Source organism: Eretmochelys imbricata, chromosome 8, assembly GCF_965152235.1.
Source record: "Eretmochelys imbricata isolate rEreImb1 chromosome 8, rEreImb1.hap1, whole genome shotgun sequence".
Lineage (NCBI taxonomy): Eukaryota > Metazoa > Chordata > Testudines > Cheloniidae > Eretmochelys > Eretmochelys imbricata.
Genome location: NC_135579.1, coordinates 88273366 through 88417544, shown reverse-complemented (window position 1 = coordinate 88417544; position 144179 = coordinate 88273366). Strand labels below are relative to the sequence as shown.

Genomic DNA, 144179 nt, shown 5'->3' with positions numbered 1-144179 from the left:
AGAAATACCTCTGTAAGTGTTAGAAGGTTGTAACAGGGCAGGCAGGTTCAGTGACACCCTTGAGATTAAGGAGGGTTATGAGCCATGGGCTACTGAGGTGTAGAGGACCCAGCAGTATCATTCCAGGTCAGGACACTCACTTTTTGGGGAGGGAGGCTTTTATGTAGCAGAAGAATAAAGAGCTTGTATTGAAGACTAAATGGAGTTAGGTGTGGCTAACTGTTGTGTCCCCCACAGACCTGCCAGCCTATGGGTACCATCCATAGCAGCATAAAGCCCCAGTTCTAGGGAGGCGGGATTCCCCCAATGCAAGACCTGCTAATGATAAGTGTAAGGCTATTCTCTGAGGACTACCTTTCAAGCTCTGACATGAGAGGTGCTGTAATAATTGGGCCTATAAATTTACCCTAATTGTGAGCTCCATTATGAAAAGCAAGTGAAGTTCATAAAATGCCAAAATACCCTAAAAAGATATCTTCTGGTGGGAAAAATTGCAAAAAGAAAACAAAAAGGTAGGTTTGTGCAAACAAAAAGACTATCGATCTAATGGCCAGTTCACCTTGAGTGGTCCCTTGAAATATGTCAGGGGTGGCCAACCTGAGCCTGAGAAGGAGCCAGAATTTACCAATGTACGTTGCCAAAGAGCCACAGTAAGACATCAGCAGCCCCTCATCAGCTCCACCCCTCCGCTCCCAGCGCCTCCTACCAGCTGGCAGCCCTGCCAATCGGCGCCTCCCCCTCCCTCCCACACAGCTGTTTCGTGGCATGCAGGAGGCTCTGTGTGGGGAGGGGGAGGAGTGCGGACATGGCAGGCTCAGAGGAGGGGGTGAAGTGGGGGCAGGGCCTGTGGCAGAGCCAGGGTTTGAGCAGTGAGCACCTCCTGGCACATTGGAAAGTTGGCCCCTGTAGCTCCAGCCCAAAGTCTGTACCTATGCCTTCTACATGCATTTGGAGAATAAAGCCTTAAATATTGCATTTCACAAAATGTTAAATGAAAAATTAATTCACCTTGGCTTTGATCGGAACAAGGGCATAGATCCGTAGATTTTAAGGCCAAAAGGGACCATTAGATCATCCAGTCTGACCTCCTATGCATCACAGGCCATAGAATTACATCCACTTACACCAGTATTGGGCTTGACTGAAGTATATCTTCTAGGAAGGATCCAGTCTTGATCTGATGACTTCAGGAGATGGAGAATCTACCATTTCATTTCCCTTGACTGGAAGTGGATTGGAAACTATATTCTGGACCTCCAAAAAGCATAATGGAAAATGACAAAGTGTCAATGTGGCAAGAGGCGTCTGGCGGAGCCTTACCAGGATCAATTTTAGGTGTAGGTTAAAAATTTTCTAAAGTGCCTCAGGAACTTATGCACCTAAGGGTATATCGACACTACAAATGCTACAGCTGTAGCATAGACACTTGTTATTGTGTCGAAAGAGGTTTTTCAGTCCTATAGTAAATCCGTCCCCTCGAGAGGCTGTAGCGAGGTTGACAGAAAAATTCTTTTGTCGAGCTAGCAATGTCTACACTGGGGCATAAGTTGGTTTACCTACATCTCTCAGGGTGTGAATTTTTACACCCCAGAGCAACGTAGCTAGGCCAACCTACGTGTTAGGTTTAGACCAACCTAAGTCTCATTCTCAGAAGTGACATCGACACTGGCAGGTACTGGCCAGTGATGCCAACACATTTAAAAGTGCTTGATGTTTCCTCAAGGCAACCCCTCCTCTAACGTACAGAGATGCAATTGTTACCAGCACTCACATCAGCCCACCGCAGAATTAGTGCACATTAAGAAACAGTTTTATTGTGTGCTCCCCTTCAGTAAAAAAGTTGATTCTCCCCCCCTACCCCCGCCGCACAGTTCTGCATGGATCTGTTCCAGCTGCTTGATAGTTTGTCTACCAGTGAACTTGACTAAAAATGTGAGTGTTTCAAAACTCATTAGAGGATTTAGCCATGCAGCTCCCATTCATTCAAGGGATGGTGTATGGCTAAATTCCCTCAGCAGCTTTGGAACATCTCACCCTGAAGTCTTCCTTTATCCCATGTCACAGGCTTTTGGAGGCTGCATTTCTATTCAGGCTCAGTAAATAAAATGGCTAGAATATTTATTACAACAGTGCCTGGGGGCGAATGCAGAATGGCCGTTGTGTTAGATGCTGTACAACCACAGAGTAAGATGTGGTTTCCTGCCCCAGGAGCTTACAATCTAACCAGATATTGGCTAAAGGCTAGGATTATAACAGTGGGATGGTCTGCAAGTGATATGTTAGTGCCACAACTTTGGTTGTTCCTGTCATTTTAGACATTTAAATCTTTCAGGGGAGCTTTGTTAGGAGGGGATTAGCTAATTGGAAAGACAAAAGGAGGGAGAAGTTTGGAGCCAACAGCACAGGGGAGAGAATATTCAGAGTGAAAGCTGCAGAAAAGCTGGGTGACCAGATGTCCCATTTTTAAAGGGACAGTCCAGTTTTTTGGGACTTTTTCTTATATAGGTGCCTATTACCTACCCCCCGCCCCCGGGTCCCATTTTTTCACAGTTGCTATCTGGTAACCCTACAGAAGAGGGTCTGACAACACCACTAGTGTCCATCAGTCTCTGCTTAAACTGCTTCTACAGCTGCTCTGTTAGCTTTAGTCTCTGGCTGGTTCCACCCTGCAGATTCTTTCCCATAGGTCACACGGCTGGAGGGAGAGAGGTAGGTGCCACACTAGTGGCCCCAGATATTGTAAATAGGTTTCATTTTGGTACAAAGTCACACCCACTGACTCTCACTGATTTAAATGAGAGCAGAATAGGACACATATTTATGCTTTCCACCCCAGGGTTCCTTGATGGGCCCAGCATGGTTGCCTATTACACAGAGACTCCCAAACAGCACCTGTTCCCATTTTGTCTAGGAGCTCTTGAAAAAGAGTTCATTTCTAGCCACTGTGGAGGAGGAGGAGGTTTTGCCACCAGCTGTGCCTGACTAATTCAAACAAAAACCAATCCTCTTTGCAGTTGTGGCAAACAGAGCTGACTCAGCCAATGACTCAGAGATGGGAGGAGTGGATACAGCAGACTGCTAGCAGATGTGCCTCAGGTCTCATTATCTGAGCTAGTTATGTAGGAGGAGGGTTGTTATTAGTGCTACAGAACCTCTCATTCCTTCCTGCAGCTACTGTTGGGGTTCCCCTCACCATGCAGGTGCTGTTGACTAACTAGCATAACCCTTCTGCCAGGTGGGGTAGGCAGAAAAACAGGACTGGCTCAAACCCTCACAAGTAACTGGGGAAACCTGAACCCTCCGGCATCTTTAAGAGGGACTGCTTCACCACTCACAGGAAGAGTCTGTGTCTAACAAATACACTTCTATTAAAAGAAGAAAACAGCGTTAATTTGGGGAAACACTGTAACAAGGACTTGAAAGTACACAACCTATCAGTAAAATACCTGCACCATAGTATCTTGGGTATTGCAAAGAAGGGTTCCACTTAAGACAGGGAGAGTTCCATGAAGCTGTATCTTGTGGAAGCAACAATGGAGTGCATTGCTGTTGAGGTGCGTGGGCCTTTGCCTAAGACAAAGGTTGCCAATCAATATTGGCTAATAGCTAGGGACTAAATTACAAAATGGCTGAGGCTTACTCAGTAAGGAACTAAGAGGCCATGGCAGCAGTTCTTCACTAGATTTGGGGGAGGTGAGTTACACACAGCTCAGATGAGAAACCTTGAATTCAAAGTGTTTCAGCAGGTTTGTGAGATTCTAGGGATCCACACCACCCTACACACCCACAGTCTGATGTGGTGATGGAAAGATTTAATCAGACTCCAGGGATTCAGCCGGCTACCTTTTTAGAACAGCACCAAAGGGAATGGGACTGACATATCCCAGTCCTTTTGATGATTTATAGAACATTAGTCAGAGTACAAAGTGTACTCCAGCAGTCCTCTGGTTTGGACATCAGTTTTGTGTGGGATGGGTTGTTTATGGTGTCACCATTTTAGGCTCCAGAAAGGTCATGAGTGAAGCTGAGATGGTAGGGAAGGGGGGTTATGAATTGGCCTAAATGTCATTGAAACTGGGGGGTGTAACCACCTCCCTTCATTTAAAATAGTTGTAAGAAACAGTTAAGCTCCTTTATCTAACCAGGTAGTTAAAACAATAGCAGCCTCCACCCCGAAGATGGGCACATGTAAATCACCCAAAACAAAGGCATGTGCCAGGCAGAGGGGCTTCACTAGCTCTTGTGAAGGTGTGTCAGTGAGAGAGAGGCAGAAAAACCAGAGAAGCAGCAGAAAACCAAGAACCCAGTCAGCACAAGTGCTGGGAATGTGGCCCTGAAAATGCCTGGAGAGTGAGCTTCTGGGCAAAGTAGTGGCTGGAAAGGATCTTAGAACTATGACCAACAAAACGGTCTTCTTGTTTGATGCCTGCTGCGTTCAGAGTAACAGGCCTTTACATATATTTGTTGTAATAAACAGGATAGCATCAAAGAAATACCTGACTCAGTCACCAATATCTCCACAAGACCCTACATTTTTGGCTAACCACTTGGGTCAAAAGGGCAACATTTTAGGGCCACATCACCACAGCCATGGTAGGTAGGTGATTAGTCAAACAGCTGGTAGCACAGCCGTCTTGTCCCATCAGACAATTGTGACAGAATTAGCTTCAGCACTTGTATCATCAGGACAGGTTCTGGGCTTTTTGAATGATCAAAATTCTGTAGTTAGCCTTCCACAGGAGTGGCAGCACCCACCAGAAACAGATGTTTCGCTTCATAGCCAAGTTTTCATTTTATTGTATCAGATAATACTGTATGTACAGGTGTCGATTTATGACTCTTCTACAGATGTGTGATTCATGGTGCACAATGATTTCCTATAAACAGAGTACCAACACTGACAATAGGGGCCCAATTGTGCCTTACTTATATCAGGAACTGCATCTAACACAGAAGTTAGCCATAGAAGGTTGTTTATCTAAACAGAGATCAGCAGCTGATTTCCACCTGAGACAGTATGTCAAGATGTAATATAAGAGTAGCTCTGAGGATTGAAAGCAGTTATTTAGGGTCATACAAGGGTATATAATTAGGAGAAATGGGATGATACTAAGCATGGAACACTCTGCTCTGCATCCAGCATGAATTAGATGACCTAATGAGTCTTTTCTAAAACTGAGTGAAAAATGAGATTTCTATCCCTTGGGAAATTCCAACATTTCAGTATTTATTTTCACCCCAAATTGGGATAGAAAGTTGAAATTTTGAATTATATGGAAATTCTGAAAAAAAGAATAGATTCAGAAATTTGTTTAGAAATTTTCAATTGAAACTGAACATTTTGATATTCCCAACATCAAAATGTTTAGTTCTGGTTTATTAACATGACTTGAAATGCTTTGTTTTGAGACAGTTCAACACTAATCTGCATTCCACATAGTGTGCATTGCCTTGTGGGAGTTGTAGCTTGGGAGCCTGATGCCCCCATTACTCACAATAGGCCAGATTATTTGGCTAGTCTACAATGTAATGCACCCTGAGTCATGTAACTCCCATGATGCACTATTCATTTTAGCCTGAGAAAAATCTACAGTGCATTAGGGGAGATGTAGTGCTCCAGGGAATCCAGTCCATAGGAGAGAATGGGGGCCCAAATTACAGCTCTCTTAAGGCAATGCGTTGATAGTGGAATACAGTTTGACGTTTTGTTGAACTGATTAAAAATAAAATCTTTTGGCTAGTTCAAAAAAATTCCAATTTGGGTTGAACAGACCTGAAATTAAATATTTTCTGACAATTTTCGAGACAGAAAAATAGAAAAACATCAGCAAAAAAGTCAAAAATTTCCTGTGCAAAACTTTGATGTTGTGGAATATGTTGTGCATTTACATTTGGAACACATTCATATGGAAAATTCCCAACTGGCTCTCATCGTTTCTGCTCTAATTTCTAAAATTCCAGGGCAGGAAATTTAAAATGAGCATATGGAGGGAACAGATTTAGGAGGAATGCTCTGCCTCACAGGAGAAAGCCAGCCAAGAGAGAGCAGACCAAGCTGTGACCAAGCAGTATCAGGGGGCAGTTAGCAAAAGATATCGGGTTTATGGAAGTTGGGCTTGCAGATCAAAAGTTATATATCTAGCACTTAAACGAGGCAAAATGGCCTACAGGTGGTGCATAAGAAAAGGTTACTGAAGAGGGGAATTATTTACCGATAACCAGGTGAAAGCCTCCTTTTCCCACCCACATTCCTCAGAGATTACGGGCAACCCAGCAGTGGGCTGGCTTTCCTGTCAGATGAAAAAAAGTGTAATTTACAGCTGAGACAGGCCTGGCACTTGTGTACCTGGAGTGGGGGTGCTGCTGCCCAGAGGCAGGGTGCTGGCACAATTTATATAGTGCGGGGGCTGATGAGGGAAATCACATATTTGGTGTCTGTTATAACTACTTCAAGATGGGGGGGTGCAGCAGCACCCCAGGAACCCCTAGTTCCAGCCCCACTTCCCAGAGGCACAAGGGGCCTGGCTGGAGTCTGGGCTGCAGGACCCACCCACTAGGAGCCTGACCACCAGAGAAGAGGACGGGGTGCGGGAACAATGTGTATAGTAGGGGTGCTGAGAGCCACTGAACAAACTGTACCCCCTATATATGATGGAAACCACTTCAAGCCACGGGGTGCGGCAGGCCCCCCAGCCCTGCTAGTTCGAGCACCTATGGAACACCTGGCAACCCCTTTACAGCTGGTTTGGGCAAGGGTTAAGCATGCAGCACAGAACTGGAAAAGAGACTTGTGCAGGAAAGAGGGAGGAACCAGGGTGTTCCAGAACTTGGATAATGGTCGCTGCCTGTCTCTGAGGGGGAAAATAACCTGTTGGGGGAAGGGCTCCTCCTCTTAGAAACAGCCAAAGGAGGTAAAATATTGCTATAGCCACCAACTCAGTTCCTGTAAAAATATACACAAATAGAAGGCATTCATGCTGAACATCAAACTTCTAGAGGGATTTGGCCAGGGTCGGCTCTTACTCCAAACAGCCAGGGGTCACTACTGCTGGAAAATATAAACCAAGGCTCTCCCTTTTTGCACTGGGTTGATGGGTGAAATTTGGCAGCCGTCTTGTACATAGCCTTTTCCTACAGGTACCTCGGCATTTCCAGCTAAGCTCCCTCTGTTCCTTGTAATGTCTTCTCCAATACTTTACCCATGCAAGCTTCAATGGCCCCCTCCCACCCCAAACCCACTTCCTAGTTTCTCCAGCAATGACCTACAACCTCATCAAATCTACGTTAATACAAATAAAAGCAAGCCCAAGATCAAAGGGAATCAAGAGGATGCTTAAGGGGTAACCTTCTTTTGTCCTGTGTCTAGCAGTGTCATGGCTAACCTAAGTTGTAAGCTCCCTTAGGGGAGACCTGATTCTGTGCTCTCACCAGGGGAGAATTTGAGCAACTCCATTAAGGGCAATGGGAACTGCATATTTCTGAAATACTAGCCTCTTACATAGACTGGGGGTGGGGGGGGGAGGCTGTCATGTGCAGTGCCTGTGCTAGAGGAATCCTTCCCCAGCTTGAACCAGAGCTTTTGTGGCCCCTTTATGCAGCTCTGGCCCTCTTCTCCAGCATAAAAAGGCCAGACCAGGGGTGAGAATCTTACCTATGTGTGGAGAACAAGAGAGCTGTGGAGTATTTTTTTTTAAAAAATAAATAGCATATGCCCCTCAGGTTACCTGTGCGATATTTTCTGCTGGCTGAACAGCTAGAGTTAAATCAAAGGTTTCAGAGTAGCAGCTATGTTAGTCTGTATTCGCAAAAAGAAAAGGAGTACTTGTGGCATCTTAGAGACAAATAAATTTATTAGAGCATAAGCTTTCGTGAGCTACAGCTCACTTCATCGATGAAGCGAGCTATAGCTCACGAAAGCTTATGCTCTAATAAATTTGTTAGTTTCTAAGATGCCACAAGTACTCTTTTTCTTTTTAGTTAAATCAAAGGGGCTGTTAAAGGAACCAAGCAGGAAAGGCAAAACAATGATGCAGATAAGAGTCCTTAAGGAAACAATAGGGAAGCGGTTTATTGGGGAATACCCCCTACCTGACTCTATCCAGGTTGAGAACAGTTTACTCTTCCCAAGGCTAATCCTACTGCCAAAGGGAATCTGAAACCGTGGAGATGCTGGCCCCAGGAATGAGCAGGGACAGCCTGGGAGTGTCCGTTTCAGGCAGTGCAAGGTGACACAGAGACAGAGGTATGCTGAGAGCATGCTAGCCTGCGAGAGATGAAATGTACCAAAGCGTGACTAAGTAGAAAAATATGTATATAGATTGCTCTTGTTTTTACCCTTGGTTGGCTATGCTATGTACCTGGGGGTGAAAGAATGTTTGTTTTTAAGACACTTTGTTTTGTTGCAAACTTATGGTCACAGGCTCCTGAAGGGAACCCCTTAGGGTTGCCAAACCCAGTTGGGCCTCTCAGGTTGCCACAATTTTTTTTAAAGGGGGGCCTATGGGCCAGAGATTGAGACTTAGAGTTTCTGAACCTTGTAGCCCCACCCAGAGTAAGGTGCTAGCAGCCAGGCCTGTAACCTGAGGGATGCACTCAAGAGGGACAAACGGGGGCTTGGGGGGTTGTCTAGGGCGCAGCTTGTGTGGTAACCATGGCACAATGGATTTCCAGTCCTAACTTTAGGCTCCTACTTAGTAAACTCCTGGTCTCTGTTAAGCACATAGACACCCACTACATTATTTATGCTGCTGCTAATAAAAGGGTACTAAAACTTTAAAGCCAGCTCTGTCACATTCTGGAAGCAGAAGTACTGTAATATGGTACAGTCTCAGACACTGATAAAGACTAGGGCTGATTCTGAGTTCAGCTGTGCAGCTTGTCCCCAGTCCACCTGATTAGATCCTTGGCAACACGCACAGGTGGGACTAAGATCAGAATCTAGCCAAAAGTCTGAGGAACCACAACAGGAATTTTCAGAGGGGCCTTAGATAGTTAGATGCCTAATTCCCTTGGGCTACCTTGAAAATCCCAGCCCCCCAACATAATTAATAAATAAAAATCAGAGAGGAAAAGAGTATGTTATATCAAGTCAACAATCAATAATAAAACCCAGGTTATTGTTCTGTGTGGAAAAAAAAGGACAGGAATTAGTTCTGGCAAACTGTACCTCTTTTACAATAGCAAAACTTACATACTACAATCATGCTGAATGAATCACAGCTATCTGGAGATTGTGTATTGTTCAGGACATTTTCCTCCTGTTATTAGTCATCTCTCAAAAAGAAATTGTTCTCAGCTCACTGGGAGTTAACGTGACAGTATTACACGCAGCATAACCACACAATCCGTAGGAGGATTAGACTGTGAACAAATAAAATACCTCACGCATTGGAAATGTCAGGGGTGGGGGCACTGCTTTTGTAACAAGGTTCCCTGCAGAGTTGCACAATGAAATGTAAGTGGAGTTAATAGCATTAGAGAGAGGCTGACTCCCTATTTATTCCATTCAGATCTGTGCTGGAACATCAGCTGAGATCCTTTTTCGTTTCCCAGGGTGCAGCTCACAGCATTAACAAAGGTGTATTTCAAACTAGAAGCTCATTGAGGCTGGGATAGTCTGGTGCTTTAGTCAAACACAAGTTACTGGGATCAATACAGGGGTGACTGGATGAAATTCTATGGCTTGGGTTAGGCAGGAGGTCAGACAAGATGGGAAATAGGAAATCCATCCCCAATTCAGTTCCAGCCCATAGTTCAGAGTGACTGGAAGCAGTAACCATCTCTATTGGCTATTCAGTATCCTAAGTGAAGGGAGCTAGTTGCCTCAGCAAATCTCATTATGACTATCACTAACTAGCACTTTGGCTAGCATCTGCACAGAGAAACCAAGGATTAAGTAGAGCTGGAGAATGAACTCTCCTCTCATCCTGCCAGAAGATCCTTTCAGCTCAGGGGGAGAGAGGCATGCTGGCAGGAGAGAGTAGGGAAGCTTGCGTGGATACTGCACACACAATAATTATTCTGCAAATAAACAGCATCTTTCACTATGGAAAAGTGGAAGGGAATGAGCATGTCATTTCATGGTAGTGATTAATTGTTTCTTCCCCATGCTCAGACCCTGTGTTAACTCACATTAAGCAGCAGCAATTTTCCCTTCTAGTTAAGAGAAAACAAATTGCCAGCCTGACCTTGTTCACATACAAAAGATGAGTCTGTATGGAGTAGACTGCATGTCAACTTGTACACCATGCTTGGGGCTCTATGGGAGGTTCAGCAGGCATATTTGCATCCAACCACGGAAAAGAGCACTTTGTTCTCTCATAGGAGCTATGCATTCACATACATCCAATGAAGTGGGTTTTAGCCCACAAAAGCTTATGCCCAAATAAATGTGTTAGTCTCTAAGGTTCCACAAGGACTCCTAGTTTTTTATACATTCACCTGACATTCGTTCTGTGGGAGTAGACATTACCTCTCATTCCAGGAAGCTTAGAAACCAAACCACCAAATAGCTAGTAGTGTGTGATCTTAGAGCCTGAAGAGGAGGGGAAATCTGGCTAGAGTGCCCAAGTTCAGACTGGTTTCAGAGTAGCAGCCGTGTTATAAAATTTGTTAGTCTCTAAGGTGCCACAAATACTCCTTTACTTTTTGCAAGTTCAGAAATAAGGCACAATTTTATTTATTTATTTATTTATTTTTAAAACAGTGATAGTAATTAACCACTGAAACAACTTACCAAGAGTCCAGTGGATTCTCCTTCCCTAGCGATTTTTAAATAAAGAAAGATTGGATTTTTTAAAAAAAATGCACGGTCTAATTCAAACAGGAATTCAGGGAAGTCTTATGACCTGCATTATATAAAGAGAGGAGACTAGATGATCACAGTAGTCCCTTTTAGCCTTATAATCTATACTCCACAAGGCCTACTGGCCATATTGACATCATGAGGAACAGGCAGGGAAAGGCCCTAGCTCTATTCTTGATCTGAACACTAAAAGGGAAGAGACGCGCTCTCTCTCTCACACACACACAGTTACAAAATAAACTGATCTGCACATGGATCTCCAGACATTTGTAAATTATAGAGGTAAACAAAGATTTATGGGAGAAACTTACCTCCATATTCCAGCAGATGGCAGCAAATAACTGCCACAAATTGGTGAATCACTCAAGCTACAGTTGGGAGGGTGGGCAGGGGGGAGAGGGAGGGAGAGAGATGTGTGCAACTAGCTCCAGGCTGTGAATTTTAAGAACCCAATGTTTTTGAAGTATAAACACCCCTGGAAGCTCGGCTTTAGGGAACACAGTCCATGTTAAAGGGGGACCCGTACCTCAAATCAAGTTGGAAGCTAACAAACCCAATCCTACAAACACTTTCACATGCACAGAGGCCTACAGACGTCAATGGAGCTACTCACATACCTAAAGTTAAGCAGGTGCATAAGTGTTTGCAAGATCAAGGCCGACAATACAAATTACCAAAGGCATGATGGTCCCTTTGGTTCCCTGTCTAGCCTACTGTAGCCCGGCAGTGTATCTCTGAGGCAGACTCACACAGGCACAGTGTCCTGGACACTTTACTGACATAAGCAAGACTTATTTTTTCTAGGTGGATTATAGTATGAATATATTCTAAACAAAAAAGGATAAAAACTTTCACAACACCCAAAAGACTATTGTTGATTCTGTAATTCTTACTTAGTTTGACACAAAAGTTATGCTTTAAAATGGCAATATGTAATAAAGGTGTAGATTATTTTTTTAAAAAATCAGAGAAGCATTTATATTCTGACGTACCTAAATATAGAATAAGCTATTTGTAATGTAAACCAAAAAACAGAAATGGTCCTGAACTAGGCATTAGGACTAAGGAATCAATCTGAATTTTGGATTTAATGCCAAGAACACCTACAGCAGAGGAAAAAGAGTTCTAGGCTCACAGTTCATTTAATAAGATTTTCATATGGTTAAGATATTTGCAAATCTATAGATTCCTAAACATGTGGGGTTCACTAGCTGAGCAAATTCCTGACAGTCATAATGAGATTTGCTGAGGCAACTAGCTCCCTTCACTTAGGATACTGAATAGCAAATAGAGATTATATTATAGAATATTCGACACCTATCCCAGAAAATAAGTAGTAAAAAAGGATCCACGTACCTAACACTCCTGCTCTGCCCACCCACAAAAAAATAAAGCTACCACATTAAAGAAAGTTAACAAAATGTTAGCCAACTTGTCTTCTCCTGCAATAAAACCAGCAGGAAGAGGCTTTGGGCTGGAAATCTCTGCAGAAGTCCCCTCCGAGATCCTTCCATGGTTAGGGGTTTGTCCACCATCATGGAAAAATCTGCAGGGCCCCCACCCCGAAAGCTGGCTGTTTCCACCCAGTATCTCGAGGCACCAACAGCTGATGTCCAAATCCCTGAGTATGTGGGGGGACCCTAAGATGTAGTATCTTTGGCAGGTGTTTCTATGGGCCGAGGGGTGGAATAATGGACAAGGGACTATCCAATGCCCCTGCTCAGAGAAGACCAATTATAAACACTGATCATTTATAAAGTGAGCTGTTTAAGATGTAGCTCCTCATGGAAATTGTTGAGGAGCCCTGTATCTTGTATTTCAGTTCAGGTTTGTCTTAAAGATGATGGCATAGCAGTTACTCCTAGGCCTCCTTGCAAGCAGGTTACAAACTTCTGTTGGCCGGCCAGCCTAGTGGTTTGAGCTGAACTGAAGTTTCTCCCCACTTCTCATCCTAAATCACGCACACACACACAAAAAAAAAGTTTGGAGACTTTTACTTTGATTTAGAAAGGAAAGAGGAAGACTTGGTGATTGATGAGACACTACCAGGTCAAATTTGGCTCAAAATTTTAAAAGTGGTGTAAAGATCTTTTTTCAAACCCCAAAACCAATCTGAAGGTCACATTTTCTTTACAATGGATGCTTTAAAAAAATAATAATAATCATAATTCCCCATTAATGTTGTAAACCTGAGCACTGTTACGCTAGTGTGGAAGAGACATGGGTCTAGTGCAGTAGTTTTCAACCTGTGGTCCGCTGACCCCTGGGGATCCGCAGACTGTGTCTAAGATCTCCAGTGGGGTCCACACTTCCATTAGGAATTTTTTAGAGGTCTGCAAATGAACAAAAGGTCGAAAACCATTGGTCTAGTGCATGAAAAACTGAAAGTGAAACTGACTACATAAAAAAATGGGTAATAAAACTTTGCCATACCATAGTTGTTGTTTTTCTGCTGACCATTTCAAAGCAATCCACAAAGCTGGGTAAATTTACTTCCCTGTGCCTCAATTTCTAACCCAATAAAACAGAGCTAAGTGACATGTCCAGGGTCACAGAACAAGTCAGTAGTACAGTCAGGAAAAAAAACCCAGGCTTCTTAGTTGTTCTGTCCATTAGAGACCTTGCTTTCCCAGTTAATGAATCCAACTAGTTTATTTTCATTGTCCATGCTGGGAGAAATGCAGAAACTAAACAAACAGAATTAGATTTTTAAAGGCCTTCCCATTTTAATAATCCAAAGTGTTATTTGTAATGTAGGTTGGGACATTTACTTTAAAAAAAAATAAAAAGAGTAACTTTACAGTGTTCCTTTAAAAGAAAAATATCTTTATATAGAATCAGAGAAGTTCGAGAAGTAAAATACCTATTGGATGATCCAGTCAGTCATTCCCTAAAGCACATTTTTTAGTGGTTTATTACCCGTGTCTAAAAATGTCAGTAGCACCTAAATCCCATCGAAAGCCAAGGGGCATTTGCAATTTTTACTTTTCAGATCTGTTTTTTCATTTGCTGCCGTGTGCTGAGAGCTCTAAATCCAGCCAATAACAATACGAATTTCCCTTAGAGAAACAGATGGTCGCTAGACATTTCACCAGCTCTAGGATTCTCTCAAAGGGCCCGCTACTGGTACAGTTCTGCTGGATATGCAAAAGGCAGTAACCACCACTTTACTTCAATATGCAACAGATTAAGAACAGCTCCACAGCCCAGTTTATTGTTCGTTGCTGATCTTTGCCAAATTTCTCATGTGAAGGCGCATACAGGAACAGAAGAGCGAAGACATAACGGTTCCACATCCCATAGATGCCTGTGAAGAAGGCACCATTCATGTACCCTGTGAAGTCCCCCCATTTCCAGTGCCCTTCAGCCACCTGTCAGTGAGAAAGCAGAGATTCAATAGGCCAGGAAGAGTCTCAAATATGTTGAATGAGCACCTAGATATAATCAAAGTATCTCAATGGGAGTGTGTGCGCGTGCGTCTGTCTGTCTGAAATGAAAAGCCCACAAGTTGCTCTGTGGATGGATAATGGACCGAATGTTTGGCTTACCAGCCAGAACCGAACACACACACACACACACAGAATGAGGTGGTAATAAAATACAGGACAATGGACAGAGCAGGTGGCGGAATTGCTCAAGTAAATTCCTGTAAAATCTATTAGGTAAACAGAAACCCACTGTCACATTTTTAGAATTAAAATATAACCAGGCAGCTCACACTGGTGCATTGTTTTCTTTAAACATTTCAAAGGGCTCTATATTAAGACATCACATATCTCTACATCAACACTGCAGCCCATGAGAAGGCACTTCTACACACAAAACCAGAACATAGGGCTTATAGTTAACCAAGAATCGTAACCATTTCTTCCGGAAGGTGTGTCCCCTTTTCTACTCACTGACCCAATGTGCTGCCTTATAATTTCTAGGGCAGAAATCCCTCCAACACTGGAAGATTTAGTTTTTCAAGGGCATTGTTCAGCAGAGAAAAGGGGATTAGTCCCAGAGGAAGAATCTGGGATAAGCCTCAAGAAGCTGTGTAGTGTTTGAGACACTGATGAAAATCCATGGCACTGAATGGCCTTTCTGACTATGGCCCTTCTCACTCCAGACTGAGCTTGGATGAACTTGAGATGTCACAACACAACGCAGGAATGCTTTCATGCAAGAATACCTTTCAGCACACTCACCTGCCGGACAATGAAGAAGATGATAGTCATGGCAGCACAGATCAAGGTGATGACCATCAAGTACTTGAACCTGATATTCAACTCCTGGGTACACAGGCAGCATTAACACACACACACACACACACACAAATAAGACTTGTACACGTCCTCCAGGAGTGACAGCCAATGTTCTTCATTCCCTTACACATCTGAATTCCGCCCAGATGCATGGAGAAGGGGTTTCAGTGTTTGTGACTGTTACTGCTTTCCGTTACATTCCTTTTGTGAAATGGTACGGGATAGAGTGAGGCTGATTTACTAAGTGAACGTGCAGGAGGCAGCACTACAACTTAAATCAAAAGGTTTCGTTAAAACGGCAGCAAATTTGACAGCCCCAAGCTTCCATGCTCAGCGGGTTACACTCTCACCATGCTTACAGTGTGAGACTGGACAAAATTTTGACTTACATAGTCAGGGACAAAGGAGGCACTTTAGGAATAAGAGTGAAATTTTCAAGTGTGCCTAAGTGACTTAGGAACCAGACTTAAGACACCTAAATCACTGAGTTGCTTTTGAAAATTGTAGCTCAAATTATGATGTATTTCTAAATGGGGAATTAGACTTACCCAACATTTGCCCCCTTTTTTAATAAAGACTTTCCACCCATATCTTCCTATAACCAAAGAATGGCAAGATGCAGAATCCTCTATGACATCCACTATGGACCTTGCTATAGTCATTGACTTTCCCTGCACAGCACTGAGATACCTCAGAGAGGGGCAACAGAGAAAACCTGGCACTAGATTACAATTGGACAGAAGGTAGTATTTGGCTCGTTGTCCATACACTGTACCCTGGCTCCGTTAATTCTTCCTCTTTAGTTAACAAAGAGCTTGGTCAGACCTTCTGTACCTGTGCTAGGCATGCTCTTAACACAATCTTTCAGTTAAATCAGTAGGCCTTTTCGTTTGGACTAATTCAGATTTTTTGGCTCACTTTTGCATCAACATTTGTTGTTATAGGTTATTGTGACATTTTATAAACTTTCATTCAGTTGAGCTCCCAATCCGGGTAAATTTGGAGCCCAATTACCACATGTGCTGCATATGATTTTTATTGACGTAAATATTCCAGGTGAGAGAATCACCTAAGATCAAGATTCTACCTGTGATAATATCTACTAGGAAATGTTCAATAAGGGCTTAAATATTTTTGGAAAATAATCCATCATTAATAATACCACAATGGACATTTTGAGCATGTTCAGAAATCTAGAGGGGAGATTCCTTTTCCCCCCTGCAGCAGGAACCAATTGGGAGCAGACCTGCAATCAAGTCAGTGGAGCTATATTGATGTATACCAGCTTAGGATCTGGTCCAGACTTCAGTCTCCCTAGTAAAAGTTATTATCAGAACCGAACCCAACCACGCACCCACCCACCATCTACAGGTAGTTGACAGTATCGATTTGACAAGGGTTTTCCAACCTGATACTGAATCCTGCAAGTCATCTTCATGGGTGGGAGACTTAATTGCTTTCCATGGAAGTTCTGAAACACTTTAAACACCAGGAAGCACAGAAACAAGAAGTAGAGGCAGAGACAGATGCCTGCTACTGCAATGAATGCCATTAGCTGAGCATACCAGTTAAAGGAAATGACTACTTGACAGAGTGGTATTTACAGAAACAATCATCCAGGTAATTAGTCTGCTTTCAGCTATCCTAATTCAGGCTTCTAGTGCGTATTCAATGGAAGCTTCAGACTGCAGCTTCCGTCTGAGTGAGGGTGTACGCTTCACGGTTCCTTCCCCAGATCAGTCCCAGAGCTGATGCTTTGTTGTTCCCCCTAAGCACTTGACATGGTGTTAACGAGGGATAAAATATTAAAACTTCTGCAGGCTAAAAAGGCTAAGCTGGAATTGTCACTTCTGCTTCACTGGCATGAAAAGACAGGGCTTAGCTGAGAAGTAATCACCAACCAATCTTAGGCAACTCGTGCAAGAGGACTGGGATGCTGGAGAAGTGGAACTAATCATGTTACCTTATCTCAGACTGGAATAAAAATTAAGGCAGCTGAAAGAACTTCCAGCGTGACCAGGCAACTTTAAACAGAAAAATCATATAAATGCTATAGGATCATGCTCCGGATCAGCAATGAAATGAACTGCCCTGGAGGAAAAAACAAAACAAACAAACAAAAAAACTTACAGTCAGATCAGGAGAGGGAACAGCATAACCGGTGCAATTTAGACAGGATTTGCTCTAGAATCACTGTAATACCCAAACCCTAATTCCAGATGTGCCATTTTCCAGACTTCCTACAGCTTGAAGCAGGTGCTAATTTTTCAAGTTACTTCCCTTATATTACATCAGTCTCAGAATTCATCCTTACAGCAAAATCTACATGCTGCACTAATATTTGACAGAGTGTCACCCTACAGAACCATAACACTGTTCACTCAGGAGGACACTCTAGGTCATCCACAATATTAAAATAATTAGAAACCAACTATCGGTCCCATTTTATCCAAGATAGGATGCTTTTCACCAGTTAAATAAGAACTTGGAGAAAAATAAATTGTTACTTAAATATTTCTAGTTTCTGCCACAAGAAACACTTGGTACTAATAGATGGAAGGATACAGCCAGCTTCATGCCAACATCTGTAGTCCAGATACCGTAGAATGGATTTTTCAGTTGTACCCCTCGGAAAACAGGAGAGAATCCGCGATAGTCATAGATCACATCAGTATAAAGTTGAAAATAGAGCAAGATGCAAGTTCTTAAGCATTATTCTTTGCAGCGTGGAAAAACCTGAGTAATGTTATTTTCAACTAAGTGGGGAGAGGGATAGAAAGTGGGAAGGAGGGACATACTTGTCCATGTTTCCAAATATTATCCATTTTCGGAAGAGCAGAGTATTTTAAATCAGAGCATGATCACGTTAGCACTACAGAGGTCAGTTGGAAGATAATGTCTCATTTACCTCTTATAAATGACAAAGATGAAGAGGCAGAAGGAGCCAACAGCTATTGGCCCAACCCACTTCCAGTACCCAGAGAGCCACGTTTGGTCATTTTGATCCTAAGCAGACAAGGATGGGGAAAAAATAATCAAAGGTATTCTTTCCATGCCAGGTAGAGCCAAGAAGCAAAGTTAGAGGCATAAACTTCATTACAAAAACATGGAGAAATTGCACAGGGCAGACTATTCTGGGGTTTTTTTATTATTATTATTTGAAACAAACAGAATAATGACTCTGAAATGACATGTAGCACAATGGCAGGTTCTAGGATACTGCACAACATGCAGGAACAGGCCTGGTTAAACTCACTCTGCTGTGCGTTGCTGTGTTTGGATCCAAGTGCTGGATCCGATCCCACATGCTTCTAAACCCATTGAGACTGAGCAGTGACCACATGCTGTCTCTAACCTCTCAGGTCAATCAAATCAGAAGATTCGGATTCCCTGACAGGTGCCCCTTCTTGGAAGCGGGACCCTCAGTCCAGCTGCCATAGGCCCCAGAGGTCCACCCTCATGGGTACTCTGATTTAGTTAAACCCTTCAGGAAAATGTGAGTGTTACAGCAAGGAACGGAGGCTTTGCACAGTAACTCCTTCACACACACACACACACACACGCACACACACACACACACACACACACTCCTACCTTACTCACAGAGAAAGCATAAGAGATTTACAGATCCATGAAAAAATAATAAGCCTTTGCAAAAATCCCTCTCTTCAGTACCGTCACCAGACAGAGGCCTTTGGGTTTTGGCCAGTCCTTTCTAGGGATCCCTTTTGCTGCTTAGTCTTCAGGTTCTGGTCTCTCCCCTCCATTGAAAATGCCAGTCCAAGAGCCACTCTTTTAGAAGTTGCAGACCCCTTTGTCAGGTGACCACCACCTTTCACTTCAAGTCCTTTGTTTGGTGATCCTTTTCTTGGCTCCTAGCTCTCATGGAAGGATGGGGTTGTCTGGGCAGTATGCAACTCATCATCCAAGGGTGCTTGTGTTCGAGTAGGAGACCCTCCAGGTTAATGACCCTTGGACAATTGGTATTGTTTGCCCTCTGTCAACACCTCTTGGAATGTCAGTCCAAAATGGAGGCAAAAAGACCTCAGGGAAGGCACAGTACAGTCTTACAACCAAAATGGGGCTCCCAAAACAAAATGGAGTTTGTAGTTTGATATAGATACATACAGGCATAAACTGAGTTGTCACATAGGGCTCTTCTGTTGCATTTTCCTTCCATTTCCTCTATATATTTGTTGTCCCTTTGTAAAATAGTCTCTTACCATGTATTTATAGAGTGCCTAGCACCATGGAGCCACAATCCCAACTGGGGCTCCTGAACACCAGTGTAATACAATAAACAATAATCATCACTCAACATCTAGGTGGTCCTTTATATTGCCAAAAGTGAGCCTTTACCAGGCACCAAATTGCAACTTAATCCAAATGGCTGGGGGGGAAAAGACCCAGCATCACTATATTTAAAAAGATACTTTTTTACAAAATGGGAAATAATAAAAAAAGGCAAGCCTTTAGATTTTCCAGATCTGTTGTACACATTGGCATCTCCATCTCTTTCTTTATTAACCCTGTCCAAGTATGGCTAGTTACCAGATTGTGCTGGAACCACCTTCATGTACTTCTATATGTATCAGCTTCAAATCCTGCCCAAATGGAAGGCAAGTTTTGGAATAATTTCACCCTTGATGTTGCAAGAAGCACATGTGCATGAATTTGACTGACAGCAAAGCTGGTTTTAGTGCAAGTCTTCACAATTTATCTATATAAAAGACTCATTACTCTATAGTCACACCTACCTTCACACACTCTCCACAAAAGATTATCCAAAATGACAGAAACATGGCATAGAAGATTCCTTGTCGAATATCTTCAAAGAGCAACATCCAAGTCCAGTCAAATCTAATGGAAAACCACTCGACTGGGATGTTTATGAATGTCATGGAGATTCCAAGAGCAAAGATGACTTTGGAGAAGCAGAAACAGAGTTAACAGAATCCTTTTGGATTTCAAAGAAAAAAATCCCAGCTACGCTTGAGGAGGCAGGTGTGCTACATACAGTAGCATATCTGAGCAGCATCTTCACATTTCTGCATGAGTCACAAACTCCATTGTCACCCAATTCTTAGATTTTTTTGTTAAGAAGTCACTTGTCTCCATAGTTTTTCTATCATAAACCAGGCTTTCCAAATCAAGTCTTAAGCTATTTTTAATATAACCTCATATATGTGTAGATCCTTTTACTAAAGCTCACCGCCAGATCTGTATCAAGTGAGATGAATCAACTGGTTACCAAGAGGCTTGTCAACAAGGCCAATTAGTAGTGACTATGAAACAGGGCTAGGAGTAAGTTAGGTCTGAAGGCCAACAGAGTTCGAAAGAGTCATGAAAAGGTAGAGTCTGGAATTTTGGGAGAAGGGAAGATATTTGCACTTTGCTGCCAAAGCCTATCCTTGTTAACACTTCCCCCCGCCTTCATGGCGGCACTGGTATCTGTTTTCTTGTCTTCTGACAAATACCACAACTAAAGGCTCACATGGTGACTGGCAAGTAAGGCATCGCTATTAAAAATATCTGTGCCTAGGAGTAAGGGTCTAAACGAAAATAAAATGCTACTTTATGCAGAGGACTGAGAGGTAGTCAAATCCCAATGGGGTAAATCTCGCTTCCCCTCTAGTTATACAGGCTTTGACTGGGGAGCAGTGTTTAGACTGAAGTCCATTGTGTTCATCAGAGAGAATTACTCTGCTACTCACTTTTCAAGCAGGACAGGAGCACGCGTCAGCATTGTGATCCGTCTCCAATACCAAAACGGGATGATGAAGATGATGGGTGTGAAGAAGGTTTTCATTGCAATCCACATCTTGGTAAAATATTTATTCTGATGGATACCCTGAGGGAAGACAAGTTTAAGTGTGGAAACTGTACAATATCTCACACTTTTCCCTACCTGCAGTCTATATAGCAGACTGTCTCTGTGCAGTTTCCTTTGCAGGCCCTGGGAAAGAGCTATTTATATTTATATGTTTTAAAGCAAACAGTGCTTGTAAAATACCCTATTTAATACCCCCAGCTACAAGCCAGGGAGTAGCAGAGCAAACTTCACCACACAGCCCTGGCAGTGAGCCTCAGCTCTAATCTTGAGGAAAGCTTTTAATTCCTGCCCTCTCTATCTTTTTCTTTTGTATGGCTTGGCTAGGTAGCATCAACTACAAATTTATATCTAAGTTTGATAGCCAGAACATTGCCACAGCAGTGAGCTGGTGAATGTCCGTCAGGCCCCCGGCAAAAGAACGAAGGCGACACTCACATGTGATGTGCTCCATCGTTTGTGCCTGGTGACCACAGACACATACAGGTGTTTGCCTCATTTTTCATTTAAAGAGGGTTTGTCCACATCTCCCAGGAGATATCCTGATGCGATTCAATCTGCACCAGTCTTTCCGACAAATCAAAACCTGATAGTTTCTCAGCAGGATCAGTGATGAGCGGTTTGTTTTGAGCGGTCGAAATACTCCATGTTATTCTCCATTGAGCCTCAGCATCGAAGTTTGGCTGTAAGGGTCTTGATACTGTTCCATAGAGGGTTGCAGGATTTTAATCTCATCTTTGGGAGTTCTGCAGGTCATCATGTAGCAGGATCCCCGCAGTTGCATTGACATGGTTAAAAAAGTGAGATGTCTGAGTAGCTCTTCTAATCTGTGAAGGCTGGATGTGTGATAGGGCTGGGAGCCAGTCAACTGGAGTCATTTGAGCATCCATGACACTATGCGTATAGCATTATTAAGTTGAGCGTCAAGGAGTTTAGTGTGACTGCTAGGGGACCACACTGGCACACAATGTTCAGCTTCAGAATATACCAAGGCAATTGTTGCAGTTTGTAAGCTCTGACTGGAGCCCTGTGATGTTCCAGCCAGTTTTCTGAGACGCGCGACATGAGACCTGACCTTATTCGAGGTGTTGCTGAAAGGTCAAAACTCCAGTCCAGTGTAATGCCAAGACACTTTGGATTAGCCTCATGGCTGATGCTTTCACCTCAGAATGGCACAACAAGTTGGTATTTGCCATTTCATTGTTCAGACGGAAAGCAGTCATCTGGGGGGCGGGGGTGGAGGGTTTAGGCCTAAGTTTCCAGCATTGGAAATAACCAGCCATTGATCTCAGGTTAGGGTGCAGCTGATGGTATGGAGGCTTGTATGCTGAACAGCTAGGGCAATATCATCTACATGAACTTCCTTGACTCCGTCACTGGTATATCTGCGGCGTATAGATTAAACAGTATCCAGGTCAGAACAGTTAACAGTTCTTGGTCTACAGATCTAGCCATTAAGGTGTACCTTAAAGTGGTTGTCCCCCGTCATTGCTGCCAAGAGGTGGATCATTTGCCGCCAGTTGAATGACGTGAGAGATCTTGAGGAGGAGGCCCTGTCTCCAGACAGTGTCGTATGCCAAGGATAGATCAACAAGGGCGATCCCTGTCTTCAACTTAAATTGGAATACTTCCTCAACGTGGCCAGTAAGTGAAGCTATGTGGTCACAGCAGTTCCTCTTCAGGCCAAATCCTGCCTGCTCTGCTGGGAGGATGTCTTCGATAATGTCAGACAGATGGTGAAGCAGCACCTGTTCCATGAGCTTGCTGACGGCTGAGAAGAGAGAAATGGGGTGGTAGCTGGCTGCCTCCTCTGGGGTTTCCCAGGCTTCAGTAGGGCAGCCACAATTGCTAGCTTGTTGGCTCTTCTCCAGTTCTATATACAGCAGTAAAAAGCACTGCCAGTCATTCCCGTCCCCATCTCCCCAGATTCTTGAGAAACTCTGGAGGAATGCCATCAACCCCTGCAGCTTTCTGGAGTTCAGAGTGAACTCTAACATGTTTTAAACAAAAACTCTTCTGGTTCTGTGTGCCACAAAGGTGGTGGCTAAACAGCTCAATGAATTAGGAATATGAACTAGGGTATTTTATTCCTATATCATCAATTTCATTTTGTGCAGATTGGCGATGACTAGAAGTTGTCCTGTGAGGCACAGATGAAATAAAATGGATTGTCCCAGTCCACTTGTGGTAGCGGTTAAGATATTTGATGTCATTTACTGAAGGCAGGCAATAAAAATATCAACCACATTTACCATCAGGCAAACATCCTTTATTTCTCCAATGCCCACATTAATTCCCTGACTTTCGTTTACAGAGAGTCGAATGCTGATGAGGTAGAATAAGTGAGCCACAGTTCCAATTTCCATGAAAGACGGCATATCACAGTCAGAGTTGGCCTTCATGTGCTCTAGTCTGGTGGAACGGCATAAAGAGGGAAAATACAAGAGTCAGCATTGTTCACACTTAATTGGACCTTACCATGGTTTCGTTCTGTTCACCAAAACAATCAGTTACTGCTTTAAAATGTGGAGATGCACAGTACAAAGTCCTTATCATATCCTGAGTATTCCTTTTCAGGGAAAACAGGACTGTGGAATAAAACAGGCAATTACATTACCATATTGCCTTTCACTTGTGAGGTGGGACAGTTGGTTAAGCAGATACCTGTAGCTGAAACATATTATTGAGTTATTTATTTTTAAAAATGACTATAGTAGTTACTGTAAATGGCACTGTTGCAAAAAACAAAACAGGAATAATTAAGACAAATGAACTTTCTTTAGTCTCACCTCGTTTGTGCTCCAATCACATCAGAATATTTTGCATAATGCATAGACCTTGCACAGCTATAATATCTCCAAAGGATCTCCAAGCATATTACAAACATTAGTGGATTAACTCTCCCAACTCCACAGGGATGACAGGCATTATTTCCTTTTCCCGCCCTGCTCCTTTTAACAAAAACAGGAGAAACTGAGCTACAAGTGGTTTGCCCAAGATCATGCCGAGAGCATGTTAGAGTGGGGACAGAACCTAGATCTCCTGACTCACTGTCTTACTCACAAGACAATCTTTCTGTTCCAAAGTTGCACTCACTACTAGGTCTAGTCTGCTTTCCTCTAGTTAATGCTTTGATCACAGGGCAATGTCCAGATAGGGCAATCAAACACTCATTCAGGACACATGGATGCAGCAGCTAAATCCTGTGAAGCATGAGAACACTGAAGTAGTAGTGGGCCCCTGACTAAATTTTGTCCCATAACCTACTTTTGAAGATACAAAGGAGCATTTTAGCTTTCGTGTCTGTACTGCATGTACCATTTCTGTCCATTCAGCGACTATGTCATCACGATAAGCCAATGACACGTCAAATGTAATCTCTGCATTGTCTTCTGCAAGGGTAACCAACCAAAATAATTATAACGCAAACTGTAGGCAATGTCGGCTCAGGGAAGGAGGATAGACAGACATCCTTGAATTCTCTCAGGTGGTGATTTAGGGAGGGATTTTCAAAGGCACTCAGCAGTGGTCTAATTCTGCCCCACTGAAGTCAAGGGGAATAAAGATCGGCCAACACGGATTGCTTTTAAAATCCACCCTTAGCCCATCCTGGATATTTATGGCCTTACTTGAGAACAGGTCAAAGAGCCCGCTGCTCAATCATTATGGTACCCTTCTCTAGACATAATAGAGCTCACTTGTAGCATTACATCGAATTCTGTTCTCCAAAGCTGAGATTTTTCAAAGGGCCCCTTGTGCAATCCACTTTGAGTTGGTTTATGCCCCTATAATGAAAGGAGGGGTGCTCTGTAACAATTATTGATCTGTTTCCAAAATGTGATTTATGTGCTGTGTGAGTTGAAGAGAAGGCAACAGACAGTTTCTGCACCCTCACCCACAGATAGACACAGTCATGAGACCAGCGATTGCAAGCCTCTGGGACTGAATGAGTTTAACTACCCAAACAATGGAGCAGCCATCATGGGAACACTGTGGCTGGACCCTAGATGGACTGGCTGGACAACTGGGCAGAAGAAAGACTTAATTATCTTCGCCCTATAACGAAGGCCTGGTCTTCATGGGGGAAACTGCCTGGCAGACATATAGCAGTATAATTATATCACTATAGCTGTGCCCGTATAGCTTCCAACATGGACACTATTATAGAATAAAAATAACTTTATTCCAGTGTAATTTCCACACTTACGCAAGTCCAAAGACACCATTGACCAATATGGTCATTGAGCCGATACACACACAGGGATGGTGGGGGCTTTCAGAAAACCCAGTTTTCCCTGGGACTGGTGAGAGAGACTCGGAGAGAATGGGACAAGGCTGTGTCTCAGGAGCTTGTTGGCTTTCTCAAAGCATGTGCGTTGGTTCATGACTTATCCTCAGTGGGTGAGGTTGTGTGTCTCAACCAAGGAGGTCAGACCAGATGGTCATGGTCCCTTGTGGCCTGAAAATCTATGCAAAGCAAGTCCTGTGGGAAATCTGTTGACCAGCTCCAAGCTGCACAGAAGAGCTGCAGTGACAGCTTGAAGCTGGTCAGAGAAGTGAGGTGAGTTACCCGTAGTCAAACAGGAGGTCTGTAGCAAAGCCAGGAATTGAACTCGCTCACCCTAAGTCCTAGTGCAGGACCTTAATCATAAGCCCAACCTTCCTCTATTAATAAAGGCCATTCACACTAGAATTAGAGTCATTATTTCCATCTCTGCAGAACCAAACTGTACACTACATGCTGCTTGCCTCTGAACAAGAGCGCTTCACGCTCAGAGAGCTCTTCAGATGAAAAGTGCAAGTCATATTAGCAGCACAGATTCATGTTGTCTCAGTCTCCCGGTGAGCTGGATATTACATTCATTTTACCAATGTATCCATTTGTACCCATTTTTAGAGATTAGAATAATCGCTTAGACGAGATCATCCCTTTTTGGTCCCTGACATGTAAAATGGAAGAGCAGTAGCTGCCACACGGACTGTGCAATTTTGAGGCTAATTGTCTGGAGCTGCCCCTTGCTAGCATGGCACGATGGAGAAAAGAAGGCATGTCAGTGTTACCCTGATCACCCAGCTTTGAACAATCCCACTTTCTGATATACTTGCACTAGAGGCTAAGATGTCCATTGTAACGTTTTATATGCGTACAACACCGTCAGCCTGAAGGAACCCAAAACACGACATAGAGCATCCCTGAACCAATGCTACTGATGGAGGGGAGAGCGTGGGACAGCTGAGCTGACACACACAACACTACAGAACACAGAGGAGTTTAGACTGTAAACTCCTCAGGGCAGAGACCGTTTCATGCCATATGTTTGTATAGGGACTAGCAAAATGAGGCTTCTAGGTGCTACTGTAATGCAATTAATACTAACCAAGCACATCAAGCAGTAATAGCTCTCCCAGGCTGCCTACTTTTCTCCTCTACAATCATTCTGAAATTCTGAACTGTGCCAGGAGCGCTTCTGTTCAGGACTGTTCAAGCTTTATTGTCACTTGAAGCAGGAAAAAATAATTGCTTAAAATATTTCTAAAATCCATTTTAAAATGCTAAGCCTGCCACAGGTAGATATTTTGATCAAGCAGCATGGGGACAGTTAGTAAATGATTTACTGATGGCATTATCCATCTCGAACATGATGTCCAGCTGCATGGTGACAATCATGAACTGGAGCCAGGGGTTCATCTCCCTGTTGGGGAGGGGAAAGCGAAAGGCAAACACAATATCACCAATATCTATTGGTCTGCTCATTTCCTCATCAAGATCTCAGATCTTCTCACTCTGGCTGGGTCCCCAGGGCATTAGCCATTTGGTTTGGTGTTGGGGTTTTTGTACATCTATGCATTTTATTGACACATAAGGCACAAGTGTAGAGGCACTCAGAGCTGAAAATGTAACACAAACCACATTCATCAAATTTGCAAATCCATGGCACAATGACTAACTGCTTTTTGGGCACATATTCACCACCGACCCCTCCTCAGGTGTGCACGTGGGACCAGCTCTGTGCCAGTGAATCTCTTCCAGCAGGTCTTTAAAAAGAGGATGTTCCCTAGTAACCCTTCTGCTTATGCAGGAGCAAGTATAAGTGAAAAGCAACATCTTCTTGTGCCAGAGGGACACTCTCTCTAAGCTCCCCTCTGAAGATATTGCTCCAGGCATGAGGTCCTCAGCTGGGATCCTGGCTGCAGTAACCTGTAGAACAAGCCTGTTCACCCTCTGGATGGAGACTCTGATGACTGGACAGAGGTGTTCCAGTCATCATATAATTACACATACTGGTATTACCAGTGGCACCCAGTTCTACATCCTTCTGTTTCTTGCTCTGGTAAAGAGGCCTCGTGTACACTCGAGTTCTTTGCCAAAAGTTTCCCACCATTGCTACCACTGGTTCAGCTTTGGCAATGGAAGATAGCAACTATGGGAGCAAAAGTGTAGACAGGACTCCGCGTGGCTACATCTTCCTGTTTGTCTAGAGTTGCTTGGCGCAGGGCTAGACAACTTGGGAGAGCCTGGTCTGCATGAACACTCCCATCCCATCTACCATTCATGTTCACAAGAGCGGAAATTCTTGGCAAAAATTCTAAGATGAAAAAGGCCTTATTGGGCCTGATTTTGACCTCACATTGGTGTAGATCAGGAGCCACTCCCATGAAGTCAAGGAAATTAAAACAGGTATAAACTAGATCAGAATCCGGTCCAGGTACATTTATGATGAGACATCTAGAATATGCATTCTTTGTGGCTCCCAGACACCAAGAGCAATAGACAAGGCTCACTCTAGAAGACACGACAGGCAGAGGCAGCACTATGCCTCTGGGGGTCCTTCACAGGAACATCTCCCCCCCCACAATAAACAAACAAAAAGCAAATAGGGGGCCCACTTTGAGCTGCTCAGGGCCCTAAGCAAATTGCTTAGTCTGCTTATGCCTAACGCCAGCTCTGATTACAAGGTCCCCATTCAGCAAGGTAGTTAGGCACATGGGTAATTCCACGGACATTGTGGTATCAGGGCCCAACCCCTCCTTTTCATTAAGGATAATGCAGCAGTAATGAAGCCAGAGTAGAAATGATTTTACACGTCTTGGTTTTACACTTACCACAAGCTGTTTTGACAGGGTTTAGCTGGCTAGTAAGACCTGGCCAAGCTGTGCTAAAACCACCAGTCTAGTTCAGATTGCTGCTTTAATAAATAGGTTTAACACTGAGTCCATCCCCACTAGTAGTTAAACCAGGATGAAAACAGGGTTTAGCTGCTTCAGGCAATATGGTTTTACTAGCTGGAAGGCCATCACCAGGACTCTGCACGAGTAGGAGGGGAAGTGGGGTCACCCTTTGTGACAGCTATGAGCTACTGACAGATTAAAGCCAGAGTAGAAATACTGGCCAGAATAAATGATAAAACTTTAAATCCTGCCTCGTAAAATCAGCGAAGCATGAGCTGGTTTCAAACTTTCTTGCCAGAGGATTGGCAAGGTTCCTCATCAACAGAACCTGCCATTGATCAACTTAGTCCTCCAGTTACCAGTGGAGATCATGGATTTGTTGTTGCTTTGGTCCTCTAAGCATCCACCCATGCAGCGATTCCCCTCCCCTGCCTCCAAAAATACTATATATAAGGGCATCAGCAACCTGCAATTGGCAGGCTAGATAGGAGTGAGGGCTGAATGTATAATGTCCATGTCACTTCAGCTAGATCCTCTCCTTTTATACCATTACCTCTCCTTTCTTAGAGCTAAAAAGGGACTACTGCATTCCTAGCACCATATTGTTCCCAAAAAAGGAGGTTGCACAAGCCGCACGTAATGAACATGAAACTAAGGAAGCTCTGAAATCCTGTTGAGCAACATTCTAGTTGCAAAACTTTCCAGTAACTGTTGCAAACCTGGCATGGAGTAAAAAGATTTCGCCTCAAATCCATCATCTGTGGAAACCAAACATCACACTGCTATTCTCCGCCTTGCCCCCGGTTCCTTATAAAGGCCTGAGACAGAATATTGGTGTCTGCTGTATTTAATATTAATGGCTACCTCAAGAGGCATTAACTCAATATTCTGGAAACCTTTATTAGGGCAGAGAGAGGGACAAAGTGTTGTGCAGGGGGTCAGACTAGATGATCATAATGGTCCCTTCTGACCTAAATATCTATGAATCTATGAAAGCCAACAGAATAACTTGCAACATCCAACTGGTCTCGTGCTCTGAGCTGGGGTGCTCATTGCAGTGAGGGAGGGAGGGGAATACCAGATTGGGGGCTCTTATTAGGAAGGAAGTTATTTTTTTTAAAGGGACATATGACCTGATTCACCATGGTCTCACCCCAAGCTCTGAGCATGCAAATACTCCATGCCATGAAGCAATGACACGAGCCATAGAGCCCCACAACAGCATTTCCCCCTGCTGCCAGTGAAGCAGCTCAGCTAGGACCAGGCTCTGTGTTTGGCCGCATTCTATCAACTGGCCCAGCATGGAGCTGACACGTTCTGTTTTGTAAACACTCACTGCTCAATAGCTTGTTCGGGTTTTCATCACTCAACAAGCAGTTTATGAATCAAAAATCAAATGTCCCCATTTTTATGATCATCTATGAAGACACAACAAATGGCAGTCATTTAAAGGACTACACAGTAAGTGGACAGTGCCATAAGTAAATGATGTTACCTCCACTCTTTGACAGTACACTGTCAGCCCCTCCAATGCAATTAAAGTCTGCCCAGCTGTCAGTCACTGCCACTCCCTGCAGTAGATATGATGGGGCCAATTTACCAGGTCATTAAAATAATGCAGGGTGACACCACTTACTACATGTGTTCCCCTTCAATGCCAAATAGCACATCTGGCCAGGAAGGATGATCATGTGGTGAAAGAATGGGACTAGGAGAGCCAGGTGCCATTATCTCCTTTGCAACAGAATCCCTGTGTGATCTTGGGCAAGTCAATGAGATTGGTTAAGGAAGCAATTTTTCTCTGCTGCTGTGAGAATCTGCTTAGCAGCTTCCCTGACCTGGGAGAGGAGCTCTTCAAAAAGCCCAGAGGGGAAAAACATAGTCACAAAACACAGAGAACCCCAAGTGTCACTCTACCAAAATGCCTCCTCAATCTCTTCCGTTCTCCTCTCACACTGTCAAGAGCCCACCTCAGGAAGCAGACTTCCTTTTACTGTAACTTGTACTGAGCTTCCTCTTGGCGGAGTTCCTGAAATGAAATCTGAGAGAGGCTTCAAAGAGAAAAAAACCCACCATCACAGCACAATTACAGATAAAAACAAGATTCTTCTGCTGGAGCAGTTCCCAGAAGTTTTTGTTATTATTATTTGTTTAACTGAAGATTAGGTTACTTCCTGCAACTGCTCAGAGAGAAGTTAAATATTTTAGTTCCAGAGTTTTTATTCAGTTTTCCCTTCCTCTCCAAGCAGATACTGAAACTAGGCAGTACCATCTTTTTCCCCTCTGACCTTTCTTTCCTGGTAGCCACTAGAATCCACAAAAAGGTCTGGGGAAGATGCATGTTCATGGAAGCAATTCAGCAACACATAACTGAACAGGACAGAGGGACGGAGAAAGTTTACACCTTTAACACTTATCCATCAGACCTCCCACTAGAAAAGCGATGACTTGGGAAATCAGCAAGATCTCTCCAACAATGCACAGCTGTGTAGTGTTCATGTTTTCAATAACTGCCCCAGCCATACTTGACCCCCTTCGCCAGCAAAACTGAAGGCTTGAAAAGTGCTGTGGGGATGGGAAGGAGACAGGCTCAGCATTGGCTGCTGAGGCAAAACTGAATCTGCCTCCCCTCTTCTGAGAGCTGTGATTTAGATTGGTGCTTGGCTGCTTTGAAAGGAGCAGGAACGCAAAAGTAAATCACATGACCCTATCTTCCCCCTCCTTGCCTTTCAATTCATGCAGCAGCTATTTATGGCAGTCTCATAGAGCCTCTTCAGCTGTGGGGAGAGCCAGAACTGCCCATTCAGCAGGTGCTTCTTTTAGTTCTTGAGTCCCAGAACCATAGGCTAGCTCTACACTACAAACTCTTGCTGGCACTGAGGTTGGTCAGGGGTATGATGCGGTATGATCCCCGGCCAACGTCGCTGTGCGGGCAAAAGCCCCAGTGTAGATGCAGTTGGGCTGGTAAACACTATATCCACACTAGGAGTGCTTTGCAAGCTCAGCATACTGGGATAGCTGTACAGGCAATGTGCTCTTAGTGCATATCTGGCGATAGAAGTTGGAGATGGAAGGGCTATCAGATCCACGGGCTGGGGCTAGTGTAGGATTGTCCCCTACAATATATACTTCAGGCAATTTTAAAGTGACATTGAATCTGGAAGAACATGCAAGCAAACCTACAGGCAACTGTAAGAACACAAGGCCAGGGGACCCATAGGGGGCATTTAGATTTCTGTATTTAGCCTATCAAGGCTCCCATCTGTTATAGGAGTACTCTGTATGCATATTAGAGCTAGGAGATTTCAGAAACATGGCCTGTTTCATACTGGAAGAATCCTTGAGCTTTCCAAAGGTTTTGTGAAAATTATGAGAGCACGAGCCAGGGCCCAGAGTAGCCTGGTGGTCAGGACACTCTCCTGGGATGGTGGAAATCCAGGCTCAGATCCCTGCTCTTCCTAATTCAGAGCAGGGACTTGAACTTGGTTCTCCCATATCCCAAATGGGATACAGAGTCCGTCTCTCTCAGTGAATGCTTACGTTATTTATACCAAGTGGAACAGCTCCAGCAGGAAAGGCAGAGAGACCCAGCCCAGAACGGCAGCAGCCTGGGGAGCAGGGCATTCACCTTCACTGTGGGAGAATGGCAGAGTAGGGACACACATTTGACTCTCCCATGTCAGAGGTGAATGCTCTCACCCCCAGGTTACTGGCCATTCTGGGGGTCTCACTCTCTGGTTTTGACCAGAAATTTCTGGGCCTGAGAAACCTTCCTGATGACCTTTTAATCCAAACGGATACGCTCCCACCAAAAGTGTTTGTTTTGACAAAACATTTCCAACAAAACCCTTTTATTGAAAAGTTCCTGAATACATATGGTACCAGTAGATGCACTCAAGAATATGCTGAATAGTTTCTGGGTTTTGTAGGCCCGATAAAACTTCTTGTGCACTGCAAATAGCTTCCTCTAGATTTTAAACTGATGTAAAATGCAGTCAGTTTCATGCCCCATACCTATCCTCTACCAATTTTTGTGGTTTTACAGTCACCTTTTCCTACTCAAAAAAGGGTTTCTCTGTCCTGCTGCTGTGTGTAAGAACCACACAAACAACAGGGGAAATAGACTATATGGGGGGGTGGAGGGTGGAAATAAACAAGCTGAAACAAACAAAAAAAACCACACACAGTATTCTTAGATGTTCCATATCAGACTAAGTAAAACAATTGTCCAGACATGACTGTAATTAAATTGATACTCTCTCTTTAACCATCCCTACTTTTCTGGACCACCTCTGCAGTGTCAATAACCTGTCTGAATGTGCGTGCCCTAATCTTCAGAGAAGGGAAGCAAATGCAAACTGCAACAGTTTCTATCTAATGCAACCTAGCCAGCAGTTCAAATCAGCTTCACAAACAGCCATAAGAGACTTTTTAGTTGGTCTTTGTTTTTAAATGTTAATTGCAAACATCTGTTAGATAAATGACATGGCCTGTAATAAGCCAAGTGTCTAAAACTTTGTTCTACAGTTAGCACGGTCTCCCATTAAGCCACTCATTGTCATGCAACATGCTCTCCGCAGTCTTTTTAGCTGGATAAATGGATATTCTCAGCTCTTTTCGCATCTGTCGCTCTTGTTAAATATATGCTCCCAGTTTATTTTTCATAATCAAATAGTCTTTATTTTTAATGGTTTGATGCCTTGTTTCGGTATTCTACCTAATCCATTATCCCAGTTTTCCATTTAATCCTAATGCATAAAGTCATGCGGCCCCTTTTATTGCACTATAAATACAACAGAAACATTTTCTCGTCAAGAAAGCGTTCCCCACTGTTGGCAGTGGATAGAGTGAAGAGTGATTGTTAAGAGTGTTATTTTATGGGCACTAGCTTAATACTGTTTCATCAACAAAGTGCAGAAGTTACAAAGGAGGTTTGATTAAAGGTTGACAAAAAGCATCACTGTAATTTCACATTCTATCACAGGCAGGGGTGCAGAGGGGGAGCTGGGCGTCACCCTGCCTTTTTTGAGCACCCAGGATTCCCACTGAAGACAAGGGAAGTCTGGGTGCATCAGAAATGCAGGGTTGGGTTCCTGTAATGAATGTGGGCCAGATGTAGGGTACCCCAGATGCCTGCAACTCATTGTAGTGGTGCATTAGTGTACAGCTAGTTTTGTAAATTAAGTCCCACTACGAATGTGGTGAACTGCACCTAGAATTGTGACAAAACTCAAGGTCTGTGGGATCAAGACAGATAAGTAAAATGTACAAAGCCTGCTTGGAAGCATAATGGCTACTGCTCATGGCGTAAGTGCAAACAAGACTCCCCCCCCTCCTTTCCAGGTGCTTCCAGAAGCTCAAGTCCCACGGCACAGTTCATGCCTCCTGCTGTCTTGCCGGTATTGAAGAAACTATGGCCTCACGTCTGAAGCTACGTTAACATTTAAAATGCTACAGTGGCACAACTGCAGAGCCACCGCTGAACTGCTCCAGCGCTACAGGGTAGCCCCTCACTACACCGACAGGAAGGGTTCTCCAGTTGCTGCAGTTAATCCACATCCCCGAGTGGTGGTAGCAAGATTGACAGAAGACAACTTCCAGCTGCACTGGGGGTTAGGTTGACTTAACTACATCTCAGAGGTGTGGATTTTTTCACACCCTTGAGAGATGTAGCTATGCCGATGGACGTTTCCAGCATAAACCCGTCCTAGCTGACACTATGCCATGAAGTGCCCTAAGAAACTTCAGTACAGAAGTTTGTACCCTGGTGCTAGTCATTCCTATATAGCCTGTTAATTAGGATAGTGTTAAAACTACTTTACCTTCGTCTGTTGAATAAAGGTGGCAGCATGTACTTAGAAAGCTCTGCAGATTTGCTTGCTTTTTTAAAGTGATCATAGAGCAGCACTCTTGCTCGTGCTCTGTGCTGTTTGATGGCATAGGAAGGGTTCAGAACAGCGAATGTGAGACTGAAATCATGTAACATGAGCATGGTGCCTCTCTGTTTAGAAATGCTCTCCCTGCGGCACAATCACTGTAACAGCCAAGTACCTCCTGCAAGTAAAACTGCCAAGGGCACCTCATGCTTCATTTCCTGCTGGCAAGGAGCAGGCTTGGGAGTGTTTGGGGACACTAGTATGAAAGGGAGGGTACTATTGCAAGAAAGCCTAATCAGGGAGGTAGGTTTTGGTTTTAGCTCTGAACACTTTCCGACCAAGGGAACTCACTCTTTCTGACAGTTTCCCATAAGTTCAACAGTCCGTTCAAATTGTTTCACTGAATACATTAGCTTTCCCTTCACAGAACACCCCTTGGCAGATGTACATGCCAAACTAGTTAGGAAAGTCGGTTTGAAGTACAAGGAAACAGAAGGGGGATTCCAGTTAGCTGTAGGGTCCAATGCCAAATACCTGTGATATTGAGACCAGCCCCACTTCAGTTCCCATTGACTTCAAAAAGCACTGGATCTGGCCTGGTGTAAGTAAGATCTAAGTTACTTTGATAACGTAACTGCTTCTAAAGTGAGGGATTAAAGAGAGAAGGAGCTCAGCTACTGAAGTACTGCTTTTCAGCATCTCATCACATTTGAAGTGACAAGTTGCTTATGTTAGCCATCTTGCCGCATAACGAGTTATGAAAAAGAATTCCAGCTTCCAAAAAATCAGTTTTGCATTTTCATAAGAAATACAATGATTAGAAAGCCAAAAAGATATCACCAAGAACTAAGTGGCTAGGTGGGAAATTCAGGTCTCCAGTAAAGCACAGTTCTGCCCCACTGGTCTATCCACTGTAGTTCAGCAGACAAACCATAAAAAGGCTACAATTTCTTCTCACTCAATGAACCAACAACAAACCCACAATATTGTATATTTTATTTAAATTAACAAAACTACATTTTTTCCAGGTTGCTTAAAGCATTTTGCAAAAAGGGAACATACAACGAACAATTTACTAAGACCCAGGGGCTATTTCTGGTGTGCAAGTGGCAGTTAGTAGTTTAGCAAATATAAAGAGATATCTACACCATAGCAAACTTGTTAGTGTTGGACACACGAGATTTGGTTTTGAAGCTGCAATGAGTCTTTTGTAAATCAATCTTTACAACATGCAATGTTACACTATACTATAAAAGAAATCAAGATGAATTTATTCTAGGTACATAGATATTAGATAAAAAACTAAAGTTAAAGTAGGTTAAGGTTGCAGAGTCAAGCTCTCAAAAGTTGTGAAATGCCAGAATTGAGAATGGAAGTGCTCTGCCCCCTTGGGAATATGTGTGTTATGTTACAGTCTTTAATTATATGCTTATCTATATTTTCTCCAGAGGACCCCTGTCTCATTATGTGAGCATATATTTATTTAATATCTTCTTTTATTCTCCTCAGTGTGGGTCCAGGCTCTATTTGACAAAACCCATCCAAACTCTGCACTGGATACAAAATTAATAATTTCCTCCTAGGGCTCTCAGAGTGCTTCAAACATTAATACATTCACACACACACACCCCTCTCACAGAGGTGGCATTTACCCATTTACGGATGGGGAACTGAGGCACAGAATTTATGGAGAAAATTGTCAAAGTTCCATTAATTTTTGGTACCGAATTTGAGAAGCCCAGAGCCTTGTTTTTAGGAGATTTAGCATTTCATAGCACTTTACAATCTATGCTCAAAGCAGAGCACCACTCGATTTCAGTTGGAGCACTTAGCACTTCTGAAAATTCAGTCCTAGGTATCTCAAGGTGAGCAGCCAGAAACTGAAACACACACATTTAGTGATGGGGATGCTACAGACAGCAGTGTCCTTCACTACACATCTCTGACTTATCCCCACAGCAGGTCCATCGTCTGCACTGGATAAGGCAGAGGGGGCCTATGGGGAGCAGGAAATAGTGCGAGATCATTAATTAAAAAATACATCATAATGTATATGTCCAAGAGAGTCATATTAAGGTTACACAGGCAAGCTTAATACTGACATTTCCTAACTGAGTGCTTGACTTTGCAACCTTAGCAATACTGTAGTTTGTGTGTGATTTACCAGGCTTTTTAAAAAAAAAAAAAAGCCAACTGAAAATGATTGTGCCCTCCTCTGTCCATGGCAACTGGGAGCTGCAGGGTGACCATATTTCCCAAAGAGAAAATGGGACACCCCAGCCATTTGTCCGAAGTGACCCCCGTCTCCCCATGCAAGGCTGTCACTTGTCACTGGAACCCTGCCAGGGCCCCACTGCCTGTCAGCTCCAGAGTCCTGCAGCCCCTTGGGCTGAAGCAGAGAATGTCTCAGAGGTCTCTGGAAGTCACGGATTCTGTGACTTCCATGACCTCAGTGACAAACAGACTTATTATGCATGAGTCATCAGCAGATTTGGAACCTTTAGATTCACAGCACAAACCTCTATTACTTGAGCAATGGATAGCAGTCGACTGTCATCCTCTGCATGGACCAAGCTCTACAGAGGGATGAGACACAAACTTTGCCAGGAGTTTCAAAAGATATTTGCGGACAGCAGAAATAAGAGACTCAGGAATCCATCTTAAGCTCTGGAATAGCATGCACTCGAGTGGGCACAGACCCTTCTGCCCATCTCTCTCAGCCTCTCCCCTTCTGCCCCAGTCCCCTCCAACCCATGCCTGTCTTAGTTTTCCTCTCTTGCTCACCACAGCTCTAGCTCTTCCTCCTACTCTCCCACACACCCCCAATCCACATGTATCCTAGTCCACTCCCTCTCCCTCCAGGTCTGGATCATCCCCTCTGCATTTGAAATCAGGCTGTTTCCTCCTCCACACTGCCTGGGCATTAGCAGGGAGAACACAGGACTTAATACCGTATGCAGCACTACAGCATCCTGCAGCAGCCAAGAGCAGCAATTGCAGGGAAAGTCCTGCTCAACTGTGCAGTCTTCTGCAGGACATTGCCAGAGCTAAACTCCCCAGAGAGTCTAAGAACTGGTTAGGAAGTTTGGCCAAGTTACTAGACATTGAAAAACACTGGTTCTCACATGTTCAGTGCCGATTTGGCAGCTAAGTTCTCCAGACATTCCATCTCTGCTGAGTATGTTCCATGCTAGTGCTGCAGGCATCGAGTAGGAGTTGCCCTGCAACTGCTCCTCCCAGCTGCTGCAGGATCCTGTGCCCAGTGCCACAGCAACAGAGGAGGGAGACAGTCTCTCCTGTGTCCTCAGTGCTCCCTCTCCTGACACCCAGGCATCATGGATGAGAAAGAGCCATCACTGGAATGCAGAGGAATGAGAAATGGAGGAAGGAGGGGTGGGGAGAGAAGGGGGTTCAGGAGCCCAATGGGTGTGGGGCAGATAGGAGGATACAAAAAGGTTGCGGGACACAAGGGCAGAAAGGTCTATAACCACTGGAGTATACTCCCCTCCAGGACTTGGAAAAGAATCCAGGAGTCCAGAGTTTCTACATTTCTCTGTCAGCAAATAGCTGTGAAACCTACTAGTAAAGTGTGCATCTCTCCCGTCTTTAGTGCCTAGTTCACACATCAGGTAACAGCCTACTACTGCTACCAGTCACTGTTAGCTTAAGTGGCAGAGGTCTGTACTACAGATCTAAAGGTTTGAACCCTGCTAGTGACCCAACTGGGGGGAAGGGGGAGAGGGTGTCAATATGGTTAGATACAGAATATAATTTTGTGTTTTCTGTGTGTTTATGAGGAAATTGCACACCAAAGAAAACAAAATACTAAATACCTCCTCTTAAGTGAGCACTGTCCATTTTGTGCATTAATGAGGCAGGAGTCCTGTGTAAAAACCCCAGTAATTAAAGACTATCATCCTGCATACACACAAGTATTCAAATTAAGGTTCCGCAGGCAACATTAATCCTGGCTTTTAACTCTTGAAGGTTTCACTTTGCACCCTTAGTGTTCATTTAGCGTGTCTACGTAAAATATAGACTACATATCCTGCCCTCCCCCAGAGATAATATACCATATTAAAGAGAGTTTACAGAGGTTCTATTTTAGTGCCACTGCTCAGTGAACACACTATAAATACTGGGCTTTTGTAGAGTTACTTCTGATGTGTCCTCAAGGAGGCTGTTGTCTCAATCTGTGTATTGTACTTCATTGTGTTTGTCCCAAGTGAGGTGTTCCAGGAGTTACTCCTGAGCCTCCTTGCGAGCCAGCTTATAAATCTCGGTTGGCCCGTCCACATGGGTGATGGTGGTGGTGAGCTGAAGCTCCTCCCCACTACTTACTCCCAGGTCACCTGAAATACAAAGCTACATTTCAGCTTGATGCACAAAGAAGGACCTGGGAACTAGAGAGTGACTGCCAGGTTAAATTTCCCTAGAGTTTGGGTTTTGGAAAGAATAAGCTTTTCTAAAACTGAGGACTACGAAGGGTTTCCATGTAGTCAGATTCATTTGAAGAGAAGAATGTTCCCTTGCAGTGGTTTCAGTCCAAAACAAACAAACACTGTTACATGAGCTAATGATGAAGAGCCACTGTGTTACTGAAAGATATTCCAAGGAAACCAACTGTAAACTCAGTAAACAAACTATTTAGTTCCATTCCTCAGTCTTGTCTTTCACTTCCTCCACCACAGCTACACAATGCTGTCCCCAGGCTATTTCAAGTTAGTATTCATATGCAATTAAGAGCCACACCAAAGCCCAGTTTACCATTTGATTGATCTTCACCATAATTCTTGTGTGATGGAGCATATAGGAACATAAGAGCAAAGACGTAAAGGTTCCACATCCCGTAGATGCCAGTGAAGAAGGCACTGTTCACTTGTATTGTGAAGTCCCCCCATTTCCAATGGCCTTCAGTCACCTGTCCACGAGAAAGCAGAGATTCAATAGGGACAGATAGGTAAAGAGAATTCTCCTATAATGAGCAAGCACCTACAAAGCAAATATGTTTCTAAGAGCAGCTACATAGAAATCTGAAATTAAGACAGAATGAAGTACATGGACAATTCATGTCCAGACAAACACATCAAAGTAAAGCCTATACTAAAAAGTCTCTTCCCCTGTCACCAGTCTATAAAGAATGGCACATGCAACAACATTCATATTAGAAACTTTATTCATCTTTGTTTTTTTAAAAACTAACAAAATTTAATCTCAGAACATTCAAGTTAGATCATTCCAGTCATTCAAGACGTTAGTGAGAGGATAATCATATTCAGGCAGTACCTGGGAGACTAGCTATGTCTGAAAACTTTAGAGGGTCTATAAATAAACCTTTTATAGAAGAAAACAGCATGAATAATGCAAAGATCTAATGGCATCCAACATGTCTCACTGCTTCTGTCTTACAGCAGAGACCTATGCCTGATAGCACTAGTTCCAGATATAAAGAGAAAGACAGGAGACTCTATGGAGAGTTAAGAAAACAGTAATTTAATATTAATCTTTTGAAAACAATGAAATGCATGAGCTGTGCACCTTAAGACTGCCTTCCATTTTAAAGCCAAATGAACAAGCCATTTGGGGCCATACCCTACCATTGACTTTAAAGCAGAATTCCCCATAGAAAACAAGGGTGCTCTGCTTTAAAGAAAGAAAGACAGTGGCAGAACAGAGTCTTTAAACAAACAAAAATACCAAACTTGATGCAAGTAACCAGACAAAATGATTTGCCAGATTTGAGGTAGACCTTCAAGCCAACTGCTTCAATTGAACAGATTTTTAGATCAGAGTTATCTTACCATGCCAATCAAACTACGGCATTGTTTTCATATGCAAAGGGAGCACAGAGACTAGATTCTCTAACATAGTATGTCTGAGGGTACTTCTGTGCATGACTCAACAGTAGCAGTAAAACTGGCAAGAAAATAAAATCCCTTTGTGTGAAAAATTTCACCTTTTTGAAAAAGTTTTCATCACAAGCAGAGATGAAACATCCAAAATTTTTTTCACAGGAAAGGACTTCAAGAAAAACTCCATTTTGCTTCTCCCAAAACCGAATCTTTCAGCTGCCCATCATCAGTTTTGCTTTCTGCCTGCAGTGAAGCTGACCCGCTCCTCCCAATTCCTGCAGCCAAAGAACTGGGGCTCTCAGTCCCCCCCCGCACCCCAGTGCCTAGCTGGGGAGATGTCTTTTCAATTTCACCTACAGAAAAGAAGCCCCCCCCAAGCAAAACTGAAATTGTCCTACAACTGACATTTTCCTTGGGAAAAGAGCATTACTCTTTAGAAAATTCAGACGAAAAAGTTTCAGAACAGCTCTACTTTCAAAGTAGAAAGGAGTTTGACTATTTTATAACTTGTAAGGGTGTATCCATTGTATTTCTTCAACTAAAGCCTGCATGTTTATGCGACTGCTGCCTTACACCTGAGGCCAATAAAACATCTTAACAATGGAAAGTCATCTTGGGAGGCTGTAGTCCTGGGAACTGGTCAGGAGAGTGAAGGGGTTTATTCTCAGAAGAATATTGTGGGGTAGACCTTCAAGAGGGTGCATGGTGTTTTACCTGTGCAACTTAAAACATAGCCGAATACCCTATAGTTTTATTATACTTATATATCTAGATCTATAGGCTAAATCCACGTTCAGAGGGAAGAGAGCACACTCTCGCTTTCTCTCCTCTCCTCCCCCTCCCCAAAAAAACAAACAGTTAGAGCATTTAAGACTACAAAATCAAGCACTCAAAAGTTAAACACCAGAATTAAAAAAAATCACAGACACACACACCCCAGACAAGTTCATGGAGGACAGGTCCATCAACGGCTATTAGACAGGATGGGCAGAGATGGTGTTCCTAGACTGTTGGCTAGAAGCTAGGAATGGGCAACATGGGGGTGGATCACTTGATTACCTGTTCTGTTCATTCCCTCTGGGGCATCTGGCATTGGCCACTGTCAGAAGACAGGGTACTGGACCAGATGGACCACTGGTCTGACCCAGTACGGCTGTTCTTCCAATTAAGGTTTCCTATGCAACCTCAATTCGGCCCCCTTGTGAACATGTATTATGACACAGTCTATAATTGCATCCTCACATATTAGAGAGATTTTCAAAGAAAAAGGTCACCAGAATTTTTTTTTTTTTTAAACGTGGAAACCCGGCCCCACCACACCACCACTACCTTCATATTGCAAATGGTTAAACTATTTTGCCTCAAATCTGGGGGCGGGGGGGAAGCTGTCCTGAGGCAGGTGTCAGAGTAGCAGCCGTGTTAGTCTGTATCTGCAAAAAGAAAAGGAGTACTTGTGGCACCTTAGAGACTAACACATTTATTTGAGCATAAACTTTCGTGAGCTACAGGTCACTTCATCGGATGCATTCAGTGGAAAATACAGTGGGAAGATTTATATACACAGAACATGAAACAATGGGTGTTACCATACACACTGTAACAAGAGCGATCAGGTAAGGTGAGCTATTACCAGCAGGAGAGCGGGGGTGGGGGTGGAACTTTTGTAGTGATAATCAAGGTGGGCCATTTCCAGCAGTTGACAACAACGTCTGAGGAACAGTGGGGGCGGGGCAGCGGGCACAAAGTGGGGGAATAAATATGGGGAAATAGTTTTACTTTGTGTAATGACCCATCCACTCCCACTCTTTATTCAAGAGTTAATTGTATCCAGTTTGCAAATTAATTTCAATTCAGCAGTCTCTCGTTGGAGTCTGTTTTTGAAGTTTTTTTGTTGAAGAATTGCCACTTTTAGGTCTGTAATCGAGTGACCAGAGAGATTGAAGTGTTCTCCAACTGGTTTTTGAATGTTATAATTCTTTGTTGCAAGAATAGGTTCCTGGGTTAGTGGTTCTGTTGTGTGGTGTGTGGCTGCTGGTGAGTATTTGCTTCAGGTTGGGGGGCTGTCTGTAAGCAAGGACTGGCCTGTCTCCCAAGATCTGTGAGAGTGATGGGTCGTCCTTCAGGATAGGTTGTAGATCCTTGATGATGCGTTGGAGAGGTTTTAGTTGGGGGCTGAAGGTGAAAGCTAGTGGTGTTCTGTTATTTTCTTTGTTGGGCCTGTCCTGTAGTAGGTAACTTCTGGGTACTCTTCTGGCTCTGTTCCTCAGACATTCTTGTCAACTGCTGGAAATGGCCCACCTTGATTATCACTACAAAAGGTTCCCCCCCGCCCTGCTCTCCTGTTGGTAATAGCTCACCTTACCTGATCACTCTCGTTACAGTGTGTGTGGTAACACCCATTGTTTCATGTTCTCTGTGTATATAAATCTCCCCACTGTATTTTCCACTGAATGCATCCGATGAAGTGAGCTGTAGCTCACGAAAGGTGATGCTCAAATAAATGTGTTAGTCTCTAAGGTGCCACAAGTACTCCTTTTCTTTTTGTCCTGAGGCAGACACTCAGTATGAAAAATTTCAACCCAAACAGTTAACTTTTTGGCAAACTTAAACAACTGACAACAGGGTCTTATAATGGGAAAGATCAGGCAGCCTTAATAATAAGCAGACGCTACCAGCCCAGCTTACAATCTATGCATTCCTGTGTCCTCTGTACTAGGATATAACCAATATGTTGGCTACTTAGGAATTTGGATACTGCACTCTGTCATACCCAGTTTGGTTTCAGCACACTCACCTGACTGACAATGAAGAAGATGATAGTCATTGCTGCACAGGCCAGAGTGATGAGCATCAAGAACTTGAACCTAAAAATCAGCCCCTATTTAGAGAGAGGACACTGGTCATCGTAACGGAACAGACAATCCCATTTCAATTTTTGGCTTCTACAAGATGGAAGTTGGAAAAAAGATTAGTCCAAAACCACAAAACCCACAACCACCCACTCGCTCCTTTGTCCTACACTGGTGACAGCCGGTATTCTCTGTTCCCCACACGTCTGCATTCCTGCCAGTTACATTGTGTGGGGTGTAGAGGTCTTGACTGCTACTGCTTTCCATTACATTTGCTCCTGTGAAATTAAACGGATTTACTTAGAGCTAATGTGAAGGAAACACTTGAGTTTAAGCAACAAGGTTTCATTAAATTAACAGCACGTTTGATAGTCTGTGGCTTCCTTGATAAATCAGATATGCTTTCTTTCTAGAACATATATCTGTGATGAGGGTTTGTTAGGTTATATCAGGAGTGATCTACTTTACAAATGTTTTCTGTTTCTGTAAGTGTAACGAGTTCATGTGAGGAGAGTGCAAACTTTCCTTATCTAATTTTCTTTGGCCGAGAATTTAAGGCGACTAAATGAATGTTGGATTGTAGATTAAAGACATCAAACAAATGACATAAATTTACATGGTTTGGGGGGGCTTATCACAGACTTTGTTTGCTTTTTTAAATCTGTTTTGAATTTAACAAAGACAGATTTTAGTTATGTTAGTTTTGAATCACACTGACTCGGGCACCTTGGGGGAGTGAGGACATTTTACAAGTTAGTTTGTGCACAGCTGCTATTGTGCAGCAGGTGGGCTGAGGTGGCAAGACTGAAGGCCTCAGGGCAAGGACTGTCTTTTTGTTAAGCGTTTGCACAGTGTTTAGAGCAGTGGAGCCCTAAGCTCTATTGCAACACAAATTCATAATACCGGTGCCATGCTTTTAACTCAAGGAAAAAGATGAAAGAAGAGCTAAGACTTCGGGGAAATGTCTGCAAAAATCCAGATTTTCTTATTGGAACAAGTAATGTATCTTTTAATGAGTCACAAACAACCTGATTAGACACAGAATTTGACTCATCGGACCATTGTCTACCCAAGTTTTATGGACACAAAACTTTATCACCAAGACAACAACAGGCATTCTTGGCTTGACTGCAACTCTATCTTGGCTCCTTCTTCTGCTCCGCAACAGCAATTAAAGAGGAATGAGTACAGCTCTGACCAGAGGCCAGCATGGCCTAAGGAGAGGATGGCAAACCAGGAACTCTGGATTTTTAATCCTGTTCCGATGCAGACTCTCTTGAGTGGTTTGGGCAAGTCACATGAGCACCCTGCATCATTTTCCTCATCTGTAATAATAGTGCTTTACATCAGTAGATCTCAAAAGGTTTTACCACCTGGCCACACCACTCTGAAGAGAAACACAGAGTGGATTGGGAGTAAATGCCTACGAGTACATTGGGCAGATTAGTGTTTGTCAAGTACTTTGAAGACTGAAAGCATTAGGTGGGGGCTAAACATCAGAACGAAGAAAAGTTGACTGCCTTTTTGTGAACTGACATTAGGATGGTTTTGGCAGCATGAGAAAGCTGGTAAAATACGAAGTTTTCTAAATGATGGAAAAAAAGCTAATGAGGGTGGATACAGTTTTTCTGGTAGATTATCAGTAGCCTTTTTGGAATACTAAAGCAATGAGCACATGAACATGCACACCTTTAATCCAACAAGGGTTTTCTAACCTCATAATGAAGCCTGCGAGCCTTGCTCATTGCTGGGAGGCTGGATTGTTTCCCACTAATGTTTCTGAACACTTGAAACACCATGAAACACAAAAACAGGAAGTAGAGGCAAAGGCAGATTCCTGCAACTATAATAAATGCCATCTGAGCAGTAAAGTTAAAGGAAACAGCTACTTGACAAAGCAGGAGACTGAAGAAAATATTATCCAGGTAATTAGAACTTTACAAAAGTAAACTAATTATTGCAATAATCCTAATTCAGGCTTCTAGTATGTATTAAATAGAAGCTTCTGTCTGAGTGCTTCACGGTCCCTTCCCCAGCTCAGTCCCAGAGCCAACGCTCCGGTTGTTCCCCAAGCATTTAACATGGTGTTAACGAGGGATAAAATATTAAAACTCCTGCAGGCTAAAAAGGCTAAGCTGGAACTGTCACTTCTGCTCCGCTGGTATAAAGAGACGAGGCTTAGCAGAGAAGACGAGAAGTAATAACCAACCAACATGCGATCTAGGAGACTCCTGTAAGAGGACTGGGATGCTGAGGAAGTGAAACTAATCACATTACCTTATCTTAGCCTGGTAATAAAAATTAAATGCAGCTAAAAGCACTTCCAGCCTGACCAGGCAAATTTAAAAAGCAATTTGTATAAATGCTGTAGGACCACGCTTCCAAGTGTCAGCAATTAAATGAACTGCCCCAGAGAAAAACAGCTCTAGTTCAGACCAGGAGAAGAAACAGCACGAAGGGTGCAGTTTAGACAGGGTTCAGAGAGAACAGGATTTTTTCTAGAATCACTAACTCAAGATGTGCCATTTCCTAGACTTTCTGCAATTTGAGGCAGATGCTAATTTTTCTAATCATTTCCATTATCTCAATACTAATTTCAGAATTCATTCTTGCAGCAAAATCTACAGGCTGCACTAGTATTTTATAGCAGTGTCCCCCTATAGAGCCATAAAGTTGTTCATTCAAAGGCAACTCTGGATCTTCTACTATATTCGAGTCAGAAACCAATTTCCTAGTTCCATCTTACCAAAGTGAACAGGCTTTTCATCAGGTTCCATAAGTACTTTGAGAAAGTGAAATTTTTAGTTACTAAAATGTATTTCTCACTCCAAAAACCTAACACAAAATAAATGCTACTGCATAAAAACAGATAGAAGGATACAGCCAGCTCCGTGCCAACATCTGTGGTCCAGATACTGTAGAATGGATTTTTCAGTTGTACCCCTCTAAAAATAGGAGAGAATTCAGGGCAATCAGAATTCACATGCAAAGAGTCAAAGATACAGTAAAATACACATTTCTATACAGCTAACTTAACAGTTTGGAAAAATGAGTAATGTTATTTTGCAGTTTGGGAGTGTGTATGGAGGTGGGTGGGAAAACTTCAGTTTACATTCCAGTGGATGCATAATCTTACAAAAACTGTTCCAACACAACTTCACGGTACTATAAAAGCGAAAGGAAAAGCTTTCTTGTCTCTTTGCAAGAAAAATGGTGAAGCAAATGGTTGGACAGTTGCGGTCAGCATGGGGGGGGGGTCGGGGTGTGTGTCCAAAAGTGACTTGTATCAGCTATGCAAGTCATAGCATTTTTAAAATATGCATTGTTTATGGTGTCAAGCACACTGGCTGAGAAGGAATTCTTGTCACTTGCACAGTATTAAACCTCCTTTTCAATTATGCAGAATTATAACGATTCCACATTGCTTCAAAAAAGCGTTCGTTGGAAATGGATAGGGTACAGCTAATAAAAATCTTCCCCATGTAAGTGTTAAGACAGGAAAAAGGGATGAAACTTTCATATACAACAATATAAGAGACTGGGCTAACTTTTATGTCTTGATGACATGTACCAATGAAGCGATACTGTAAGGAATTGTATTTTAGCCCACAATGGGTACAGAGCTGGATAAGAGCCTCATTTAAAAAAAAAAAAAGACAGGACTAGGTCTATTGCATTTTCATCCGGAAGCTCACTCACTGTTCCAATGCAGCTTTCTGAGATTACTCAATATACCCTTTGACCTACAAGTCAAAAAAAATTTTTTTTGTCCTGTGACAGGTAATATTTCCATGCTTTGTGAATTTATGTGTAGGCAGGCAAAGAGCTATCTTTTATCTCTTTCTCTCACTTTCAGTCATTTTCCAGTAAGAAGTCTACTTTTAAGTAATGCAATCTAATGTGGAAGGGAAAACTTAAATTAGGGAAATTGCTACTGGGATGTCTAAGAAATTGAACTCTGGGCCTGGAGGAAATTGAGTTATAAGAGGGCTAATGACTTGAATACCTAGTCTGAGGAAAAGGGACTTGCCATTCCTTTCCCCAAGGAGCACAGAAAGGTGGCTGGTGAATACCAGTGTTGGCATGAGGAGACCCAAATGGCCTGAAGAGTGCGAAGCCTTTGTACCAACTTTTCAATCCTTGTCTCAATAAAGCTATTAGAAAAAGGCAAACCAACATGGACTCAGTGTAAAGATGAATTGTATCCCCCTGTAAAATTGTATGCCCCTGTAAAAAGAGGGCAGCACCTGAGATCAGAGCACAATTGTATTATCACTACAGAGTGTTAGAGAAAAAAAAGTCTCCCTTACCTCTCGCACATGTCAAAGATGAAAAGGCAGAAGGCACCAACAGCTATGGGCCCAACCTGTTTCCAGTACCCAGAAAAACGATTTCGTTCATTTTGATCCTAATGAATCAAGCCATGATAAAAATAAGTTAATTTATGGAAGGGGGGAAAAAAAGTGACTGAATTATGCACGCACAGTGAGGCTGATAGCAAAGGACATTCCTAAGTCAAGAAAGAGGTTACTTACTAGGTGCTGTTTTGTGTCAGCTCTGTGCATATCCATGGTGGGATATGGCATCCCAGATTTCGAGCTGCATAACTTCACGGGGAAGCCATGTTCATTGGAGGATACATGAAAGAGCTTGTGAGAGCGAGACATCATTGCCCTATCCCAGAGGTGGGCAAACAATGGCCCAGGGGCCGGATCCAGCCCATCAGGGCTTTGGATCCAGCCCGCAAGATTATCACCCCCATGGTGCCGTGGTCCCCACGTCCCTGCTGGAAGCTGCCGGCACCACGTCCCTGAGGCCCCTTGGGAGGTGGGGTAGAGGGCTCTGTGCACTGCCCTCACCTCCAGGCACCGTCCCCCACAGCTCCCATTGGTTGGGAACAGGAAACTGTAGCCATTGGGATTTTCGGGGGAGGTATCCACAGGGGAGGGCAGTGCGCGGAGCCCTCTGCCCCCCACCCCCACCACAGCAGCCGCAGGGATGTGGTGCCAGCCGCTTCTGGGAGTGGCACGGGGCCTGGGCAGGCATGGAGACTGTCTTAGCCCTGCTGCGTGCCACTGCCACCCCAGAATCATTCCAAGTAAGCGGCACCCCGCAGCCCAACCCCCTGCCCTGAGCCCCCTTGTACACCCCAACCCCTGCCCTGAGCCCCCTTGTACACCCCAACCCCTGCCGCACCCCTCCTGCATCCCTGCCCTAAGCCCCCTGCCCCAAGCCCCTTCCTGCACACCGTACCCCACCCCCCTGCCCTATATTCATGGCCCTGCATGCAATTTCCCCACCCCGATGGGGCCCTCGGGCCAAAACCTTTGCCCACCCCTGCCCTGCCCTACCCTAATATGGGAATGCAGTCCCGCCCCCCAAACAACTGCCTCTGTTCCTTCTACCAAACCACACAGTCCTGATGTCATACAGACTTCTGAGTAGAGGGGAAGGTGGGCAAGTAGTGAGAATGCACAGAGGTGACTCCCAAAGAAGAATTACTGATAAGTAACCTCTCAGCTTTGAGGGCATCTGTACATTTCTATTTGTGGGAAATTAACAAGCAGCATGTCCATCTGGAGGAAAGCAGGTGAGGAGTTCTGCTTAAACTTAGGACTTGTCTATGTGGTACATTAACAGGCAGTAGGGATCTTTAAGTGCCCATTAGAAGCGTCCACATGGGCCAGTTAGTGTGTGACATGCTGGTGTGATTTAGAATTTACACCCTAAAGCACCATGTAGCCAAGCCCATAGACTAACACTGTTCTGCCAGTCTGGGCACTGGAGCACTATGCGGTTTCCAAGGAAGAGATCTGATGAAAAATGTGCACAACACTCCAAATTGTTGCTTTGCAAACATTTAGTTTCCACCGGGGAGCTTGTCTAAAGCAACCACTGATGCTGCATTTGCTCTTGGGGAGAGGGTTTTTAAAGCAGGAGATGCTCGTTTCCTAGCTAAGATGTATACATCTAAACCTGCGTGAAAGTCTGGTTGGTAACAGTTTCTCCCTAGCATTTATTCACATATGCTACAAACAACTTATCGGATTTCTAAAGGGAACAAGATACTCTTTACTCTATAGTCACACCCACCATCATATGCTCTCCACAAAAGATTATCCAAAATGACAGAAGCATGGCATAGAAGATTCCTTGTCGAATATCTCCAAAGAGCAACATCCAAGTCCAGTCAAATCCAATGGAAAACCACTCTACTGGGATGTTTATGAACGTCATGGAAATCCCAAGAGCAAAGATTACCCTGGAGAAGCAGACAGAACAGAATCCCTTTCTATTTCAAAGAAAGGACCAGGAGGACTAGGCCAAAGGAGCTCAAACTTCATGAAGAAGTAGAGGTTTCCTCCTTTTTGCCACGATACTTTCCTGTTGGCCCACCCACATAGCAGTATTGTTATCCTGTCTCCACAGAGACACCCTTAATGAAGGGTGACTCAGTAACTGGCAAGAAATGTATCTATTTCAAACAAAGCTCATGCTTAGGAGTTAAAATGGAAAACCAGTTGCTGTTTTCAAAGGACTGGTTGGGCAGTCAAATTCTTATGGTGCTAATCCTACACATGCACCCACAGGCAGAGGGGACCCTGATGCAGCAGCCTAGGGCATTTCTGCCACATTAGGAGATCAGAATTTGGGGAGCTGACGCAGAGGGTACAGACACTGTCTGCTACACAGCCCTGCAGGGACTTCCCGTGCATCACCAAAAAGTTTTGGGAGGCAAATTCTGTGGCTCCATGATTGCTGTGAGAGAATGGCAAAAGGGTCTAGTCACTCACACACAGGAGGAATGTATCAGCTATACAGACTATTGCAGAACAAAGACTGCAACAGAGGTTGAAGAGCAGCTCTGCTGCCACATTGGCTTGGCAAAGAGTGGGGAAGGAAGGAAATTGGATCCACAGGGATTGCAATCTAGCACCTGGCCAGTTTACCCAGGCTTTGCATGAGGCATACATTTTGGCCTAAATCTTATGTGTTGTCTGGATCACAGTGAGTTACTTGTCTACTCACTTTTCCAGCAGGACAGGAGCGCGTGTCATCATCGTGATCCGTCTCCAATACCAAACCATGATGATGAAGATGCTGGGCGTGAGGAAGGTTTTCATTGCAAACCATACCTTTGTAAAACCTCCATTTTGATGGATACCCTGAGGATACAAGTTTAACCGTGGGAGCTGTACAATATTTCACTTTCCTTATTTACAGACAAGATCAGATTTGCATTATCCTGTTATAGTCACAGGGCCTGACAGAAATTCCAATAGTCTGAACTTCAGCCACTTAACATTAAAGAGTATTGCTTGTGAAATGCACAGCTGAAGTGTTTGACAAAATGGAAAGAGCTGTACACCGCTGTTTAATGTGTCCTGACCATTCAGTCCAAGTAGAATTTTTAGGACTCCTGATAACTAATGCAAATATTGCACCACTTCTGTTTTTATCAATTTCTGGTTATTTGGAAATCTACTATTTTAGTACTGGTGTTTAATAGGTATATTTTTTTCATACTATTTAATCAATAAAAGTTGCCATGCATTTAAACAAAATTAATTTATTCAAACATGAAAATTAGTCAACTTAATATTAAATGAGGAATGGGGAGGGATGAGGACATACATGATGGTAACCCCAATAAATACTGGGAGCTAATAGGCAAATTGATCATTGTTCCAGAAATAGTTCCGATCAACAGCCAAAACAGTGAGAGCAGAGAGACCAGCTCTACTGCATTAAATGGTGGTAAACAGGAGAACCATTTTTAGGCTCTCGGCACCTTGATGGACAAAATTATCCAAGACTGAAATGGGGGATAGACAAAGACACTTGACACATTTGTTGAAATCAAAGGTGACAGGATTAAAAGAGTTTCCTCTTCAAGTGCTATTATTCTAGGTCTCCTATTTCCTCTCATCCCTTATTTCAAGTTCTATGCCTAGAGTGGCCATGTAATAGGAGGCATATTTTTCCAGTTTAATTAAACTCTGATCCAAAGCCAGACTGTATGCAATAGAGAAATGTTAGTCGGGCATAGTAAAACTGCAGGCTTCTGGAGTCAATCAAGAAAGAGATTAGAATAGCAGTGAATTATCCTACAAGCGAAGTCAGCATGGTGGGAAAGGGGAGGGATAATAGCTAGAAGAGAATAGTCAAAGAAGAGATCCATTGGGAAAAGGGGCTGCACTGACAGTGGGAGTTATACAAGTTGACTGACCTTAGAAAATACGTCACTATACTCTTACTAGGGAATAGAGCAATTGTGGTTTTGTACAGAACAGAGAAATGGGAAGAAGTTTTGCCATCAGTCATGGGTTACTTTACCACAGTAAAATCATAAGCCCAATAAAGGTTGGATTCTACAGGTATCCTCCCACCTTTGACACAGCAGTGAGTCTACATTAAACACCTACTCTAGAGGAGACGGGAGCCCAGAGCAAAGATAGAAATGAAACATGCACACTTACCACCAGGCGAACATCCTTTATTTCCCCAATTCCCACATTAATTAGTTTCCTTTCATTCACAGGGAGTCGAATGTTGAGGAGGTAGAATTTGTGAGCCACAGTTCCAATTTCCATGAAAGGGAGCACATCACAGTCATAGTATCGGCCTTCATGCTCTATGGTCTAGTGGAATAGCAGAGAGAGGGAAAATGCAAAGGGGTCAGCTTTGTTCACTTTTATTTGGACTTCTAAGATGATAAATCGATAGTTTTAAAGCAGTAACTAGTCCTTCCAGGGGCTCTAATTTGGAGATGTACAGCATAGACTTCTTGTTTCATCACATCCCAACCTTTCCCCTTTTAGGGAACTGGGAAGTAAGTACTAATAAATATAAAAAGAAAGCAAATCCACATGGAGAAGCAGTTCATTATGTATCAACCAGTTTTCTCTGAAAATATAAATTGATGAACATATTTTAGCCCTTTTCTTCCTGAACAGTAACAATTTGCTTCAATGCTATAACTATTGCCCGTTTTAACCCGTGGCCAAAAAGAAGTTCATAGGTGTCACTATGCTATATGCTATGGTTACTCAGAACTTCCTGTGGTAGCAAGGGTAGGTTACAAGTCCTCTTGGTCTGGCTTTTCTTAACAGAGTTAAAGGAGACTCTCTGTTAGCAGAACAGGGCTTGATACATGGTTGAACAGTTCCAATTCCATCCAGTAGAGCCTATAGGTGCACATTCAACTAGCCAGTTAATTGCAGCATTAGTCAGTAATATTGGTACTGTTAAATTATTCCGCTTGTTTCACAGCGCAGATCACTACAATCCAATCAAGTGTACTTAGGCATGTTCATTTTAAAAGTTATTTTATTGTGTAGAAGTTTTAGAATGTAAGTCATGCATTTTTAATGTTCAATTTTCATACAGAAAGTCTTACAAATAAATACAGGTAGTGAATATAATAAGTAATAGAAATTGTATTTAGACCCCTAGACCTAAAGTCTGTAATTGATATTGATTGTATTAAGCATTTAGACAAAAAATGTAAGCAGGAAGTAGTTATGCAGCATCTAATATTCAAATATCAGATGCTAAGAAGGGATAAGAGGTCTGTAATCAATTAACCAGCATGGTTTGTCAAACTGCCAGCAAAACCCTATTAATAGATCCATTGTTGCTTAATATTTATCAGGGTAGATTGATTTAAAAAAAACAAAACCAAAAAAAACCTATGCTTTCCACTTGGTCACTTAAATCATGCTTAAAATAATTGATTTTCATTAACCTCTCCATTTGTACTTCAGTTAATTTTCTAAAGAAAGGTACATTTTCATTGGTTGATAACCATTAAAATGTGTTTATTTACAATTAGATAGAGCCTTTACATTAGACTGGTACTTTTTTGCTACCTAGGAGGATACATTATAACTATATGTATTTGTTTAAACAATTATATAGGTTGATATTTTCAGATTTTTAGTATGTTAGAAAATGATGAATGATATATTCCTTATTTACTGGCCGATTAAAGTTTTACTCAATGTACTTTTAATAAAACAACCTTAAAGTTTCGGATACATAATCTCTTATAAGATGTTTCACATTTTCAACTAAATGATTTATTAAAGGAACAGAGGGATTAACTGCAGCAAATTAATTAAAACTTTCAGGTGAGCCTGGAAAAATTTCAAATATGCTTAAGTGAAAGTGACTTGAGCTTAATTTCCTACTCACCTGAGGGCTGCTCTATACTAGAAAGTTAGGCCAACCTAGATACATTGTTTATGGGTGTGTAAAAGTCACACCTGAGACAGACATAGTTAAGATGACCTAAGCCACACAGTGTAGACAGCGCTAGATGGAAGAATTCTTCAGACGACCTAGCTACTACCTCTCAGAGAGGTGGATTTACTTTAGCAACAGAACCCTCCCTTCTGTCACTGTAGTGTTTCCACTGCCACAGTACAGTGTTTCTAGCATAGACATACCTACCCTTGGTCTCATTTTCAAGAGACTGTTTCCAAAGTTTTTCCAACTTAAACTAGGAGATCTGATCCCCTTCCTTCTTATTCACAGCCTGGAAGAAAGAGAGACAAGTTTTCCTATTTTAACTCCCACTTGATTTTTCAACCTTGCATGAATTAGTTCAAATGAAGAAAATACTCCGTGCCTGCAGAAGAGGCTATTGCTGTCAAAAGCTGGTTTAGAACTTCAACAAACTATGGTTCCAAGTGCTTGGCTAGTGATTTAAATCAATTAAGTGGTGTGACTTTCTTTTAAAAGATCAGCTGCAAACATTCACTGCTCGAATGGTTCATCTCCAGCCCTTCAATTTATTATGGTTGGCATGATTGATGGGTGAATATTTAGATATCTAGGTCATAGTAATCTGATCTTCAGCAGTTAGGCATCTACCCTGGTTGAGAATATTGGCAGGAAAATTAGGTGGAGTAAGTCCTTGATCCATCCGCTTCTTTACTGCCTGCACTCTCTTTTTTCAATGTCTAAGTACTTTCCAAATTTCAACAGCATCAGCAATACAGCAGCACTCTTTCTTCAGTTTGCCCAAGGCTATGGAAATAAATGGAATATACTGAATTCTACCACTTACATTTTCCCTTAAGTTTGATGTTGCCTACTTTGGCTGTGATAGTTCCATCTATTTTGTCATGCTTTTCTTCACAAATTGTCATCAGAATGGGCCAGTTCTTAACAAACAGCTTCAGACAGTCAACCAAGGAATTCCATCATGCATCTTGGGGAAGAACAAGTTTGGATCCTCCTGCTCTCTTCAGTGAAGCTGAGGCAAAGTGGTTGTTATGGAAGTATCTTGTAATTTCAACATGATTTTCCTTTATTCCTAGATTTGTACTTTGCTAAAAGATGCCTTAAATGAGCATTGCACCCATATGTCAAGTTTCAGGTTCCCTTCATTATCTTCTAGAATGCTTATCTTTTCTATGTTTGCAGCATTGACTGTGACAAAGCTACACACTTGAACTTTTGTTCAGTTTGTTACAACTTAATGAGAAACTAGATGGGCTTATTGAATGGTCCTGATGAAATGATGGTGTCTCCTGGAATCAGAGGCCCGGTCCCAATGCCTGTGATGACTTTGCCTTGCACCCAGTAACGCAGCCCGAGTCCACCACAGGATCATGTCCTTATTACAGTACATGACCTATTTGTGCCACATTTGTAAAAAACTACCTCAAAAGTTGAACTGGAGAAAAGATCCTTCTTCATATAGAAAAGCAGACTTTAACTCAGAGTTTTAGATAGAGGCTCCATCAGGGATTCAGCATATTTATTATTTAAATGTTTTAAGAGCTTATCATAGTTTAGCCTTAAAACATATTTTGTATTAAAGTCACATTTCATTTTAAAACAGATTTAAAAAAAATTAGCAAAACAAGATCAGTTTGATTTTGAAATAAATAAATAAATAGATAAATAAATAAATAAGACCCTGATATTTAATCGCTTTTACTTAAATACAGTTATTTTATGCATTATTCCAGCTTGTATATGGAAGATGGCCATTAAATATAAACTCAGTACAATCCCTCAACAACCTCATAATCTCTGCCCTGCAGTCATTCTTTACCCTTCTCCTTAACCTCTCGCTCTCCTCTGGCTCTTTCCTCTCAATACAAGCATACTTTAGGCTCTCCCATCCTCAAAAGATATCCTTGACCCCTCTTGCCTCTCCAGCTACTGCCTCATCCACCCCCTTCATCCGCAAGCTCATCGATCAGATGTGCTGTCTACAAGCCCTGCTGGGAGTCTCTTCCAATTCCATTCTAGACCCTCTCCAATACAGCTTCCACCACTTGCACTCCACTGAAACAGTTCTCATTTCTCTAATGATCTCTTCCTACCCGAATTAGGATGGATTCTGTATCCTCAGTCTCCTTGACCCGTTGGCCACTTTCAAGAGGAGGAGCATGGTTGACTATGCTGAAGTTCTTGTCCTGGCTTTTGTGACTCTGTCCTTCCCAGGTTCTCCCTCCCTCTGATCAGCCTTCCGCATGTCATTTGAAAGATCCTTTTCCAACTTCAGGAGGAAGTAGGACAGGTCCCACAAGGCTTTGTCCAGGTCTTCTCCCTCTACACCTTGCCTCTTGGCAATCTCACTCATTCACAAATACAAGTTCCACCATCATTTCCCTGCTGATGCTCTCTCTATTTTAGAGAGTAAAATCTTAGCCGGTCTTTCAGACATTTCCTCATGGACTTCCAGCTGTCAGCTTAAGCTCAACATGACCAACACAGAGGTAAGCACTCTAGATAGACACAGATCCTCACATCCAGGCTAAGTTTGATCAGTTCTTCCTGCATAATATCTTGAAGATACAGTCTCTCCATCTGCACATCTAAGATTCTTGGCCAGATCTTCAACACCCTCTTCCCTACATTTGTCAAGGCCAATCTTGCCCCACTTATATCCATTCAAAACATTGCTGCAAAGGTCATTTTCCTGACCCCTTATTTTGTCCAAATCACCCAGTATTTGTATCCCTCACTGGCTCCTCCTCTTCCATGCATCAAACGCAAGAGTACTTGTCTTCACTTTCAAAGCCTACCCCCACATTCACTTCATGCTGAGATATTGACTTCCCTAGTCAATTCTGCCAATGGCCAGCTTTTGATACCCATGTGTTCAGTTTTCAAATGAGCACCTTCATGATTCCTCCCCACACTGCTTCTTACTTCCGGAAATAGTTCCCTGCAAACACCTACAAAGCTACCTCATTGATCTCTTTCAAATACTTAGTTAACGCTCTCCTTTGCCATCAAACCTACTCATACCCAAAACCCCCAGCACCACCACCCAACTTGCAATAGACAGTCAGCTGGTACACTGACACCACTGCTCATTATGCTAATACTATCATTATTTCCTGGAGCTCCCCCATTCATCTGTTATATCTACCAATTGTTTCTTGTCTTACATGGCTGCGAACTCTGAGGCAGGGATTATCTTTTTGCTCTGTATCTGTACAGCAGCCAGCACAGCGGGCCCCTGGTCCCTAACAGGACTCTCATGCACGAATATAACCACCACCAGGGATGTGATTTGCTACAGGAAATGCCATTTCCGACTCCTCACCAGGAGCACAAAGAACTGGAATCACAGTTATCTTCCCCCAAATACTAGAATTACAAAAAGGAGAGTTACCTTTCCTTCTTCTTCCCACCTCCCCCATTACTCAACCTCAGGTACCCACTCAAGCAACCCACCAAGTCACAATTGTTAGCCCAGTGTTCACAACTCCTTAACACCTTATTGTAGTAGGGATTCCCCCCCCCCGAAAATTTTCCTTCCAGAACATGCAGTGATTAAAAAAAAAAAAAAAAAATTTTTCTTAAAGTAAACCTATAATGCTTTTAAAAAAAAAATCAATTTAGACCCCAGGATTAATGACTACTTGGGATCCCAGTTTCATTCCTTAGAGAGAACACACACAGTGTCACTCTTGCCTTGGAGTCTTTGAAGTCAGTTTTATGGGCAGCATTTCCCTCTGCAACTCACATCCACTTACTGTACACCCAACAGAAACCTGGTAATGCTGAAAGCTGCAACTAAACACAATTCTAACAAAGAGCTCATAGAAACTAGCAATACCTACTTTTGGAGAGGCAAAAGAACATTTTAGCTTTCGGGTCTCTATCGCATGTGCCATTTCTTTCCATTCACTGAACATGTCATCACGATAGGCCAAGGACACATCAAGTGTAACTTCTGCATTGTCTTCTGCAAGAGTAACAACCAAGCTTATTATGAAAGGAACAGTATGTAACAAAAAAAGGTGCGAGAATAAATATTTTAGAACATAAGGATAAACTGATTTACATATGGTGATGGAAATCCCCCCATTCAACTCATATGGATATTTACCCTCTATAGCGGGGTCTCAAACACACATGCGGCCCGCGGAGTTATTTCCTGCGGCCCGCCATAGGTGCAGACTCCACCGGCAGCCAAGCTCCCCTCACCCCCTGCCCCCACCCCGAGCGTGCTGCATCCCCGCTCCTCTGCCTACCTCTCCGCACTTCCTGCCGCCAAACAGCTGTTTGGCAGCGCTTAGGACTTTCCAGGAGTGGGGGGTGGGGGGAAGGAGCAGGAATGTGGCATGCTCGGGGGAGAAGGCGGAGAAGAGGCGGGGCCAGGGTGGGGATTTGGGGGAGGGGTGAAGTGGGGGTGGGGCAGCTTTAACCAAAGTAAATCTAAAAGTAAATGCGTGTTTTGTCATTTGAGTGAGGTGCATTACTGAGTGTTTATATTTTATTAAAATCCCCTCTTTGCATTAGTTTTAAAAAAGTTAATACATTGACTTTTAATAGCATACTATACTCCTCTTCATTTTTTACCATACTTTTGTATCGTTGTATGAAAAGGTTTCAGTGATGCGGCCCTCGGACCAACATACTAGTCCTCATGTGGCCCTTGTGGTGATTTGAGTTGGAGATCCCTGCTCTGTAGGATGTTTATCTATTCTCCAGTAAGAATCCTAGAAGTCCAGGGTGACCGATCTTTATTGGTCATGAGTGTTGGGTATTCTTTTCTATGCTTGCTAACTTGTAGTGTTATGTAACCCGGCTCCTAGGGCACATGCACATGATCTGGCATCCTATGTCAAGGCTCTGCTGCCTCATGACTCACTTCACCATGGCTGCAATTGAATTTATATTATAGCTACCAATGAAAGCAGAACTCTCACTCAGTAACGGGCCCTACCCCACTTCACGTACTTATATTAAGTATAGTAAGATAGAACATGTTAAAAAACCTTAATGGACATTCTCTTCTGCTTTTCTCCCACTCATTCTTTTCCTGTCCATTTTCACCATTTCTAATGTCTTTCTCAGAAGAGTGTCTTTCTTCACCTCACACTTTGAAGCAGATGCAGAAAATGGTGGACAGGCCTGGAGCAGTAGTTGTTCAAAGTACAGGTTGCCACAAACAGCATCTGCTTTGAAATTCCCTAAAAGTGGAAGGTTGCATGGTTGCGAACGGACCAGAATCTCACCATGTGATAAGTCGCCACATACATTCCATCTAGTCTATTCAACTGAAGAGGTTTAGAAAGGCCATTTATATACAAACTATGAACAGATATGTTTTACAAAAGGGATCTTGAAACAAAATCCACCTAATCCCACCGTACTTATACAGTTCACATGGGTGCAGATTGACAAGGAACTCTGTACCCAACATATTCTTTTGAATCTCTGGCCCAAACCATGCATGCTGTGCTCTTTTGAGCAACTGGCCTTTACAGTTTACAAGGGATGATATTTCAAATCTACAATAGAATAAGAACAGATTCTTGAAGCTCTGCTTGGCCTACGCATGTGTCATCGTTTTCAGAGTTATGTTTTTGTTGGGATTATGTAATGGTACACTCATACAGAATGCTGGGAAGGGGTGTGGATGGGTTTGTGGTTTAGACTTGCTATTTATAGTGTGTTTGGAGGTGGCTCTCTCAAACTTTAATGTGGACGCCAACATGGTTTTTCTGAGCTGTTTTTGTCGCATGTGTGATCTGTGTCTTCCAAATCGATCATGAGTTCTGATATCCCAGAACTATCTTTGCAATAGTTACTTAGGCTTCCTTGAAATATGAATACATGAGCTCAGGTCCACTGTTTTAGTATTTCAGCAAATAATGGCTAAATAGTCCAGTCAAACTTGGTCCCAAAAGCCCACCCACACACCCCAATTTTACAAACCATAAAATGGGAATATTCAGGACTTCAATTCCAGTGGGAACAGTTTTTAAAAACCACTTCATTTTTGCAAACTAAAACACTGCTGCATTATCACCGGTCATGAAAACCAGAAAGCAAAAAATTAAACTAGTATATTTTTGTACAAGTCAAGAGAAATGCAAAGAAGAAATATATTTGATTTTTCAAATGTTCAGAGTTTTATTAAGCAGTAGTATGGGATTATTCCACCCATCAGAGATGCAACCTGACTGAAGTGTCCCTTCAAATTGACAAGAACAGAAAGGTTCTTACGTACCAATACAGTATAAAGAGACTTGGATTCCCCACCTGGGTGCATGGGGGAGGTGGGGGTCAAAAATTATTTGATATATATACACACACAATTTCTGCTAAATACTTTAAACCATGGAAGGTTTGTAACTCCTACTTGTATTGGCTATACTAAACCCCTTAGACAGTTAACTGTTCTTTCATACTTTTTGTTCAGCTGGGTAACATTGCTGATGTTGCAGATTTAAAAAAAAAAAAAAAAAACAACAGGGACCATGTATATAGTTAACATACTATAGTAAGGTGTGGAAATTGGAGCAAAAAGCAGACACCCCACTATGTTTGGCCGCAAGACAAGGGAGTGGTTTTAAAACTGGATGTCAGACACAGATCATCGGAGGAACGAACAAAGAGACTCCCCATCAACATATTACTCGCTTCTTGTAATGCCCAATACACAGTATGTGCCTTCTTTACAGAAGTAAGGCACAACATTTGTCCTGAGGAGCTTATACTTTAAGTTAAATTAGAGAGGTGAACTGAGAATGGGGCATGGGAAAAGGGTACAACATACAAATAAAGTAGTCAAAATTGTGCTTCTTGAGCTAGTTGGTATAAATTGGCTGCCTATGAGGAATTTAGCATGGCAAAAAATTGGGTCTTCAAGGAGGGATTTAAATATAGAGGGTAGGGACCTTGCAGATGAAGTCACAAGAAATATTAAGACCTCTAAACAAAAGTCTCAGCCAAATGGCCCCCTCATATTCCATTAAGGGCTCATCTTCCAGTGGTCTTTTATCTTCTCTACTCCTGGCTTTTGGGTGCCTCCACTTCAGATCATATGGAGTGCTCTTTGAGCTCAGACAGCTGCAGGATGGGAACAGAGCCCATTCAAGATAGCGCCAGGTACTTTTGGGGATGAGAGTAAGGATTCCATCCCCCAAAACATAATCAGAACCAGGATAACAGGCAACACCTTCAAGGCTTTGGAAAGGAAGCCACACATCCTTCCTATAAAGGGAATTAAAGAGTCATGTATGGGCAGGGAAAAGTAGAGAGGAGTGTGAAGAGGGGGTAGTATCTTCTCCATACTTAAGGTATAGAGAAAGCAGGAGAGATTTCCGATTCAGGGAGAAAGAGAGAGTAGATGAGGAAGAGCAGCACCTCGCCTGTCTCTGAGTGCCCATAAATATATTTAGCTTGTCAAAATATCAATGTTCAGGGAATTAGTTACTTAGTTCCTCCATGTTGCATAGAATTCTCCAGTTTTCAGAACCATGTACGGCTGCAAAAACACTGCGGTGGATGGGGTTACACACAAACATGGTATCCACCACCTCCTTTGGTGTCAAAACATGAGACTGGCCAGGCACCTATAACAGGCTACCGTATATAGTTAAGATTCAGATTAAGCATGTGTAGTTGTGAGGGTTTCCCTTCCACTTCCCCCCACTGCATGCTCAGACTAGATGAACCTTCCATAGATGCACAGGACACTTGTGCACAGAAAAGGTGGTTATGCAATTCCATTGTAAATGTAACAAGATGCTGCATGGATAACAGAGCCATGGCTGGAGAAAATTCCAGATTTCACATCCTCATAGCACCTCAGTTGTCAATACCAAGATGTGGTGAATAATAATCTGACCTGCCCCACTGGATTATTTTGAAACTCTCTAAATGAGAAAATAAACTTGTTTATACAGTAGGCAGTGTGCCAAGGATGACTGTCTCCTGGTACCCACGTTCTCCTAAGGCTTCCAGCCAGTCACAGACTTCTCCATGACAGTTTCATGGACATCCATAAGATAACTGAGGTCACAATTACAAGAGCCCTAAAGAAAGACGATTTAGCTCTCTTTGCATTCCCCACGTCACATCTCAATGTGTCTGGATTTTGAGGCTAGAGATTCAACTGCTAGGAGCTTTCACCCGACTCCCTTTAAACTGTTATTAGTTGTGTGTGTGTGTGTGTGTGTGTGTGTGGTGTGTGTGTGTGTGTGTGTGTGTGTGTGTGTGTGTGTGAGAGAGAGAGAGAGAGAGAGAGAGTCTAAAAATAGGGAAGTCACTTCACAGAATGACAGGTCTGTGCCAGCCGCATACTAATACAGCAATCTGGAAAGACACTTGCAACTAGAAAAAATTGTCAGTTTTGGCATTAGCAGACGGCTAGCAAAGGATAGAAGTACAAGCCAGCCAGCCTACGAAGAGCAACGGGCCAGCTCACACAAATCTCAGTAGGAGCATGCAGGGCTAGACGAACTATGGTGTGATTACCATCACCACTTTTTTTTCCTGAAGGAGATTTTTTTCCTTCATGCTGACAGTACTGGAAACTTAAGTTATTCACATCTATTAGGATTTTTTAAGATTCACTTAAAATGTGTCTCCCCACCTTCACTTTTTTATATTTATTTGGCTGAAAGTGTTTTACGTCCTTCACAAAACAGTTAGGGAATGTTGTAGGTAAAGTCACGCCATTGATTTACTACGTAATAAAATGCTGCCAGCACCTCCTGCTTATAAAGCACATTTCGTATAATCGATTTCAAGTGTTTTCCTCATTTTATACATGTTGAAACTGAGGCAGATATGTCAAGTGACTTGGCCAAGTTTGTAGCAAGAGTCGGGAATAAAACCAAGTCCAAGTTCACTAACTGTGAATAAAAGTAAATCCGTTCTCTGCATAAGAGGTTAAATATAACGTAGTCTGAGGAGGAGTGCTAATGTTCATTATTACTGATCTGGAAGACTGGACCATTGTGCACTGATGATGTACAACAGGCGAAGCTTGATGAACAAGGAAGTCCTACATCCAAGAAGGTACAGCAGACAAATACTGTGTCCAGTGATACAGCACATTATCTCTCTTCCACTAAGCATTCAGCTATAACCAATGTGGTGATGGCGGCAAGATGTTCAGACAGTTATTTCTATTACTTAAGACTAGAGAGGACTGAGGATTGGAAATTTAAGTTGAAGGACTTAAGTTATGAGAACAACAACTGATAGAATCTAATGCAAACCTATTAAGCAAGTGAAAGAGGATTTAAGCTGTTGTTGGATGTGTACCCAAATTGGAATATTACCTCCTGAATGCAAAGTTACTGCCGAAGGATCAAAGGCCAGAATGCATGAAAGTTTGGACGAGCATAAGTGCAGGCAATGGCCTGCTAGATGCTGGGCTAAGTTGAGGCATGTGTACTGTAGGTCAGTCAAGAAATAGTTGGTTTGAAACCAGGTGCTTTATGGTGGAATGAGCACTGATGAGCTGAGTGGCATTTTACCCAGTCCCAAAAAGTTTCCAGTGTTCTCTAACTCAATGACAGGAATAAGATCTAATTGCACAGTAATAGAGTAACACTTCAGGTTTCAAAAGAAGCCTTTTGTGCCGACTCTAAACAAGCGATTTCTTGTGGTCAGAAACCAGATCACCACAATGCTCCCCCCCCAGTTCTACTTCACTTTCAAGGTTGCTGCCAGCCAGCTAAATGTCAGATTACTGCATACAAACATTCCCTCAGCGAGTGCCATCCATCGTCCTGGTAACTAAGCTCTTTCAACAGCTGTGTTATTGATGGAGACTGGCCAATGTTATCCACACAGAGCATTTGTTTCATACAGTTTATGTGAATGAAACTTACTGCACTGAGATAAGACTGGAATTCTATTTGCAGTCATTACCTGCTTGACCAATTAAATGAAATATGCATGGCACATTTCAATAGCCAAATACAGACCATTTTAACCACTTCAGCAGTTCAGACTTCTTTGGCAGATTTCTCCATGCTCCCCATCTTTTGCAGAACAGTCAAACTGACCAAGAGGATTTGTTGTTTTCAATACTTGAGTAAACATTGCATTAAATAGGAATAGCCTGTTTAGATCCAGAAATTAGCCATTTTTAGAGAAAAGCCAAACTCAGGCAGCTTTCAATGTGAGTTGAAAGACATAGAAAAAGGCAGTTTGCTCTTAAGTATCTGGATCCTTATCAAAGACCTAATCACATTCTAAAGATGTGCATGAAGGTGGTCTTCCTTTCTTCTGAAGGGCGTAATACCATTCAGCATTCCTGAAGGTATATTTTAGGGCTACCCAATTTGTGTTGCTTTGAGAAAAAACATCCTACAGAGTCCACTTGGGGCCACAGTGCCATGACTATCATTTCATTCTACCAAAGGAAAGCCCCTGTTTAGTCAATGACCAAGTTCTAAAGTTATTAGACTGACATACATCCCCAACTTGTGGCATTCTAAACAGTCAGTGATGCATAATAAGCAAGCAGAGTAATACTAATTAAACTGTGGTAGAACTATGACAGTCTCCCATTATCCTTGCCCTATGGCTCAAATGGCAAAATTTAGAACTCTAACTGGTCAGAGGAAAAACCTACATCAAAAATAACATGAGTCACTGCAACCTTGTCACTGGAGCCCCGCTCCCCCTCTCCCCCAGGCAAATATTGTATACATACTCCCTCCCAGAATCCTAATATCAGATTCCTCAAAATAATCCAACTCAGCTAGAAAATTCGAGTACAGAGTAGTATTGCAAATACACTTTTGTTCAGCTCAAACAGCTTGCAGACCCTAATGAACAGAGGTCCTGGCTTTTGCAGTGAAAAGTGAAAACCAGTTCAAGCAAACATCAGAAAGTTACAGGGTCGCTGTTGAGTACAGATGAACATCCCTCTTATCCTTTCTCTGGTTTTCTGACTGTGCCTATGCAGATTTCAGTAGCCTTGAAAAGCTAATTTATAAATGCAAGAGATATGTGCTCACTAGAAGAAAAAAAAAGTGTAGATTTAATATGGTTGATTTTAGCTTTGTTAGGAGTACTACTGATTAATTTGTAACAACACTACATAATAATTTGGGACATGGATCTTAGGGGACTGACTTCCAAACAGTAGCATAATGGAGATCAACCATGCATTTTACCATTGCAAAGTCTTTCAGAATGAGCTCTTGAAGGCGGGGCCAGCGCATGTTCTCATCCAAAAACGTAAGGCTACTACACCCAGTAACAGCAAGGAGAGGACAGATTCATGTTCACTCAACAAGAGCAAGACTAAAACAGGAATGATCTCAAGGTAATGTTCGAACATATGAAAGAGTCCACTCCATATTTGTGCTCTCAAACTGAGGGAGTAAAGAAAAAGGCCATTTCTGATGGCAGATCAGATCAGAATTATGCTTCAGCATTTTTTGTTGGGAGGGAGAGGAAGAAGGAGGAGGAGGAGGAGAGTTCCTTATGCTAACTTTCCTTCCTTTATGGAGCTGTCCCCTCCCCACAATTTCTTTTTCAATGAGAAGGAGCCTCCCTAGCTCACACAAAATTTTAACAACTGACTGTTCTTTCCACCGGCCATTCCAGCATTAGCACGCTGCTTTATAGCCCATCCAGTAAAATGCTGCACGTCAGATTAAAATAGCACTATCTGGTTAGCATCACTAACCTAGCATAGTTTCTGGAACTTTTTTAATTTTCTCCCATGCAGAGGGAGATCATGGATCCCAGCTAGTGACCTTTGTTTTATGGTTCAAGTCCTAGTTCCACTAAGTCAGTGGATTGTTGCCATTGGACTTCAGTGGGAGCGGTATTAAAGCACAAAATGGTTTGTTACATAGTAGCATCTGACAAAGGGGGATTTGGAGAAGACACTGCTCTTACCATGGTCACTCCCTTTTGTACGGTTGGGGGATATTTTGATTTTTCCATGATATTATACACAGTAAATAATCCATAAATTGACAGAGCCTCGGGACGTTAAAATTCTCCTTAAGATGATGGTTTGAAAAGGGAACAGCATTTATATGTTCTCAGTTCGTACGTACCCCATGTAGCTCAACTTTGTCTACATAGACAATTAAAATACATTTTAAGAGAAATTAAAAACAAAAAACCCCCACACACTATGGTCAAAGTTTTCTTGTACTGATCAAACATTTGGGGGGATACGGTGAGTGACATACTTATCTCATTGTTTTTCTTGAACGCAATGTCCAGCTGCAGGATAACAAGTATGAACTGGAACCAGGGACTCATCTCCTTGGTGGGGAGGGGGATGTGAACAGCAAACACAATGTCATTGGCTTCTATTTGTCTGCTCATTGCCTCGTCAAGATCTCGGATCCTCTCACACTGGTTGGGTCCCCAGGGCATTAGCCATTTGGTTTTGTGGTGGTTTTTCCGGACATCTACACATTTTATTGACAGGTAGGGCACAGCCGAAGTGGGACTTGGAGCTGAAATTGAAACAAGCCACATTTTTAGAATCTTTAACATGTTACATGACTAACAGTTTATAAAACCAGATTATCCCCTCAACCCCACAGAAAAGTACAGGAGACCAGTTACAAGAGAGCAGTCATTGCTATTAGCCTTTTAAAAATACTTTAGGAATCCTTTCAACATATGCAAGAAGCAACACAGTAGTTAAGTAAAGAAGTTTCTAGGTGAGAAAGTTTTAGCCTTGTTCCACTGACTAGGCATGCCAGTGGCATTTTGCATCACATGATGGAGTAGCCACTGTGACCATGAGGGCCACTTTTAAAGGAGGCCAACCGGAAGTGAGGTGCAGAATGTAGTACGTCTATCCACTGGATCAGGCAGTGTTGTCCAACTTATGGCCCTTCTGAGTGACTAAAGAAAATGTGGTCTGAAAAGACATTTCTATAAACTGTGCGCTGTGATTTTACTAGATCAGTTGCTACATGGCATAGTGGAAGAACATACAGATGTGAATGTGCCACCTATGCATTTCAACTTCTTTAAGAGAAAGAGGCAATTACAGATTTTCAAAACTTAGCCTCTTTTCTTGTGCTTGTAATTATTTATTTGAGAGATAAAAAAACTAGCCGGAGGGTCATATTAGACATTAGACAACAATATATCTAATTTGTGGGTTCAGTCATGTTACGTCACTTGCACATCTAGATACTTGTCCAAGGAAATTTCTAACGTAAGAAGGGAGGCCAGGATGAGGCATTATAATAAACAAAAAGCCACATGCATCTCAGCTTACTTTATCTAGCTAGAAAACATATCGCTCCTAGTTCTTAAATACAAAGCCCTTCCTTGCCTTTAGCCTTATTTCTGCAGAGAGAAATTTGAATGCAAGTTGTTTTTAAATTGCATCAGCATGATTTAGCCAGCTGAATGCATAGAGATTGAGACGAGACACCATTTGGCTCCATCCACCCCAGTTGGTCAAGCCATGTTAACACATTTTAAACTGAATTAGTTTCAAAACAGCGCTCATGGTAACATTACTACCTCTGGATTAACTAATGACTTCCATTCATGGCAACAGGTCTCTAGGAGACACCATCACTCACAGGAAATTTTGATAGATAGGCTTTACAAACCAGGAGTAAGAGGCTTTATTGCGCTTTTTGTAGCTTGCTAAAAATGTCACCTTAAAAATCTCTGGGCTGTGAGGCTCCCAGTCTTTGCAGTCACTAATTCAAGTTTCTGCAGTTGTGCCATACTTGCATCCTGTGCAGCTGGGGCCAGAGATATCACTGTGGCCCCTGAACAAGATTTCACAATGCCTTTTCAGAAGAGTTAGCAACTCGGATGCCTTTTCAGTGGGTGCTACAGAGTTGTAGCAACAACAGATGAGGCTTCCCCTCAACTTTGACTCTGCCCATCAAGTGAAACCTTGGGGAACAGCAGCAAAGTGGTAGAGGAAAGAGTCTGCAGGACTGCCAAGGTTGACACATTGGGTTCAGATAAACGCATGACCTCATGCTCATGATGTGCATTTAGGGGGGGGAGAATGCTCTTCCCAGAGAGTTACCAGAGTAAGTGGCCTGTGCATTAGAGTTCTGCAAAATGTGGAGGTAGAGCTGGCATGAATGCTCTCAGTCTGCAGAGCTACACTATACCATTATGCAACCTTCAGACTGTAGTAGCCACCCATCAACCTCTATCTGCTGGATATTCTCCTATATGCTGCGGGATGAGGTGGGCCGGGGGGGGGGGAGGGGGGGAAGAGATCTACACATCTTCAAATTAGGCATCCAGATATGTTCCTACAGTGTGGAAAAACTCCCTGCACAATTGTGCTTTTTGGTAAGAACTCCCTGCCCAACCCAAGGCAGCAACACTGCATTAGGTTTGCGGCATTCAAGACCTTACATCAAATCACAGCACTGGAAGGAACCTCGAGAAGTCATCTAGGCCAGTCCCCTGCACTCAAGGCAGGGCTCAGCATTATCTAGACCAGGGTGGGCAAACTTTTTGGCCTGAGGGCCACATCGGGGTTCCAAAACTGTATGGAGGGCCAGGTAAGGAAGGCTGTACCTCCCCAAACAGCCTGGCCCCCACCCCCTATCTGCCCCCTCCCACTTTCCACCCCCGACTGCCCCCCTCAGAACTACCGACCCATCCAACCCCCTCTGCTCCTTGTCCCCTAACCACCCCCTCCTGGGGTCCCCTGCCCCTAACCACCCTCCCCAGGACCCCGCCCCGTCCAACCCTCCCCCCGCTCCCTGCCCCCTGGGATCCCCTGCTCCCTGTCCCCTTACCATGCTGGTCAGAGCACCAGGACTGGCAGCCACGCCACCAGACCGGAGCCAGCCACGCAGCTGCACAGCCCGGCAGGAGCTTGCAGCCCCACTGCCCAGAGCGCTGGTGGCACAGCGAGTGAGGCTGCGGGGGTGGAGGTGTGGGGGGATGACACGACAGCAGGGGAAGAGGCCGGGGGCTAGCCTCCCCAGCCAGGAGCTCAAGGGCTGGGCAGGATGGTCCCGTGGGCTGGATGCGGCCAGCAAGCTGTAGTTTGCCCACCTCTGACAGATGTTTGTCTAACCTGCTCTTAAAAATCTCCATGATGGAGATTCCACAACCTCCCTTGGCAATTTATTCCAGTGCTTAAGATGTTTTCTAGACCCTTAATCATTTTTGTTGCTTTTCTCTGGACTTTCTCCAATTTGTCCACATCTTTCCTGACATGTAGTGTGTCCATTTCTGGGCACTACACTCCAGCTGAGGCCTACACAGCATGGATTAGAGCGGAAGAATTATTTTCCATGTCTTACTTACAACACTCCTGCGAATACATCCCAGAATTATGTTTGCCTTTTTTTTGTTTGCGCACAAGTTTTATACTGTTGACTCATCTTTAGCTTGTGATCCACTATGACCCAGCTCCCTTTCTGCAGTACTCCTTCCTAGACAGTCATTTCCCCATTTTGTATGTGTGCAACTGATTGTTCTTTCCTAAGTGCAGTACTTTGCATTTGTCCTTAATGAATTTTATTCTATTTACATCTCAGATCATTTCTCCCGTTTGCCCAGATCATTTTGAATTTTAATCCTATCCTCCAAAGCACTTGCAAACTCCTCCCAGCTTGGTATCATTTGCAAACTTTATAAGAGTACTCTCTATACCATTTCTAAATCATTGATGAAGATATTAAACAGAACTGGATCCAGAACTGATCCCTGTGAAACCCTCCTATATGCCTCTCCAGCTTGACTGTAAACCACTAATAACTATTCTTTGGGAATGGTTTTCCAACCAGTTACGCACCTATCTTATAACAGCTCCATATAGGGCTGTATTTCCCTAGTTTGTTTACGGCCAAGAATGTAGGGGTCAGAAGAATATAGCCTCTCTCTCTCACGTTTGTGAAGAGGTGTGGCAGCAGATTAGTTGAATGGAGACAAGAATGCACAGAAATTGCCTCTTCGAGTTTGGTTGGTATGAGAGACAGAGCCCTACCAAATGAAGATCAGCATATTGCCAATAAAAATACTGTTTCTTTAAAGACTTCTATGAGGAGAAGTTTCTCAAAATGTCCAGTCCCCATGTTCAGTTAGCATATTAATAAATTACCCAAGAGGCTTATATTCCAACAAATATTTATCCTTCATGGCCCAGTTTCTGCTTAATCTTGCCGCGAAGTTAAAAAGTGCTCAAGTAGGTAAGCAGACATAGGAGTGTGACTTCACAGTGGGATCAAAATAAGATTAGCTGGTGGAAAAGGAATAAATGGATTCAGCTCCAGGTACTTTCAACAATAACAGAGATGAACTGAATATTATTGGTCGCAGCAATTTACTTTGCACACATTCCCTTTCAATATGTCCCAATGAGCAAGTCCCTGTGTAAAGCTCATATCAGTAACTGATAAATAACCGTATCATGCAGATGAGACAATGACCTGCTCTGATTAACTGAATCAAAGCATGTTGCTCGGGTAAAAGTGTATTTCTCTTGCTGCTGGATCATGACTTAAAAACCAAAAAAAAAAAAAAAAAGCAAGTTGGACAGTACAATGAGTGTTTAAAGCTACTGTCCCATCTGGAAGACAACCATGAATTTAACAGTTTCTAGCACTGAAATTCAGTGCTGCTGCATTCATCATCCTCTCTCCCCCTGCCCTAGCCCCCAGAACAGATCTGATTTCCCTATGTGTGAGTGAGTAAGTCACAGACCCGTTACACTACACAGCTATAACCAGTTCAGAGGACACACAATTACAACTTGGATAAAGAGCTCAAATGCAGATGGGACCTAACCCTGTTATGCAGGCAGGGCTATATTCAGTCTACACTACAAGATTTATCTGTGGTACAATCAGATTATTTTATGTAATTAGCGTAGAGAAGGTTTATTTGAACAAAACAAGGAAACCCAATTACGTTGGATTGCCATTGTATTCATACCCAATGGCCTTGTCTACATTATGCTGTTTTTCTATGAAAATTTCCCACCATTGCTATCAGCTTAGTGGTCGCAATGGTAGAGAACACTATTGTAGACAGACCAGCAGTTACCAGCCACTTTGTGGTCTAAAACTTATTCAGAGACCGTTTAGACAACAGTGACTAAGGGCGTGTCTACACTTGCCATTTAAAGCGGAAAAAGTCCTTTTTGCGCAAACACCATGGGAGCATCTACACTTGCTAATGACTTTTTGCAGAGAAACTCAGAAGTTTCACTGCAAAAAGAAAACCACCGCGAGAGGCGTACAGCTCTTACCGGTGATGCTTTTGTAGTGAGATACAAGTGAAGACACGTTCTTCCTGTTTATACAGCTTTTAGCCTCCGGGGGATCTCCCACAATGCCTTGGGGACCAGCAGCTCAGACGCCAGGTAAACAGACATCCACCCCTCCCCCTGTAAAGCCCTGGGAACTCTGAAACTCCCCTTCTTATTTTCTTGGCAAGTGCTCACTTATCTGGCCAGGCGACAATGCCTGCTCCATGGAGCAAACGATCCCCTGCTTGGAGCAATACTGAGCTACTGGAGCTTATCAGTGTTTGGGGGAATAGGAGGCTGTGCAGTGACCCAGAATGCCTGGCAATCACACCCCCCTCCTCCCACAAGACCCATCATCAAACTGGAGAGAGCTGCACTGTGGGATAGCTGCCCTAGAGCGCTGCTCTCATCGGGGATGGAAGTGCTGCTAATGTAAACACTCTGACGCCTCCAGAATTAAGCGAGTACACAAACCAGCGCTTTACTTTCACCAGTTCCCTATCACACCGCAAAAATTCTGCAAGTGTAGACATCGCCTAAGACATCTGATCACTAGTGGTCTCACCATTGCCTAGGTTCTGCAGCCCAGGTGAAACGTAATACCACCCACTGGCTCCTCACACAAAGCAGAAGTTGGTGCAGTAAGGTTCTCTGAAGTTCCTTGCTCTTCCAGGTGGACTGGTAACAGCTGAGGAGAAATGTTTTGTATGGAGATTTATTTTATTGTGTTAAGTCAGAACACCACCAGGACACTTGGGATTCATGGCAGTTTTAGCAGCTCTCTTTGAATGCTTCAAAAATATGCTGTTCTGTGCCCTTGCTGCTCATCTTTTGAGGACATGTGGAGAAGTAAAGAGAAATTTATAAGACATCTGGATTCTGAAGCTGTCTGGCAGCACTTCAGAGATCAGCAAGTTTTACTCCATGGCACAAACTATGTTTTATCCCAATGGAATGACTAGTGTCTAATCTAGACTACTACCCACTTCAAAGCAATGGTGGGCCAGAGATGTGACTGAAAGCAAGCACTTGGGGTCCTAGTCTCCTCTCACTTAAACTAGTTTTGCACAAGTGAACCTCCATGGTCTTTAATAGTTACTCCTGATTTACACCAATGTGAGAAAAGAGTTACTCCCTTAGACTTAAAAGGTAAATAAAACAGATGAAACCCCAACAAATCTTTCAGTACTGGATGTAGGATTCAAAGAATTTGATGGTGTTCGGGGGTTTTTAAAGTTCTTCTTCTCTCTTAGAAATAAAGTTTTTGTTTTAACATCGCTTCTACTATGCAAACAATGATAATTCTTGTGTGAAAGCAGTTCTGCCATGTTTCTAATGTCACCTGGGAAATAAATATTTTAAAACTACACATATGCATCAGAGAACTCACAAACCCTGGAGCTAAGTGGAACTGGAATCATTCTGATTCTGAATCAGGCAATCATGATTTTGAGAGGGTTCTAACTATGACAGAGTTCTCCCATTCCTAGCTGAGTGTTCATATTCCTGCAGTCTTGTGTGATACACAGTAGGACTTATTTTCCAGAGTGGGAAGTGGCAGTACAAAAATTGAACCAGGAAAAAAGAAGAAGTTTTGTGCTTTTCACAGCATTTGGGCATTTCATGAAGCATGCAATCACTTCCAGATTGGTGCTTCTAAAGACAAACAAACATTCTCTACATACAAAGCAGAAAACATGTCAGGGAAACTATCCCATCTGTGGCATTTAAAAAGGAGAAGAGAGGACCAGCTAACATTAAACGAAAACATTCTTGCTGCTTCTGCTTAAACCAAAGTCTAAAAAGCCAGGGCTCTGGTATCAATTGGTTATGGAAATTGTGGCATCACAAAAATGTTGTATTATGTTGTTAAATGAAAACAATCTTTTTCCTCTTTACAAACAACTGACATTAGTATAAAAAAAAAAATAAAAAATACCCCCCAAAAGAATCTTAGAATATATGACACACTGTCTCTAGATACACGACATTTAGAGTACAATCAGGTTATTATGACCAGAAGGGAAAGCATTTGCATTGCATCCAGGAAAGCATCTGAAACATGTTGAACTTTACATTTGATTTCAGTGGGATGTAAGGACCGTCTTAAATAGTGATTACCTAAATTAGGGTCAGAGGTTCGGAGATGCAAAACATCTCAGTTTAATAAATGTTTGCCCTAGTACACAAGGAGTAATAAGAAGTGTGGTACGCATTTATCTGGTCTCCCACCAGTTCACTTTTAATGGTCATTACAATTAGCAAAAAGAAAAGGAGTCCTTGTGGCACCTTAGAGACTAACCAATTTATTTGAGCATGAGCTTTCGTGAGCTACAGCTCACTTCATCAGATGCATACCGTGGAAACTGCAGCAGACTTTATATATACACAGAGAATATGAAACAATACCTCCTCCCACCCCACTGTCCTGGATTTGTGCTGGAAATGGCCTAACCTGATGCTCGCTTTAGATAAGCTATTACCAGCAGGACAGTGGGGTGGGAGGAGGTATTGTTTCATATTCTCTGTGTATATATAAAGTCTGCTGCAGTTTCCACGGTATGCATCTGATGAAGTGAGCTGTAGCTCACGAAAGCTCATGCTCAAATAAATTGGTTAGTCTCTAAGGTGCCACAAGGACTCCTTTTCTTTTTGCGAATACAGACTAACACGGCTGTTACTCTGAAACCTGCAATTAGCAACTGAGCTACAACTCTCAGTAGAGTGAGGCAATCAAGACATTCCTTAAATGTTATATTCCTTTCCCCACCACCACCACCACCACCACCCCCCATTAAAAACCCACAGCCAATATTTTAAAAAAGGAAGTGACATCAGCTTGCATTCTGGTTCATCCAGTAGAGCTCTCCGGCATTTTCTCAAATATCACAACACTTGGTAAGTGCTGGAAGTCATAATAGGTCTAAAATATTATGACAAGTGTTTACAGTATAAGGCTATGTCTAGATGTGCATTATACCAAATAAACTAAAAAGAGAGTCACTACAAACCAGAACACACTCCACGATTCTTCATAGCAACCAATTCAATATAGTTTGAGCTCTCAATAACGTCCACTAGATCATTCCTACCACAGTGCTAGTTTAACAATTGATATCCAGCTTTCTGAAGCATTACAAGTGATGTAGCATTAATATAAGATACTCTGTATTGCATTTATTTCAATTATCCAGTTTTTTTGAAATCAGAGCTAGAGCTGGTCAGAGAAGTATTTTCTGAAAAAAAATGTTCTTTTGATTTTTGTTTCATTGAAACACCAGAACGTTTTGAAAAGTGAAAAATTTTCCACATACAAAAAATTAAAAAAAATTTCCCCAAACTAAACTTTTTGTGTACCAAAACAAACAGCTTTCCTCAGAATCATTACAGATGATGTCAACAAGTGCCCTGGTGATATGAAAATATAAATGGAAACTTCATCTAAAATTACTTGAAAAGGAAAGGATTCAAAATACCCCTTCCAACCATTTACATATTTTCACTCTATCACCTAGAGAGGGGAGAAAAAAAAATAGCATGCAGAATGCCAGTGATCCATGTCAAAACATCTACAGGAAGAAAACGACATAGTAAGTGTGGTCATTTTAAATATGAAAGAAGGGGGCTAGAGTCAATGCAGACTCTAAGCTCCTACAGAATTCTGTTTTCATGCTGTCACCACTAGCTCTCAACAACCAGTAAAGAACTTGCTGGTAATGCTTTTTGGTATGTTGATTTACTCACAAAGTAATAAAACCCACATGCAGATTGCAGCAGTTCCAGTCATACAGCAAGGTGTAGGAATTCACAGGACAAAATCCTGGTCAGTCTGATTTTTATAATTAGTTGGAACACACACACCAGCAAGCTCAAACACAGATAAAATGGCTCAAGAATCAGACAGACATCACATATATACAGATTTTATTAAAGCTAATGTTTAAAAATCAAATTTACACAGGTTAAGAGGGAAGATACTGTACATCTGGGGTCAGACTTATACACAGGTCTACTCGAACAATTTTTAAAAAGTGAGTACTGCCCCTTTGGTCTATTTGGCTGAGCTGATTTGTAAAATGAGAGTTTAGATTTATGACAAAGTTATTATAACTGACAAGAACAAGGCCTGGTCTACACTAGAAAAATCAGATCACAACTATAAATCGCTCAGGGGTGTGAAAAGACCACATTGATCTGGCTAGTTAAGCCGACATAAGTCCCCACGCAGACAGTGCTAGGTCAAGGAAGACTTCTTCCATCAACCTAGCTAGTGCCTCTTGGAGAGACTGATTACCTATGCCAACAGGAGACCCTTGTAGGTAGTACTTACACTTACGCCCTACAGTGGTGCAGCTGTGCTGCTGTAGTGCTTTAAGTGTAGACAAGCCACAAAGTGCTCATTAGGGCAAGAAATGTGGGTTATTCCAAGAGCAGGCTGGACAGTTGAAGCTCAAAGGGAAGTTTTCTGGGGCGGGGGGCTACTACCGTCACAGTTTTATTTCAAAACATTATCTGCAGGTACTTGGATGAACCGAGAAACAGAGCAACATAGCCAATACATGCAGTACTGTAACCAGGGTGGGGCAAACGGGGCAGCCACCCAGGGCACAAAGTCATGGGGGCAGAAAAATGCTGGGGTGTAGAACTTCCTTTTGTAGCAAAATCCCTCCAGAGGTAAGAAGCAGGATTGAAGACAATATGGAGATGAGGCATCAGCCTTTTATAGTCTCTTGCCATGTGGTCTCTTTCTTTCTTTGACCCAAAGACAAGCTGTCCATCACATGGCATGGAAAAACCTCAGAGTTCTGTCCATAGGCATGTCTCTGAATGCCTTGCTGAGTCACAAGGTGTGTGTGCAAAAAGAAAAGGAGTACTTGTGGCACCTTAGAGACTAACAAATTTATCTGAGCATAAGCTTTCGTGAGCTACAGCTCACTTCATCGGGTGCGTGAGCTACAGCTCACTTCATCGTGTGCATCCGATGAAGTGAGCTGTAGCTCACGAAAGCTTATGCTCAAATAAATTTGTTAGTCTCTAAGGTGCCACAAGTCCTCCTTTTCTTTTTGCAGATACAGACTAACAGGGCTTCTACTCTGAAAGGTGTGTCTGCCTTCTTTCAATGGGTCAATTGTGTAGCTGATGGTTCTTAATGGGCCATCAAGCAGGCTAGGCAGAGCTGACACCAACTTGTCTGGTGTGTCTCCCAGAAGCATAGCATAAGTTTGAACTACAGACAGTATAGAGCTAATACTTATAACCTTAAATACAAAAATGATACATGCACACAGATAACATAATCATAACCAGCAAACTAGAACCTTGTCTTAGACACCTTATTTGACCCCCTTTATACAAGATTTGGTGCCACTACAGGACCTTGGTTGCAATGATGATCTATACGGTTCCTGTTCATGTCAATAACGTCACATGGGGAAAAAACCCAGCAGGGGGTGCAAATATGCTTGCTGTCCCTGGGCACTAAAATGTCTAGTTACAGCTCTGAATGGGTTTCATCTGGGAAGGTTATTAAAGGCAGTTAGCTACAGAACAGATCACACAACTTTTGATCTTTTTGTCACAAAGATCCCTTTTGTTGTCTCTGCCCTCCACTATAAAAACCATACAGACCTGACTAAGTCGTGCCCAGATGGCCCTTTATGCCATTGTAGCACCATCAAGGCAGTGGATCTCCTCAGACGTATACTGCCCCTCTCCAATAGTCCCTAAACTGCATTCCATCTAGTCACTGCTTCCACAGGCCCCACTAGGGAGCCATGAGAAGCAAAGTATAGGCTACCACAGCCCCAGCAAAAACAAATCCCTGATAATTCTATGGTTAAAGCCTGTGTCTTTGTTTTTTTCCATCCCCCACCACCCCATTAAACATGCATCTTCGCAGTAGATTGTTAAATTCCTTTAGCCCCACAAGACAGTAATCTAGCACTGATGACTAACAAAAAACCAGCAGCTTTGCATGAAGAGTTTGAATTCTAGTTTTGTTTTTTTAAATAAAAAAGAAAAAAAACTCTCCTGGAGCTTTTATACACATTGTAAGGTCTTTGATTTAAAGCAGGCATTTCTGAATTAAGAAGGATCATGATTTCTTCTTTAATGTTTCCTGCTTTGATGCAACTCATTATGGCTTTAAATATATGTTTTCATTGCTGGCTGATTATGATTTTAGATACTTGGCCTGCAACCTCAGATATCTCCCCAGCCAAAGTTATAGCTCTGAGAAAGAAAAGACAATCTCTATATATTTCTTGTCAGGAACTGTACACCAAACAAGCATTGCCACTTGGCTTACTTTACTTGTTTGGCTCAGATCCCATTAAATTGGAGAAAGCGTTAAACCAAGTGGAGAAAACGGTTTGTGAAACTGCAGCCAAGTCAACTAACAGTATTACAAAGTGCTATGCAAAACAACTCTACCATCAAGAGATTTCAGTTAAATATTGGTGCCAAAGCATGCTGTTTTTAACCATGCTGTTTACATGCTTGCATTTGGTTCAGTTGTACATGTGCCTTGGTATATTTCAGTAGAAAGGTCATTAAAAATGACATTTCTGAGCATAATACAGTGTGGTATTGCTAGCCTGAGATCTACAATTGCTGTTGTAATGAAAAACAAATGCAGTAATTACTATTTAGATAATTTACTAGAGGTAACCAAGTACAAGGACTATTAATCAGGAAGTGTGTCATAGAATGGGCAGCTTTTCAGAAATTCTTTAGTGTAGGTCAGTAGTTCTCAACCAGGGGTACCACATACCCCCAAGGGTATACAGAGGTCTTCTAGGGGGTCATGAACTCATCTAGATACTTGACTAGTTTTACAACAGGCTACATAAAAAGCACTAGCTAAATCAGTACAAACTGAAATTTCATATGATTAGTTATTTATACTGCTCTATACTCTACACGCTGAAATACAAGTACAATATTTATATTCCGATTGATTTATTTTATAATTATATGGTAAAAATGAGACAGTAAGCAATTTTTCAGTAATAGTGTGCTTTGACACTTTTATATTTTTAGGTCTGATTGTTAATATAAGAAAAGGAACAGACAAACTGAATTATAATGAATGTGCTGATAGTAGTGTAAATACCTCGGACTCCTCAGTTAAGAACTTACATGAAGATAATGCCGCCACCAGTTCCAGTGCATGCAATAAACTGAGTAATGACCAAACAGAAACAGACTGTCTCTTAGGCCATGTCTACACTATGAAAGTACTCCGATTTTACAGACATCAATTTTTGGGGACAGTCAAGTGCATGCGTCCACACTAAGCACATTAATTCGGTGGTGTGTGTCCACAGTACCGTGGCAAGCATCGACATTCCGAGCGGTGCACTGTGGGTAGGTATCCCACAGTTCCTGCTGCCCATTGGAATTCTGGGCTGAGCTCCCAATGCCTGATGCAGCCAAAAACTTGTTGCGGGTGATTTGGGTAAATGTCGTCAGTCAACCCTCCCTCCCTCTGGGAAAGCAATAGCAGACAATCATTTCACGCTCTTTTCCCTGGATTGCCCAAGCAGATGCCATAGCACAGCAAGCATGGAGCCTGTTCAGCTCACTGCAGCAGTTATGACCACTGTAAACACCTCGTGCATTATTGTGCAGTTTTTGCAGAACCAGCACCTGAAAAAACAGGCAAGGAGGTGACGGAAGCGTGATGATGAGGACATGAACTCCGTTTTCTCTAAAACCACAGTCCCCAGCAATTTGGAGATCATGGTGTTAATGGGGCAGGCTTATGCTGTGAAACGTTGATTCTGGGCCCGGGAAACAAGCACAGACTGGTGGGACTGCACAGTGTTGCGGGTCTGGGATGATTCCCAGTGGCTGCGAAACTTTCGCATGTGTAATGACACTTTCATGGAACTTTGTGACTTGCTTTCCCCTGCCCTGAAGCGCAAGAATGCCAAGATGAGAGCTGCCCTCACAGTTCACAAGCGAGTGGCAATAGCCCTGTGGAAGCTTGCAACACCAGACAGCTACCAGTCAGCTGGTAATCAATTCAGAGTGGGCAAATCTACTGTGGGGGTTGCTGCGATGCACGTAGCCAAACGCAATCATTGAGCTGCTGCTATCAAAGCTAGTGACTCTGGGAAATGTGCAGGTCATACTAGATGGCTTTACTGCAATGGGATTCCCTAACTGTGGTGGGGCTATAGATGGAATGCATATCCCTATCTTGGGACAGGACCACCAGGGCAGCCAGTACATAAACTGCAAGGGGTACTTTTCAATGGTGCTGCAAGCACTGGTGGATCCCAAGGGACATTTCACCAACATCAACGTGGGATGGCCAGGAAAGGTTCATGACGCTCGAGTCATCAGAACTCTGGTCTGTTTAAATGGCTGCAGGAAGGGATTTACTTCCCAGACCAGAAAATAACTGTTGGGGATGTTAAAATGCCTATAGTTATTCTTGGGGACCCAGCCTACCCCTTAAAGCCCTGGCTCATGAAGCCGTATACAGACACCCTGGACAGTAGTAAGGAGCTGTTCAACTATAGGCTGAGCAAGTGCAGCATGGTGGTAGAGTGTGCATTTGGATGTTTAAAGGGTCGCTGGTGCAGTTTACTGACTCACTCAGACCTAAGCGAAACCAATATTCCCATTGTTATTGCTGCTTGCTGTGTGCTCCACAATTTCTATGTGAGTAAGGGGGAAGATGTTTATGGCAGGGTGGGAGGCTGAGGCAAATTGCCTGGCTGGTGGTTACGCACAACCAGACACCAGGGCGGTTAGAAGAGCACAGGAGGGCGCGGTGCGCATCAGAGAAGCTTTGAAAACCAGTTTCATGACTGGACAGGGTACTGTGTGACACTTGTTTGTTTCTCCTTGATGAAAACCCGCCCCCTTGGTTGCCTCTAAATTCCCTGTAAGCCACCCGCCCTCCCCCCTTTGATCACATCTTGCTTGCAAAGGAAATAAAGTCACTATCATCTAAAAAACATGTATTCTTTATTAATGGATTATAAAAATAGGGAGATAACTCACAAGGTAGCCCGGGTGGGGTGTGGGAGGAGGGAAGGAAAAGGCCACTTTAAAACTTCTTGAATGACAGCCTTCTGTTGCTTGGACTGTCCACTGGGGTGGAGTGGTTGGGTGCCCAGAGCCTCCCTCCCGTGTTCTTGGGCATCTGGGTGAGGAGGCTATGGAACTTGGGAAGGAGGGAGGGCAGTTAAATAGGGGCTGCAGCAGCAGTCTGTGATCCTGCTGCCATTCATGAACCTCCATCAGATGGCGGAGCATGTCAGTTTGATCCCGCAGTAGCCCCAGCGTTGCCTCATGCCTCCTCTGATCTTCCTGCGGCCATTTCTCCTCACATTCATCGGCCCCTTTCCTGTACTCTGCTATTGTGTCCCTCCACACGTTCTGCTGAGCTCGGTCAGTGCTGGACGACTGCATGAGCTCAGAACATCTCATCGCACGTGCGTTTTTTTTTGCCGCCTTATCTGAGATAGCCTTTGGGACAGAGGAGGGAGGCTTGAAACATTTGCAGCTGCTGGAGGAAAAAAGGGAGGGAAGATACATTTTACAGAACAATAGCTATACTCTTTCACGGTGAACAACACTATTCACAATACATAGAACATGTGATATTGGTACAAGGTTGCATTTTGCATCTTATATTGAGTGCCTGTGGTTTTGATGTTAGAGATCACACATTCAGTGCCAGGCAACAGAATTCGGCTTGCAGGTGGCCATGGAAAGTCATAGTCCTTTGGCTTCTGAAACCTTCATAACAGCAGCGTCCTCCTCTCCCATGCAAAGCAAAGCACGTTGAGTTGGCCATTTAGTGCTGTGGTTTTCCTGTTAACATACAGCAGCCAAACTAACCCCTGTCATCCCCCCGCCCCCCCCCCCGGCAATCCAATTCTCTGGGGATGATTGTTTTACCCCTCCCCCCCCCACCACATGGCAGCTAGCCAAACACGAACAGCTCAGTGCCAATGCCCCCCACCCACTGCGTGGCTAACTGCAGGGAGGATTTCTTTTCAGCCACAGGCAAACAGCCCAGTAGGAACAGCCACCTCTGAATGTCCCCTTAATTAAATTCCCCTATTTCAACCAACCAGGTTACCATGAACGATATCACTCTCCTGAGGATAACAGAGTGATAAAGAACAGATGTTGTTTGAATGCCAGCAAACACCAGCACAATATGCTGCCAGGCTTTGTCATGCATTGATACCAGATTACTTGCTACTAGCATGGCGTGGTAAAGTGTTCTACCATGGAGGACGGAATAAGGCTGCTCTCCCCAGAAACCTTCTGGGAAGGCTTTTAGAGTACCTCCATGAAGCTCTCCTGGAGATGTCCCTGGAGGATTTCCGCTCCATCCCCAGACACATTAACAGACTTTTCCAGTAGCTGTACTGGCCACGAATGCATCCCAAGACCTCAGGGCTACTTAATCATTAAAAAACGCTTGCTTTTATATCATGTATTATATTTTTTTTTAAAAAAAAAAGGTGCACTCACCAGAGGTCCTTTCTCCAGCTTCATTGGGTTGGGAGGGTATTTCAGCCAGGGTTATAAAAAGATCCTGGCTGTTGGAGAGAACGGTGTGCTGTGTGCTCTCCTCAAGCTCGTCCTCCTCCCCATCCACAAAATCCTCAGGCATGGCGGAGAGTACCCCATCATCGGAGTCCACCGACAGGGATAGGGTAGTGGTGGCAGCCCCCCCCCCGAATTGCATGCAGCTCAGCATAGAAGTGGTATGTCTGGTGCTCTGTCCCAGAGCATCTGTTTGATTCTTTGGTTTCTGAGCTCCTTAAGTTTCACATGGCATTGTGTTGTGTCCCTGCTGTAGCCTCTGTCCCTCATGCCCTCAGAGATTTTTTGAAATGTTTTGGCATTTCGTCTTTTGGAATGTAGTTCTGATAGCACAGATTCCTCTCCCCATACAGTGATCAGATCTAGTACCTCCCGTTTGGTCCATGCTGGAGCTCTTTTTCGATTCTGGAACTACATGGTCACCCCTGTGCTGATGAGCTCTGCATGGCCAAACAGGAAATGAGATTCAGAAGTTCCTGGGGCTTTTCCTGTACACCTGGCAAGTGCATCCATGTTAAGAGTGCTGTTAAGAGTGCTGTCCAGAGCAGTCACAATGGTGCACTATGGGACAGCTCCTGGAGACCAATACCTTTGAATTGTGTCCACACTAACCCTAAATTGAAACGGCAATGTCTATTTCAGTGCTAATCCCCTCGTTGGGGGAAGAGTACAGAAAAATCGGTTTTAAGAGCCCTTTATGTAAAAAAATAAAAAGGCTTCATTGTGTGGACGGGTACAGGGTTAATTCGATTTAACGCTGCTAAATTCAACATAAACTCGTAGTGTAGACCAGGCCTAAGCAAGTAGTTTTAGTGAGGAGTAACTTTGAGGGTAGACAAGACCCCCCCAAAAAAACACACCAGACTCCTGAAAATGGTACAGTAGTCTGGAAAGATTGAGAGCCACTGGTGTAGGCAAGGTTTAACAGAAAATACCTCTAACACAGGGGTCCCCAAACTTTTTTGGTCTCCCCCCAGGAGCCAGGGGCCACAGTCGGAGCTGGAGTTGTGGCTGGGGCCGTGGCTGGGGCCATAGCCAGGAGCACATGGGGCAGGGCCAGAGTGTAGCCTGAAGGCAGAGCAGGGCTGGGCAGCACTTCCTCCCTAACCCCTGTGTGGGCTGTCCTGGGCCCCACTGGCCTCCCCTCCCCCCCGAAAAGTTTGTAACACTCCCCCACCCCAGACAGCAGAGCCCCACAGTCTGAGGACCACTGCTCTACTACCACCACTAAACACCTCCAGAGTTTGCCACATTGGAAGCCCAACTGGGAAACTGGCACCTGCAAGTGTAAGCAGACATTGTGCTGAACACACTTGCTCCGAGCCATCTAATTAACATAGTGCTGAAAACAGCTTCTGGAGCCAGAAAGCCAGCTATGCTAGAGTTCCCACCGTTGCTAACGTTGGTTGACCTGAACGGTATCAGTAGAATTTTTGGATGAAAAATCCTTCCTCTAGCCAAGTCGAGACAGCAACTCATAGCACTCACTTCTTGGGTGGTGAGGCTGAATCTTCAAGGCGTGAGTGTGCATGCAATATTGGTGATGCATAAGTCTCCTTACCACCAAGGTTTATCCAGATTCCCCCCGCCCCCACCACATTTTGTGATGGTGTAACAGAGACTGCTTGGCAAAGGATCCCCCTGCTCTTTGTCAATAGCTTTCACCTCAGACCTGACAGACTCATTACACTACTAAACACACATCTTGCAGGGCATTTATCCTTAAGGGATATCATGAGGTGTCTACAGAAAGCTTGTAACTTACCAAGACTCAAATCATTACAAGAGGTATGTACAGGTCACATTTAAAGGAACAATGTATTTATATTGGAAGTTTGCTTTATGGACTGGAGTAGAGCTTAAATCACCAAGAAGTAATGGGCCTCAGGGATGGCCCATCCAGGCAGGAGGGAGTTCTCACTCCTCCCTAATCAGCCAGTGAGGTAAAGCAAGGCTCAACTGACCAAGCTTGCTCCCTCGCAGAACTATTAATGGAAAACCACCAAAGACATCACCAATCAATCAAAACCTATTTGTGGTGGGGAGAGGGGCTAAGAAGGGGTCATTACTGCAGACAGAGCTTCACCCTGGCTGTGAACAGAAACAAAAAGAAAGACTTTCCAGTATCAGAGTACAGGAAAGGGCACTCTGGCTCCATTCACCGAGGAAACCTCTTGGGAAGAGCAAGTGAGCTCTCACGAACATTTTGGATCAAGGTTACCGAGAAGCCAGCCTTCTTGGCAATAAAGGGATTTTTTTTTAAAATTAATCCTGCCCCCTCCGCCAGTTCAGTTGAATAGATAGGAAAGGAAACTATCGATAAGTGTGTTTATGATTTGGTTTTGTATTGTACGGTAACCACTTGCTTTTCCATCACTCTCTCATTTCTAGTTAAATCTTTATTCTCTCAAATAAACCTACTTTATTTTTACTCACAAGTGGCGTGTGGTTTACAGGAATGTTATTTCCAGGAAAAACTTGTAAACTGGGGTATGTTGCATCTTTGGGTGCAAAGGATCTGGGATTGGCTAGTATCAGGAGCTGGATATCACAGGGGAACAATCAAAGGGATTCAGGGATTAGGCTTCACCCATTGTTAACCTGCAAGGTGAAGGAAGGGCTGGCATAGCCCAATGGAGACAGCTTGAGTGACTGAAGGGCGAGAACTGCAGTGTTCAGGAGCTGACACCCACAAGATGACTCCCTCTCACTAGAAGCAGGAGGTAACAAGGTAACTAACTCACAGTCCTGGATACCCAGAGAACACTCACAGGTGGGCAGGCATAGAAGATGAACACAAGAGGCAACTCAGTAGCCTGTCTATTGCAGCTCATTGCTCTTCAAAGAAGTCCTGATTCAAGCAATGAATATTTGCCACTTCTCACACTATGTTCAAAGAGACAAGGGGGAGGAGGTAATATAGTATGAAATACAGTATTTTAATCAGACCGACTTACGTTCATGAGAGAGACAAGCTTTCAAGCTACAGATGACCTGAAGAAGACCTCTGTGTAGCTCAAAAGTTTGTTCCTCTCACCAACAGAATTTGGTCTAATAAGAGACATTACTTCACCCACCTGATCTCTCAGATATCCTGGAGCCAACATGGCTACAACACCGTTCAAAGCTTGTTCATATCCATATTGTAACAAGTTTGTCTGGAAGGTATTTGCTGACAAACTCTGGTCATCTCTGTCTGACTAAGTAGGGGGTCAGATTGTTCTACCTCTGCAACAAGCAACTGCAAAGATTCCTTACTCACAAAAAAACCCCATAAGCCTTGGGAAAGAATATTCCAGTTTACATGGCGTTAGCCAGACTATGCAGCAGCCTGCACAACAGCCTGCCAGGGAAGCACTATACCCTTTGATATTTTTAGTCGATAATCTAGTTAGGGTAAAACAGATCTCTCAGGCAACATTTCTCCCTCCTGCTAAATCTAGTAACTCTCCTTATGAAGAGGTTTTCTTGAATTTTCAGCTAAGTTTCCTTTGCTGTTATTGCATTACTCCTCACTATACACTGTGGTACCACCCTCATAATTTCCTACACGATTTTTCCAACTTTTAATATTAAAAGTAATTCTGTAGCTAATGATACATGGGTCTTCCACTCAAGTCATATCCATGAAACAAGCCATCATTTATTAGGATTAGGGGTATTTCAATTTAAGTAATTCATGTAACTTCAGGTTTCAGAGTAGCAGCCATGTTAGTCTGTATTCGCAAAAAGAAAAGGAGTACTTGTGGCACCTTAGAGACTAACCAATTTATTTGAACATGAGCTTTCATGAGCTACAGCTCACTTCATCGGATGCAACCAAAGACTTAAGCTAGAACTTAAGTATTATTTATCATAGATCAATGAGTTCTAGGAAGCCAGAAGACTGAAAGCTGGTAGTGCTGCACTGTTCTCAGGACCTTTTTAAAAAGCCTACAACCTTGAATTCTTGATAGTGAGATCGCCATTATTTTATTTAAATTGCTAGCTATTATTGCCAGTTTGTACATACCTCAGCCATTTTTTTTTTAATCCTAATGCTGCATTCCTGTTTTTTGGGACTCTAATAGTCTCTCCTCCAGAGCACCCAGATTCAACCCTTACCCAAAAACCTAGTACCACATGTCTATCTGCCAAAAATACTTTCTTATATTGTTAGGGCTTGTCTACATGGGAAAAAAGCCCATAACAGCCAGCTCAGAATAGCTATTGTGCACTAGCTCCACCTGTGAACAATCTTATTCTGCAGAGAAGGTATGTCTGCATTGCAATCGGGAAGTGTGATTGCAGCACATGATATATGAGCTAGCTTTGATCTAACCAGATCAAAGCTAGTTCAACTAACAACTGCAGCAGTGAAGTACCCGCTTGAGTATGTACCCAACGTCCCAAGGGGGTGCAACTAACCCAAACAGCTGCAGCTCCACTGCTATTGTTAATGGAGGTAGCTTTGATCCAGTGTGACCACAGCTAGCTCAAGTATGTTTATACTGTACATGCTGCACATGCAGTCACAACAGCTGATTACACTGCAGACATGCCCTACCAGTGCCTTTTTGTGGTTTAGGAAAGATTAACCTATAACACAAAGAGGCACTCTTAAATGCAGAATAAGAGTGCATTTTAACTCCCCATGTGGACAATCATAACTATATCACACTAACTTCCCACCCTAGTCATTTCACACTAACTTCCCCATGTAGAAAAGCCCCCACTGCAAGATCTCAAGTTCACTTGTGCCAGTATTTGATCTGAAACAACCCCACCGGGCTGCAAAAGCTTATGTAGGTTGTTGCAGAGTGTTTGATGCCAGGTCCTTAATAAAGGAATGTCCCAATGACCTCCAATAGTTAGTATACTAAACTGTCAGCTCAGTTTTTTTAGACTACATACAGACCACTCTCCTATAAGGTAAGACGGTGGAAGTTTGTTACATGTTTGATATCAAATATTCAGAATTAACTGATGCCTTAAACACAGTCACACAGGAGTACTCTTGCCTTCCTCTGGCATAAAACTTGGAGTAAATAGGACTGAGATGACAGGAGATGTGTTACTTACCTTGCACAGTAACTGGAGGTCTTTGAGATGTGTCTCCCTAGGGGTGCTCCACCACAAAGTGGGTTTACATCTGTGCACTCCTGACCAGAAATTTTAATCAGTGTCTGCAGGCCTGTGCCCTAGATATATCTTTGTGCTTTGGTCCAAGGGCTTATCGGGGAAGGGGAGGGAAGAGAGGTGGATCCACCACCTCTCCAGTTTCCAAGGTCCAGCACAAAGATTCTGAGGCAGAGGAGAAGGAGGGCAGGTAGTGGAGAACCCATTCACACACTCACCCCCCCCCCCAAGAGAACTTGAGTTACCGTATAAGGTAAGTAAGCTCTTCAAGTAGTGTCCCTATGGGTGGTACATCACAGGAGATTCCCAAGTAGTGCCTCAATTACAGAAGAGGGTGCAGAAGTGATGGATTCAGTACAGACTAGAACAGCATCACCAAAAGCCACATCCGCTCTGGAAGCAGGCACAATAGCTTTGGGCTGGGAAAAACGTACATCTAAAGACCAGGCTGCTCTGTAGACACACACAAGATAGATATGCTTTTCAGTAGGACAAGAGAGACAGACTGAGCCCTAGTGGAATGGAGCCTTGCATGGACACCTCAGAATCAGTTTAGGTATCAAACCCCAGGTCCATCAGAGGGGCAAGTGGTGCTAGTACTGCTAGTTGAGTGGGTACCAGGGGCTGGGGAAAAGATCCAATAATCGCATCAGTACAGCGGTCAAGTCTTGTTTGGCTGGCGAGATGGTACAGTTGGAATGAGAAACTGGTGACTAGTTTGGTACTGGAGGGTAGGTAGATTCTGGAAGGTAAGTTAGTAGCAGCAGGGAGCATCTTTCATTACCCTGAGGCAAAAGTGACTCAGATTCTTCCAGGATCCAAAGATCCTCCCAGCAAGAGCCTGGATGGTTCAGGGTAAGTACTCTCAAGAGTTAGTATGTCAGGTGGAACTGGAGACGGTGCTGAAGTATGATCTCGATGCCCTTTTCTGCTGGCGGCAGAAGGTGGTACTGACCAGGATTTCAGCTTAACCTTAGAGCCCTTGTGCTGTGGAGTTACTGAGTCTGGTGCCAGCTGAGGGGCTGCTGTAAGCTGTTTAACAGATGGCTTCTCAGTACACAGGTGGTTTTTCTAGCCAGTGCCGAGGGTCTCTGTACCAGAGGAGATGGGGGCCCCCCAGAAGTACCCTTAGGGGGAACACAATGCTCCTGAAATCCAGACCAAGAGGGTGACTTTCCGCTTCTTATCCTGTTCTGAGGAATGGGCTCTTTCTTTTGATGGTCTGCGGCAGGGTTGGCAACCTGCAGCTCTGGAGCTTACCTCAGGCAGCTCCCGGCCAGCAACTGGCGTGTCTCTGCGCGCCCCTTGGTGGTAAGGGGAGCAGTGGGTCTCCATATGCTGCCCATGCCCACAAGCACAGCCCCCGCCAATGGAGCTACTGCCCCCGCACCAGGGGCATACAGACATGCCAGCAGCCAGCTCCTTTCAGTAGGAGCTTGAGCTCTGCTGTGCCACTGGCTGGGAGTCCCCTGTAGTAAGCGCCTCCTGGCCAGAGCCTGCACCTCACACCCCCTCCAGCACCCCAACCCTCGCCCCAGGTCAGAACCCCCTCCTGCACCCAAACTTCCTCCCAGACCATGCACCCCAATTCCCTGCCTGGAGCCCCCTCCTGTTTATATTCAAATTCAAACAGCTCATTACCAAGGCAACTGAGGAGCCAACTGCAAGATGTTAGTCTTTAGTCCTGCTCGAAAATGAAAATCATGGCATATTCACCAAACATTGAGCAACTCTCTAAAGATGTCCAACAGCAGAAGTCACATTAAAAGTATTGGCAAAAAGAAAAGGAGTACTTGTGGCACCTTAGAGACTAACCAATTTATTTTGGTTAGTCTCTAAGGTGCCACAAGTACTCCTTTTCTTTTTGTAAGGAGAGCGATCACTTTAGATAAGCTATTACCAGCAGGAGAGTGGGGTGGGAGGAGGTATTTTTTCATGCTTTGTGTGTATAAAAAAAGATCTTCTACACTTTCCACAGTAAAAAGAAAAGGAGTACTTGTGGCACCTTAGAGACTAACCAATTTATTTGAGCATGAGCTTTCGTGAGCTACAGCTCACTTCATCGGATGCATACCGTGGAAACTGCAGAAGACATTATATACACAGAGACCATGAAACAATACCTCCTCCCACCCCACTGTCCTGCTGGTAATAGCTTATCTAAAGTGATCATCAAGTTGGGCCATTTCCAGCACAAATCCAGGTTCTCTCACCCTCTGCCCCCCCCCCCCCCACAAAAACTCACTCTACTGCTGGTAATAGCCCATCCAAAGTGACCACTCTCTTCACAATGTGTATGATAATCAAGGTATGATAATCAAGATGGGCTATTACCAGCAGGAGAGTGAGTTTGGGGGGGGGGGGGGGGGGAGGGGGAGAAAACCTGGATTTGTGCTGGAAATGGCCCAACTTGATGATCACTTTAGATAAGCTATTACCAGCAGGACAGTGGGGTGGGAGGAGGTATTGTTTCATGGTCTCTGTGTGTATATAATGTCTTCTGCAGTTTCCATGGTATGCATCCGATGAAGTGAGCTGTAGCTCACGAAAGCTCATGCTCAAATAAATTGGTTAGTCTCTAAGGTGCCACAAGTACTCCTTTTCTTTTTGCGAATACAGACTAACACAGCTGTTACTCTGAAACCTGTCATTAAAAGTACTGGTGAGTAGTAATAACTTTAATATGTTCAATTAGTTGATCAATTCTAACTCTACAAGTAGCTTAGCTGATGTGGCTCTCGAAATATTTTGGTCAAAGACAAAAAAACCCAAACAAACCAAAATGACTGCTCTTCTATGAAAGGTTGCTGTCCCCTGGTCTGGAGGGTCTTTGCTTACTGTTGCAGCAGCGACAGCCACAAGAGGTCTCTGGGCAACTGAATCAGATGTACAGAGGGTGACTGACACCATGGGTTTTAGGGAATGTTCCATTAACAGGAGTTTAACCTGTTCTTCCTCTGTTTTTTAGATCTGCTTTTAAATCCTAAACAGATCTTACACTTGGAGGGGATAAAAAAGTCTCTCCCAAGCAGTGGAGGCACCTTGATCATCCAGCACTGTGGGAATAAGACCTATAACAGGGTTTAAACCCATGGGTCTTGGGCATAACCTGTTACTCAAGGCTGTGGGTTGAGGCCCAAGAAAAAACAAACAACGGCCCTTATCAGGCATATGAATGAAGAGGAGGAGGATATCCCTCCTCCCCTAAAAAACTACAAACTGTGCTAAACAGAAAACAAAATTAGTAAAAATAAAAATTAAAAAAAAGAAAATGTGAGACAGGTAGCAAGCCACGTGGCTAGCTAACAGACACAGTGACACCCCCACTCAAGCCACAGATGGTTGAGAAGGAACTGGAGTGGCAGCATCCCCACCCCTCAATACCAGGGAATGAGAATATCTAGGGTGCAGTTGCAGACCATGGACACTGCTGACAAAAAAAATAAAATAAATAAATCTCCAATCAAGAATACAAAGAATACACTTCCTGCGGTCAAGCATGCACAGGACACTACTCAAAGAAGAAATTAAAGCTGTTCCAGTCATGAGGGGCCACTGGATTAGTCTACCTTCTGCACCATAGTTCTTGCCTTCACCTTTAAGGCTATGTATAAGCCTGCCCAGTCTACATCTGTGCTCTCATCCTTTCATTCTGTTAGCTGCACTCTTCTCCTAAGGAGGACCTTCAAGTGAAAAGGGAATGGGCCAGAAACCAGGCTTGGGCTCTTTTTTGTTTCTTTATACATTATATAGAAGGCCTGAAGGCAGTGAAGGAATTATGTTAAACTCCTCATGAGTTCATTTTACAACATAAAGCAGGAAAAAAAAAATATATAGCATGAGCCTGAAATTAATTGTTGGTTTTGGATTTGTTTTAAGATATACACTCAATATTCAGGTCTTGTCCAAGCTAGACAGACTTGAATTAGAGGACATCTCAAGGATGCGAAAATTAAGGAGTGGAGAAGAGAAAGGATTTTTCGAGTGGTTTTGAAAACACTCAACTTGCACCAGTTTAACTAAATTGATTTTAAAATATTTGGCTAAAAGGATGCAAATCCCTGTGTGGCTTGTAAACCAAATTTGGGCCCAAGTTAACATAAGCCAGTTGCAAATCAATTTAAGTGTGTCACAGAAGGGTTCTCCTCCATGGGAAATTCCCAAACAAACAATTCAATTTCAAAACAGAAAGTAGAAATGTCTAAGTTGCCCACAGAAGGGAAATTCCAGGAGAACAAAAACAAATACTTAATGTTCTATTTAGAAAATTTCAAAACTAAAATTCTACCTCGCTGGCCGACGTGGAGATAGGAGCTCTGGGGCATGGTTTCCAGACTGGTGGGATTCTAGTAGTCCAGGGAGCCAGCTGACTCAGGAGCTGAAGCGCCTGGCAGCCCTGAGAGTCCCCGCTCCATGACAGCCTGGTGAGCCTGCAGTTTTCCCACCGGAAATTCATCAAAATTGACATATTTGCATGGAACACTTCAATTTAGATGAATCTGCATTTTCCAATGAAAAAAAGTCCCACTGGAAAACATCTGATCAGCTGTAGCCTGGGCACAAAGCCATCACCACTTTCAAACTTCGACTGAAGTGAAATAAGGTGTTAACAAAGATGACTGATGAATTGTGGAGAAGATGAAGCTTCAGCAAAAAGCTTCCTCACCTCCAACTCTCCAATTAAGAATTGAGGGAACAATGTACCTCCTCCAAGAGCCTCAGCCAGTTCTCCAAGACCAGGAAAGGCTATATTTAACACTCACTTTATTTCTAAAATATTAAAAAAAAAAAAACAAGCAGAAAATTAGGACACCCCAGAAAACATGCCTCTTAGGGCTTTATACATCATAAAGTAAAATAAGGCACAAACCACATTTTCTGAAAATTATTTGAGAGTAAAATTTAAACGGCCCTTTCATTATCTTTGTTCCACTTTAAAAACAATTCGTTATGCCTCCCTTTGAACTTGAAAAGTCTCCTCCTTGAAATCATTACTACTACAAAGTCTCCACAAAGCAGATCAGTATTAGGGCTTGCCTACACCTACCAGAGAATCAACACTGTGGCAAGATGCATTAACAGTCAATTTAGTGGGTCTAATGAAGACCTGCTAAAATCAACCGCCAATCGCTCTCCCGTTGACTCCCGAACTCCACCTGATCGAGAAGACTAAGGGGAGTCGACAGAAGAGAGTCTCCCGTTGACATTGCATAGTATGGACCCTGTAGTAAACAGATCTAAGTTATGTTGATTTGAGTTATGCCATTCATGTAACCCAAACTGTGTAGCTTAGATCGACTTTTCCCTTTAGTGTAGGCAAGGCCTCAGAGTCCTCAATTCAGCTCTGAAGGTCCTGGGTTCAAATCCTGGTGTTAGCTAAGGGGGCTAGTCTACACTGGCAATGCTAAAATGCTGTGGCAGCAGCACGTTAACATGGCTTGTGTGGTTACAGCGCAGGGGGAGAGCTCTCCTAGCACTCAAAAAAACAAAAAAAACACACACTCATACAGAGTAGCTACCGACATAGCTATCAGTGCTGGTGCATGGTTTACACTGGTGCTTTACAGTGCTGAAACTTGCTGTGCTCAGGGGGGTGTATTTTCACACCCTGATCAAGAAAGTTGCAGCACTGTAAATGGCCAGTGTAGACAAGCCCTAAGATGGTGGCTGTCACAATAACTTCTCTGCTGTAGCAAGTGCAGAGAATTAACTACCGATAAATAAATCAAACAATCTTCCCCACTGACATTCACCAAGCACCCTGTTTCTTCTCCAACAAGAAGCAGACAGCCACACGCTCCCTGAATACCCACCTGTCCCATGAAGTGTTTCAAGAGACTGCACTCCCACCCTGTTTGTCCAGTGCTCTGCTATATTCAGGGCACTGTTTAGTTTAAGTATGTCAAGTTCTTTTGGACAAAAAGATGAATTGCATTTTGCAGTACTAGGTACATCTATAGCAGTACATAGATTAATCTAAGGGGCCCTTGTTTTGAAACATTTCTTATACAGGGGGGTTCAGCCCAAAATTTAGAACGAACGGTCACATCTATCCCATTCTACTCGGAACGATATTTGTGAGATGTATATTCTGTACTTTCTTTTCTGAAGCACCTACAGCATTTCAAATTAACTACTAACCCTTGATCTCACACTATAAACAAGCCCTTTAGAAAAATCTCAATTGCATTGTGTCTACATTGATTAAAGCTTGAAGCCTCGTGACCTCATGTGGCATTAACTTCTCCCATGCACCAAGAGCATTCTGCTTTTCTACTCAATTACCCCCTTCTGTGCAGAGCCACCACTACCCAGTGAGCATGTACAATGGACTTCTGCTTCATTACACTAACCAGCAGCAGGATTGGAATAAACAAGCTAATTTATCAGGTCCAAGCTAGCTTTCACTATTCTGAAAAAAGTTTGTTGGTGGTGGATTTTTAAGTTATTCACAGCAATATCAACGTGAGGTAAAAAATCATGACCTCAGATAGCCAAGGCGTTGCTACTGGCATAAACATGTATATTATATTGATCAGACTCCTGGGGTGATTTTTCAGTACAGGTACAATTTCCCAAGACTAAGTGAAAATCCCCTTCCAATCACCAACAGCAGCACTTCTTTGGACAGAAGTTATTGTACAAGAGATCCCCATTCCCTGTATATATAAAAAGTATTATTTATTTTTGCATTATGGTAGGGCCTAGAGACTCCTCTCCTCCTCCCACAACAGATCTTGGGGTTTCTTTGTGCTGGGGACAGTTTATTAAAAAAAAAAAAAAAAAAAAAAAGGAAATATCATCCCTATTCTGAAGGGACTACAGTCTAAAAGAAAATAAAGAGTGGGGTGGGAAGGGAAACGGAAGAGGCCCTGATGAGCCGTCTTGCCCAAGACTGCATAGCAAATCAGTGGTACATCAAGTAACAGAGCCCAGATGCCCTGACTCCAAGACCAGTGCCACATCCATTGGACAACAGTGCCTCTAATTGTAATTAGAGGAGTACATTTTTGCCACTTTTCACTCCTATTAGAGCCACAAAGTTAAGTGAATAGATTCATTCCACTCTAGCTCAAAGATCAGAATTGTTAATTAAGTTGGATGGTTAAAGCATGAAAACAGATCAAAGACCGGTACAACTATATGGCCCCAGAAGTTAAGGCTATGCAGAAAAAGGTACACTCCTGTGCTGGAGACGTGAGTGTCATAGCCAGGTTTTGATAGCAACTCCGTGCAGCAACAGTAACTCTGTAATTACAACTGTAACTTGTTTTCCATAATGACAGGTTTCAGAGTAGCAGCCGTGTTAGTCTGTAACCTGGAACCCCGACCAGGGATATTCTGCTACCCAAGATCCATAAGCCTGGAAATCCTGGACGCCCCATCATCTCAGGCACCCTGAGAGCAGGATTGTCTGGCTATGTAGACTCCCTCCTCAGGCCCTATGCTACCAGCTATCTTCGAGACACCACTGACTTCCTGAGGAAGCTACAATCCATCGGTGATCTTCCTGAAAACACCATCTTAGCCACTATGGATGTAGAAGCCCTCTATACCAACATTCCACACAAAGATGGACTACAAACAGTCAGGAATGGTATCCCCGATAATGTCACGGCAACCCTGGTGACTGAACTTTGTCCTCACCCATAATTATTTCACATTTGGGGACAACAGATACCTTCAAATCAGCGGCACTGCCATGGGTACTTGCATGGCCCTACAGTATGCCAACGTTTTTATAGCTGACTTAGAACAACGCTTCCTCAGCTCTTGTCCCCTAATGCCCCTACTCTACATGCGCTACATTGATGATATCATCATCTGGACCCATGGAAAAGAAGGCCTTGAGGAATTCCACCACGATTTCAACAATTTCCATCCAACCATCAACCTCAGCCTGGACCAATCCACACAAGCGGTCCATTTCCTGGACACTACGGTGCTAATAAGCGATGGCCACATAAACACCACCCTATAGAGGAAACCTACTGACCGCTATACTTACCTACATGCCTCCATCTTCCATCCAGGAAACACCACACGATCCATTGTTTACAGCCAAGCTCTAGGATACAACTGCATTTGCTCCAACCCCTCAGACAAACACCTACAAGATCTCTATCAAGTGTTCTTACAACTACAATACCCACCTGCTGAAGTGAAGAAACAGATGGACAGAGCCAGAAGAGTACCCAGAAGTCACCTACTACAGGACAGGCCCAACAAAGAAAATAATAGAATGCCACTAGCTGTCACCTTCAGCCCCCAACTAAAACCTCTCCAACACATTATCAAGGATCTACAACCTATCCTGAAGGATGACCCATCACTCACAAATCTTGGGAGACAGGCCAGTCCTTGCCTACAGACAGCCCCCCAACCTGAAGCAAATACTCACCAGCAACCACACAACAGAACCGCTGACCCAGGAACCTATCCTGGCAACAAAGCCCGTTGCCAACTGTGCCCACATATCTATTCAGGGAACACCATCATAGGACCTAATCACATCAGCCACACTATCAGCGGCTCGTTCACCTGCACAGCTACCAATGTGATATATGTCATCATGTGCCAGCAATGCCCCTCTGCCATGTACATTGGCCAAACTAGACAGTCTCTACGTAAAAGAATTATAACATTCAAAAACCAGTTGGAGAACACTTCAATCTCTTTGGTCACTCAATTACAAACCTAAAAGTGGCAATTCAACAACAAAAACTTAAAAAAACAGATTTCAACAAGAGAGTGCTGAATTGGAATTAATTTGCAAACTGGATACAATTAACTTAGGCTTGAATAAAGACTGGCAGTGGATGGGTCATTACACAAAGTAAAACTATTTCCCCATGTTTATTTCCCCCCACTGCTCCTCAGATGTTCTTGTCAACTGCTGGAAATGGCCCACCTTGATTATCACTACAAAAGGTTCCCCCACCCTTGGCTCTCCTGCTGGTAATAGCTCACCTTAAGTGATCACTCTCGTTACAGTGTGTATGGTAACACCCATTGTTTCATGTTCTCTATGTACATAAATCTCCCCGCTGTATTTTCCACTAAATGCATCCAATGAAGTTAGCTGTAGCTCACGAAAGCTTATGCTCAAATAAATTTGTTAGTCTAAGGTGCCACAAGTCCTCCTTTTCTTTTTGTTTCCATTGTAAACCTGAGTTGGGGCTTTCTGCTAGATATTTCTTCATCTCTTGCCAGTACCCAAGAGACACTTGACAAGATACAAGATTGATCTGTGCCCTAATGACTCTACTAGTTGAACATCAATATAGTAAGATACATCAGTCTCCCAGCATGGACCATCTAACTGCAACATGAGATCTGCTTACAAGATTCTCTCTCAGAACCATCACAACCTATGATAGGTTCATCATTAAGACACTGTCCATTGGATGTAGAGAACGCACTTATTGTTGGCTTTATACATTATATGACTGATTGGTATGGTTCAGTTCCAAACAGGACCAGATATGCACTGTCCCAAGAAAAGTAACAAGAATATATCATTCAAAAATTTGTAAAAAGTGATCAGGGGTGGGGGGAATAAATTAGGGGCGTACACTCCTGTTACTGGTGTGGAAGGGAGTCCATGCAAACAGGAAAGAAAGAAAAGAAGAAGAAGAAGAAGAAAAAAAAAAGAGTGGCATGAGCAGAGGGAAAACAGCTCCACACTATCATTGCCCTGGAACATTGCCAAGTGGGGACTAGATGCAGTTATGCAAGAACTCAGATGTACAACTGCAGCCATAGATGGTAAGAGGGAGAAGTTGTCTAGACAATCAGCCATTCTGCACAGCATGTTCTCCTTCAGAGAAGTAAGTGTTTAGAGGTTTTTTGGGGTATCCCAAGTTACTGCTCACAGATCAGTAACAGCAACTACTCCCAACGTGTTTGCAAACCAAACAAAGGATATAGACCAGTGGCATAGGAGCCTTTTGTACGGTTTCTGACAGAAGGCGTTTCAGAGGGCCTTTCACAGGAAATACAGAAGGGCCAAGATCTTTGGGAAAGGATATTGCTGCCAGTCCCAAACCCAGAGCAAGCAATATGGTAGAGTGGCAGCACAAGAAGAGCCTGGGTGTACTTACATCTGGTGGTGCATTGAAGAGGGAGCAGGCATGTACCTCACTGCTCCATTTCCATGGTTTCACAAGGTACTGAATTCTTCCTGTGCTCCTCTCATATAAACTAAATTAACAAAACCAAAATATGAAACTTTTCACATCTGTGAAAACAGGGTTAAGCTTTTAAAGCACCTGGAAAAGAATCACCTGTGCAGGAAGCATTTCATGAATTGGAATGTGGATTCACAATGAAATTTAAGCAGTGTGTGTTCCGACACTGCATTTAAGTACACAGATTGTCGTCATTTTACAGACAACAACAAGCAATTTGAGTTCTATAGGTGGACAAACATGCACCCAAGATATTTTATTAACTTAAAAATACTAGAATTAAAATTTCCAATTACAAAGCAAGTTGAATCTTCATCCAAGCTCTCATTTATCAGTTTTCAGGTCAAAACAAACAAGTGTTTCCTGCTAGACCCAGTCAAGCTAGTAAATCCCTGAAAATGGAGATCTGTAACTGCAGTGGTGACCCACCTAACATTTCCTTGCTGCTTCTCTCCTCCAATACATGGATACTGACATTAATTATGCACTTTTGAAATCAACAGCTTAGATTCTCCCAGACATGTGGTTGGCTGTATGAGTATTTTACACATGCCTGAACTAGTGCTAAGGAAACACTGGAATGCATCCGCACACGCCTTTCCCTCTTCAGAGGCATTCCTGAGTTAACAGGAGAGACTTGTAATTTAACTGCAAGAGGACAAATGCTATTTGCCAGGGAAAGACTTCCTGTTTAGTCTGGGAAAGGGGAGAGAGAGAGCAAGAACAAACACGAGAACATCACTTGCTAAATCTTCAGATAAAATTTAGAAATAAAGTTTGTTATATTTAAAACCAGATGCAATTAAGAGGGAAAACCATGCAGTTGTTTTACTTTACATAAACTATGAAGCACAGAATTTCTGTCACCCAGACCTTTCAGGTTAATTGTATCTTGAAAGATATGTAGTTACAAGAGGATCTAAAATATTATCTTCTGGAGTTTACTGCCTCTCCTCGAGCCTCGAAGGACAGAAGTTTGTGTCTGGGAATTGTCAACTTCTGGCACGTTTGCCCATTCAGCTACAGTAACAGCTCTTAAAAGAAGAATTGAGTAGACCTACACTAAATAGACATGACCTTTCATTTCTGTTTTTTCCATCAGCTCCCAGAATCCCTGCCAAGATTTCAGGCTGAAGGGATCTTTCAATACACAAGAGAGTATCAGTATTCGTGTCCACAGTACGGCAGGGACCTATTCAGCACAACTTGTCCATAGTTTTGGAGTGTCACACAATAAAAGAAAATCTGGAATATAAAAATGTTTTGTGCTGGAATTCACAACCATTTTACTTTGGGGGGTCTTCCCATGTACCCACGCAAACAAGCATGGTGTTCTCTCAGGAGCAATGTTCAGTCCTAAAAATTTAATCAAATCAGAGCAAAAGAAAACGAAACCCTAGAAAACTCAGGGGTAAGTAACAGAAGCAGATACTTAGATAATGAACTGGAATTGTTGATAACTGCTCAACCATTTATCTAAATGGCTCATTATCTAACTGGTTAAGACCTGCAAGTAATTGTTTTGATTGGAGCACATGGACTTTTCAGAGTTTGCTCAGCCTTGACTAAGTACAACCAAGCAGTGATGCTCGGTATTTTTAAAATGAGTCTCTCTCCTCCCAGAAAGAAAAGGAGTACTTGTAGCACCTTAGAGACTAACCAATTTATTTGAGCATAAGCTTTCGTGAGCTACAGCTCACTTCATAAGCTTATGCTCAAATAAATTGGTTAGTCTCTAAGGTGCCACAAGTACTCCTTTTCTTTTAGCGAATACAGACTAACACGGCTGTTACTCTGAAATCTCTCCTCCCAGCAACTTTATACACTAGAATGAAAACCTCAATTTCTCTTGTATAAAAATAGTTACCTGCAAAACCAAAGGCTGTAAGGCATGCTTTCAAGCCTCAGCAATACTCCCACTCTTTGGCCTCCTTTTTAACTACAAGAAAGAAGAGTTCTTAACTCAAGTTAACAAAAATCCTAGTGACAAGACAGTTTGTAGTCTTCACATGAATTAATAAATTAATAACTATGGGGAAGCCTAGATCTTAGGACAACTTCCCAATAACTCTTGCATGTCCTATGCTCTTCATTGCAGCCATACATTGGTCTTCACATGGTCTTCTACAGGACTGGGGGAGGAGGGGGAACAAAAACAAAAAAACACTGAAGCACAGGTCAAATCATACTGACATATAGATATGGAACTACAGCAGATGCTAAGCCACGGGGGAGCCAGGACAATGGGAGGCTATCCCTACTCCAAATATTTAAAATAGAGCAATCCAGTCTCAGTTAAGCAGGAGTACTGAGTCTAAGATTACATATCTACACAAGATTATCACAATCATGTTGTAATGCACAGGTATGGTCTAAGCCCCCCTGCATAATATGCTGCCACAGCACCAGCAGTGCAAATGGAATTCTTTAAGGACACAACTAATGTTCTATCTAAGACCACAAATAAATACAATTTATTGTAAAATATTCACTCAGACTCCAAGAAATAGAAAAATTATGAGTTTTCCGTTTTGTTTTTTTTTTAAAAGAAGTTTACTGCATATATAATTTCCCATCCACCCCAGGTGTGTGTGTGTGTGAAAAACTGTCACCAATTCTCCATATTGACTATGGTGAAGATTGCTTGAGATTAGCAACAGGTTATTTTTCTGGGTTTTATTTTTTAATTTGATTTTTTTTTGAGACTCCTCAATCCTGAACTGGCCCTTCAGTAGAAGACCCAGAAGTCTCAGAAGACCAATTTTAATAACTACTCAAACCCAATGGTTGTTTGAGCTGCTGGGGGAGGGGGCATATCCACATTTTGCTGGATAACACCATACCTGAAAGGAGTGGTGGGGGGGGGGGGGGAGAAAGAGAAGCAAAGCTTCTGTGAAGAAAGAACATTCCCAATTAGACCAATGCTGGAGTTCAATGCTCACCGCCTTGGAAGATGCGTATGGTCAGATTTATGCTTGTGCAGAAACCGGAGCAAAAGATGGAAGAGGAAGTTGTGGCTTATACTGACCCTGGAGCTGCCTAGAGCCAGTTTGGCCCCAGCTGCTAATTAGTGCAACTCAAGACTTCCATGGCTTGGTGGCAGTTATGGGGACAGATCACCCTGGCCACACCGCTCCCAAATCCTGAACACCCCCCTGTGCCAACAGAGTAAGCACAGTGTCAGCAGGCAGGGCTTAGACCCGGGAGGGAGAGGTGTTCACCTTCCTCTGCAGCATGGGGCATGGATCACTTGCAGGTTTAAACTAGTGTAAATGGTGGATTCTCTGTAACTTGAAGTCTTTAAACCACAATTTCAGTAACTCAGCCAGAGGTTAGGAGTCTATTACAGGAGTGGATGAGTGAGGTTCTATGGCCTGTGATGTGCAGGAGGTCGGACTAGCCGATCATGATGGCCCCTTCCGGCCTTAAAGATTATGAGGGCTTCCTAGCACCAACGAAATCAAGTTCTGACAACCCTAGTTTCTCATACTCAGATCACTGCTGCTGACCTTAGTGGTCGACTGGCTTCACAAAATGTCCCTGTTTGTTAACACTGGCCAGGCCATGAGGTCTGGCATATTGCACGCCCACCCTTCACTTTTGCTGTGTAAACAGCTGTCTCCTGATTTACAGGACAGTCTTCTCTTCATGTCCCACAATTTCAGTTACAATTACATGTGTACAATATTTAGGAGAGTGAACTACACATAGATCAATGAACTATTACTACAAAGCTTACTCCTTACTTCAGTCAGACATACAATTCCATGTGAATAGGAAGCAAGGCTTTTATCAGTAAACAGCATGTCTTCAGCCTTATTACATTTTAGGTATTGATACCAGTTAGTGTCCAAAACTATATACACAGCCAGCACTGCCAGGATCCAGAGGTTCACAACATGCAGTTTTGTTGCAGTTGCTAAATCAGAGTAATCTGCTAACATAGAACGTCACTTAGCCATTGTTCTGAAACATGACCTAATTTCCTGATAAGTGAGAGGTGTTTTAGCTTTGTAGCTGTGCTCCAGTTGTATATGTATCTAGACCTGGATAGACTAAAAATAAATCAAGGATTTTCTTTTTATGCTAGACTTAATCAAAGCAGACCAAAGTCACCATTTGCATCTTCGCTCCCATCCCTGCCTGTATTGTAGTAATTTCATGTAAAAGACCAAGGTTCTGATGTGTGACGTTACCATTCCTGTCAAAACCATGAAGAGTTTATTGACTAATCTATGGCCGTTGTTCATCTTTTTAAGTCTCAGGCCACTTTGTAAAACAAAAATCCTGCCATGGACCCACTTTTCCCCAAGCGCCACTCAGAGAATTTCCATTGTATGAACTAAGTAGGTGGTTTGTGTGGATCACTGATGTTCCATGGACCACTGGGCCACTGTTGGGGGAGGAAGAGCTCAGATGATTTCTTGCTGAATACTGAAGTAACATTTTAGTGCAGGTGGTCCAGTGTAAACTTTGCACCATGAGCACATCATCAACATGCCAGATCTGGAGGACCACACCCAGTTTACATATACACATTTACTTTCAAAAAAATTTGCACATACAGTATTTGCTTATACTTGCAATTGTTGATCGAGTATTAGAAACTGAGTTCACCAGCAAGCTATCCAGTCAATGACTAAACTGGATGGGGAGGAAAGAGAACCCTTTGGATACATGTAAAGAGTTAAAGGTTGTAAACCCCACAAAGGGAAGAAATTGTTGGGGGTGGTCCAACTTCACTTATATTTGCAGCTTCCTTGACAAAAGGATTAAAAGCTCACTAACAATAAATACCTTGGGCTTCCCCCCCCCCCCCCCACACAGAAGATTCACTGGTTTAACTAAAGATATTATCAAAAAGGAGTACTTGTGGCACCTTAGAGACTAACCAATTTATTTGAGCATGAGCTTTCGTGAGCTACAGCTCACTTCATCAGATGCATAATATGCATCTGATGAAGTGAGCTGTAGCTCACGAAAGCTCATGCTCAAATAAATTGGTTAGTCTCTAAGGTGCCACAAGTACTCCTTTTCTTTTTGCGAATACAGACTAACACGGCTGTTACTCTGAAACCTAAAGATATTATGTGGCACTGAGGTAGTTTTAACTGGTGTAGCTTTGTTTTTAGAGCAGTCCCTGACAAATTGCATCCTCAGTTATGAGAAGGTCAAAGGTGGCACACAAAAATCCTAAAGGGCATTGCACAATGATCATCACCACTTTGCCATCTCATTTCAGCAGGATTTCTTTTTCAACAAAGTAGCTGTGTCCACAACTTGCAAGTGGCATGGTAGATACAAAAGTGAAAACTGAACTTGTAGAATCCAAGTCATTTTGGCTCTAAATGAGCATTCTTGTGTTTTTCACACCTGTTCTACAACTAAAATGAGGAATACTGCTGTCCAGTCACCCTATTTTCAAATGAAAATTGGGAATAAGGATGTTAATGGATTAATGTATTTTTAAGACACACACAAAAAAAGGACCATTAGGAGCATCAAAAGTCAGACCTTCTTGCATGACACAGGCCATAGAATTTCACAGAATGATTGAGGCATCTAGCCCAATAACATGCTTAAACCAGAGCAGAACTTTTAAGGGGTATGCAAGTCTGGATCTTTAGCCCTTTCTCTGTAACGTTACCCTTTTATGATTCGACTACACAGGACTGAAATACCCAGATCTGCCACAGACATCCTGTGTGATTGACCTTGCCTAGATTAGTAAGGGTCTACGCCTCACTTCTACACAAGCTGTAAAAATCCTCACGGGGTGCTGCAGGTTACATCTGTAGGACACTTGCATTTGAGAATCCTCAAGGTGTTCTTGCATACCATGACACAATGGATCTGCTCTTAGGGGGTGCAGCTAGATCACTGGTTCACAGGCTATAAAAGCAAATCAGACAGAGTGGTAAAGGTCAGGTATGGTAATAGCCCCGCTTTACTCCTAAAGTAAAAGATGTACAGATTTTAATTATGGCTGGTCAAAAATCCAACAGCAAACCACTCATGAGCAAATTGTGTCTGTTAGATAATCTTAGCCAGTGCCATCACTCACATCAGATAGCTGAGTAACCGTACACAGAGATGTGGTGGACAAATACTTGTCTAGTTTGTGGGATAGTTTCCACCTAATAGAAAGGGACAAAAGAGGAAAGATTTTAGGGGACTCTATAGTTCACCTAGTTTGGGGCAAAGTCTTTCCTAGGAGATGCTGCTCCTGCTCCCACCTCCTCCATTTATCAAGACACAGAGATAATATTTGTCTGGATGCTGTAGTGGCTGTGCAAGGAACTGACACCTGAGATAGTAAAACCACCCACAAAACTGCTTTCTGGCACTATTCCAATGCACAATTCATGTCTCCAGGACTGTCCAAACTCTGGGATCTCCCTCAGCAATTCTCCCCCCGCAACCCACCCCCCAACAAAATCACAGCCATCACAGACAGAATAAGCTAGACAATCGGCACTGAATGAGACTATGGGGGGCGGGGGAAGAGAGGGAAAGAGGATTACAAGTTATGTCAGCACTTCCATAAAGATTTTGCAGTGAACAAAGTGAACTTTGTCCCCTTCAAGGCAAAATAAATAAATAAATAAATAAATAAATAAAACAACCAACAAGAAAAAAAAAATTCTGTGGCTCTAAAGTTTTACCCAGGAGAGTTTGCACGGGTGCGGGAAAGCTTGGTGCTGCTGAAAAGTATGGACTAGCTGGCTACCACCAGAAAGGGAATTTTGGGAAGTGGCTAAGCTCTGGGAGGCTGCAGTCACAGGCACTTCATTAACAAAGGGAGCAAGAAAAAGATCCAGTTTATGGGACTTCTGTGGAGCCCCATCACAGCAGCCTCCCTGGTTCTAGGGATTTGAATGTGAGGAAGCACCGGCCAAGACAGCATCTCTTACCGGCAGGCTAATACACATTCGGGGAAGGGAGTGTTTCCAAGCCCAAAAGCAACAACAAACAACAAAAAAAGGCAGAACCCCCCCCCCCCCCCAAGTCTCAAGCATCTTGAAGCAGGATCAGAGGAGGCTCCCCCCTCCCCCTTTCTGAGCTAGGGGAAGGGGATGGGGGAGGAAAACCCTTTAAAGCACAAAGCCTGGAGCAGAACTTACTGCCATGCCCACCCAAAAGTCTCCCACTCACTCCAGCTTTGCTGAAAGCTCACATCACCACCACCACCACCCCCCATTATGGTAGGAACGCCTCCCCCAAAGCCCCACAGAGGCTGAAATACAACCAAAAACATGCGATTGCTGGAGAATAAAGTAAACAGTGATCCAAATACAAAACACCGCATATTAGAGACAAAAACGTTCTTTTTCTCTGCTAGAGCAGCTCTCATTGATTTTTTTTTTTTTGGGCTTATTGAAGGAGATTAGATTTCCTCCTGCAGGCGGGTCAAAGAGAGAAAAGGGTTGAAGGTAAGGGGGGAAAAAAAACAAAACAAAACTTTGTAACACAACACTTCCATGCACGATCAGTCGCCATGCTTAAGATTTTCTCCCCCTTCCTCGTTCTTTGAGCAGACACTGAAACTAGGCCAAAAAAACTTTTCCCTGCCCCTTCTTTTCTTGTAGCCACTAGAGTGAAATGTGCACAAAGAGACCCGTGGAGCTATGTTTTCTTAACTACAATAGCAGGACTAATTAGATCATAGAAGCAAGGCAGTGATACAGTAACAAGTAGCTAAACAACAAGACAGAGCGAAGGAGAAAGTTTGCACCTTGAACACTTACCAATCAGACCTCCCACTAGAAAGGCGATGACTTGGAAAATCAGTAAGATCCCTCCAACAATGCACAGCTTTTTAGTGCTCATGTTTTCTATAATTGCCCCAGCCATTTTTTAAAAGATTTCCACGCGCCCCCACCCCCTTCTCTCTCGCTGCAAAACTTAAGGCTCTGAAAGTGCTGCAGGGATGGAAAGAAGACAGACTCAGCACAGATTGCCCAGGCACGCCCGGATCTGGCTCCCCCTCTGCTGAGAGCTGTGATTGTGGCCGGCTCTCGGCTGCATGTGGCTGCTTTAAAGGAGCAGGAAAGCGAATCACATGATACCTACCTCCTCCTCTCCACTCCCCCCCTTTCCCTCCCTGATCCATTCAGCAGCAGCAGACATTGGTGTCAGTCTCATGCAGCAGTGGCAGCTTCTTCAGCTGCGGGAACAGCCAGAGCTGCCCAGTCAAGGGTTGCTTGTTTTGGTTTTTGAATAGCACAAACACAGAAGTTGGAGGTAGAAGGGCTAGTCCAGTCCAGGAGTGTCCCCTTGAGAGTGTTCTCTAGGGCCTTCCCCAGTGCAGTTTTAAGGGTGAGGTTTGTACTAGCCTAGTAGGGTTTTTTTCATAATGCATAACAAACACTAAGTGCTTTCAGTGCTAAGCATTATCCATTGTTTTAATAACATTATGTTCTATTTTAGCACCTTTCAAAAGGAGGATTTCAAAGCACAATGTAGGGTAAATAAAGGATGCCCCAGTGGATAAGGACTTTAACACATCACTGAAAGGACTTAATATGCTGTTGAAACAGTCACCCTGAGGCAAGATGCAGACTTCCTTTAAGGGTAAACATTAACACCATAAATGAACAGACTTAAGAATTTTAATTTTATTAAAATGATGTTAAAAAGAAAATGATACAGAGTTTAAGCATAGAAGTTTCTGTTTATCAGGGAATAACGTACAGATTACCAAGGGGCACGAAGTTTGGTTTAGGATCGGATGATATAAGGAATAGATAATCTGCAATATCCCCAATTGGGGGTAAAAAGTTAGCGGGTCAAAGTACAGACATTGAGATAGGAGGGTATTTTGTTCATATAATGGCTGTATATCCATCTGTAGCCCAGTGGGCCATCTTACCTGTATTATATTCATTGCTTTGTTATTCTGTTTTATTATATTTAGTAGTAATACAAGGAAGCTACAGGCTTTTACCCTGTAAAATTTGGCTTTAGCAGATGGCATGAGGCTTGAGGCCTATAACCTTTGGAATAGATAAATTTAAGTAACTTGTAAGTTACAGGGAAGTAGCATGCAAGAGGGGGAATTTTGTCCAGAATACCGACGTCAGCCACACACAGAACATAGCTGACACCAGCATCCAGAAGGTTCCGGACAGAACGTCTGACCACAAAGGCACCATGACAACAAATTGACATGTATGCTAATAGAGTAACATCATACATATACTAACCTATAGAAAACAGACACCTTAAGGGGAGGAAATACAAAGAAGGACCTCTACTGAACATGCATTGGACATGGTAATGTCAGCGTAACCTACTATAAAAGTAATATCCCAGGGGTAGCAAAGGGAGAGATGTAGACCTTGGGAGGGGCCAGAATGATGGCCACGAGGAAGATGAGGATGGTGACAGCGATGAGAAAGATAATGGTTAACATTCCAAGGTGTAAGTATGTACTTTCTTTATTATCTCTATCTGCTTTGTTGAGTTTAAGTGTGTGTATAACTTTGCTAAATTATTAATAAATCATTTATCTTTATATATATATGTAAAGTTCCTATAGTGTGAGTGTTCCACCTGTGCACATTGGGGTTCCCAAATTATATGTTAATTTTACAATAATCTAACTGGGCCTGATCTTGGGACAAGAACCTGTTAATCCTCAAATTACAATTGTATACACCCAATTTTGGGTCAGGCTACTCATCTGATACAGCAGGAAGAGTTTAGATGAGTCATAATGTGAATTAAGTTGAAATTTAGTCAGGATGCCAAAAATCATACACCTAAACAAAACAAGTTCTTTAGTGTCCACAAGCAGTAAGGACAGTTGCCGCTCCAAATAAAGACAGCAGTAAGTTTTCTATGATATTCAGTTTCTTCCCAGTTATGCCACCATCAAATAAAGGCTCTCTCTCTTTAGTGTTCAGGTCCTTCTGATGCTACAAGGCTATGTCTCCTCCTCCAATTAATGATACTTTAGCCAAAGTACTTTCTTTACTTCAATTCCTCCAACCATTTAATTATTTTTGTTGCTATCCTTTGAATTTCCTCCAAATTACATACAAAGTTTGGAGGTGCCCAAAACTGAATGTAGCATTCTAGCTGCAATCTCACCAGTGCCACAGAGAGGGCTTATCACTAGCTGGTCTGTGACAGTACGTTTGCTCACATGTTGCCATATCACAATCTAGAATTAATTCACTCTGTTCACCGCTGCCCTCATTAGTGGTTTCTGGCATTACTGGTTTTCAGTTATTTATGGGATTCCACAGGGACCACTGTTAACCCTGATTATTTAACATCTTGATACTTCTGAGATCTTTAATAAACAGAACATTACCATTTACAGATTAAACTAGATTGGGAGCTGTTGAAAACATCTTTGAGAACATAAACAATACAAAAGGAACAGAAGAGATAGGAATATAGGCAAGGCATATCACAATGGGAGCCAGTTGGGCAAATATGCAAACAGCAAGCTGCAAGAATAATATCCTGAAACATTATATATAGTCAATGAAATGGAGGTAGCTGGGAAGCAGTAATAGCACAAGATACCAATAGAGTTGATAGTAAAATTAGATAAGCGTTTGCACTGCAATATGGCTGCAAAAAAAACCCCCACACACGTGTATTCACTTTTCTTTGGGACAAAGATCTTATCTATGTGAATCTGAACAATGAAGCCATTGGTCATTCAATAATACAGATAATTAACACCTCAGAACCAGAAAGACAAGAAGTTAGAAAGAATTCAGAGAAGGGCAATAAACCAGAGTAAGGGTCTGGAGGGACTGACTTGTGAGGAAAGATTACAGTAAACTACAAAGAGCCTGGCCAGTTTAGGCTGATTAATTCTTGGCCAATTAGTATGAGGTGATGTGGGGGCACATGTTAACTTTATATAAGTAGAAATCAAGGTGGGGAGAAGAATTGTTTTGGGCGGTCTAACCAGGGGTAATTTTTCATGTACTTTTATCTTCCTTAACAGAGGTTTAGAAATCGTCCATTCACATGTAAGAACGTGTCCTCCCTTTCAGATGTAGTTGCAGGATCAAGGCTTAAATAACTTCAGTTAAATCCCATCCTTTGTACTATTTTCTTTAACTAATAAGGGAATCTGCTTTCCAACCAACATATTCCCTCATTAAGGGAGCACTGGCAAATTGCACCTAATGAACTTAGAACTCAACTTCCTTAATTCCAGGTTCATTATATGCAAGATGGTACTGATGCAGATTATTCAGACGTCTTATGTTAGCAAGGACAAGTGAAAAAAATAGAAGAGTGACACTGGAGACCAGCCAACAGTGTAGTGAGGAACTTTGGATTCACTAAGCATTAGATTGCCTTCTGTGGTACGGATTGTGTGTCAGGCTAACAACCTGTCCATGCAAAAATGCTTTCTGTTATGGAAACAAGCCAGAGAGACAAGACGCGTCTGTCCCAGATTTGCAAATACAATCATCAACTGTGAAGAACCACGATCTGCTGGATGTAAGACAAGATAGTACTGGCCAACCAGCAAATCCAGCTGATGCTTGGATGATGGAAAATCAAAGCCACAAGTTCTTCATCTGAAACAAGGTAACTTCACAGCTGAGGTTAAGACAAGAATTGGGAGTTGGAATGTTAGATCACTTTGAAGCACAGACAGAATGACACAAGTTATCAGATAAATGAAAATTTTTGGCCTAAGTATACTTGGGTTGATTGAAATCAGGTGGACTGAACAAGGCAAATTATTGTCTGAAGGTGTGATGGCTTTATATTCTGGAAGAGAGGATGACAACTACTGGGAAAGTAGAGCCTTATTATTTTGCAAGGAAGCTGCTAAAGCACTGAAGGAATGGGAATCTGTAGAGTCAGGAATATTGACTTCTTGCTTTGTGATGAACCGTGCAACTCAGTGTTATGTACCAACAGGCAATAGTAATGAACAGACTATTTCTATGCAAGGTTGCAGAGCATCCTTGGAAGATCAGTAAATATGACATTGTTTCCTTGTGGGAGATCTAAATGTACAGCTCGGTGATGATAATACTGGATATGAAAGCATTATGGGCAGACATGGCATCCCAGGACAAACTGACAATGGAGAACACTTTGTTGAACTCTGCAACCTGTGCAATCTTTGCCCTGGGGGGTACACTATTTTCACCCAAAGACAGACATAAACTGACGTGCAGATCAAATGATGGCTTCACCCACAAACAGCTTGACCATATTGCTGTTAGTAGGTGCTGGAGAAGATCGCTGTTGAACTCTAGAGTGTATATTAATGCTGATGTCAGAAATGATCACCATCTTGTTATTGAGTCAATCAAAATAAAACTAAAGAAGGCAACATCATGCAAGGCAGAAGGTATGTGTATGATACTAGACATTTAGCAGATCCACCAGGGGAGGTGTATTTCAAGCTGCAGCTTAACAATAGATAGATCTGAAGAGTTAAAAGAAGCTGATGGAAGACACAAAAGAACAACAGCAGTTTTTCAAAGAAGTAAGTGTGGATGGAGCCAGGACTACAATGGGGATGGAAGGTCTAAGGGCTAGTCTACACTGGCGGTGCTTTAATGTGCTTTGTGTGGTCACGGTGCAGCACTAGGAGAGAGCTCTCCCAGCACTCTAAAAAAACACCTCCACGAGGGGCGTAGCTCCCAGTGCTGGGGCACGATCTACACTGGTGCTTTACAGCGCTGAAACTTGCTGCGCTCAGGAGGGTGTTTTTTCACATCCCCGAGCAAGAAAGTTGAAGCACCATAAATTGCCAGTGTAGACAAACCCTAAGAAAGAATGGCTCCAACTAAATACATGAAAAGAGGAACGAATTAAAGAAAATAATTCAACAAGAACAAGACAGCAGTAAGAGCTATACTGCCACAAGAATATGTGGACAAAGACAAGGAAGTTAAAAGATCATCCAGAAGAGAATGGATGGAAAATTAAGCCAGAGAAGTTGAAGAGATGTACAAGAGAGGGGATTCTAAAAAGATTTTGCTAGTATCTAAAAAAATCACATCACAACTCTTGAACCTTGTAGTGGCATTGTGAAGGCTCAAGATGGTACAATTTTAACTTCAGAGGAAGGACAGAGAGCCCTGTTGACTGGAACATTTCCAGGTTATGTTTAACCAGCCAGAACCATACACTCTGATATCTGCAAAATAGCAGACTTACCTGTATCACTAGAAGTAATTGCCTCTGAGGCAGTAACTGAGACCATAAACCACCTAAAGAGTGGTAAAGCACCAAACTGTGATAAGATAGATGCTGAAAAGTTAAAAGATGGAGAGGAAGTGATTACTCCTCCTGAAGGTCGAAACAGCAGACTGGACTTCTACATAGAGTGCTTCCGCCAACGTGCACGGGCTGAAATTGTGGAAAAGCAGCATCACTTGCCTCATAACCTCAGCCGTGCAGAACACAATGCCAGAACACAGCCTCAGAAACAACTCTGAAATCATCATCAAAAAGGCTGACAAAGGAGGTGCTGTCGTCATCATGAATAGGTCAATCATGAATAGGTCGGAATATGAACAAGAGGCTACTCGGCAGCTCTCCAACACCACTTTCTACAAGCCATTACCCTCTTATCTGAGGGTTACCAAAAGAAACCACACCATTTGCTCAAGAAACTCCCTGAAAAAGCACAAGAACAAATCCGCACAGACACACCCCTGGAACCCTGACCTGGGGTATTCTATCTGCTACCCAAGATCCATAAACCTGGAAATCCTGGGCACCCCATCATCTCAGGCATTGGCACCCTGACAGCAGGATTGTCTGGCTATGTAGACTCCCTCCTCAGGCCCTACGCTACCAGCACTCCCAGCTATATTCGAGACACCACTGACTTCCTGAGGAAACTACAATCCATCGGTGATCTTCCTGAAAACTACCAGGCTACCATCCTGGCCACTATGGATGTAGAAGCCCTCTACACCAACATTCCACACAAAGATGGACTACAAGCGTCAGGAACAGTATCCCCGATAATGTCACAGCAAACCTGGTGGCTGAACTTTGACTTTGTCCTCACCCATAACTATTTCACATTTGGGGACAATGTATACCTTGAAATCAGCAGCACTGCTATGGGTTCTGCATGGCCCCACAGTATGCCAACATTTTTATGGCTGACTTAGAACAACGCTTCCTCAGCTCTCGCCCCCTAATGCCCCTACTCTACTTGCGCTATATTGATGACATCTTTATCATCGGGACCCATGGAAAAGAAGCCCTTGAGGAATTCCACCATGATTTCAACAATTTCCATCCCACCATCAACCTCAGCCTGGACCAGTCCACACAAGAAATCCACTTCCTGGACACTACGGTGCTAATAAGTGATGGCCACATAAACACCACCCTATACCGGAAACCTACTGACCGCTATTCCTACCTACATGCCTCCAGCTTTCACCCAGACCACACCACATGATCCATTGTCTACAGCCAAGCTCTACGATACAACCGCATTTGCTCCAACCCCTCAGACAGAGACAAACACCTACAAGATCTCTATCAAGCATTCTTACAACTACAATACCCACCTGCTGAAGTGAAGAAACAGATTGAAAGAGCCAGAAGAGTACCCAGAAGTCACCTACTACAGGACAGGCCCAACAAAGAAAATAACAGAATGCCACTAGCTGTCACCTTCAGCCCCCAACTAAAACCTCTCCAATACATTATCAAGGATCTACAACCTATCCTGAAGGACGACCCATCACTCTCACAAATCTTGGGAGACAGGCCAGTCCTTGCCTACAGACAGCCCCCCAACCTGAAGCAAATACTCACCAGCAACCACACACCACACAACAGAACCACTAACCCAGGAACCTATCCTTGCAACAAAGCCCGTTGCCAACTGTGCCCACATATCTATTCAGGGGACACCATCATAGGGCCTAATCACATCAGCCACACTATCAGAGGCTCGTTCACCTGCACATCTACCAATGTGATATATGTCATCATGTGCCAGCAATGCCCCTCTGCCATGTACATTGGGAAATTGGACAGTCTCTACGTAAAAGAATAAATGGACACAAATCAGATGTCAAGAATTATAACATTCATAAACCAGTCGGAGAACACTTCAATCTCTCTGGTCACTCGATTTCTGATCTCAAAGTGAGCATCCTTCAACAAAAAAACTGTGCTGGAAATGGCCCACCTTGATTATCACTTCAAAAGGTTTTCTCTCCCCTCACCCCACTCTCCTGCTGGTAATAGCTCATCTTAAGTGATCACTCTCCTTACAATGTATATTTTTTCATGGTCTGTGTGTATATATAAAATCTCCTCACTGTACTTTCCACTTTATGCATCCGATGAAGTGAGCTGTAGCTCACGAAAGCTTATGCTCAAATAAATTTGTTAGTCTCTGAGGTGCCACAAGTACTCCTTTTCTTTTTGCGAATACAGACTAACACGGCTCCTACTCTGAAACCTGTGATTTACATGTGCAAGTTGTAAAGAATGGTTTGGGAAAAGGAGATTTGTCCTAAAGATTGGAGAAGAGGTGTGTGACGTTATTGACATGAACTGTGACTGTACAGATCGTTGTTGCAATCTTGTACAAAGGAGGTCAAGTGAGGTGTCTATGAAAAGGATGTAATTTGCTGGTTATGATTATGCTGTCTGTATCATTTTTGTATTTGAAGTTATGAATATTGGCTATGTACTTGTATCTCAATGTGCCCAATTAAGAAACACTTAACTGACAATGGACCTTGGGAGACTCCAATCCACATCTGAGGAGTCTTCCTGGGAACGTTGAAGGTAGCATGTGAGCAATGGCTGCCACCTGCAAACTGAGTCATACACAGACATGTGACTTGCCTATGTGACTCCAAACTCCATCTTGCTGCTGTGATTTTCCACAATAAGAACAAAGGGGTCCTTCCACGTGGCAGAGGATATAAAAGGCCCTGGAAACCACTCCGTTTTGTCTTCAATCCTGCTCCTGACCTCTGGAGGAACTGTGCTTGAAACTGATGCTCTGAACAAAGGACTGAACGACCCAAGCTGGGATGTTTGTACTTCAGAGACTTGGTTGGTATAAATCAGCAGTAGTCCCACTGAGCCTGAAACAAGCCTGAACTAAGAACTTTGCAATTGTTGTATGTATTTGATTCCATGTAACCAATTTTAATTCTCATCTATATTTTTTTCTTTTTATGAATAAACCTTTGGATTTTAGATTCTAAAGAAGTGTGATTTGTGGGTAAGATCTGACTGGTATATTGACCTGGGTCTTGGGCTTTGTCCTTTGGGATTGGGAGAACCTTTTTTTTTCCCTTTTACTGGGGTATTGGTTTTCATAACCATTCATCCCCATAAGGAATGGTGCTGGTGGTGATACAAGGGAACTGGAGCATCTGAGGAAATTATTTCTGGTTAGCCAGTGGAGTAAAACTGAAGTCCTCTGTTTGGCTCCTTTGGTGTGCCTTAGTAGTGAAAGATCCCCAGCCTTGGGCTGTGATTGCCCTGCTCTAAGCAATTTGTCCTGAATTGATACTCTCAGTAGCGTCCCACCAGCGGCCACTTTGTTACAAGGTGTCATCTGTAAAATCCCCGAAAAGGGGGACCAGCTTATTTGTGATAACAGGAGAGGGGTGACATTCCCATCTGTACCTGGAAAAGTGGTTTACGTTATTATTTTGAATAATATAAAACTGCCATTGATAAACTAACCATCAGCCCATCTTGCCACAGAGTACAGAAAGGACTACTTTTCTATGATTATGCAAGTGCTGGTGGGTCAGTGGGGACACTTCACTGACATCAATGTTGGTGGCTGGTCAGGGAAGGTGCATGACATTTGCATCTTTAAGAACACAGGACTGTTCAGAAAGCTACGAGCAGGGACTTTCTTTCCTGTCAGATTACCAATGACAACGTTAAGATGCCAATAACGACCCTGGGTTACCCAACCTACCCCTTGTCCCCTGGCTCACTAAACTATACACTAGCCACCTTGCCAGGCCCAAGGAAAGTGTCAATTACTGGCTCAGCAGGTGCAGAAAGTAAGTTGAATGTGCTTTTGGTAGACTGAAGGGGCCCTGGCCTTGTTTACCCACAAGATTGAATCTCAGTGGAAAAAAAAACATTCCAATGGTTATAGCTGCCATCTGTGTCCTGCATAAGATCTGTGAAGCAAAGGGGGAAAAGTTGCTGCTGGGGTAGAAGGTGAGGGTGGAGTCGGGTGAGTTTGAACTGCCAAACACAAGGGCTATTAAAAGAGCATGTAAGCTATAAGTGGAGCTATAAGGCTCAGGAAGGCTTTGAAAGAGCACGTTAACAGTAAGCCACTTTAATACATTGTGGTGCACTATGCTCTTCCTGGCGTGTTAGGAATTGTGTGGGTGTACATTTATGAATATAACACTGTTGATGCACCTATTAATTTTGTGGCGCTTGCTGTACATTTATGATTATTACACTGTGTTTGTTGCTGATCCTATAAGTTGCATCATGCTGTACAACAACAAGTAAAGTAGTTGCTTTCAGAACTGCCAGGCACTCTGCAGCATATGTTGTGAACTAATAAAGAGGAATTATTTTTCAAAAATAATTTTATTCAGTAACAAAACCAGTGCAAAGAAAAATCTGTGCAATTTAAAAGCAAATACAAACACATTAATGGAACAGAGCTTAACAAGGGAAAAGAACATTCATATGCATTTTACCTACACATACAGCAACCGTGGCTTTCTCAGGTCAGTGTAATGTGAGGCTGTGGTTGTCCTTAATGTCCCCCCGGTGTGGAGAGGCACGGATAGGGATGTGGACCCTAGTACCATGTGGAATGTTGGGGGGGGCAGGTTGTAGGGAGGTGCTGTAATGCAGTTCTCCACAGACTGCAAAGAGAGGTGAGCCAATGACTATTGAACCTGTAAGTCCACAAAAGTCCGCAGCGTAGGCACCAACTCTGTGGGTGCTCCAAGGGAAAAAAATGCTCCATGGCAGCCCCTCCATCAGTGCCTCCTCCTCCCCCCCCCGTGCCTCCAGCCCATCATTAGCCCCACCGATCAGCACCTTCCCATCCCTTCCCAGCATCTCCTGCCTGCTGTGATCAGCTGTTCCATGTCATGCAGGAGGTGCTTGGGAGAGGAGCAAGGGCTGGCTGCGCTCAGGGGAGGGGCAGAACGGGGTGGGAAGAGGCGGGGTGGGGGCAGGAAGAGGCGGGGTGGGGGCAGGAAGAGGCAGGGTGGAGGCAGGGCCTTGGGAAAAGAGGTGGAATGGGAGTGGGCCTGGGGCAGAGCCATGGGGGAGCACCCCCTCCAGCACATTAGTAACTTGGTGTGTATGGTCTGCAGCATCCATGGGCGGCGGCTGGAACCCTCCCTTTGGGGAGGCTAGCTCCCAGCTTCACCCCTTCTGCCCACACCCTCCCTATAGCTGGAGCCCTGAGCCCCCCTGTCTCCCACTTGTGGCTGGAGCCACAAGCCCGCTCCACCCAGAGAGCCCCTCCCAGCCGCAGGAGCTAGCCCAAGTCCCGAGCCCCACCCCCCCAGAGGAGCCCTGGGCCAGCCACAGCACAGAATGCCCACCCCCTCAGCTGGAGGAGGCCCGGGCTGGCCGAAGCCTCACGCCTCCTCCCCCCACCACCTGCCCACTCGAAGGAGCTGGCCGAAGCCCCCTGCCCGGAGGAGCCCTGGGCTGGCTGAAGCCACGCCCTGCCATGCCTCCCCTCCCAGGACATAACCCAAGCAGGGGAAAAGCGTCTGTCAGAAGACGCTTTTGATATGCCCCATGCATGCACGTTCTGGGACGGCTTAAGAGACGGTATGTGCCTCCTCAGCTGCCCCGGAACCTGCATGGGGCATAATAAAGCAAATACTTCACCATTAAATCCCACAACTGGGGTTCCAGCGGCTGCAGCAGCGCTGTGGGAGGCAGAGCCTCTCCTGGCCTATTATACCCTCTGCCCATGGCAGCATCTGTGTTTGCTGCCAGAGAAGCCCCATTATGTCCTGGTACATCTCCCTCTTCTTTTCCTGCTGGGACACCTGGGCTTTCTCCTGTCTGCTCTTTCCTTCTCCAGGCTGTCCGCAATATTCACCCTCCAGGTCTTTGCCATGGTCTGATGCAACACTGGCTTGCAGGATCTCATTGAACATGCCATCCAGTATAGTCACAACAGAAAGTGACAATTAAGGTTCAGAATTCTCTTCCCTAACTATAACCAAATGATTGCTTCTAAAGACTTTTTTGAGACTATCACTGTGTCTGGAATTAGGCTTGAACTGTAGAGGGGGATTTTCAGCCATACAGTGTTTCAACTATTTTTTTTAACATTTATATTCGAATTCTTTTATGTTTGGAATACACCTCACACATTGTGGGTGCTAAGGAAAAACCAATTACTCTCTCCAATCAATAGTGTGGGTTTCGATGCTGCAGCATCAAACATGTGCTAAGGGTGAAAGGCTATAGAGGTTCAAGTGTTTTAAATCTACTGGTCAGGGAGGGTCCCGAATACTTTTGTAATTAGCTTCTACATGTTTTTGTTGCTTTGCAGAATACTGATATCATGGGAAATTATCTCATAGTACAGGAAATGGGTGGTGCTTGCTATCCCCAGTGCACAGAAGTTGGGAAAATTCTCACTTTATAAACCAATCCTTTTATATTTGTTTGTAAAGATGCCCAACTGTAAAACTCCTTGCGTTATCCAGAGGAATAGTCCTTGAGAGAGGTGTCAAAACACCTTTCCTAGGTAGAGCAGCTGTCTGGAATGCATTACATTAGGCTGCCCTCAGGCAAGTCTCGATGCCTGTTAACCAAAATGGAGTTCATAATCTGATGAAGACATATGCTGTTCTTTCACAGTGAGAATGTAGGCTCCTTTGATTCCCTGCAGGAGACAATACTTTACTTATACTTTATTTAATATTATTTACTTTATCTATCTGCCTCTGCCTTCACCACAGGATCAAGGGCCCCAAACTCTTACAACCACTGCTGTCTGGATACTCCACATCCCCAACATGTTTCAGTGTTGTTCAACTTTCTTTGACACCATAAAGGGGTCATCAAGGGCCAGAGTTGCTGCAGCAGGGAATGCATGTAGCCCATAGGGCTAGCTTGCCTTTATTACATTCATTGCCTTGCCTTCATTATATTCTGCCTCTATTATATTCAGCAGTAATGCAAGGAACCTACAGGCCCATATCCTGACATCAGCCAATCACAGAAACATGAGCTAACACCAGCTTTTGGAAAGACCATCCAACCACAAGAGTGCCATGGCAATGAATGGACATATGTGATAATAAGTTGAAAGCATTAATATACTAACCTGTAGGAAAAGGACACCTCAAGACTAGGAGGGTGAGAAAATACAAATAAAGAAGAGGGGAGAAACCCCTACTGAATATGCATTAGCCATAGTGGCGTCAGCATAACATACTATAAAAGTTGCATCCCAGCCTGTGGGCAGTAAGAGGGAGAGATGTAGCCCTTGGGAGGTGCCAGAATGATGGCTACTGTGGGGGAGGAGGAAAATGATAGTGATGAGAAAGATAATGGTTAACATTTCTGGTTGTTCTGCAAGGGATAGTGTGAGTATGGATGTTCAGAAATACTTTCTGTGTTACCTCTATCTACCTTACTAAGTTGGAGTGTTTGTGACTTTGCTAAATGTATTTATAAATTAATGTAAATGTAGAAGCATTTCTATAGTGTGAGTGTTGCAGCTGTGCACATCGGGGTTCCCAACAATACAGTAATTTTAACAATACTGGGCCTGTTCTTGGGACAAGAACCTGTCAAGCCTCAAAGTGATAACTGGGAATTCTTTAGTAATCTATATAATTAATACATAATCTATAGATTGGGCTGCAGCAAATAAGAACCACCAGGGCAGATCACAAAGTCCATTCTAACCAAAACCCACCACCAATAACCAAGCACTTCTGTCCAACCTTCTCCCACAATATAAAGATCAATCTTCAGTTTAGTGCCACTTCACTCTCTCTATGTAACTAATTAACACATCCATCTCAACCCACAGCTAAATAACCTTATGGGTCTCCCACAGCACTCTTTTCCCTTTCCTAACCCATATTTACTTCTTCCCATTACTGAACACAGAACCCTAAACCCATGTCAAAAAGCGAGGTGACTTAGGCCAGGTCTTCACTTAGAAAGCTTTGCTGGTATAGCTATACCAGTGTACTATATTGGGAAAGCACTCCGAGTGTGGATGCATCTTATATCAGAAAAATGTACTTTTGCCAGTATAGGTTATTCCAGCCTCTGCAAGTGAAATACGCTATACTGGCAAAAGCACATTTTTGTCAGTATAATGGCATCTACACTAGGGGCTTTTGCCAACACAGAAACTGTCACAAATCACACCTCATGACACACCTGAACGACAGAGGCTTGTAGTCTAGACCTGGCCTCCAATATTCAGACACAGAACTGTTGCGGGCCCAGGACTCAAGCGTGCTGAAAACGGGCCGCAGACTGGGTAATTTTGGGGGAAATTCCCACATTTGGGGAGAGGCGTAGGAAACATTTCTCTGGAAGTTGTTTGGAGCTCCTCAGGTGTCTGGAATGTAATAATGCATGCACTAGTGGGCAGAGGACAGGTGATGTGGTTAAAAAGTGATACATTCCTTTATTACATGGATATCACCACTACATATGTAGTGCATATGTGTATATGTATAATAATGTGTGTGTATAAAATGATTATACTGTACACACATATACACCACATATCTCTTAGCACTATTCAGTTTGTAAACCCATCTCCCCCCCTCGGAAACAAGCTAGGAAGTTGTCTTTATTAGTAGCTGTGGGCAGTTTTAATATTAAAATAATATACAGTCTGCTGTCTTGGGACATCAAGGTTACCTTTGTACCGATGGTTGTAACCCATTTTCAGATTAGCACTGAAGGTTCAATTAGTAGATGCTGCTACAATTAAACCAAACTATAGTTTTTCAGAGCCTACCAGAGGTGAGTGAAAATGAACTCAGGTTGAGCACTTGGGATTCTAATGCCTGCTTCAGAGTTATTGCATCGAAGATGCAGCTTTAATCCAATTTCAGAAAAGGCCGATGACGTACATTAGTTAAGTGAGAGGACTGAGGCAGCTTGCCAAAAGAGAGAGATTTCATCAAGGAGTCCCAGCATTAATAGTATTGTAGCATTAGATGACAAAAAGGACAACAAATATGTACCAATTTTGGCATTTTATACTCTTCTGGTGCCGTATAAGTTAACAAGGTTATGCAGTGTGGCCATTCTGGTTATTCTGGCCCTAGTCTCAATATTAGGATTGTACATATGGACAAATATATCAGTCAACAGAATTTTAAGATTTTGAGGACCTGGAAGATTAACAGATTACTGGAGGCAATAAACCTTGATACTGCTTAGAAGGTTGAGATTTTCAAAGCAATTACTCCTCGTTCTTAACGAAATCTTAGGGGATTTAGACAGCTTCCATTAATTTTAATGGAAGATACGTATAACCCCGGTAAGATTGCTCTGAATATCTCACTTGAAAAAAAGAAAAAAAAAGCCATGCTTATTATTGGTATAAAAGGTTTCCTATAAAGAGACACCTCTGTTGGAGTAACCAGAATGGGCAATTGCCAAGCCTATGATCTAATAGCTATGAGCTGTAATTTGACATTTCTCTTTAGACATACATTCCTCTCGCCAGTTATTACTATATTTTCATTTTTAGCAGACAGCAAAGAAAAAAGGGCTGCATCAAGTAGCTAGTATATCAATCCCAGGGATTGAATTGACAGGGAACACAAAAGCTCTGTTATCCTCTTAAAATAAAACAATGTGTAATATATAGGAAGAACATAGAAAGGCAAATGTAATCCCCCACCAAATGTTTCCCATTTGAACCCCAACTATATGTCTATGCAGTCAATCCTCCTACCTAGTGTACTAACTCCGATTGACCTTCTGTCTTGTCCTGCTGACTGTGTTCTGGTTTCATTTCATTGAGCTAAATAATAATAAAAATACTTCACACATGTATAGCATCTTGCCAAAAAATCTCATCATACTTCATAAAATTGATTGTTACTATCCTCATTTTACAAAAGATAAAGTGGTCAAGTGAAACACACAGCAGCTAAATGGCAGACTTGAGAACAGAACTCAAGTTGCCAGACATACAGTCTCTGCTCTAACTCCAAGACAGACTTTTAAAATATATTTTTCTCCCTAAAATTGGTTCAATGTTATGAGAAATGTCATCATCTTGCAGGGATCTGGCCTTCCTTCAATTGCTCGTTATATTCAAAAGCAGTGTTGCCCCCTCTTCAGCCATGTTGCCAAAATGGGACAAATACACCCCAGTACACCATGCTCTCAAAACTCTCCACTGATACATGAAGGGATCCATACACTTATCTTTCCTGGCACTTCCCATGGGGCCATCCCAGAGATTTGTGGATTCACAGAATTGAGCCAGATCTGGGAACTTCACTACATAATACCTAGTGTGACCTTGGTCACTCTGACTGGTGCAATGGTCCTCAGTAGACTATGTGTGTTGGACAATGCTGATTACCTCAAAAATTCATGGTTGTTTTCTTTAAACTCAATTGTTATTTCCTTAGCCTTCTAAGGAGCTTTTATTTTGTTCGATAAGAGTAGTCCATTCAGCTCTAACATGGATTGTCACACATTTCATACATATCCTATTGTCCACGCTTTCTTGTCTAAGCTGTGAGGAAGATTTCTTGCATTTCCCTGATGCAGCCATTTTTCTAATGCAGCACAATTAGCTTTGATATACATCAAAGCTCTACAGACCATATCCCACTGATGCCCGATATTGGGTGGAGGCATGTATCTGCTGTGTTCCAACAGCATACGGTTACTGATGCATCTCATTCAGTTTTTGGCCTCTCTCTAGACTGCAAACAAGGAATCAGTTGTGATGCGGATGCTTGTCTGATAGGAATGGACACCATCATGTAGGTGACCAATGGTAACAATTTTCAGTGACTACCAAACAGTGCTGGATTTGAACTAATGACTGAGGTCTCTATCTGGAATCAGATCCATGCAGGCAGCCCCCAGTGCCCATGCAGAGTCCACATGGGAATATGGTCTGCCTATGCGGATCCAAGTGCAAGACCAGAATCTTCTGGGTCCCCAGAAATATGTATACATTTGATACTTGTAGAGTTGGGAAAGAATACATTTTGACAGGCTCAAAAGTTTATGGCTACAGCCTCCAGCCCTCCTTAGCTAGAAAGATGGATGTCAAGGACAGGGGAAGAGAGGGAGAAGAAGGTCATCTCTCCACCCCACAACCTTACATAAATGATATACTTTCAGGCATTCTGATTCTGTAATACGAATGAACGTGGTCATCAGGAATAATCATTTATAAAACATTTAGAATTTATTTTTTGTATGTCAATAGACAAAGATTTCCCTGAAATCATTGTCCTGGGACATGTTATAAACTCTTAGCAGTAGTCCTTGAAACAGGAGTTTTCTTTAGGTTTCTCAATGTGTAATGTTGGCCAAGTCACTTGATCTTTATGTTCCATAATTTACCCATCCTTAAAATGGGGATAATACTTGCTTACCTCACAAGAAAGAGTTGTTAAGCTTCATTAAAAAGTGGTTTGTAACTCTCAGCTGAAAGGTATAAAAAATTAAATTACTATTACATAGAGTAGAGAACAATGAACTCAGATTTTAAAATGCCAGTTGAATTTAGTTTTTAAAATATCCTAGTTATGTTAACATTTTTTAGCTCTGGATCCTCTTTACTACTTTTCAGAGACTGCTCCTGAGTTTTAGTTACTGTCAAAGAGTTGAGAGGTAGGCAGGCTCTTAAAACCTCAAAATCCTCATGCTAAACCAGCATAAAAAAAAGTGAACTCTAACTGCTGATATACAAACATTCGGCAGATATGTGACAGTTACCTGTCACTTGTATGTGTAACTTTGTATTCTGAACAGCCTGTCCTTTATTTCTCATAGTACTTGTCTGTAAGCTTCAGATCTCATAAGTAAGGAATCTATCCAAATGTGAATTAGACATGTTTAAGGAGGGTCATTCCATTGAACAAAGGAGTAATGACTATGCCAGGGACTGGCAACCTTCGGCAAGTGGCCCAACAGGGTAAGCTCCCTGGTGGGCCGGGCCAGTTTGTTTACCTGCCACCTCTGCAGGTTCGGCTGATTGCAGCTCCCACTGGCCGCGGTTCACTGCTCCAGGCCAATGGGGACTGTGGGAAGCGGCATGGGCCAAGGGATGTGTTGGCCATCGCTTCCTGCAGCCCCTATTGGCCTGGAACAGTGAACCGCGGCCAGTGGGAGCTACAATCTGCCGAACCTGCATATGCGGCAAGTAAACAAACTGGCCCGGCCCACCTGAGGGCTTACCCTGGCGGGCCACGGGCCAAAGGTTACCGATCCCTGGACTATGCATTCAGTACTGGAAATGGGTATTTAAAGAGACTATTGCTGAAATGTTCATGTGATTTGGGCAATAGCAGAAACATTGCTTAGCACAAGCTAGAAGAAGGTGTTTTATCTGATTGTTCAAGGAGCATGTTGCCAGTAGTGAATTTTATCACCCTTGGGAACAGTAAAAAGCATGAGTCACCCAAACTAGATTCAAGCAGGTTTTACGTTTCTGGTCTGATTTTGAAAGATGATGAGATGTTTGAACTATTGTCAGTTATGAGGGTCTGAGCCTCCATTGTCCTGCATTACAAAATGGGTGTAAAACACTATTATTATGAACTGGTATCATTTTACATTGACAAGGTGCCAGGCAATGGAGAATCAGGCCCCTTGTGTTTTGCAGGAGGAGTCATTGGGGGTGTAGTCATTTACTGCTGGCCTGTATCAGCAGCAAATTATTACCCCAGCTCAATTATTCTGAGTAAGGAGAGTAGAGGCCCCAGGGAAGAAGTAAGGCGAGTAGCTTCACTTACTCCTGTGCACCCAGACCCAATGTCTCAGTGGCCTGCATAGGCATACACAGATGGGGAAAGAGGTATGTGGCACTTACTCCTTTGCATGGGTACACTGTCCAAATTACAATCTAGCTGCAAATGATTTGATTGTCAATGTAAAACTGAAGCAATCTCCAACAAGAGACTGCTGAATTGTATAAAGACTGGGAGTGGATGGGTCATTACACAAAGTAAAACTATTTCCCTATGCTTATTTCCCTCCCCCCTACTGTTACTCTCACCTTCTTGTCAACTGTTGGAAATGGGCCATCTTGATTATCACTATAAAAGATTTTTTTCTCCTGCTGATAATAGCCCACCTTAATTGATCACTCTCCTTATAGTGTATGGCAACACCCATTTTTTCATGTTCTCTGTATATATCTATACCTTCCTACTGTATTTTTCACTGCATGCATCCAATGAAGTGGGTTTTAGCCCATGAAAGCTTATACACAAACACATTTGTTAGTCTCTAAGGTGCCACAAGTATTCCTCGTTCTTTTGGCTGATACAGACTAACACGGCTACCACTCTGAAACCAGCAATCTATATAATCAGATTCCAGGACGGTCACTCTGAAGTCTAGACTGTCAGATGGCGCACGCGTGTGCATGTCCATGGGTGTCATGGAAACAGCGACAAGCATGGCCGAGAACTCTTTTTGTTTAGAATATCACCATGTTCAGTCATCACTAGGATTCATGATCAGTTACCATCCAATTTTTAAGTTCTCAGCCATTTTCTACTTTATATTTTATGAATTATGCCCATGTGACAGCATGGGCTTTCACCTAGTGTAACTAAGTTAAATGACACAGCAAGTCACCTCTAACAGCTTGATCTATGCATCTGTCTTAGATTAGATGGTGTAAATCAAATAATAGTGAATATTTATTTATATCACAATTCTGCTATACAAATCACCTGCAATGTAAGACAACTACTCTGAAAAACCCCAGTAATGGGACAACAATTCTGTTTTACAAAAGATGATTGAATTACACTGGCAGAGCTGGACAGCATGTGTTTAACTAGTATCTACCTAGTCCCAGACTTGACTTTAGTAAGGGCTTTGAGTCTTCACTTTCAGGAACAAAGATTATCTTTGAAAGGAGAGGAAAGCAAAATAAACCAAAATAAAATACTGTGACATACAACTGGGCAAAATACAAATAGCAAACAAAAAAGGGTTTCCTGTGTAAGTCTGTAGTTGGTAGTCATTACTTTAAAGAAAAAAGTTACATGTCTTACAGTAACTGGAGTTCTTCAAGATAGGTTGCCCATATGTATGTGGACATGTGCCCCACGCACCTGAGATTGGAGTCTTTTGACCAACAGTGTCTATTGAGGCCATGTATGCGCTCTAAGTGTCCCTGTGCTTCTATCAAGGGCAAAAGGTGCAGTGCAGGTCCAACTACAACTCAGTTCCTTTGCCACTGCAGAATCCAAACGTTAAAAGACTCTAGTAGCCAGGAAGGAGGTCAGGCCATGGAATACCTATGGACAACACAACTTAAAGAAATCCAGTTACTGTAAGATAAGTAACTTTTCTTTTTTTATTAAGTGCTGGCCAATATGTATTGCACACCAGGTGACTCACAAACAGTGACCTGATGTGAAGGTAATAGGGTGTTTGGAGTCTACTGAGGCCTGATCTAACTACGGGGTTAGGTCAAATTTAGCCATGTTAGGTCGATTTTAAAATGAATGTGTCCACACAACCAACCCCGTTCTGCCGACTTAAAAGTGATCTTAAAAATCAACTTCTGTACTCCTCCCCGGTGAGGGAAGTAGCACTAAAATCGACCTTGCTGGATCGATTCTGGGGTGGTGCAGACGCAAATCGACGGTATTGGCCTCCAGGAGCTATCCCAGAATGCTCCATTGTGACCACTCTGGATGGCCCTTTGAACTCCAATGCACTAGCCAGGTACGCAGAAAAAGCCCCGAGAACTTTTGAATTTCATTTCCTGTTTGGTCAACGTGGCGAACTCAGGAGCACAGGTGACCATGCAGTCCCCCCAGAATCACAAAGGAGCTCCAGCATGGACCTAAAGGGAGACACTGGATCTGATTGCTGTATGGGGAGAAGCATCTGTGCAGGCAGAACTCCAATCAAAAAGAAGAAATGCAAATACATTTGCCAAAATCTCACAGGGCATGTTGGAGAGAGGCTACAACAGGGATACAGTAGTGCCATGTGAAAGTTAAGGAGCTGAGGCAAGCCTACCAAAAGACAAAGGAGGCAAACGGTCGCTCTGGGTCAGAACCCCATACATGCCACTTCTATGATCAGCTGCATGCCATTCTAGGAGGGGACCCTACCACTACCCCACCACTGTCCGTGGACACCTGCAAAAGGGGAGTCTCATGCAACAGGGAAGAGGATTTTGTGGATGAGGAGGAGGAGGAAGAGAATGTGTAGCAGGCAAGCGATTAATCCATTCTCCCCTGGAGCCAATCCCCTCCGAAGGTGGGATCCCCGACCCTGAAGCTGGAGAAGGCACCTCTGGTGAGTCCACATTTGTAACTACAGTACAGGGTTTAAACGCACTAGTGTTTAATGTTTGATTTGCCCTGAAGAATTGGGATGCATTCACAGCCAGTACAGCTATTGGAAAAGTCTGTTCATATGTCTGGGGATGGAGCGGCAATCCTCCCAGGACATCTCCATGAAGCTCTCCTGGAGCTACTCTGAAACTACTCTGGAATCATTGCAGCACAAAGCATGGCAGCAAATAGTCCTGGGTTTTGGTCGCATTCAAGCAACATTTGGTCTATATCGTTCTGCGTTATCACTCTACTGAGGCTATCATTTATGGTCACCTGGTTGAAATAGGGGAATTTTTGTAAGGGAACAGTAAAAGGACCCTGTTCATGCTGGGCTGTTTGCACTTGGCTAAAAGGGATCATCCCGGAGAATAGCCACGTGGTGGGGTAGGAGGAGGTGTGTGTGCTGCATATCCACCCAGAAACCGCAGCCCCTCCTTTCAAATGTGAGGCTCCAGGCACCCAGCCACTCCACTCCAGAGGATGGCGCAAGCAACAGAAGGCTGTCATTCAAACGGTTTGATTTGTAGTGTGGCTACAATAAGCAATGTGGCCTTGTCCTTTCCTCCTCCCCCACCCGGGCTACCTTGTCAGTTATCTTCCCCTTTAAAAAAAAAAACGCATGGTTTCAAAACAACAGTTACTTTATTTCGAAGTGGGGAAGGTGGTTGGCTTTTAGGGAATTAAAACCAACAGAGGGGGCAGGTTTGTGTCAAGGAGAAATACACACAACTGTCACACCGAAGCCTGGCCAGTCATGAAACTGGTTTTCAAAGCCTCTCTGATGTGCAGCGCACCTTGCTGTGCTCTTCTAATCACCCTGATGTCTGGCTGCTCAAAATCCTCAACCTCCCACCCTGCCATAAACGTCTCCCCCTTACTCTCACAGATATAATGGAGCACACAGCAAGCAGCAACAACAATGGGAATGTTGGTTGAGCCGAGGTCTGACCTAGGCAGCAGACAGCGCCAGCGAACTTTTAAACGTCCAAAGGCACATTCTACCACCATTCTGCACTTGCTCAGCCTGTAGTTGAATGGCTCCTTACTACTGTACAGGGTGCCAGTGTAAGGCTTCATGAGCCATGGGAGCAAGGGGTAGTCTGGGTCCCAAAGGATTACTATTGGCATTTCAACATCCCCAAAGGTAATTTTCTGGTCTGGGAAGTAAGTCCCTTCTTGCAGCTGCTCAGGAACCTGAGTTCCTAAAGATGTGAGCGTCATGTACCTTTCCCGGCCATCCCACGTTGATGTCAGTGAAACATCCCTTGTGATCCACCAGTGCTTGCAGCACCATTGAGAAGTACCCCTTGTGATTTACTTACTGGGTGGCAAGGTGGTCCGGTGCCAAGATAGGGATATGCGTTCCATCTATTGCCCCACCACAGTTAGGGAAACCCATTGCAGCAAAGCCATCCAATATGACCTGCACATTTCCCAGAGTCACTACCCTTGATAACAGAACGTCAATGATTGCATTGGCTACTTGGATCACAGCAGCCCCCACAGTAGATTTGCCCATTCCAAATTGATTCCCGACTGACCAGTAGCAGTCAGGCATAGCAAGCTTCCACAGGGCTATTGCCACTCATTTCTCAACTGTTGCGGCAGCTCTCATCTTGGTATTCCTGCACCTCAGGGTGGGGGAAAGCAACTCACAGAGTTCCAGGAAAGTGGCCTTTTGCATATGAAAGTTTCGCAGCCAATGTGAATCATCCCATATCTGCAATACTATGCAGTCCCTCCAGTCTGTGCTTGTTTGCCGGGCCCAGAATCTGCATTCCACTGTATCAACCAACCCCACTGCCACCTTGATGTCCAATTGCCACAGCACGTGCTTTCAGGAATGTCTGTGTCCATGCCCTCATAAAAATTCTCCTCATGCTGGTGTCTCTTAGCCTGGTTCTGCATATACTCCAGGATAATGCGCGAGGTGTTTGCAATGCTCACAACAACAGCGGTGATCTGAGCAGGCTCCATGCTTGCTGTGGTATGGCGTCTGCAAGAGAGCAGCGTTACAGCGGAAGCAGTGGATGACAACGGATGCCAAGAGAATAGATATTTATACAGAACGAAGAGAGGACCTGCGAGGTGGATTCATGGCACCCAGGAGAGCAGAGTTGCAGCGGAAGCGGTGGATGATGACAGTTAGCAGTCGTACTGCACCATCTGCTGACAGCAGCACCCAGGACACAACAGCAGCGGTGACAGTGAGCTGAGCGGGCTCCATGCTTGCAGTGGTACGGCATCTGCACGGAAAAAAGGCGTGAAACAATTGTCTGCCGTTGCTTTCATGGAGGGAGGGGTGACTGACGACATGTACCGAAAACCACCCGCGACCATGTTTTTGCCCCATCAGGCATTGGGAGCTTAACTCAGAATTCCAATGGGCGGCGGAGACTGTGGGAACTAGTGCAGTGCTCCATAAGTCAATGCTAGCCATGGTAGTGACGACGCACTCCACCGACTTAATGCGCTTAGTGTGGACATATGCAATCAACTGTATAAAATCGATTTCTAAAAATCAACTTCTATAAAATCAACCTAATTTCATAGTGTAGACATATCCTTAGAAAAAGACTGCTGTACAGCTCAGTCAAAAAACCCATCAGACCTATGCTTCTTCCAAGGAGCCGTGTTTAGTGAAAGTAGAAAGTGATTAGCATTGAAGAGAGTGGTATTCATGAGGCTGATACCATAATGACTGGTGCTGAAGCTCTTGGTGCTAAGGTAATCCATGATGCCTTGACCTCACTATCAGAGGCAGCTGATTTTGATTTTTGAGGCAACACTGGAGCCCTAGTACCACACTCTAAGAGATCCAGTGGTACCCAGATTGGGCCATGGAGTCTCCTTCAAATAGGAGTGATGAGGTGATTTAGACCTCTTTAACCAAAAATTCCCATTGAGGATCTGCCCTCTGCTCTTCCCAGAGGAGTAATTTAGATTTAATGGTCCTACCCAAATACAAAGCAGGCACAGTCTTTGAAGATGGAGCCTGGAAGCTAGTGGTTCCAGAACTTACAGGGGTCCTATTGGACTGAGGTGGAATTTGTCCAAGGGGTTCTGCTCTCTCTGGAACAGAGGCTGGCCACATGGAGCTGTCCAACAAAAACACTGTAAAATATGCCTCCCTTGCTTTTAAGGTCCTTTCAGAAATGGACTTTTACTCCACACATTTGTCAGGGATATGTGCATTCCTTAAACAAAAATGGTATCTTGCATACTGATCATTTATTAGAATTGCCACCTAGCAAGAGGGACAATAATTTAAAGCCAGGAGACTTAGCTATATAATTATCAGCAAAGTTTGTAGCAAATTAAAAAATCTGAAATGCAATTAACATATCCCAGCTGCAAAATTTGGTCTTCACTTGCTGTAAAATTGCAGATATGTTAAATATTTACATACTTAGACTATTTAGATAAATATCCGAGTCCAAATTATTTAGATATAGACATTTAACACAGTTGTAACTCTCTGATATTTAAAAGCAAATTTATGTACGGGCTTAAAAAATTATAAAAAATGGTTTTAGTACAGATCAAGTGATAACCTTACAAACTTCTTGATACTTCTTTACTATGAAAGCTAACCTGATTTTAGTCAATAAAAGTAAATCAGCAGCTACTATATTTGTGGGTATACTTTAGACCTTCATTGATCGGCAATGGCAAGTCCTTGAACTCGTCTTTCTTATATGGCAGAAAAATTGGAAGAATTTAGCTTCAGTGAAGTTTGTTATAGTGTCAGCATGTGCCCTATGACTGGTATTAAGACAGGTCTGCGGTGGGATTGCTTCTTGCAGTACTATCTAATTTCCATTGCTAACAACATCTCTGAAGTAACAGAGATAAACATTAATTTTTGTTGGTATAGTTGTAGAGCATTGTGTGAAAAATATGTTATATACAGTACCTGGTACATTAGGGTCCTGGTCTATGACAGGGGCTCCTAAACACTCTATTACAATACAAATAACCAATAAATTATTATACAGACAGCAGAATCGACTCACTATACGTAACAAAAATCTGTGAGGAAAAAATGGAAGACCCAGATTTCAGAGTTTTGCAACAAGTCAAGAATTGCAAAAATTAACCTCTATTTATAAGAAAATGATCCTGTGGAAAACACCTAATTTCCCAAGATTCCACTATATTATATTAAAAGAACTGCACTTATTGGCTTTGTCTTGTATCTTATCAATCTAAATTAAAGTTCTATTTGAAAATATATAAAGAAGCACTTGCGGAAAAGCCTCCCAAGGGAAGTGGAGGCAGCCCCCAAGTTTGGAAGATGTAAAATTAAAATGTAAACAATTCAGCAGTGGCAAGAAGATGGACTGTCTGTATGCTCTAATAGTCTTTACCATTTCTAGTTTCCATAAAGCTGTGATTCACATACAGAATTAGAACTGGAGACTGATGTATTTCTGAACTGTGGAATGTGGTAATTCCGAGAACCTGAATGACAATTTGCAAATTCACTGTGTTTGAATTTGGATTCTTGGTGAGTATAATCCAGCAGAGGGGAACAGCAGCACTGGAGTTACCAAATGAGGCCAATTCATTCTCTGGAATGTAGCAGCATTAGCAATGAAGATTGATACTGACAGGGCTGCTTTCATGTAGCAATATGCTCTGCCACCAGCTGCGCAACAGAAAGAAAGAACTCTCTGGAATTCACAACATTCCCCCTCTGATTAATCCTTAGCTTTCCTGCTGTGCGTGAATAAATTGTGCTAAGTATTCCTAGCTCTGATAGGGGAGATTTGCTGATTTCTTTGAACCCCTGCTGGGAAGTGATATAGAGAGTAAATAACCAGCCTGCAGTACTGACTGTGATGTAATGAACAGGGGTATTCAGATTGCAGAACCCTTACCTCTGCTATCCCAACATTCACTGTTCTGGCCTCTGAATGCCACAAGAATTGGGTGTGGAGACAGAAACCCACTGCCCCATTTACCATTTATAACCAAGTTTAAAACTATGTTTCAACTTGGAAGAGCCTAATAGAGTTTAACATAGTTTAGCCAACACAGTCTTTGTTTTAAAATAAAAAGCATGCTTTAAGGGCCAAAGAACACTACAAAGACAATATGGTTGCCACCTGAAAATGCTAAAACATACTGAATTTAAAAAAAAAAATTAAGTTAAACAGAAACATGTAAAATACTGGATGGAGTATCACCGCTGCCCTCTACTGTAATGTCAGAACCTGCTCTAGCCATAGACTTGAGATTCTCTGTTTAATCCAAGTGGGAGGAGTCTATCTTTTTCTAGCGAAGGACCAAAATTGTCCCCTTGGTTGTGACTGTGACATTCTGGGTGGCCACAGACCTTTAGAAGATACTAAGATTTTGTGCCATCACTGTTTCCACTTCACCTCTGAACCAAAAATGTTAAGAAAATAATAGTGGGGAAGTTAGAAGGATTGAGCCAAAGAACAATTAAATGTCTCTCTTTCAGTGGCTACATATTATTTAATTAGTTGTCAAATGCATCTTAAATGACATTTTAAATACATAACGTAATAATATAAGCAAGATGGGAGAAATCCTCAAGGAACCCTGTTCCAGTTTGGAAACTAAACACAAGTTCTAGTATTCTTAGAACAGAACCCAAAAGAGAACTTAGTGGCTGAACAAAGAAAATATTTAGGGACAGCATGAAAGTGAATAAGCCTAAACACACCATTAAGGCACAAACCAACTGCAAAATGCAGGCAGACACATTTCATGCCCCATCTCTCTCATTACATTACATTTTCATCCTTTACAGTTATAATACTTTGCTTAAGTATATAAGCCATACTTTTACAGCAAAAATGAACATAAAATAAGATTACCCATATTCATACAACCCTCCAAAAATGATAAGATTACACATACTCTTAATAAAGAGGACTGGAGCTGGCTGTAGATGCTGACAAACCTTGGCAACCTCCACCGAGTTCCTACAGGCCAGTTCCTCCACAAAAGATCTCGTTCTGGAACCCTGACGCTGCTCTAACTTGAGCTCCCAGAAACAAGTGGGGGGGGGGGAAGCAGCAGAAGGCTTCAGTATCTGGTCCTCTATCTGTGATTCACAGGAGAAAACATTAAAGCCAGAAATCCTTGTTAGCTAGAGAGGGGTGAATATTGCATGTTGTTTTCTGGGAATTTTCACTCTGATTTTGAAATGAATTTGTTTAGGCCATGTTCATGCCCCATTTGTGATCATTTTCTGAGAATATTCAAGCAACTGAGTTTATTGGAATAGGTTTTGGTAGAAAGCCAATGTCAAAGTTGCACATGACATTCACAGAACCTGAATTTTATAGTCATGGACAGAAGCGCTTGTGCGCTCACCCAACAGCGGAACACAAACCAGACTATGATTTATGTGGCCAAATCACAACTGTGCCACACAGCTGGCATTTTGAATATGGAATACAAAAACTTAACAAAACTAACTGTGATCAAATCTTGGTGGGGAAAAAGGAGAAAAAAAATGCGCTGAATAAATTTCAAACAATAAATTCAGTTGGAGAAATCACAATCTGTTCCTAGATATACTGCAAACAGAAAGAGACTAAATTAGCTGGATGATGTATCATTCACTGTGGTTTATTTGCTCAGACCTACTGGCAGCTTGCCTCTTTGCCTTGATCCTTTTCTGAAAATGGGCCAAATTGTGAACCCTTTAATCACGCTGGTGAGCAGTTACTCACATGAGTAATCCCGTTGAGGTCAGTGGCATTAGTTGTGTAAGTACCTGTTCAGCAATCTGAGTAAGGAGTTCATAATTGAGCTCAGTGTTTTGTGTGTTTTTTAATATACTATTACTTTAGATTCAGGTCATAACAACTGTGCCACTAATTCTGTACTTTAATGTATGTTACAGCCCAGAAAAATATTTTAAGTCTTCCTGGAAATTTGATGCATCACAGTGCAATCGTGGTTCTAGTATAAAAATTCTCAGTGTAAAAACTACTATCTATGTAGGAGACAATTACTACAGTATTAATAATGAAGATGTAAATTATGTTACTCTTGTAGCCATATTTGGGGTCGGGAAGGAATTTCCTCCAGGGCAGATTGGAAGAGGCCCTGAAGGTATTTCGCCTTCCTCTGTAGCATGGGGCACAGGTCACTTGCTGGAGGATTCTCTGCTCCTTGAAGTCTTTAAACCACGATTTGAGGACTTCAATAGCTCAGACATAGGTGAGAGGTCTTTCGCAGGAGTGGTGGGTGAAATTCTGTGGCCTGCATTGTGAAGGAGTTCAGACTAGATGATCATAATGGTCCCTTCTGACCTAAATAAATATCTATGAATCTATTGACACCAAGAGAGTGACAGACACAGACCTGTATTTAAAAAGAACAATAAAAAATAAATAGGGGGCAGCTGGAGAATATTTTCAAAACAATAAATATTAAAATTGGAAAAGCTCTGTTTGGGTATGTAAAGAAATTAAATATGCTTGTATGTACCTTAATTATAATTCCTTGCACTTCTGTTGTGCCTGTCATTCAAAGATCTCAAAGTTAATTAATATCAAATTAATTCTTGAGATATACATGAGCTAGATATATATCACCCCAATTTTACAAATGGGGAAACGGAGGCAGCTAGGTTAAATGATTTACCCAAGTCACAGTGGAGGTCAGCATCAGAGCCAGGACTGGAATACAGGAGCTCCTGCCTTACATTCCCATTCTCGGACCATTATACTATGGCCCCACTTAATCATCAGTATTAATTATCTCCCCTTAATTATTAGTATTCCTAAAAAGGGTAAATTAAACTCTGGGTATCACAAGGACAAAGCACAAAGCTTACATGATGAAGATAACTGCACAAATGGCATTAAAGAGAATGAAGGAAATTATCTAGGATACCCTCTTGTTGAATTCCAAGTAACTTACAGTGTAAATGTCTGTACTCTTATTATTAATTATTTGTCTTGTGGTGGCACCACCTGAAAACCAGAAAAGATTCAGACTCCCTTGTGCTAGGTGCTCTTAACATCTTGAATGATTAAATCACAGTCCAGAAGGACAGACAGTGAAGAAAGCAGCTTGTCCTTAGCAGATAAATTGGGTGAAACTTTGAGGACTCCTTTATACAACAGAAATGTCTGAAAGCTGCAAAGGAACCAAAGGTGACCCTTGTTAAAAGAGATTTCAAATTGACACATCTATCATATGTCTTATCTGGTGTCTTCAGGAGAGAGCTTTTTCCTTCACTGTGTTTCAAGGACTGTATTGAACAATCCATGTGATTCCTACATTCTCTCACATTCCAATTCAACCAAAGAGGTCCCCTGCAGAGTTCGTGCTTGCAACCCTTGAATAAAAGTTTCTCACACTACAACACCATTATATCAGGGATACCAGGGAAAGATGATCCAAGTAATTCAACAAACCTTTACATCAAAGGTAACCCACAGGGGGTGGATCCGTTCAGAATCTCTCTCTCAGATCTTTTAAAATGCATCCTGTGATTTTTATAGCCCTTGTGCATTTTATTTTTATCCCTTATAATAAGAAATTCGTTTCTCAGAATCTCCAGTTGCATAGAGCTTATTATTTGTAATTTATATTGCACCAACACTGTGTTAAACATGTTATAAACAGATAAAGCTTTAAAAGTTAATCAGCTGTATGCCAATGCCCAGACCCGAAGAAGAGCTCTTTGAAAAAGTTTGTCTCTTTCACCAATAGATGTTGGTCCAATAAAAGATAACCTCACCCATTTTGTCCCTAACATCCTGGGACCACACCACCACACAGGTACACATTCAATTCAAGTGTGAAGCTGTTTCTTCCAGTCTAAACAGACAGTAGAATTTGTTACAAGAACTTTAAAAAATTAGCATCAGCTAAAAGGATCTTGGTGGCCTGTCTATTAATTTTTCATCATGCTTCCATTTAGTTGTAAACATTTACCTCAGGAGGTTGTCAGTGGAAATACAAACTATTTTAATATGCAGGCACCTCCCTGTTTAAAGATTGTGGTTTTCTAGTCCTAATGGATTGTGCGGACAAAAATGTTTAGAATCATTCCAGTGACTTTTCAGAACACTGTAGGCAGGCACCATAGACTCCGCCTATCCTTCCTGTGCCCTGCTCAGTAAAAAGTTTACTTTTGCAAAATGTTGCCAATTAATTACTGGGATCTTTGGCAGAGCAGGTAACAACCACAAGAAACCCCTGTCGCTAATCCAGATCTAATACTAGAGATCATGTTGACAGTTAGTACTGAATGGATTGTGAACATACTAAAGGGAAGAAGATACGGTAGGTCACTCCATCATGAAGATGGAAGATAGCTTCCCTAGCCTTATGTGCCCAATTTTCAATGCCCTGTCCCTCCCCTGCAATGTCCCCCAAATTTCAGCCTGAAACCTTACATGCCACATTTCATCACAGGGTAGATATTTCCTGAGAAGTTCGGCAAAAATCAGAAAAAGAAAAAAAAAGTTTTAAAGTTACAATATTTTAAAAATGCACCTGTCCTTTGCTTATTGGAAAAAAATCCATCTTTGTTTTGTTGGCCTTGCTGAGGAAGAGTGCCTTTTTGAGTTTTGGATGAGGAGGTAAAGAGTTACTTTTTAAGTGTATAAAGACCAACCTTGATATTTTCAAACTACAGAGGGCAACATTAAGGTTGGGTGGACAGTGTCAGTCAAGTGGGGTTATTGCAACTCCATTAGTGTCATGTTTTTATTTCTTCACAATTTATTCTGGTTTGGAGCCTTGGGAGTCAGAGGCCAACATTTTCCTATTCATAGAGTACGGAAACATTAGTGTCAAATTGATCAAGGAGTGAGTGAAAAAACATAAGTACAGGAACTTCAGGGGTCTACCACGAAACACCCCTGAATGGGGTCCAAATTGCCTTCCATGCTGTTACAATGCCGCATAAAGGACTTTCAGGCTGGGATCCTCTTGCCCCTTCCCCTAAACAAAGGAGTATAGTGGAATAGGACTCCCTACTTCTAGTAGGGGAGAGTCTGTGACTGATTATTCTCAACCAGTGAAGGGGTAGGGCACTGTTATATCTGTTCATAAACACCGTCTATTAACACAAGTTGGGCTCCAAGTTAAGGTCCCCTCTATCATTCCCAGAAGCTGACTGATCTCTCAGGGATCTCCAATGAAGACTGAGAATCAATAGCACAGAGGAGTGGTTGGCAGCATGAGGCTGGTAGCCAGCTGGACGGCTTTTGTCAGAGGACTAAGGAGTTCCATTGTGTTGGGGGAAGGCAAAAGGAGTGATCAGAAGATGAGAGAGTGGAAGAGGGAAAAACTTTGAGGAACACAGTATACACCTTTTCTGGACAACGTGAAGTATAGCTACTTTGATAGTCCTCTGCCTTTCCCTTGCATTCAAAAGCAGAACTGCATCCCACTTTGTAAAACTGCCAGGAAGTTCTAGTGGCAGCTTCCTATTTAATTATTGCTGCAAAAATAAATTTCTTTTGGTAATGAGAATGTTTTATGTATTCCATTGTTGCATGTGTGCTATATGAAAGAAAAACCACAGCAACACTACTGCAAAAAACACTGTGGTTAAATATAGACACATAATAACCATGTTGCACTCTAAGACAAAACTAAGCATGCCAGGGCTCAAATAAAAAACTTCTGCATTAGCAGGCTATATACAGAGATCCAAGGTTGCAGCAAATGGCTTCCATCAGACAAGCTTCGCTACTCTCTACATTTATTTTCAATTGCAAACTGGATGACTAGTGCCAGATCCTGGGGTTCTGATGAGCTGCATGAGCATCATTAAGGGGTGCATGTGTACAGGTGTCTTAATTTTCCTGCAGCTCTGTGCAGGATTGATCCTCCTGCATCATTTTAGTCTAGAGCTGCATGAGGGCTGTCATTGTTTACATTTTGCTGAAAAGCAGTTGAGGATTGGTGTCCTGGCCAGGCACCCTTTTTTCCAGTTATACATTTCCCCCCCTCAGATATACTGACAGCTGGGTGAAGATGAGAATAAAAACTCCTACACGGGCTACATGCATTTGGACGTTTCTTCTTAAGTGTGATCTTCCCTTGACCGTTAAACCATCTTTAAGGTCATATTACACACTGCAGTATTCTGGAGAATATTGCCCTGTATCAATGTCAGTAAGGTAAATATTAGCTGTAGCAACACGAAATCACATCTCATTTAGTTCCAATTACACACTAGCCATAATGGGCAAGATTCTGCCCCCCCCCCCACATGCTGGCCCAGTCCAACTCTGTTACAGCCTTAATTTACACCCACTTAAGCATACAAAAGGGAGTTTATATTGGTTTAATTTACACTCCAACGCCTAGGCTATACTAGAAATTTATATCAGTATAGCTACATCTCTCAGGGGTGAGGATTTTTCAGACCCCTGAGAGACATAAGTTCCCAGTGTAGACCAGCCCTTAGTCTTCTTTGCATTGCACTAGCACATGCAAGTTTGTAAACTCTGAATATAGACATGCTGTATAATATAAACCAGGCTACTCTGGTAATTTATTGGATTAAGTCATACTAATCTAGGGACCACCAATGCAGCTCATCTACATTAGGAGTTTACATTTTACATTAGGAGTTTACAGGAGTTTTTAAGATCAGGCTTGACAAAGCCCTGGCTGGGATGATTTAGTTGGGGATTGGTCCTGCTTTGAGCAGGGGGTTGGACTAGATGATCTCCTCACGTCCCTTCCAACCCTGAGATTCTATGATTAATGGAACTAGACTGATACAGTTACACGAGGGAAAACTCTCTAATATAGGCAAGACCTCAGACTCACTGGACCAAATTCCAAAGTGCTGTATTAAAGGGAGTGGGTGTATATTACAAACTGGTTGGGGTAGTGATCCGAAAGAAGTCTAAATTGACGTAGCATACATATGTATGGAATGAAGGGTCCATGAGTTGAAAGAAGGATTAAATTAAATCTACTTACAGAGTTATTCTACATTTAAAATGCTGCAGCTGCACTGCTGTAACACTTCACTGTAGACACTACCTATGCCACCTACCTGAGAGGCAGAAGCTAGATCTACAGAAGAATTCTTCTGTTGACCTACCACTGGTCTTCATTGGAGGTTAGGTTGGTATGGCTACATCTCTCTTAGAATCACTTCTGAATTTGGCCCTTATCCTTCAGCAAATATTCTCCTGGGCCTGGTCTACACCAGGAATTTACAATCGGTGTACCCACGTCTCTCAGGGATGTGAAAAATCTATCCCCCTGAGACACGTATCTATATCAACCTAACCCCCCGGTGTTGACAACACTAGGTCAACAGAAGAATTCTTTTTTGTCAACCTAGCTACCATCTTAGGGGAAGTGGTTTACCTACACCAACAGGAGAGGCCCTCTCGTTGGCATACGTATACTGAAGTGCTACAATGGCATAGCTGCAGTGGCTCAGCTGTGTCTCTATAGCGTTTTAAGTGTAGAGAAGCCCTTAGTAAAAGAAATGGATTTGTCAGATCTGCCCAACAGTATTACATATAATGGCAGTTCCTAAGCATCAACTATTTATTTACTTAATGATTCATTCTCTCCTCCATATGTTTATTTAAATAGCCTAACCACATCCATTGTTGCTCATTACAAGCTGGAAATGACTTTACAATGTCATGTTCAATTGACTCTAATCATTCCCACGTGGTCTTTGACTACAGTCACCACTCATCAGTGAAAAGAAAAGGAGTACTTGTGGCTTGGTTAGTCTCTAAGGTGCCACAAGTACTCCTTTTCTTTTTGCGAATACAGACCAACATGGCTGTTACTCTGAAACCACTCATCAGTGAACATTTGCAGAAGAAAAGAATAAATCAGCATTTCACTTGGGATAAAATACTATTAGGGAAACATGTATTTAGAGCTCAATCCAGCACCCAATGACATCAGTTAAAAGACTCCTGGTGACTTCACCAGGCATTGGACTCAGGCCCTTAGAACAAAAAATGCCACAGTTCTTCGAGCACCTTCTGTGTGATGACATTGCGAAACATCCTTTCAGATGCATTTCTCCTCTGAAAGCTGACTGTGTAAAAAGGGCACCATGGGGCTCCACGCTAATTCCCCCTCAGGCCAGGTCTAATAGTAGGAATTACTTTGGGATAGCTACATCTCTCAAGAGTATAAAAATTCCACACCCTGAGAGACATTGCTATACCGACCTAACCCAGTGTAAACCAGCGCTAGGTTGATGGAATAATAGCTACTGCCTCTTGGGGAGGTGGATTACTTACACTGACCTTCCTTAATTAGCTGGTGGCAACACCTGATTTCCTTTGTTTTCTTTCTCAGCTCTTCCCCCGGAGCTGGGGGGGGTGAAAGGGCTTGACGGTACCCCACAGGAAGGAATTCCCAAGTGCGCCTTCCTGGGTTCTCAAAGGGGTTTATGCACTTGAGTGGTGGCAGCATCTATCCATCCCAGGTCAGAGAAAAGCTGCAACCTTGGGAGTTTAATACAAGCCTGGAGTGGCCAGTATTAATTTGGGGGAAGCCCTCCTGTTGGCGTAGGTAGTGACTGCATTGAAGCACTACATGGATCTGCTGCAGCATTTTAAGTGTAGGTGTACCCTCAGTGATTCCAGATTAAATGTGTTCAGTTTACAAGCAAAAAGATGGGAGGAGTTTAACTGCCAGCCATGTAAATTCAACCTCGGATCTGAAGTTGATGCTCTGTTCTTTCTGGTTTGTGCATCATCACTGTCACGGGGTGCAGACTCCCCCGGCAGTGCTTCCTGCTGGTCATCTTGGGGAAATTAGCGTTCCAGCCTCTGGAGCACCCTCTCCAGGCCGGTGTCTTGCCGCCCCCGGCCCCTCCCATGTCCCTCCCGGACCCCGGTGCCCCTTTCACTGGGTGCTGCCCCCTGGCAGTACCCCACAGTTCTGGTCTCCCCCTCCCAGAGGAACCCCCCACCCACTATCCCTACCTCACCTTAGTCATAGGCTCCTGCCAGTCACCAGCTAGTCCCTGCACCCTGCGGTATGAGCCACTCATCACAGGCAGGGCTAGGTTTGGACCTGCTGCCTCTGCCTACCCATGGCTACCCCTACAACCCCCGTACTTAATAGGCTTTCCTAGGCCAAAGCTCCCCAGCTCCCTTGGCCTTTCCCCAGCCCTGCTCCAAACTGGGTGTCCTACTCGGCACCTTGTAGCCAGGCCCTTCTCCCTCTACAAAGAGAGGGAGACTCTCCTAGAGCTTCTGGCTCAAAGCCTTTATAGAGCCAGCTGGGCCCTGATTGGGGCATGGCCCCCAGCTGCCGCCACTTCCCCCAATCAGCATTTAAAATTAGGAAACTAATTAACAATTCTATTAACAATGCATGAACCAGAATAGAATCCAGCTCCCTTTCTCATAGCTCTGCAGGGCTAACAGGGGTAAAAAGTTATAAAAACATGCTTTTGTCAGTGAGCAGATGTGACACTGGGTACACAGAGGCACCTAATATTCTGAGTCAGAAGGAGCCATTTGTACATGATTACTTTTTTCCCACAGCCAAATTAATTATCTATGCTTTTGTAAGCCCTTTGTGATGGGAGCAGATACCAGATCCAGCAGACGAGAAGTTGATCCCCTGCTCAAGGCTCTGGTGGTTCACAGCTATACCGGTGGAATGCAGGGCTCCTGACAGAACAGACTCTAGCCACGTGCTGAGCCACACAGGACTTTTTCAGGAGCCCCTTCTGTTCAGTACTCTCTTTCAAAACACACACACACACACACAAAATGGCCTTTTGAGACATTTCAGAGTAACAGCCATGTTAGTCTGTATTCGCAAAAAGAAAAGGAGTACTTGTGGCACCTTAGAGACTAACCAATTTATTTGAGCATAAGCTTTCATGAGCTACATCCGATGAAGTGAGCTGTAGCTCACGAAAGCTTATGCTCAAATAAATTGGTTAGTCTCTAAAGTGCCACAAGTACTCCTTTTCTTTTTGAGACATTGTTTCACCTCCCCATCAGGAAAGATGAACTACAAGATTCCAAACCCTCTCTCAGTTGCTTAACACCAGTTCCTGATATAGATCTAGCTGATATAAACATTCTGGCCTCTCATCCACCCACCTCCCTCAGTTTTGGCAAACTCTTTATATGTAAGGAATATTATTTTATTCTTCCCCGCACCTAGCAACTCACTTTTCCACACCACTGTGATGCTGGTAAACCAAGTGTAAGCTCTGGCCAAGGCTGTAGGCATTAGCTAAGAACTGACAAATTCATAGTTGGAAACCAAACCAGCTCACCTGTATGTTAGTTTTGTTCAAAAAAAGGTATTAGTCTTATAAGAATGTATTTAGTGTTTAGACTCTATGAAATGCTTGCTGCATGCACTGATCTCACTTGTAATGTCTGAATTCCATGCTATAAGGAAATATGTAGTTTTTCTTTATAACCTGGAAAATGTTTGCTATGAACTTGTGAACCCAGGCACGGGAATCATCCTCCCCCTCCCCATCCAAGAGGACTATCAATAGTTAAGTGGGCCATTATAAGACAAAAAGAAAAGGAGTACTTGTGGCACCTTAGAGACTAACCAATTTATTTTAGCATGAGCTTTCGTGAGCTACAGCTCACTTCATCAGATACATACCGTGGAAACTGCAGCAGACTTTATATATACACAGAGAATATGAAACAATACCTCCTCCCACCCCACTGTCCTGCTGGTAATAGCTTATCTAAAGTAATCGTCAGGTTAGGCCATTTCCAGCACAAATCCAGGTATTACCAGCAGGACAGTGGGGTGGGAGGAGGTATTGTTTCATATTCTCTGTGTATATATAAAGTCTGCTGCAGTTTCCACGGTATGTATCTGATGAAGTGAGCTGTAGCTCACGAAAGCTCATGCTAAAATAAATTGGTTAGTCTCTAAGGTGCCACAAGTACTCCTTTTCTTTTTGCGAATACAGACTAACACGGCTGTTACTCTGAAACCTGTCATTATAAGACAAAAGCCTTTTTAATTGCCCCATCCACCCAGGGAGAAGTACCTGCAGAAGGTCTCCTCCCATTGGTCTGAATGCTGGAAGAGGGAAATAAATATATTGGGGTGGCCAAACTGGCTCGGGAGCTGCATGAGGCTCTTTTACAGTTAAAGTGCTACTCAAGGAGCTCTCCACAGCCATCCCTCCCACCTAACAGACAGGGGGAGGGAGCTTGGTGCTTCTGCCCTGCTGGTGGGGTTTGGGGCTTCTGCCAGAGATGACTGGTGCCTGCTGAGTGTGTGTGTGAGGGGGCACAATTTAAAGGTTGCTCGCTAACAGCTTGAGTCACTCCCCCCCAGCATGCCCCCCCCTTACACTCAGCAGCCCCTCCCTGCAGCTCCCAGGTGTTAGTTCCGCATAGAGAGGCAAAAGCAGCGGCTCTCCCTGCAGCTCCCAGCTGTTTGCTGCAGTCTCTCCCCACAGCCAGTCCCAGGTGGCTGGCTCCGGCAGCTGTTGTGCAGGGAGGGGCCCTATGGCACCATGTGACTGAGCAGGGCCAGCAAACCCTGGCAAAAATATGGGGAGGGGGCACGTGACCCCATGCACTTCCCCACGCATCGCCTATGGCTTTTGCCCACTGTGGAGTTTCAGCCCCGTGGGGCACACCTGTTGGGGCTCGGGGCTACAGCAGAAGCGGAGCTGAAGCCCAGAGACTCCTCTTCCCCACAGCCAGAGGGCTCCCACAGGGCTGAAGCCTCGAGACATCCCTCTCCACAGGGCTGAAGCCCCAAGCCTCAGCAGGTGTGCCCTGGCTCTCAAATTTCTCAAGACTGTCATATGTGGCTCGAAGGGCTGCAAGTTTGGCCACCCCTGAAATATATAGTGGACATGAAGATTTTTCATTTCTTTGCTGTTTGAACTCACACAGAGGGCCAGAGACACTAAACTGAAGCCAGAGATCCCCTTCCCTGGGTTTGTCCTGAAATACACTTTGAATTAACAGGTGTCTTCAACTCTGTCACTCTTAGGATTTAGATTGCAACTCATTGTGTACATATATTAGCTTGCTTTAACCTGTAAATAACTTTCTTATTTATGTTTCCTAGTTAATAAATCTTTAGCTAGTTTGTTGCAATACTGGCTACAGGAGTTGACTTTGGTGTAAGATTTACAGTACCAATTGATCTGGGGTAAGTGACTGACACTGGAAGCAACCTGAATATTTTGTGATTTTTGGTGTAAATGATCTTTTATCACTAAGTCCAGCTTGGAGAGTCTAAGGGGACTGTCTGTGACTCCATGGTAAGACAGTTATAGTGATCCATGAGTTCACATTGGTCACTGGCTTGGTGAAATCTAATTATAGAATTTACCACTAGGTTGGGGTATCTGCCCTGGTTTTGAAAGTCTGCCCTGAGTTAGGCACTCAAGGTCATGAGCCACTCCAGACAGCCTGACAACCACATCCAACAATGAAAGACAGTGTCTTTCTCATGATGAGACCAACTCTTCCTCTATGTTTCTGTGACAACTGAGATCATGTGAGGCACCTGAGCTAACAGTCTCCTCCTGATACAAGCAGGAGACGAGGGTTAGTGACAGGCACTCTCAGTGAGAGGCCCTTGGCTATCCAATTTGCTCCCTCTCCTGCCTAGAGCCCAGATCCACCTGTTTGCCCATGCTTTTTCTGGAGAGGGATGGGATGATTAGGTGCTGACTGAGGGGCAGTGGAGACCGGGTTGGGAGAAGTCAACTAGAGGTTGGAAGATATTGTAGTAGTTCTGTGGTTTTTCTCTTGTATGATTTACAGGCCGGGTTGAGTGCCCCATGTTAATATTTTATTGGAAATGTTTTATACAAATGTTGTAATGTGCCTAGAGCCCAGGATAGATGCAGTAAAAAAAATATGAATAAAAAATAAATCATAGAATCATAGAATCATAGAATATCAGGGTTGGAAGGGACCCCTGAAGGTCATCTAGTCCAACCCCCTGCTCGAAGCAGGACCAATTCCCAGTTAAATCATCCCAGCCAGGGCTTTGTCAAGCCTGACCTTAAAAACTTCCAAGGAAGGAGATTCCACCACCTCCCTAGGCAACGCATTCCAGTGTTTCACCACCCTCTTAGTGAAAAAGTTTTTCCTAATATCCAATCTAAACCTCCCCCACTGCAACTTGAGGCCATTACTCCTCGTTCTGTCATCTGCTACCATTGAGAACAGTCTAGAGCCATCCTCTTTGGAACCCCCTTTCAGGTAGTTGAAAGCAGCTATCAAATCCCCCCTCATTCTTCTCTTCTGCAGACTAAACAATCCCAGCTCCCTCAGCCTCTCCTCATAAGTCATGTGTTCTAGACCCCTAATCATTTTTGTTGCCCTTCGCTGGACTCTCTCCAATTTATCCACATCCTTCTTGTAGTGTGGGGCCCAAAACTGGACACAGTACTCCAGATGAGGCCTCACCAATGTCGAATAGAGGGGGACGATCACGTCCCTCGATCTGCTCGCTATGCCCCTACTTATACATCCCAAAATGCCATTGGCCTTCTTGGCAACAAGGGCACACTGCTGACTCATATCCAGCTTCTCGTCCACTGTCACCCCTAGGTTCTTTTCCGCAGAACTGCTGCCTAGCCATTCGGTCCCTAGTCTGTAGCGGTGCATTGGATTCTTCCGTCCTAAGTGCAGGACCCTGCACTTATCCTTATTGAACCTCATCAGATTTCTTTTGGCCCAATCCTCCAATTTGTCTAGGTCCTTCTGTATCCTATCCCTCCCCTCCAGCGTATCTACCACTCCTCCCAGTTTAGTATCGTCCGCAAATTTGCTGAGAGTGCAATCCACACCATCCTCCAGATCATTTATGAAGATATTGAACAAAACCGGCCCCAGGACTGACCCCTGGGGCACTCCACTTGACACCGGCTGCCAACTAGACATGGAGCCATTGATCACTACCCGTTGAGCCCGACAATCTAGCCATCTTTCTACCCACCCTATAGTGCATTCATCCAGCCCATACTTCCTTAACTTGCTGACAAGAATACTGTGGGAGACCGTGTCAAAAGCTTTGCTAAAGTCAAGAAACAATACATCCACTGCTTTCCCTTCATCCACAGAACCAGTAATCTCATGATAAAAGGCGATTAGATTAGTCAGGCATGACCTTCCCTTGGTGAATCCATGCTGGCTGTTCCTGATCACTTTCCTCTCATGCAAGTACTTCAAGATTGATTCTTTGAGGACCTGCTCCATGATTTTTCCAGGGACTGAGGTGAGGCTGACTGGCCTGTAGTTCCCAGGATCCTCCTTCTTCCCTTTTTTAAAGATTGGCACTACATTAGCCTTTTTCCAGTCATCCGGGACTTCCCCGGTTCGCCACGAGTTTTCAAAGATAATGGCCAATGGCTCTGCAATCACAGCCGCCAATTCCTTCAGCACTCTCGGATGCAACTCGTCCGGCCCCATGGACTTGTGCACGTCCAGCTTTTCTAAATAGTCCCTAATCATGCACAGCCCATGCAAATATCACATCCTCCAATTCTTAGATGGTTTGTGGACATGGCCTGACAACTCGCATCTTATTTCACAAAGGGCTCCACAAAATCTAGAGCCAGTCTGGGCTAAGGAACATGTGATATGGTACCAGATCCTCACATGGTATAAACCACGATAGCTCAATTGACTCCAATATCACATTACATCAAATTACACCAGCTAAGGATCTGGCTTTTAATT

At 43.2% G+C, this 144179-nt stretch overlaps 1 protein-coding gene and 1 pseudogene across 1 annotated transcript; both read right to left on the bottom strand.

The window, feature by feature from the left end:
- Positions 1–13971: 13971 nt before the first annotated feature.
- LOC144269588 (protein wntless homolog) lies at positions 13972–30574 on the bottom strand (annotated as a pseudogene).
- A 4382-nt stretch (positions 30575–34956) lies between these two features.
- WLS (Wnt ligand secretion mediator) lies at positions 34957–103851 on the bottom strand. Its single transcript, XM_077823986.1, has 12 exons — positions 103732–103851; positions 65074–65346; positions 56725–56849; positions 51109–51270; positions 49658–49794; positions 48722–48890; positions 46939–47036; positions 45510–45573; positions 44344–44487; positions 42574–42657; positions 38695–38848; positions 34957–38279 (listed from the first exon to the last, which is right to left on the bottom strand). The coding sequence occupies exons 1-12, from the start codon at positions 103835–103837 to the stop codon at positions 38170–38172; spliced, it is 1626 nt and encodes a 541-aa protein (XP_077680112.1). The 5' UTR covers positions 103838–103851; the 3' UTR covers positions 34957–38169.
- Positions 103852–144179: the final 40328 nt, after the last annotated feature.

Bases quoted from the DNA above. Each gene is read 5' to 3' on its own strand.
- WLS (XM_077823986.1), bottom strand. From the start codon at position 103,837: ATGGCTGGGGCAATTATAGAAAACATGAGCACTAAAAAGCTGTGCATT. The intron at 56,850-65,073 runs GTATGTCACTCA...TTACTCTTGCAG, and splicing joins CAAGAAAAACAATGAGATAA to AAGACAATGCAGAAGTTACA. The intron at 42,658-44,343 runs GTTAGAAAACCC...CTCTCTAAATAG, and splicing joins CTCGCAGGCTTCATTATGAG to GGGCTGATTTTTAGGTTCAA.